Source organism: Amborella trichopoda, chromosome 3, assembly GCF_054954075.1.
Source record: "Amborella trichopoda isolate Santa Cruz 75 chromosome 3, AtrichopodaSantaCruz75HAP2 v2.0, whole genome shotgun sequence".
NCBI classification, from domain to species: domain Eukaryota; kingdom Viridiplantae; phylum Streptophyta; class Magnoliopsida; order Amborellales; family Amborellaceae; genus Amborella; species Amborella trichopoda.
In genome coordinates, this window is record NC_142338.1 from 38,873,704 (window position 1) to 39,017,882 (window position 144,179).

General features: G+C 33.5%; 2 protein-coding genes and 2 long non-coding RNA genes across 11 annotated transcripts; 1 reads left to right on the forward strand and 3 right to left on the reverse strand.

Annotated features, from left to right (window-relative positions):
* Window positions 1-17,907: 17,907 nt before the first annotated feature.
* LOC148782872 (uncharacterized) lies at window positions 17,908-19,315 on the reverse strand. Its single transcript, XR_016052504.1, has 2 exons — window positions 18,926-19,315; window positions 17,908-18,207 (listed from the first exon to the last, which is right to left on the reverse strand). It is a non-coding gene; the product is annotated as an uncharacterized LOC148782872 (long non-coding RNA).
* A 17,226-nt stretch (window positions 19,316-36,541) lies between these two features.
* On the reverse strand, window positions 36,542-62,586 carry LOC18422522 (uncharacterized). Of its 5 annotated transcripts, none has more exons than XR_016052506.1 (4): window positions 62,442-62,586; window positions 60,490-61,265; window positions 42,800-43,245; window positions 36,542-37,005 (listed from the first exon to the last, which is right to left on the reverse strand). XR_016052506.1 is itself a non-coding variant. In XM_020668445.2 (4 exons), the coding sequence occupies exons 2-4, from the start codon at window positions 61,151-61,153 to the stop codon at window positions 36,830-36,832; spliced, it is 1,296 nt and encodes a 431-aa protein (XP_020524104.1). In that variant the 5' UTR covers window positions 61,154-61,203; window positions 62,442-62,586; the 3' UTR covers window positions 36,542-36,829. The 5 variants fall into 5 exon arrangements, 4 of the variants coding, with proteins under 4 accessions (XP_020524104.1, XP_006878505.1, XP_088718658.1 ...); XM_020668445.2 differs by having other exon boundaries at window positions 42,800-43,255; window positions 60,490-61,203; XM_006878443.4 differs by having other exon boundaries at window positions 42,800-43,255.
* A 20,460-nt stretch (window positions 62,587-83,046) lies between these two features.
* On the forward strand, window positions 83,047-97,329 carry LOC18422523 (SNF1-related protein kinase regulatory subunit gamma-1). 4 transcript variants are annotated; one of them, XM_020667215.2, is made up of 7 exons: window positions 83,047-83,297; window positions 84,561-84,730; window positions 85,547-85,636; window positions 94,758-94,916; window positions 95,596-95,678; window positions 95,980-96,171; window positions 96,568-97,329. In XM_020667215.2, the coding sequence occupies exons 1-7, from the start codon at window positions 83,105-83,107 to the stop codon at window positions 96,971-96,973; spliced, it is 1,293 nt and encodes a 430-aa protein (XP_020522874.1). In that variant the 5' UTR covers window positions 83,047-83,104; the 3' UTR covers window positions 96,974-97,329. The 4 variants fall into 4 exon arrangements, with proteins under 4 accessions (XP_020522874.1, XP_088718659.1, XP_020522877.1 ...); XM_088862533.1 differs by having other exon boundaries at window positions 95,980-96,065; XM_020667218.2 differs by having other exon boundaries at window positions 84,648-84,730.
* Window positions 97,330-97,821: 492 nt separating this feature from the next.
* Window positions 97,822-98,579, reverse strand: LOC110007268 (uncharacterized). Its single transcript, XR_002280950.2, has 2 exons — window positions 98,312-98,579; window positions 97,822-98,146 (listed from the first exon to the last, which is right to left on the reverse strand). It is a non-coding gene; the product is annotated as an uncharacterized LOC110007268 (long non-coding RNA).
* Window positions 98,580-144,179: the final 45,600 nt, after the last annotated feature.

Consider the following 144,179-nt stretch of genomic DNA (forward strand, 5'->3'; position numbering starts at 1 on the left):
TATCCATTAAGAGTCTATCTCTCCCCCATTCAAAATGAGAAAGTGCGGCCTGGCACAAAAGTGTGTTAGACCGGTAGTGAGGCTTCTTAAATTTGAAGCTAGATTTCGGTCATGCATACTTTTGTACCAGATCACTATATTATCTTTCAGTCCAGCGCAAATTTATGTCAAATCTGCATTAGGCTTCGAATACAAAAGCCTCACTACTGATCTAGCACACTTATGTGTCGGACCACATTTTTTCATTGTTTTGCCACGGTCCGATAATAAATGTATTGGACCAAAAGAACATGGAAAAAAATGTAGTCTGGTAGAAAATATGTCAAACCAGCTTGTTGTTTCTGATGACCGGTCTTGCACATGTTTCTGTCGGGCGAAATTTTTGGCCATGTTCTTCCAATCCGACACTTGTTTTGCTCTGCCGATGCCAGACTGTATTTTGGCCAAATTTTGCTGAACCAATTCCCATTTTTGCTTCGAGAGGGGTGTCACTTGAGTTGATGGAAACATGAGGATACCTGTACCAAAAAAAGGTAGTTTCATCATAAAAATTATAACTTTTTGACTTGGATAGATAAAAGCAAGAAAAAACACTAATTGGGTTAAAGGTGGGATATGAAAAGTATTGGGGTGTTTGATGTCTACAAAGTATATTTCAAAGGGGTACCATAATTTTCCCAAGTCTATATTAGGTTGCAAGCTCATAATGTAGAACTAAAGTAAACCTTAAAAGTCTCATAGAAAAGATTGTTCTCAAGTAAAAAACCTTCTAATTGATCATCTCAACTTCGAGATGTATAGATATAAAAAAAAAAAAAAACGAATTTCAAATCCTAAAAATAGTACAATGGTACATTTTGTCACAAGTTATTTGGATTGTCTGTTTTCATATTTTAATTGTTTATTGCTCTGCTCTTTTTACACTGTTTTTAAGAATTAAAATTTTATAATTGGGATTGAACATTGAATTTTCAGCCACCATAAGTTTTTCAATACCGGAATTACATGTTCTCTCAAAATTTAAAGGTGCACCTTGCTTGTATAGTATAACGTAGGGACTTTGTACAAAACGCACTAAATGGTCTCATTGTTTAGATTTTCCTTGACAAAACATCTTGTTTAGAAAACGTAATGGCCATGGAAAATTTCTAAGATTGCTCTAAAATCTATGTTTACTATTATTGATTATGAAATTTTTAGCTTAAAAATGGTACAAATATTAGAGAAATATAAATACTTGAAAATCGATGATCTAAAAAATATATTACAACATTATTTTTTGGGCTTGAAATCCTAAATTTTCTTTCACAACCATAATGATCATGATGAAAATGATCAATTTGAAGGTTTTCCAATGCCAAAACTATAACTTTTATTGAGTTTTGAGATGCAGCTTTACTTTTTTTCCAATGGCCTTTTTATACATATTTCTCTAGCATGATTACTCCATAAATTTCTCTCCTCTCTTTCCCTAAAATCTCTCACCTCTCCTTTATAACCATTATCCTTCCATCTCAATTATAATATATATGATATTCATAATTATTATTGTCCATGTCATAAATGAATTATCAAAATGCAATAATATAATTATAATTGAAAAATATTCATATTAGTAAGAATATTTTATTATAGTATTATAATTATAATATTATAATGTTTCCTTAATCTTATATCAGATGAAAAAAAAAAAAAAAAGGATGATTCCTTATCGGTTTTTCTTTTAGGTTTTGTTAGGGTACTCCTAAACATGGAGTATTTCTTTAATATATTGAACGTTTTTTAACACTTGATACCCTTACCCCTAAATGCAGTAATTTTTTATTTAGGGTTATTTTATGTAATTAATGAATGATAAAATAAAAATTTTAGATAAAAAAAATATATTTATTAATTATAATAGAAAATGACATTATCTGCATAAAGTGTGACATGACGCATATGAAATATTAATTGTTTTTAACCATTAATAAAATGCCACTAATTTCTTTTGAAAATATCTATTATACCCCACCCAATGATAAAAAATGCCTCTGCTAAAAAAACAATTTTATTATAAAGCAATGGTAAGTAGTTCAATGAATGTTGATTATGTTAAAAACGATACTCCATGCACAAGAGGACCCTAGGATAGCCTTATAGACAAAAATAATTTCATTTATATTAGTAAATGATATAGTTCAAAATATAAAAAAAATAAAAACCAAAATAATAATGAACCGTAGATGCAAATTACAGAGGTAAATAATATAGTTAAAAATATTTTGGAAAATAAGTAACTCAAAATACAAGTTATAGATTAAATTGTAATATTTATGTGACAAGTTATGGAAACTATAATTACATTGAATAAAACTAATATTCTTTATGTTTCTTTTCATTTTTATATTTTTATCTTTTATGTTTTATTTTAAGAATAATATTTATTTATAAATAAATAATAATCTCAACATAATAAAAAATAATTAAAATACTAAAGAAGATATAAAAGAAAAAATAATAAACCAAAATGCAAATTATACAATTAAAAAGTACAATTCAAATTATAGTGTTTTATCAATGCAATTTACTTTTTATTTTATCTAATTTCCAAACGAATATTCACTTCTAAGCAAATGGGAATAATCATTTTGAATACACAGTGACTTGAACATCCGAAAAAACCTTCAATTCGGTTGTTTAACGTATCTGAAAAAACCTTCAATTCGGTTGTTTAACACTTGAAAAAAGGTAAAGTCATCTTTTTAAAAAAATTACGTTATAAAAAGTAAAAAACGGACAAACTTGTAACAACGGAAACTATTTGATGCATTTGCAATACGGCAAATACAATGGATATGTATGTAATTTTCCCTATCTTTTATATCCTTCTATTTTCATCATCCGCCCCACCCCATTTTCATCATCCACTACACCCAACAATAAGATTAGAGAGAGAGAGAGAGAGAGAGAGAGAGGGGACGAGTTTTCATTATTTTTGAGAAGAAGGAAGATGATGTTCAAATTTCCAAGCAAAGCGTCTGGAGACTGAATGGAGGCCCAAGTCTAACCACTTCATAAGTCAAATGCCTTGTGCCTGGCTCGAAGATTGCACACTTGGACTTTGAAAGTGGTGAGTGAAAGTGGGAAAACTCAAAGAGATAGACTGGTTCGCCACGGTTCGGTCGGTCCTGCTCTGGGCTGGAAACTTGAGCCCCACAAAACATAATCAACTTTCTAGTAGAATCACATAATGGTTTGCCATCTAAACATCTGGCCAATCCCATGGTTCAAGATTGTTGCGTGGGATATTAGAGCCATTGCAAGAAATGGCTCATACTCCTCATACCCAGATCCTATGATGGAGTGATGTTATTTAAATCAAGCGTTAATGGCTCGAATCAATCGCAATAATTCAACTTCCAATACATAGAAAGTTCATAATCCCTCCTAAAGATCCGACCTTTCTCCATCACTGTCTTCGATATATACAAAAATGATTGGGATCATGCGGCAGGCAGGCCAATCGCCAAAAGATCCGCTGAAAAGCTATGCCTCCTGCATTAGTACATTTTCAATCTAAAGTAGGCTCTATTTATAGAGAAGGAAATCGACCAAACAACCAAGCTTTTCTCTGGTTCTTTCTCACTTTTCTTTGTGTTGGTACTTTTTCTAACTTCTCAAAGATGAGTCATTTTTACGGATCTCAAAAAGTTTCCCATTGCTATTCAAAATCCTGTATCTCGTCACTGAATCCTCGGATTCATCCTCTTCTTAGGAACTCTCTCTACGCTTTAGAAAACGAATGTCGAATAAAGAAGAAAAAAAAGAAGCTTTTAAGAGAGAGGGCTAAAAAAATTGTGAAGGGTATGTCGGTGAAGTTTGATAGCTATGTGAAGGTTATTAAGGAGGCCATCGCAATAGAAGAGATTGTTTGGATCGAAACCCTATAAAGATAAAAGGAGGTTGAACGTGCAAAAAGAGTCCGAGAAGCTGGCTACTGAGCTCCCTTTGACCCACTCGCTGCAGGCTCTTCTGGAGATACCTGGTGTAGGAAAGATTTTAGGCCCAAATGAAGATCCTCTCCTAGAACATTAGGGGCCTAGCTTATCTAAAGAAAATAAAGATGTTGAGGTGGCTAGTGTTCAACCACAAGCCGCAAATTTTACTCTTTTAAGAAACTAAACTAGCAACTCCTGAAGTGGCCATGATCCGTTCTTTTTAAGGTAGAGGCCCTGCTGATTTTCTCTTCTCTCCCTCTAATGGGAGATCGGGTGGTCTCTTGGTTGGTTTGGACCCCCATTTTATTATTGGATCTCCTATTTCTTTTCCTTTTTTTCCACAGTGTTTATGTGCTTTTTATGCCCTTGGGGTCCTCTTGTAGCTAATTTGTTTCAAATGTACATAGCCCTAATGATCTAAAGGAAAAAAATGTTTTCTATGATGAGGTGTCTCAAATTATTAGCCAATCTCCGGTGCCTTGATGTGGGGCTGGTGACTATAATCAAATCAAAAACCCAGAAAAATCAAACTATGGAAACAAAATTGTGTTGGCAATGACAATTTTCAATAATTTTATCATGTTTAATGCACTAAAAGACCTCAACTTAATAAGAACTACTTGCACGTGGACTGATAATTCCTTAATATTGCTTCAAATGTCCCAAATCGATTGGGTTCTAGTAACAAATCAATGGGATGCATTATTCCCAAAAACAATAGTCAAAGCATTACACCAATTAAGCTCAGATCATGTGCCTCTACTAATTGATATGAAAGGTGATCGTTTTCAACATGTGCATTTCCATTTTGAACTAATGTAGTTGGAGGATAGTTCAATGGCACGAGAAGTAAGATTAGTGTGGGAAAACACTCATGTTCAAGGTTGGATAAGTTGTGCTCTGATACCACTTGTTGTGCACGAAAGCTCTAAATGCAATGGGTTGATTTTTTGGCAAATAAAGTACGAGAAATAAAACATGAAATACACACCACAAGAACACAAAGATTTACGTGGTTCACCCAAGAGGGCTATATCCACCGGCACGGCAGACATAATTCATTATTCCAATGAAAGTTACATCAAAGATTTTGGAATAAACCTCGACAAAAATCCAAGTCCAGCAAACCCTTTTCAACCACTCTCACTTCGTTCTCTTTGCTTCTGACAATATCAACAACACCATATAAGAGATGCGAGAGCAACAAGAAATTGACTTTCTCTCTAACTAAACGGGGAAACCTTCCAAAATCTCAATAAAAACCGCGTTTCTACAAGAAACAAACATCTCAATTTTCGAAAGTCCAAAAGAAGCACCATCATAATGTTTCTCTCTATAGGAAATTCTTTTTTCTCTAAGAGTAAATTGCATCTTATGCACATGAGGCTCTAGCTCCCTCTCTCTCTAGAGGAACCGTCATTCCCATATGGTGACCCAAATAGAGCACACAAATTGTATACACTTTCATCCCATATATATAAGATTAGAAGTCCATACTAAATAAGAAACTTTCGATTGATATTATATATATCTCAAACCAAAGAGATATATCCAAGAGTTCTATTCTTTTTTGGATTTCTATTTCCCTTAGGAAACTTATCAATATTAATCTCAATCCCACAAAATATGGGAAAATCTAAATCCCACAAAATACTGGAATATCTCAATCCCACATAATATGATATTATCTCAATTAATCTTATAAAATATGATAATATCTCAATCCACATAATTTAAGAATATCTCAATCCCACATAATATGGATCAATCTCAATCAATCCCACAAAATATGGGATTTCCATATGCGAGTGATTTTGTATGGAACCAAATCCAACAATCTCCACCTTGATATAAAAATCACCACCATGCCAACATCTATTGGATAGCTCTATGGATTATTATAATTTGCTAAAAAAATTTCTTCATCATTCTAGCTCGAAAAATAATGTTTTTCATCAAACTTCTTTACCTCGAACCTTGCATTCAAAACCTTTACTGCCACACTGAAAACCAAAAAAAAAAGCCAGGCTCTGATACCACTTGTTATGCTCTGATACCACTTATTGTGCGAGGATGCTCTCGTTGATTTTTTGACAAATAAAGTACGAGAAATAAAACATAAAATACACACCACAAGAATACAAAGATTTATGTGGTTTACCCAAGATGGCTACATCCACGGGCACGACAAATAGCAATCCACTATTCCAATGAAAGTTACATCAAATATTTTGGAATAAACCTCGACAAAAAACCCAAGTCGAGCAAACCCTTTTCAACCACTCTCCCTTCGATATCTTTACTTCTGGCAATATCGACAACACCATATAAGAGATGCGAGAGCAATGTGAAATCGACTTTCTCTCTAACTAAAAGGGAAAACCTCCCAAAATCTCAATGGGAACCGTTTCTTTACAAGAAACAAGCCTCTTAATTTTCAATAGTCCAAAAGCAGCACCATCACAATGTTTCTCTCCCTAGGAAACTCTCTTTTCTCTAAGAGGAAATTGCATCTTATGCATAGGAGGCTCTAGCTCTTTCTCTCTCTCTTTAGATGAACCACCATTCCCATATGGTGACCCAAATATGGCACACAAATTCTCTGCACTTTCATCCTATATATATATATATATGATTAGGAGTCTATACTAAATAGAAAACTTTATATTTATATTACATATATCTCAAACTAAAGAGATATATCCAAGAGTTCTAATCCTTTTTGGATTTCTATTTCCCATAGGAAACTCATCCATATTAATCTGAATTCCACAAAATATGGGAAAATCTCAATCCCATAAAATATTGTAATATCTCAATCCCATATAATATGATAATATCGTAATTAATCCCACAAAATATGAGAATATCTCAGTTCACATAATTTGGAAATATCTCAATCCCACATAATATGGATCAATATCAATCATTCGCACAAAATATAGGATTTTTATAAGTGAGTGATTTTGGATAGCACCAAATCCAATAATCTTCATCCTGATATCAAAATCACCTGCTCACAATGCCAACATCTATTGGATAGTTTTATGAATTAATCATCTTTTGCCAAAAGAATTTATTCATCATTCTTATTAGAAAAATAATGTTTTCCATCAAATTTCTCCATCTCGAACCTTGCATTCGAAACTTTTACTACCATACTTAAAATAATAATAAAAAGACCAGGCTTTGATACCACTTGTTGTGCTCTGTTACCACTTGTTGTGCGCGAAAGCTCTAAACGCAATGGGTTGACTTTTAACAAATAAAGTATGAGAAATAAAAATGAAATACCACTACAAGAACACAAAGATTTACGTGGTTCACCCAAGAGGGCTACATCCACTGGCACGGCAAATAGAAATCCATTATTCCAATAAAAGTTACATCAAAGATTTTGGAACAAATCTCGACAAAAAACCCAAGTCGAGCAAACGCTTTTCAACTACTCTACCTTCGTTTTCTTTACTTCCATCAATATCGACAATACCATATAAGAGATGCGAGAGCAACGAGAAACTGACTTTCTCTCTAACTAAAAGGGGACACCTCCCAAAATCTCAATAAGAACCGCGTTTCGACAAGAAACAAGCCTCTCAATTTTCGGGAGTCCAAAAGAGACACCATCACAATGTTTCTCTCCATAAGAAGCCCTTATTTTTTTAAGATGAAATTGCATCTTATACAAATGAGATTCTAGCTCCCTCTCTCTAGAGGAACCACCATTCCCATATGGTGACCCAAATAGGGCACACAAATTTTCTGCACTTTCATCATATATATATAAGATTAGAAGTCCATACTAAATATGAAATTTTCTATTGATATTACATATATCTCAAACCAAATAGATATATCCAATAGTTCTAATCCTTTTTAGATTTCTATTTCCCTTAGGAAACTTATCATTATTAATCTCAATCCCACAAAATGGGAAAATCTCAATCCCACAAAATATGGGAACATCTCAATCTCACATAATATGATAATATCTCAATTAATCTCACAAAATATGATAATATCTCAATCCACATAATTTGAGAATATCTCAATCCCACAAAATATGAAATTTCCATATGTGAGTAATTTTGAATAAAACCAAATCCAACAATCTCCACCTTGATATAAATATCACCACCATACCAAGATCTATTGGATAGCTTTATGGATTCTTCATCTTTTGTCAAAAAAATTTCTTCATCATTCTTGCTAGAAAAATAATGTTTTCCATCAAACTTCTCCACCTCGAACCTTACACTCGAAACCTTTACTGCCACACTAAACAAAAAAAAAAAACCAGGCTCTGATACCACTTGTTGTGTATGGAAGCTCTAAACCCAATGGGTTGAGTTTTTGTTAAAATAAAGTACGAGAAACAAAACATAAAATACACTCCACAAGAACAAAAAGATTTTGGAATAAACCTCGACAAAAAACCTAAGTCGAGCAAACCCTTTTCAATCACTCTCCTTTCGTTCTCTTTACTTTTGGCAATATCGACGACACCATATAAGATATGCAAGAGCAATGAGAAACCAACTTTCTTACTAACTAAAAGGGGAAACCGCCCAAGATCCCAATGGGAACCACTTCTCTATAAGAAACAAGCCTCTTAATTTTTGGGAGTCCAAAAATAGCACCATTACAATGTTTTTTTCCATAGGAAGCTCTCTTTTCTCTAAGAGGAAATTGCATCTTATGCACAGGAGGCTCTAGCTCCTTCTCTTTCTAGAGGAACCCTCATTTTCATATGGTGATCCAAATATGACACACAAATTCTCTACACTTTCATCCCATATATATATATATATATATATATATATATATAAGATTAGGAGTTTATACTAAATAGGAAACTTCCTATTGTTATTAGATATATCTTAAACCAACGAGATATATCCAAGAGTCCTAATTCTTTTTAGATTTCAATTTCCCTTAAGGAAACTTATTGATATTAATTTGAATCCCACAAACTATAGAAAAATAACAATCCCACAAAAAATGGGAATATCTCAAAATCATACATAATTTGATAATATCTAATCAATCCGACAAAATATGAGAATATCTCAATCCACATAATTTGGGAATATCTCAATCCCACATAATATAGATCAATCTGAATCAATCCCACATAATATCGATCAATTTGAATCAATCCCGCAAAATATAGGATTTTTTATATGCGTAATTTTGGATAGCACCAAATCCAACAATCTCCACCTTGATATTAAAATCACCAACTCACCATATCAACATCGATTGTATAGTTTTATGAATTCTTCATCTTTTACCAAAAGAATTTCTTTGTTATTATTGCTGGAAAAATAATGTTTTCCATCAAATTTATCCAACTCGAACCTTGCATTCGAAAACTTTACTACCACATTGAAACCAAAAAATAAAAACCAGGCTCTGATACCACTTGTTGTGCTCTGATACCCCTTGTTGTGCACAGAAGCTCTAAACCCAATGGATTGATTTTTGGGCAAATAAAGTACGAGAAATAAAACATAAAATACATACCACAAGAACACAAAGATTTATATGGTTCACCTAAGAGGGTTACATCCACGGGCATGACGAACATAAATCCACTATTCCAATGAAAGTTACATCAAAGATTTTGGAATAAACCTCGACAAAAAGCCCATTTCAAGCAAATCATATTCAACTACTCTCCCTTCATTCTCTTTACTTCTGACAATATCGACAATACCATATAAGAGATGCGAGAGCAACGATAAACTGACTTTCTATCTAACTAAAAGGGAAAACCTCCCAAAATCTCAATGGAAACTGCTTCTCTATAAGAAACAAGCCTCTCAATATTTGGGAGTCCAAAAGAGGCACCATCACCATGTTTCTCTCCATAGGAAGCTCTCTTTTCTTTAAGAGGAAATTACATCTTATGCACATGAGACTCTAGCTCCCTCTCTCTTTAGAAGAACCACCATTCCTATATGATGACCCAAATAGGGCACACAAATTTTCAACACTTTCATCATATATATATATAATATTAAGAGTCCGTACTAAATAGGAAACTTTCTATTGATATTACATATATATCAAACCAAAGAGATATATCTAAGAGTTCTAATCCTTTTTAGATTTCTATTTCCCGTAGGAAACTTATCAATATTAATTTCAATCCCACAAAATATGGGAAAATCTCAATCCCACAAAATATGGGAATATCTCAATCCCACATAATATAATAATATCTCAATTAATCTCACAAAATATGATAATATCTCAATCCACATAATTTGAGAATATCTCAATCCCACATAATATGGATCAATATCACAAAATTTGAGATTTTCATATGTGAGTGATTTTGGATAGAACTAAATCAAATAATCTCCACCTTGATATAAATATCACCACCATGCCAAGATCTATTGGATAGCTTTATGGATTCTTCATCTTTTGTCAAAAGAATTTCGTCATCATTCTTACTGGAAAAATAATGTTTTCCATCAAACTTCTCGACCTCGAACCTTACATTCGAAACCTTTACTGCCGCACTGAAAACCAAAAAAAAAAGCCAGGCTCTGATACCACTTGATGTGCTCTGATGCCACTTATTGTGCGAGGATGCTCTAAACCCAATGGGTCGATTTTTTGACAAATAAAGTACAAGAAATGAAACATAAAATACATACTACAAGAACACAAAGATTTACGTGGTTCACCCAAGATGGCTACATCCACGGGCACGATAAATAGCAGTCCACTATTCCAATGAAAGTTACATCAAATATTTTGGAATAAACCTCAACAAAAAACCCAAGTCGAGCTTTTCAACCACTCTCCCTTTGATCTCTTTACTTCTGGCAATATCGACAACACCATATAAGATATGCGAGAGCAACGAGAAACCGACTTTCTCTCTAACTAAAAGGGGAAACGTCCCAAAATCTCAATGGAAACCGCTTCTCTACAAGAAACAAGTTTTTCAATTTTTAAGAGTCCAAAAGAGGCACCATCATAATGTTTCTCTACATAGGAAGCTCTTTTTTAAAACCACTATTCCCATATGGTGATCAAAATAGGACACATAAATTTTTTTTACTTTCATCCTATATATATAAGATTAGGAGTCCATACTGAATAAGAAACTTCCTATTGATATTATATATATCTCAAACCGAAGAGATATATCCAATAATCCTAATCCTTTTTGGATTTCTATCTCCCTTAAGAAACTTATCAATATTAATCACAATCCCACAAAATATGAGAAAATCTCTATCCCATAAAATATGGGAATATCTCAATCCCACATAATATGATAATATCTCAATTAATCTCACAAAACATGAGAATATCTCAATCCATATAATTTGGGAATTTCTTAACCCCACATAATATGAATCAATCTCAATCAATCCCACAAAATATGGGATTTCCTTATGTGGGTGATTTTGGATAGCATCAAATCCAATAGGATAGGCCATGTAATAGCTAAAAAACTCAAAATCTTGAAAGAAAGATTGAATGTTTGGGGTAAAAGGAGAAATATAAGCAATGAAATTGAAACAGTTGCCCGGAATATTGAAAACCTGAATCAAATAGAGCAACTAAATGGTTATCTTAAACAGAAACAAAAGAAAGTCAAAGATACAATATGGATATTCTGAAGGGCATACTGAACAAGGAGTAAGTTTTCTAGGATCAAATATCTAGATCAAAATGGATTAAAGAAATAGATGACAACACGAAGTATTTTCATGCTTTAGTGAATTCTCATATAAGAATAAGCAACATTATGACATCTCCATTCCAAGAGTCGAAGAAGACGATTAGGAAGGGGGAAAAATTGTTTTTGTTGATTTCTTTAAACAAGATTTCACATCACAAGGTCGAATTCCTTGTTCTCTAGATAATATCCACTTTCGATAATTGAGCACTAATAACAAGGTTGCCCTAGAAGGGAAATTCACCATGGAGGAGATCTGAAAGGCAATCTTTGCTTACCAAGGGATAAAGCACCTAAGTCAGATAGATTCTAAATTGTTTTTTTTCAAAAATTATAGAATATAATGAAAGATGATATTTTCTCCCTTTTGTCACAATTCTATCGTGATGGTATGGTGAATAAAGCTTTGAACTCTATATTCAATGTTTTAGTCCCTAAAAAAACTATCCTAGAAGCAACTGAAGATCTGAGGCCTATAATTATTTTATCATCCATTTATAAGATATTTGCCAAGGTCCTAGTTTATCATCCATTTATAAGATATTTGCCAAGGTCCTAGTAAATAGACTCAAAAGGGTAAATCATGAGGTTGTTGGGGGGAACACAAAATGCTTTTATCAAGGGAAGGAAAATCATGGATGGAGTCCTAGTTGCATAGGAGCTCCTCATCCACCCCACTAGAAAAGAAGCTAGGAAAGGAATTTTGTGTGAATTAGATTTTGAAAATGTTTGTGACAAAGTAGAGTGGGACTACTTGGAGGAGATGATGACCATGATGGGGTTTGGGGACCAATGGAGAATGTGGATCAAAAGTTGTTTATCCTCGTTACATTTCCCAGTCTTGAACCATGGGAAGGCATGCAGATAATTTTGTGCTACCAAGGGATTTGGACAAGGAGATCCATTATATCCTTTCTTGTATACCCTAGTTGGTGAAGCATTTAGTTTGATTTTAGAAGGTGTATCAAACAAAGGCTTGCTGAAGAGTATACCAATAACAAATGATGGTAGGGTTGTTACCCACCTACCTTCAAATGAACAAATTGAGAACCTATGGTTGTACCTTAAATGCAATGAAATAATATCAGGGGCTATAATCAATATGAGAAAAATTAAGTTAATGGGGGCAAACTGCTCAAATGCAAAACTCACAAGTTGGGCATCTTGGTTACTATGCACCATTGAGACACTACCTTCTAAATACTTGGGGATTCCCTTAACTGATGGTAAACTTCCTCCATCATAATCCAATTATTTAGTGGTTTCACTATTAAGTTAGATACTTGGAAATTTAGATTCTTATCTTTTGGGAGCAGGATAACCTTGATCAGAGCAACTCTTTCAAATATATCAGTGCATTACCTTTTTTTGTGTAGGGCCACTGTTTTTAATAAAACACTTGGAAAGAATGATGATGATTTTTTTTATAGACTGAATCAAGTGACGCAACTAAATTCAGTTTAGTCAGCTGGGTAAAAGTTTGCTTATCAAAGCAGGAAGGAGATCGTGGTATTCAAAGATTAAGAACAATGAATGAGGCCTTGCTAACAAAACGGTAGCGGAGGCTGCTAGAGTGATTCACAATTATGGTAGCAAATATTATTTGCAAAATATGGAGTGGATTTAGATTTCCTCATTCCTAAAAAGTTACCTCAAAATCTCTCAGCCTCTACGGTTGGAAAGTAATCAATTCAGTAAGAAACCTATTTATTTGTCATGCCAGATTCTTGATTGGGGATGGTCATATGGCAAAATTTTGTCTTCAAAATGGCTTGGAAATTCACTTTTAAAGCTTCAATACCCTAATAGCATAGCTAAATAGGAACACACTCATGTGTGATATGGTGAATGTAAAAAAGCTATTTGGAATATAACTTTCAATATCATAAAGGTAGATGGAGTTATTGAATACAAGTTTTTATCAGTAATGGAAGCTCTCCAATCCTAATTGTTATTACTTAAGATGAGAGGACAAAATAATTTGGGAATTAAACCCCAAAGGCATATTCACTGTTAAATCGTTGTATGCTCTTCTAGCCATGGATACATACGTAAACAACATAAACACAAAAATCTGGTCCATCAAAGCACCCATGAGTGTTTAGGCACTCCTATGGCTTTGGGAATATGATTGAGCACTCTCAATTGAACAATTGAGAAAAGGGGGGTAGTAGTCACAAATATATGTATACGATGCAAACAGGATGCTGGAACAAACTCCCATCTTTTCCTTAGTTGCTCTTACATATCAGCCATTTGAGATTGGAGTAAGAATTTCATTTTCTTGGCAATGGACAATACATGGAAGGATTCATGATTTCTTCTATCAGAGCGTCAAGCCATCCTTTTCAAAAAGTGGTAACTGAGAATAACAGTGGCTGTGATATGCTGGAAGTTATGAAAAGAGAGAAATGCAAGATTTTTTAGGTTAAAGGTAGGGGGTTTAACAAGTTATCAACTCTACATTTGTTCATATTGTTCAATGGGCAAAAGTTTTACTGGAATTCAGGGATACTCCTTAGGAAGTCTTTTACTATAATTTATGTGATTTAACGCTGCAAACTAAGGCCAAAGTACTAAGAAGCTCCACTTGGGGTCCCCCCTCAGATAGGGTAGTATAAGCTCAACTTTGATGGAAGTGTGAGGGCTGAGGTTAAAAAGGCTAGTGATGGAGGATTGTTGAGTAGAGATAATCGTGGAAACATTTTATGGACATACAAGGGATCCTTGAGGATGTGTGATATTAATGAGGTCGAGCTTCAAGCTTTAAAGGAAGGGGTATCAAAGTTCACAATAAATCAAATATGCCTTATAGTGGAAGGTGATTCAGTTAACGTAATCACCTGATATAAGGTTTCCTTGACTATTCTTTGACTTTGGGCTCCATTGATGAACCAAATTTCTATGTAACTGGAAGAGAAACAAGTGATGTATCAACGTGTTAACCAAGAAAGGAACTCCGAAGTTGATGCACTAGCAAAAGAGGCAACACATACCATAGGAACCAGCGACTCCTCAAATGCCTCCGTTACTCCTTAATCAACTTCTTCATTTGTATTTATTTTTTTTCTTTACCTCTTTATCCTTCTAATCTTTCTTTATCTCTCTCTTCTTGTCACTTCTCCCCTCCTTTCTATCTTCTTTATTTTTTCTTTTTTCCATTTCTGTTATCTTATAATCTTTTTCCTGATATCAATGAAAGGTTCACTTAACTCAAAAAAAAAAAAAGGGAAAAAGATTGAGAAGAGTGAGGTTAGAGAGATATAAAGGGAGAGAGTGAATATGGTGTCTCAAGATGAGATAGGGGATTTAAGAACAATTCAAGGTGTACTTGATTTAGTTCCCTGTTGAAAAACTTAGAGGAAAAGAAATTCATCAAGGAATTAATAGGTATAGATGCTGAAGAAGACAAAATCATAGAGAAAACTCTTTATTTCTCCCCGAGTTTTCGTGTTCAAGTTATGGTTAGTTACAGTTACTTGATGATCAGTGATGGAAGGAGGTCCATTTTGGAAGGGGTTTTGAGAAAAAATGATGGGGTTTTTGGATGATGCAAATAGGCATTTTGGAATTTACAAAAAGAGGAGGGAAAGTGGTAGGGGGAGGGGGGAGAGACAGTACAAAATTTGTGAAAAGAAGTTATTTTTTTGTTTAAAAGTCTTTAAATAAAAGTTACATTATGATCTTGAAACATTTATTAAAAAATATTTGTTAATTAGAATCAAATTAATATTTTGTAATCATAAAAATGAATTTATTTTGCTGTTGATTTTGTATTAGAAAGTCAACAATAAAAATCATGAAACGAGGTTGATTTTAATCATGTTTGTCATGTTTTTAATCATGTTTGTCAACAATAAAAATCAGATCTAATTTAAAAATTTAGTAAGATTATATACACGTGAGATTATGATTAAACTGAAGAAATTAAATCATATGATGATTAATTTGAATTAAATTACCACAGAAATCGACTGTGTCAGCAGCAACATCAGAAGAGCCTGGTGTTTCATTTATTTGATCAATTTTGGTAATAATTTTGATCAAAATTTCTCCATTCTTTTTCTTTTTGATATTGTTTATAAAGATCTTGGGAAGATCATCCTCCATTTAATGACATTTTTAGATGGAATTAAGATTGAAACAACCTGATCTTTACGAAGCAATATGAATAAACAGTAAGAAATTGGTTATGAAATATTTAGGAAATTTTCAATAAATTTTTTTATCAAATTTTTAAACTCGGATTTTTTTTTTAATTATTTGCTTTAGTAATTAAAAATATTTTATCAAATTTATAAAAATAAAATAAATATGTTATTTAAATTAAAAATTGAGCATTGCTCTAAAGTTTATTTAAAAAATATTAATTTTTTTCATCATTTAGAAACAAGGTTTAAAGAAACATATTGGTGACCCGGATCGATGACCCCAAAACTATGTCGAATTGGTGAATCAGCAATCCGGAACAGAGAATCGGCCGAATCAGCAGTTTCGGCCAAATTTGTTTTTTCATAAAATCACTATACTTTTTAAAAATCTTGTTTCTTGTATTTTTTTTTAAACAATAGTGGTAATTACATCATGGTTTTTTATTATTATAAAAAAATAGAACTACTAAAAACCTGTTTCATTATTCTATATAACAACTTAATACAATGTAAAATTATATCAAATTTTCATTGCTGTATAAAATAAGTTGTTATAATATTAACAAATTAACAATAAGTTATTTGAAAATAACATAATTAAATAATAATAATAATAATAATAATAATTTATTAAATAACATAGTAATTTAATATATTAAATTATATAATATTTTAATGTATTTATAACAATAAAATTTCAATATAGCAATAATAATTTTGACATAATTACAGTAAATAAGTTAACAATTTTTATATAATTAAATTCATTCAACATAATAATATTAATATAATTTTAACTTGATTATATTCAAATAATTAAAATATCATAGTAGAGGGCTAACCATAAATAACTATAGATTTTAAACTTATAATCATATTTATTAATACTGTTATTAATATTTTTAATTATATAACTATAATTGTAGGGTATGGTTTGCACCTGAACTAAAAATATGCAAGCTACTTTTCATTTTTAAAAAAGCCCTACATTTTCATTTTGACTCTACTAGCACAACGGACTTTTTCCTTTTTTAAAAGACAAGCTACGTTTTTTAGTACACTCTGTTTAACTTAGCATGAGGGAAGAAAAAAGTCCCATATTGGGGAACTTATTAAAACAAAGGCTTTATAAAAGCCTTGGGCATGCAAAAAACCATGAACATTAGGCGTCGTACAAGTACTAGTACAATATGCTTAGCTCTCATGTGGTTGGGAATATGGTGCGTGGTTAGAATTTTGAACATACTACTTTTTGAAAAAGAGAAAAAGGTAGGCCCCTCCTAGGGAGAGTCGTCCGGATCTCAACATATTGGGGGGATCCATAATGAAGTGAACGATTTCCGATTCAGATAGGATGATTCCGATATAAATTACTAAATTTTTAAACCTTGTTTAGAAAGATAGCCTCTATCAACCTTGCCGGATCCATAATGAAGTGAACGATTTCCGATTCAGATAGGATGATTCCGATATAAATTACTAAATTTTTAAACCTTGTTTAGAAAGATAGCCTCTATCAACCTTGCCTCTATCAACCTTGCTTAGAAAGATAACCTCTATCATTGCACTCTCTCTCTCTCTCAATTTTCGTAAATTTTAATTTTATTCATTACAAAACTTCATAGTTGTTTCTATTATTGAAATTACATTATGGTTCTCATATTTTTCACTTGGGTATATTTTCTTTCATTTTGTATTCATCTATTAATTCTTATATTTTTTTTTAATTTTCTTACCAAATGTAGGTTAATGTAATCTATAATTTAAGTATTTATCATAGCTTTATATTTTGATCTGGTTTTAAATTAGATAATTATACAATATTTAACCCCACTATGTCGAGCCAAGTAATTGTATCCATATTTAAGGAAACTCAATTGGAATATAAAGACTTCACGATCTATAATATTATAGAATGCATATTATGCATCCCAACTTGAATGACAGAGCACACATAGTGCATGTCATATCTATATTGTAACAACATTGATTAGAAAGATTCCAAACATTATGGGCGTCAAAAAAATGAATGGTTCAAAGTCAGTATTTTTTCCAAAAGAGAGATCGAGGCATCAGAAGTACTAATGCTTTAAAGCTCTTTATTACATGGGCCCCATTTACTTCACATAAAAAATGGTAAATACTCTATAATTACAAAACCTAATTTCAATACTCAAGACCTTACTCATCATCTGATGGCTTCTCTTCTTCATAATCGGCTAAGCAGCATTGCCACATTTAATTGACTTGAAATCTTTCACCATTAATCCTCAACTCAAAAGAGAGAAAAAAGGGGGGAAAAAAAAATGAAGGGAAAACCTCTATTTCTTTCTCTCTTCTATCCTTTGATCTTCTCATTCACATCCTCCTATCATGAATGACAACATGAAATACCAAGAATTAGCCTAAGAGAGAGCAAATTAATAAAACACCTTTGGAAAGAGGTTAGTTAGAACAAGAGGAAAAAAACTACGACAGATTGAGATATCTTTAGAAAGTGAATGGAAATGGAGAAGATGCAAAAAAATTGAGAGGAAACAATCCTTTTATTGGAAATCATGAATGCAATATTGGAAATCATGAATGCAATACGGTAAGGCTAAAAGAGAGTGAGATATACAAAATAAGAAGGGTGAAGTCCCAATTTTTTTCTTTACTAGTGTCTATCTTTCAATTATTTTGAATTTATTCAACGACAAATGTCATTATAGGTACCATACACTTCAATTTCTATTCAACAGTAGTTGAGCTCGAGTTTTCTCTTCACTGCATAAAAAGATAGCATTCACCATTTTTCTATTTTCCACAAAATATTAGATCCACAATGAGATACAATGAGGTAGGGAAATGGTTACCTTTTGCAAGCAACTTAATTTTATGCCATGTCCTCTCCCTTCTTAAGTGAAATTCCTTGCCTTTTGAAATCATAGATCCTTAAATTTACTATTTAATTTGTAATAATAAAATATCGGAAGTCGAGTGAAAATACATGAGAAATTTGATGGTACTGTGCATTCAGATAATAATCTTTTTTTTTTGGGTACGTACAATAAAGTATCTCAATAAAGAAGGCGTGAGAAACCCACCAAAATTTAAAAATAAGAATTTCCATGTGTTCCACCATTGTTTGTACATGTCTTCAAAACTTGCACTATCCTCCTTGATTTAAGTAAGAGAGGTTTTTCAAACAAGCAGAAGTAGCTAGACCAGAAGGACAAACTTCAACAATGATAACCAGTTCCTCTCTCGTTGCAATATACAATGGAATAGCAAAATATTTGAAAAAATGGAGATTGAGACGATCATAAGACCTTCTCTTTCCTAAAGAGATAAAGCAGCCTTCTCCCTTTAGGACTAGATTTGAGAAAGAAAGCTGGTTAAAATAAGCAGAAGGAACAAGACCATAATGCTCTTCCTTTACATCTCTCAAGGCCATGTTTATCAAGTAATGACATGAAAATGACTTCTGTAGTAATGGACAAGAGCACAACGGATGGGGTTTATATAGGAAAATTATCTTTTGCAATTTTACCAATAGGCCCTTCACGTAGTGGAGCCATGCTTATCAAAAAAATGATTATAATATAAATGTTTCACTAATATTAACATATTGAGGGGGAAAAACAAAACCCTCCCTCTTTTGCCACCATTGAAGAAAACTTGATTTTATTTCGAGTCAAAGTCCTAGTTTCGCAACTACAGCTACCCATTAAGGCAGGTAAATATAAGAATTTGATATGACTCATGAGATATTAAAACATAGCATAAGTAACTAAACTATCTAAGCCAAGCTTACGCTTGCCTTCCTTTGATCAATCTCAATCTCAATCTGGTTGTTTCAAGCTCATTAAAACAAAGTATAAGTTGGTCATCTATAATGCTTAAATATTGGGGTGTAATGGAAGTGAAATGAAAGGGTGGTCCACAACCAAAGGTATTAAAGTTTCAATGTCATGTATCTGGTAGATTCCTCTGTGATTTATTTCTATAGTCCCAAATGTGTTTATTTATTGATATACATCGCTAGGTTGTAACAAATGTTGATAAAGTTTTATAAATAGTTCATAGATAATGATTCCTATATTCGGTCCATATGCTTACTATTGATCCACCATCTACCATCTAGCTTTTCCATTCATGAACTAGGCAGCATGCTCTTGGCTATTTTGGTCACAATCTATTTTTCTCTCTTTTTCAAGGATAAAAAAGGTAGCCTTGCTCTCTTTATTTAAGTAATAAATGAGACTGTCTCTAATGACCCGCAGAGGAAGAAATGGTTCTCTCTGTCTCTCACATACACAAAAGCAAAGTGGACAATGGTGTTGAGTTTCAAAATCATTTTTGATATTTAGAACAATAATGTTAGACTATATTTTGCATAGGATGCCGCTCTAGATTTTGATCATTTTGGTGGAAGGGCCATACCCTTTGCTACGCTTGGGCAAGAGAGGCAGTCACAATGATGTTAGATTGACAACTGTTACTATATTTGCATGCATAGGATGCCGTCCTAGATTTTGAGCATTCTGGTACAAGTGTCGTACCCTTTGTTACGCTTGCGCAAGAGAGATTGCCACAATAATATTAGATTAACAATTGTTACTATATTTGCATGCATAGGATGCCACTCTAGAGTTTGAGTATTTTGGTGCAAGTGTCATATCCTTTGCTTCGCTTGGGCCCAAGTGAAAGGATTGAATAATCTCCTTTAGGAAGTCAACTACGAAATATAATATTACTACTGAAAAAAATAGATAGAGAAGACATGGGGATGAAGCCATAATTTTAAATTGCTAAGATTTTAATCACACCGATAGAGTTGAATCATGCAATTTATATATACATTAAAACTCATGTGAACACCATATATATAGATGCAAAGACTATGATCAATAGATGAGAGGGGGAGGTTTTTTGAAGTATATATAGGCCTACGCCATATAGATAGCTTCAATGAGTCTATGATCAAAATGTGAGAGATTATGGGGGCGAGATTAAGTTGTGGTTAACAATCTTTCAGAAAGAAAAAATATCAACAAAAAGGGAGAAACAATAAGCTTTAGCTAACAATCTTTATGAGAGAATAATGTAATTTTGTTCTTTCTAGAAGTTTGAGATTCATGAGAGAGAGAGAGAGATAAGTGAATTTACAACAACCTGCATATATTATTTATGTGCAATATTTTTTTTTCTTTTTTTGTGTACCCATATAAGAAGGTGATTCATTGCATATCTTTCTCTCTATAATAGTACACGGTTTTGTAACCCTATAAATTGGAGGTCTTGTATACATCTTTAGTTTCCATGGGGGCTTTGAAAAATTAATAGTTTCTCACTTGGTATCAGAGCAAAGTGGGACCTGATCTATGAGCCTGAAAACCCATATGTCATTTGCCCCTCTGCATCTTAGATGTGGAAAACTACTATGAACCTGAAATTTCTAGAACCCGATCTAAAACTTGTTTTTGAAACTCGTCTTTAAAAACCGCCTCTACAAAATTAGCTTCAAACCTACTCTATCTCAGAGATCCCCTGAAACTACTTGTCTCACAAACCGCCTATGAAATCCTTTGTCTTAAAAGTATTTGAAACCACCAGATCTGAAAAACTACCCACTCATATTTATCATGAAAAAAAAGGGAGGTAAAAAAAAAACGGTAGCTAAGCAGTTGAGAAGCCATCCGACTTTAAGATGGCTCTTGCCTAAAATACTTCTCAAAAATGTTAAAAACATATACTCTCACGAAGTTTTCTTGTGAAGTTTTCAGCACCTTCCTTGTGGCCATCTCCATAATTATAAAGTGAAGTTTCCAATCCCAAATCTAACCTTGCACTCATTTTCCTGATGGATTTGGCCTTTGTCTAAATATGATCTTTCCCCGTAGTTTTATCTGTACGAACATATCTTCTCCAGCTGCCCCCTCTCTCATGTTTTTTTTTGTGAAGTTTCTCTCTCCTGTTTTTCTTCTTGGTTCTCCTTCACCTTTATCTTTTGGTTTTGTTTTTTTCATGTTATTCCTTCCCAATTCTTTTGAAAAGGTAAACCACACATTTTCTTTTCTTTAAAGGTTTGAAAAATGGCCATATAAACCCTTTCAAACAGTACACCATAGGGTTGTGTTTTTATCTTATGACGAACCATGAAGGTGTGATGGACTGACCTTTTCTTCTCTTTTGATCAGCTATTAATAAAAAAAAAGAAAAGAACGAAAGATGATGTCTTGTTCCTGAAATCATCTTCGCTTTGTCATGTTTCTGTGTGATTGAGTCTGTTATTACTCGACCGTATTTGTTCTTGTCTGCAAATTGTTGATCTTGGATTGGGCCATCAGAAATTAGTTCACCATTAGAAACCAGTTTATCAGATTTTTGAGCCCCCTTCCAGTTGTTTTATCTGTTTCAATTGTTTCTCTATATTTGATGAAGATCTAAAGCTTCTGTCTATTGTAAAAGTCTGTTGATCAATCGTTGCTCGAGCCTACTATGTTTTGGCTTCAGTTTCTTAGGCCTTCTGATACCTCTTTGTGCTCCAATTCAAAAATCCATTTACTTGGTTATGCAATTTATTATTCAAACTCCAGTTTCTCTCTCTTAAAGCATCTCGATTTTAAGGGGGAGTGTGAAGTTGTAGCAACCTTGTATTTATTTTTTCTGTATAATATTTTTCCTTTTTTTTACCTATATTTGGAAGGTAGTTCATAGCATAGATATTTCTCTGTAGTAATACATAGTTTTATAACCCTATAAATTAGAGGTATTGTACACATTTTTATTTGCCCCGGGGCTATGAAATACAATGAAATTAAATGTTCTCACTGAGATTTCAATTTCTACTTACTATTTTTACACTTAAGTTTTCCATTTTCTTTGTGTAACTTATTAGGAATGGAGATGACAAAATGATAGTAAAGTTTTCTTATGATAGCTAGACTTCCATTTCTATTGCCTATCAGTCTCTCAGGTGGTTTGACCTCCAAGTTCTGCTTTTCTCTAAAAACTCAAAGAAATAGTTTTTGAATGTTTTCTAATATGCAAATCATTGTATATTAACATAGTTATGGACATAATTTTTAAAAATTATTTATATTCATATTTAAAGAATAGTTTAGTCATTTTGATTGTTAGATGATTATAAAGTATTCTATACTATCTATTTTCATAGGCTTGAATACTAACTATATTTCTTAAGCTTACGAGGAAGATGAGAAACTAAAAATCTAAAAAAACGTTGTTATGAATTTTGACAATAAAGGTTGCATGTTGAGATAAATGTTCCAGTTATATTTCTCATATAAACACAACTCTTTTTGTCTATCAATTAGTATCTATTTCATTAAGTATTATTTCTTAATGAGATAAACTAATTTAATTTGCAAATTAGATGGCAAATTACATTAATCAAACTGAATAGCATTCCCTTTTTAGTAGTTTAATGAATAAAAATAGCGATAAGATTTTTACAAAAATAAGGAATAGATACAAATATTGACTTAAATATGGAATATACACAAATATAGTGAGGGAAGGAGAACAAAACACTAGGGAATATAATTAAAAATACAACATATAATCTTAATTATATAGGTTCACATATTTACGACATTAATACCATTGGTAATATAAACAAATCTATAAAGAAACTTATAGATATTACATTAGATAAAATTACGTATCAAATGTTAATTTTATAATCCTCCTAATATGTAAAACTTAATCTAATTTTACATATAATAAGTATTATATTTCATATTATAATTATTATATGTTTATAATTTTAGTAATAATTATATTGTAGTTCTATTAAACTTACTATGAAACCATAAAGTTTTGAAAAATAATAATAAGTAATCATAATAATAATAATGAAGAAATAATATCCTTTTTTTTTTTTTTATAAAGAATATAATCTAAAAGAAAAAGGTTATCTATGATTATCACTTTACATGTAGACAGTGTTTAAAAAATAGTTGACCCGATCCGGAATCAGGTATCGCCCAAACCGTTCCAAATCTACTTCAAAAATAGGATCCAGCCGTTTTGACGTCATAAATGGGTCAATGATGATGTCATCAAACCGTTTATGATGTCATCACTTTTTTAAAATTTGTTTTGGGTTGTGAGATTTATTTTATTTTATTTTTTTGAAAAGTGGTCCCCACTTTTCATGCAATCATGGGCCCCACTCACAGCTGTTTTTGTACCACGGTTTTTTGATGTGGGATCTTTTGAGCTCTCTCTCTCTCTCTCTCTCTCTCTCTCATATCTAAGGGACGTCCAATACATATTCAAGAGCCTAGAGAGAGCAATCTTTTAGGTTATATTTTGCTGCTAAAAAAAAGAAGAAAAGGGGACGTCTAATATATTTTTGACTCCCACTCTACTCTCTTTATTAAAGGGACTCTTATGGGGCTCTTATGGTATGACTGTTCATCAGAACCTTGAGGTTGCTATGCCAAAGGTCTCTGATTGTATTGGATGTGATCTTAAGTCTTGGGTTTTACCCATGCCTACATTAGGTTATTTGATACAGATATGGAAAGAGGTGGAGAGCATTATCTTTCTACTACAACCAAATAGGGATTTTTTAGTACAGATTCATTATGCGAGCAATTTTTTCTCAATTAAAGAAGCTAGGGAGTTTATCCGTTACAAGGGAACATCCCAGCCGATATTCAGAACCCTGGTCAGCAAAATATCACCTCGAGTGAAATGATTTTCCTAGTTGACCCTACATTATCGGTTACCTACTATTTCTCTCTTGCAGCAGCTTGAGACTACTATGGCTCCTCCTATATGCTCCTTTTGAAAAAATAATGAATATAGTCTATGTCATCTATTATTTCTTTGTGATTTCTGATAGGTTATATGGAGGTCGGTTGCTTGGTGGTGTGGTAATACTTCATCTCTGGCATTTTTATTCCTATTATGTTGAGAAACTTGTTAACTTTCGGATTCAAATCAAATGGGTTCTTTAATATCTTGACTTCTTTATTCTTCACAACTGTATGGTTCTTATGATCGGAATGCAACCGAAGATTTTTCTAGGATAGGTTGACCAGAAGGGAGCAATTGGTCATACAGATCATTTATCATGTTAAGGAATTAGCAGATGCTAAATCACAGATATTCATTTGTCAGAAAGGACGATCATTGATATTTTAAAGTTAAAATGATATCATCAGAGGGATAAAATTACTATTCCAGTGGCATGATTATTTCTTAGCGCTATTCACTTCAAGCTAAACATTGATGGGGCTTCTTTGCATAATCCAGGGCAAGCAGGGGGAGTGGTAATATTAGGAATTCTGATGATGCTTTTATTGCAGCGTTTGCTAAACCTTTTGGAATTGTTTCTAATAATTTTGCAGAATTACTCGCCCTTGAAGAAGGATTGATCATAGCTTATCAACTACAGTGCTACCCTATTTAGATTGAAAGTGACTCAGCATTGCTCGTTAATGTTATTTATGAATGCTTCCATCCTCCATGGAAGTTATATACGGTTGCAACAAATTGTCGACGTCTCTTTAATAGTGGGTGGTCCATCTCTCACATTTTTCTTGAAGCTAATATGATAGCTGATATTCTTGCAAAGAGGGGTACTGTTTGGCATTCTTATCCGCCAAATTTTATTTGTCTTGCTTTAACTCATGATTTGACACAAGGCACCTGCTCTAAGGTTATAAAATAAAGGAGCTGTAAACTTCTATTTTTCATTTATTAATGAAAAATAGGTAGGGGACCTTCTCCCCTATGGACTTATCCAAAAAAAGGGATTATTAGAATTATTTTTCAATATTGAATATATTTCAATGATTAGTATTTTATAGGAAAGTTATCGTAAATATACCTATATTTTCGCAAAATTAGAAAAAAAATCCCAAACTTTCAAAAACCTCGTCTACACCTTTTCTCACTATTTTTGGGTTTTTTTTAGACAAAAATGACCTTCATTGTAGTCTTTTTATCGTGAAGAGCATTACGTTAATTTAAATACCGGAATGACTAGCCAATTTTATATGGTAATTTATTTACCGTAATTATTAGAACATTTTATACGGTACGTTAATTACCGTAATGTAATAACATTCAATTACGGTACTAAATCTACCGTAATACTTTAGATATATTATACGGTATTAAAATAACCGGAATTTTCTCTTGCCTTTTTTTTTACCATTTATTGGCATAAAACCCTATTTTCACGATTTCTTTAGCATTTTCCTTTTTCTTAGCCTTCTCCCTCTCTCATCCATTTTCTATCTCTCTCATCCATTTTCATCATATCATCTATTATATATCAATCTTTGAACGAGGTCTTTGAGAGCATCAAATATACATACCAACACTATTTTATAGGTATGTCATAAAATATTATGTTGTTGTTCTATAGGACTTGATATAGTTTGATTAAAATATTGCATAAATACGTTTTAGATTTATTTATATTGTTGCATAAATAAGTTTTAGATTTATTTAATGGTTGGTCATCAAAATAATGTTTTTCTATAATACTTGATGTAGTTGGGTTGTCCATTGTAATTTTATTTATATTTTGGTATCTGTAATGCAATCTAATATCCCTCTATAATGCAACATCCACATTATATGTAAGCATTTTGAAACTTCTTATAATTATTTTATATTTGTTTCCATCTGAAATTTTTATGCAATGATTGAGCCTGTGCGCAACAATAATGGGTGACAACAAAGTGAAAACGGTTTTACACTTTGGTGGTTTTTTCAAGAGGAAATCTAATGATGGATGTATTTTCTATGATGGTGGGGACATGAAGGTTATATTTTTTAAAAGGATCGCATCATTTGACCAAGTAAAGGATCACTTGTAAAAAATACCAAATTGTGCCCCAAGTACCATAACTATTAGGTATATTAACCAAGAGTTATCAAGTAACATTAATATGATATGTATTGATGATGATGATGACATTGTAAATATGATAGAAGGGTCGTCTCCCACCGCTATGTACATATCAAACAGACCTATTGAGTCTAACTACACTAAATATCGACCACCAACAATGCCCGATAAAGGTCCATCAAGATTGATCATGTAAGAAGTTTGCAATGAAAATCATTAAATTTCTTATTTGTTAATTTTATGTTGTGTTAGGATAATTCTAACTCGTCCTTAAATTTTTTTTCTACAGCACTTCCCGACCAGAGTAAGTAGTTCATAGTGAAGGTGCTGCTGCCATAGGTGTAGAAGATTCGCATGATTCAGAAATTGAGCGGCATATCGACGACATCGATCCGATAGGAAGCCCCCTCAGGATTAACTGTTACGAAGTTGTACTTCTACAAGATCAGGATTTTGACGAGGTACATGCATGCCGTAATCACCTTATTGATTATGCCAGATCACAAAACTTCAATATGAAGTTTATAAAAAGATTGAAGAGATGTGTATGGGCAAGGTGTGTTGCAGATGGGTGTTCTTGGCAAGTGCGCTGTTGGAGTGTTAATACAACAAACTTCTTCAGGGTGAAGAAATTTGTAAACATGCACTTATGTGCCGGCGGAATAGGTAGGGTTCATCAGCCGCTTACCCTAAGCTACTGGGTGGCAAGCAAGATTAAAGACCGTTTGAATGATATGCCTAATCTAACACCTGAAGATGTGGTTTATGATATACAACGTGATCACGGTATCATGCTATCTTACCAACAAGCATGGCAGGGCAAAGAGTTTGTACAAGAGATAAATGAGGGTTCCCACACGAAGGAATACAAGGACCTCGCCAAGTACCTTCATAAGATCCGAATCACTATCCTTGAAACCGTAATGATTATTCAAACAGTAGATCTCGATGGGTTTGAGCGCGTGTTTATAGGCAACCATCCATGTTTGTATAGTTTTATATTTGGTTACAGGCCACTTATGGGACTAGATGAGACATTTTTAAGAGAAGACACAAATGGATACTATTGGCTACAGTTGGGGTAGATACAAATGAAAATATATTTCCTATAGCATATGTAGTGGTTGAGAGTGAAAATACACCAAGTTGGAATTGGTTCCTAGAGCTTTTCAATGAGCAATTTGACGAGAGGTCTGATCTGCCACCATTGATTACTATATCAGATTGTCAGAAATGGTTATAAGCCGCAATTGAAAAAGTATTCCCAACTAATAAACAAGGCTATTGTATGAATCACCTTGCCGATAACTTCAAAGAGATCTACATAAATTCGGTGCTCACAAAGCTTTATTAGAAAGCTGCACGTGATGAGTACATGGCAAAGATTAAGAATGCAAATGATGAGGCCTATGACTGGATCATGTTACATCATCCAAAATATTAGGCAAACACATATTCAAGGGTGTAGATACAATCATCTTATATTGTACATCTCAGAATAATAACCGGTGGATATTAAAGGCTCGGGAGAAGCCCCTTATTAAACTCCTTGAATGCCTAAGGGTTAAGCTTATGAGAGAATTTTCAAAGAAGATGATCATATCTTTAGAATGGAGCAATGTGCTTACACCGAAGGCCCAAAAGGTAATAGACATGAGGAGGGATAAGTCTAAATTCCTTCATACAGACACATGGGCACATGATGGTATATATGAGATCAATTCAGATAAGAAATATGTTGTTACTTTGGCGACTCGTACGTACAGTTGTAGAGTGTGGTTGGTTAGTGGGTTGTCGTGCAGTCATGCAATCGCCACTGTAGATCATAGGCATGAAGATATTACAAACTTTTGCGACGTTTATTTCACAGTTCAAATGTACCATAAAGCATATTCCTTTCCCTTCAACCCAATTCCTGATGCACTAGAGTTGTCAGAGATTGTCCATACAATAGTATTGTCGCCAGCTGCAAGGCGAACCACTGGTCGGTCAAAGAAACGACGCAGGAAAATAGAGTACAAAGAGATTAGACCTCTTAAGTGTAGCCGATATGGGGTCATGGGCCATAACTAGAAGGCATGTACATCAAGGATATGAATTAATGTAAAGAGGCCATTATTGTCAGTTCATATTTTTTGGATATGCCATTTTGTGTTTGTTGATATGACATGTAAATCACGTATATGAATTTGTAAAGAGGCTAATGTCTGCTGATATGATTTTTAGAAAGTATGTGATCAAGTTATTTGAATTTTATGTAATGTGGTATGCGTGAAGTATGTTTAAGATCACTTAAGTTCAAGCTTATTTAATTTTTTTAGCATTACAGTCTTTTAAGTACCGTAATGCTCAAAAACAGTATTACGGTAATCTTTTTACCGTAATAAGTATTACGATAAAAAGATTACCGTAATATTGTTTTTGACCGTTACGGTACTCAAAAGACCGTAATGTTAAAAAACTCTTTAGATTTCAGAAGGTTTTTTAGCATTACGGTCTTTTGAGTACTGTATTGCTCAAAAACAGTATTACGATAATCATTTTATCGCAATATGATACTCAAAAGACTGTAATGCTAAAAAAATCCTCTGAAAACCCTCTAAAATAGCTAATTGATGAAACCAAGTCTTTGCATACATTATAATTGGATGGTTCATTCGCATTAAGGTTCATTCTTATCATTTGGATATGCTATTTTCGGGTCAATCTAATAGGAATAGACCTACATAGCTAAGGTTCATTTGAATTGGATGGTTCATTCACATTAAGGTAAAGATCTAATTGCTGAAACCAAGAGTAGTGTTATAAACTTATTGAACCAATACAACACAATAGCTTGGTGACACATCCAAGCTATCATAGATTATCATTCCAATAAGAATATAAGATATAGAGTAGTGTTATAAGCTATCATAGGTTCTCATTTCAAATTTTCATATATATCACGCAAATTTTAAAAAAGATATACAAATAACACAAAATTTAGATGTTTCAACTTTTCATATATATCACACATGTCACAATAAAACAATGTAGGCACTACTGATCTCTTTACATAATATAGGCACTACCGTCCTCTTTACAACAAAAAAACATATTATCATGAATACTTTCGTCGTATTGACAAATTCTAACCCACTATGGCAACTGCAATTCTGTATTTGAGCTGCTCTCCTGTTGTGAGCTGCTCTCCTCTCGTCTTGCCACACAAGGACGTAAGTTAAATCTATGCTCCTCTGGTTGAACCGATGTGGGTATGGGTTGTGTATTACTTGGCCCCTTATCTGCTTGAGCAGGAAACCATATTGGTGGTATACATTATCTTCCATCCCATCATCCACCTCCAATTCCTTAGATGCATCCTCATCCCTTGCAGCTTTTGAGTCATAAATTTTCAGCAATTCTAATGCTTCCCCAACTAGGTCTCAATTTCTTGAATTGTGACTTCACGTACAAGTTGAGCTGCATGGCTGATGTCCCAAGGCTGCATCAAGTCATATGAAATATGCAAATAGATTATTGAGACTTCTAAAATTAAATGTCGTGAATAAAACAACATGGCTCTCAAATATTATTACCATTCTATCTTCATCATTATAACCTCGAGGTGCATATTTGGAGGGACGTTTCCTTAATGGATTATGAATGAGGGGCCTAGTCCTTAGCTTGTACCACTCAATATATTCTTGTGTCGGCTTCTCATTGAACATATATTCATTTTCCTGACAAAATTTAACATATTTGTCCACATATCAATTTCACTTCAAAGCTCATCTGCCTAGTTGTCAGTCTTCTTTCCCCTTCTCTTCCTCCTCTCCCACTGCAAGGGATCAACCGGTATCCCTTAGTGAAGCCGAAACTACCGGAGCACACAATCTGGCATTTACTCCTCACAAATGTGTCAACATATGAGATATGTACAACACAAAGCAATCTGACAGACAATAAGCACATAATATCTATCCTCTTTAGTTTTTTCTCTTAGGTCAGGATAATCATCGTATGGGATCCATGTGACCTATGACATAACAAAGATAAATTTTAAGTTAAATAACTTGCCGCCAAATTTATTTAAAATATCAATCAATGATAATTATTATATACTAACATCATTTATCCGCTCGTTAGCAATCTCATGTCGCCCCATGAGACCGAAGTTGTGATCGTTATCCCATTCTCTAGGAGGGGCCCACCAAATGGATCTAGGTTGCCTGGCCCTTATTTCTTTGAGAATTGGGCACAACAATTTGAAATGCTCGTACGCTCAGCACTAAAATACATGTATAAAAAATTATAATTAAAATAAAAAATATCTATCAAACTTTAAGAAAACTATCAAAACATTAATATACTAGCATTACCAACGAAATAGTGGTTGATCCACTTAGGTATTGATAACCAGGACGAACAACCTTTGACAAGCCTCGAAACAAAAAAGTTAGGGCAGCTGCACCCCATGCACACTGACCAGCTACTTCCATATCCTCAAAAAGCTGTAAATATACTATAGGAACCATACCATCTATGGAATCTGCAAATATTGTGCCGTTGACTAAATATAGGAGGTTGGCATGGGTGTATCGTAAAAGAGTGGTGTTGTTATAGTTCTACGGTAGCCGTTTAAAAATGTTCCTCAGCCATGTCAACTGGATAATAGAATGGTTACAACCAGGTGGCAGATATCTTACCATGCAGACTATATATTCCCCGTCGTTGTCCACTCTCCTCAACGTTACAGCTACACCAGTCACCTTTAACCAGAGAATTTTTCATGCATCTTTAAGAGTAGGCATTATCTTTCTAACATCTACATTGAAGTGCTCGGTGTTCGTCTCTATGTGCCACCTCTCGATAATAGTAGAAAATATGTCATGATCATGCCGAGTCATCGGTACTATGGTCAAATAATACAATCTTGATCTCCGAACCAAATCAATTTGATCGTTGTTTGTTAAAGGCCATAAAGAAGTTGCATTGGGCTTCTCATCAACCCTGTGGGCATTTTCTTGATCATGAAATGGAATTTGTGATTGCAGTTACTTAAATAGATAAATTGATTAACTAACATGATAGAAAAAAAATATAATTTTAAAAACTTGTACATACATCTCCTTCCCAGATCTTCTGTGATATATGTTCTTTCTGTCTATTAAGCAATGTAGGAATCTCAGGACCTCCAGGGAAGGATACATCTTATGCCATGATCCCATAAACAACAAACTGATAGTAATTACACTGGACTCTTTTGGTTTAGTCATAGTGAATCAAGTAGGTTTAATCATACTGGACTCTTTTGGTACAAGTGAATTAAGTAGGTTTAATCACAGTAATTAGAAGAACAGGATTGTCTGCCAGTCAAATCAATAGGTTGTCGACTCTTAGTGAGCTGCAACCTCAAAGAAATATATGAATATGTTTTAGCACAAGAGAGATAGTCTACAAGGATATTTGATATTTTCAACAAAAATATAGCATAGCATAATCACAAAAAATGAGTTAACAAAATCAAGATCATGAAATTTTCTCACTTAAAGAAACCAAAGTATAGGATAATTATGTAAAGCAATGACAATTATGATGCAAATAAAATATGTAGAAAATCCCTAAATTATAAGCTACAAATAATGCATGCAATTGATATGTCAACCTTTACTCGACTTGTTGTTGTGTGCATAACAATTTTCAATATTCCAAAAAACAAATTGCACTGATTTTTAAAAAACATATGCACTAATTGATGTCTCTGTCTCTCTCTAAGGGCTAGTTTGGATGTACCCAAAATTACAATATTTTGGGATTGCAATCCAAAAATCTTGTGAAATAGATTTAAAGTGTTTGGACCAGTAGTAGTGCCGATAATGGAGCTTCCTTGGCAGATTGTGCCAACAATAACACAAACCCATACAGATATCGAGCAAATGAAATCTTGTATTTTCACACACCATCCAAACAATCCAGCAGAATAATAAAAAAATATCATTATATTTCTCAATTAAGGTTAAAAAAACTTACAATTTTTTTCAAGTCTATAACTATCTTGATATGTTAAATATGTAGTACATTTAGAGTCTACACACACACACACACATACTACAAAACACCTATAGGTAAAAATGAACAGTGATTTCTCTTACCCTCATCACCGTCCAAAGTTCATCGCACGGTCACGATTGTTCGATAGTGTTTTTTTTTACAAATCGGAAGGACCTGAAACTTAGAGCGTGTGTTCATCAAAAATAGGTAAATCTACGAAAAATATCAAAAAAACTATTTTACATGAAAAACATTGACCAAAATACCCTCGAAAAGTTTCAGGGGTATTTGGTCAATATGTTTTTTTGAATTATTTGTTTTATATTTTTATTAGGTGTGCCTCACTAAGATGTAAATACCATCCAAATTTTAAGTCATTCTTATTTGTATAAAAAAAATTAAAAACGAAACACTACTAGATAATTGTGACCGTATGATGAACTTTGAACAGTGATGAAGGTAGGCGAAATCACTGTTCATTTTGGTCCTTAAAATGTAGAATTATAGATGCACCTTAAAAATCTATTAGAAAGGTTGTTTTAATGTTGGAAATCTATGTGATCATCTTGACATCAAGATGTATGAATATAAAAAACAAAAGTTTTTTAGTCTAAAAAATAGTGCATCTTGCAACACATTATCTAGACCGTCCATATTCAAGATTTTCATATGTTTATAGATCTTCTTGATTTTAACCATTTTTTGAGTTTAAAATTTTCTAATGAAATATGAAAATATATTTTAAGATAATCTTAAGAAATGTTTTACAACAAAATTGCATGTTAGGATAAAATTTGGAGTTCAACCTTAATTGGATTGTTTAAGGTTGCAACCTTATAGAAAACGCACCCATATACATTAATGCATCTATAACCTATAAAAACAATACAATCGATCAAATATCTGATAAGGGAGAAAGACCGTGAGAGATGAGAGATTGGTGAGAGATTGACCAAAAGGTTGAGAGCTCCTCATGGTAGAACAAAAACACCGTAAAGAAAGAATGGGCTTCGGGTTAGGGTTAATAATGTGCGAAAGTATTACAACATATAGATTGTTGTAGTAAAACTTTAACCTATTATGGTACAAAGAATATCGTAACGAAAATGTAATATATTATGGTACTTTAAGTACCGTAATATTACTTAAAGGGTGCAGTTTGTATAGAGCCTAGGCTCTAAACAATCAAATTAGAGCCTACCTTTAAATAGTATCGAGAAATGTGACTTCAACACTAGAAATCTTTGTAATAGCCTTAAAATATATTTTCATCTTTATTTATAAAGTTTAAAGCTTAAAAAATAGTGTGGATCGACAGATCTGTGAAAACTTGAAAATCTTGAAAATTGAAGGTAAAAAAATGCATTACAAAATACACTATTTCCAAAACTTAAAATCAATTTTTTTCTCATGTCCATGCATCTTGATGTCGAGATGATCAATTTGAAGACTTTTGGGCATCAAAACAATCTCGTCTAGCAAACGTTTTGAGGTAATCTCAAATGTGATTGTTTAGAGCATCGGCTCTATGTAAACTTTTCCCTAACTTAACAGTTTTACTGGTATTTTAATTGCGCTAAAACTTAAAACGATTACCGTAAAGGGCATTTTCCTCCAAAAAAACCCGAAAATAATAAAAAATGTTGTAGACGAGGTTTTTGAAAATTTGGAGGTTTTTTTTCCTATTTTATAAAAATATAAGTATATTTACAATAATTTCCCTATTTTATACCAGCAACATAACCTCTCGCAACATAACCTCTCGCCTTCCTTCTTAAACGCTGCACGTACATGCTCCACAAGTGTAAAATTGTTGTTCCTCCACCATCTATTTTGGCTTCCTAGCAAGGTAACAATTATGTTAATTTTTACTTGAAAATCTGAAATTAATATTATGTTATTTTTAAAATAGCTTGATTCTTAATTTCAGATTTTCAATATAAAAAAATTAGAAAAAAACTTACAAATTTTCAATATACTAAAATTAGGTAGAACCCGTATTATGCATTTCTCACATTTTGAATATCTAGATTTTTTTATATAGAAAAACTTAATTCCAATTTTAATAATCCAATGTTTATTCAAAATAAGCTGACTTTATTTTTTGCTAATTTTCAGATACTAAAAATCTAAAAGAAGAATTTTGTTGATTTTTATTTAAAAAATTAGAAATTAAGAATTATGTTATTTTAAAAAATGATATTGACTATCAATTTCATATTTTTAATATCCAAAAATTAGAAAGAAAAAAAAAGCTTAATGTCTAATTTTTTTTAAATTAAAAATCTGAATTACGATCTAATTATTTTTCTAAAAAATAAAATAATTCTTAATTTTGGATTTTCTATATCCAAAAAGTTAAAAAAATAATTTCAAATTTCCATATTTATCCGAAGCTTTTAAAAAATAAAAACTTAATCTTAATTTTCAATATCCTTAAATTATGAAAATTCTTGATTTTTAATAATGAAATATTCGTTTTTTTTTTTTTACTTACCCAAAATAAATATAAAAAAGGTTTGAAAATCTGAACCTACACAGATGGAGCATGAAAAGCTTCACCAACCTTACAGAACGCAAAATAGGGCGTGGTTGAGAGTTGAGACTAAATCAAAATAAATTAAATGGCACAAGAGGTAAAAGAAAGACCAAAAAACTCACACGTATAAATGCAAAAATAAATAAAACAAAATAAATTAAGAGCGCTAAATAAATCTCTAAAAATTTATCCTCCTGGACCGCTAAGCCCTTTTTGCTTCGTCCTCTTAATCAGAGATCGAAGGCGTTCTGCAACTGAAGCACACAAAATACTTCGCAAAAGTATCCCAAAATCCATTTGAGTAAATAGTACTAAATACCTTAAAATTCCAACGCTTATCGTTTTTAGAACGGTTTTTGCCTTGATTCCTTGAAGGATTTGCTTTCAAAACCTTAAATTTCCTTTTCAATCGCATCTTGTCCTTGCCCTAGGTTATTAGTTTCTATAAGCTTGCAACCTTAATCAATCCAATTAAGGCGCACCTTCAAATTTTATCACAATATGTAATTTTGTAAAAAATCTTAAGATTATCTTAACATCTATTTTATTATCTAATTAAAAAATTTTAAATTCCAAAAGCGGTTAAAGTCAATCTCTATGAAAATCTTAAAAATAGACGGTCTAGATAATGTATTGCAAGACACACTATTTTTACGACTCAATTTTTTTTTTTTTTTTCCCATATTCATACATCTCAATGTTGAAATCAATTAGAGGGTTTTACAACATTAAAACAACCTTTCTGATAGATTTTTAAGGTGCATATGTGATTATACATTTTTAAGTTCGCAACCTTATATACACTTTTTCCCTATCAAATTGGGTGCATTGGAAACTCAAATTTTATTTTTTCTTTCGTAGACAATACTTCAGATTTCATTTTGAAAGCACCTTTGAGAGAATCACTCATGCATTATATAGTAACATATTATAGTGTGAATATAGATATATTTGGTAAGCTGTCACATTGTTAAACTCCCATAACAAAGGAGTCAAATAAGATTTTAAGGGCCAAAATTAAAGATTAGACATTGATAAAATTTAACATAATCGGGCCACTTTTCATGCTATCAGAAAGGCTTTCTCCTCTCTATTCCGAAATTTCCAATTATATTTAGGAATTGAACCCGTTATTGAAAACCAGGTCTAAATTCAACCAAATTCTCACAAGTATTAGAAACTTTAGGATTCTCTCTTACATAAGATATATGGATTTTTTTGGGGAGGCAATATCTCTAAAAACAATTATTTTATTCAAGTATATGCATCACATCCCTTTATTAGAAATATGTAGAGCACAACAAACAGGAAGGAGATAAGAAAATACCTTCCCCCTGTTATTGACTATACAAGAACCCTCCTTTCTTGTTACTTACTGCCACACTGCAAACAAATTTTTGTAGCCCTCCATCCTCCAATTATTTCTCACAAATATTACATGATTACAAACTATTATTTGAGGAGGGCAAAGATAAGGCAAAGGAGGGATGAATCTCAAGTTTGCTTTTCTTTAGGAAGATGCACAAATATTCAGCTCTATTCTTGCATTTGTAAATCCACAACCTGCTGCTCTTGTTCAACTTCCCTGCAGTGAGCATGAGGAATGTAAGACCACATGATCGCAGCGGTGCCAAAGGCAATGGTGATACCAACCATACTCCAAAGCCACTTCTTCCTTCTCTTCCTTGTCTGCCGATGCCTCCGAGCCATTTCTACAGGAATCGCCAAAGGTAAATCAATCATTCAGGCCCGTGTCCATACACACATGCAAACACATACATACTTACTTGGATATAGACATATCCAATAGCGAATTTCAAAATTGAATTTCATAGACAAGGGTTGAGTTTTCCTGCTAGCACAGTTATCCATCTCTCCAATAAATAAATCAAATATGTTTGTCGTATCCAAAAGTAAAAGGCAGCTCAAAATACAATACATAAAATGCAGAATCATCAAATACATCTTATGGGTTACCAGTCGTTATCAAAAAACAAAGAGCAGCTCCAACATAAAAACCAAATGATTAGTACACGGATTTTGGGCAATACACCTTGTATATTCATAATATTATATACAATCTCCATTACCAATAAAGAGCCATATTATCTGGGTCTATTTGGATGCGTACTCGTTAATATGATGATTCACTATTTCAATGAAATTAATACTGATAATGAATTGTCTGTTGCTTGGCTGTGTTCATTATAAAGCTATCTGAGATGATAACCTCGTAGATAGTTTTTAATATAAGTTTACATTTTTTAAAAACTACTTTTACTTTATTCAAGGTAATTTGCTGAACATACATTTTCTTGGCCAGAAATAGCTAAAAATAGCTAGAAACCACTGAAAAGTTAAATATTTAAATAAGGGAAAAGTTTATATAGAGCCGACGCTCTAAACAATCAAATTCGAGCCTATCTTAAAAATTTCACTAGAAGATATTATTTTGATGCCCAAATATCCTCAAATTCATCATCTCGATATCAAGATGCATGGACATGATAAAAAAATGGATTTCAAGTTTAGGAAATAGTGTATTTTGTATCACACTTTTGGACCGTCAAATTTCAAGATTTTCAAGTTTTCATAGATCTCTCGATCTACATTAGTTTTGAAGCTTTAAACTTTATAAATAAAGATGAAAAGATATTTTAAGGCTATAAAAAAGATTTCCGGAATTGAAACCATATTTCTCGACACTATTTGAAAGTAGGCTCTATACAAACCGCACCATTTAAATAATATTATACATAACACAAAATACGTACCAAACGGCTAACAAAATAACATTATCTAGAGTATATTAATTTCATATAAGATAATATACTCCAGATAAAACTAATTGTCGTCTAAATAGGCCATTAATTTATCAATTCACAAAATGTATAGATTTTGTTAGCACAACTGAAAATTTAAAATCACACGAGTTTGAGTGATTAATGATTTGATATTTGTTATCCGATCACTGAAAACAGAGGCTCTAACAAAAATAAACACATTTCAAACATTGATAATCATACACTGAATCAAACATGAGAAACTCGAATTGAGGATATTTTGGAAACAGTCATTCAGGATCCAACCCTTTGGACCGGGATCTGTGAAAACCCAAATCAAATCCTAAAGGACAAGCCTAAAACCATTGAGAGAGCATTATGATGCATAACTTAATGGAGAACAACATCGTGACATTCATAATCAGAATAGAAGCAGTTCAAAATCATCCTTCTCTCCAAGTGCATTTCTTTCGTCAGTGTATCCTTTTTTGTGTTAGAAATTTGCTCATAATTTATCCATTAGTCACTTCCTCAACATATGATTTCCATCAAGGACTTAATCTCACCATGAAACAATTTCTTCTCTCCAGACATTTTACAGGTCTTGCAAGACCCAACCAGATCAACCCGACCCAAGTCCAAATGTGTGAGGTCACACTCCTCGACCCAAACACTCTAAGACTCGAACAAAAACCTGATATACCACGAACAGAAACTGTGGAGTGTTGTACTGTCCTGAGCTAATTGGGTCAACCTGACAAGAACCCAAATCTGGTTGGGTTGATCCGTTTTGTCGAGTTTTGTCATGCGTCATGACCCCATTGAGTCACATAACTTGGTTGGGCTGATGGGTTTTTTCACATAACCATAAAAAAAAATTAAGGGCTTCCATTTTCTTTTTAAACTTTTCAAAGAAAAAATAAATACATAGAAAAACCTTAATGTATTTACCCAAAAAAAAAAAACCTTAATGTTCATATTTTCTGTTTTCCATTTTGGTTATTTGAACATTTTCAAATTTTCCAAGATAAATTAGAGTTTTAACTGCAATAAAATTTAAATGGACCAAGGCAATTTCATTTTGTTTTTCTTTTTGGGGAAAATATCTCCATATCTCTTATTTTTAGGTTTCATTTTCTCGATAAACTCAATGTTTCAAAAAATATCTTCTAACCCCCTGACCACTTTAAACCTATTTTTTAACCTAAACAAATGTCTAAAAGGCATGTTCTTTTTAAACCCAATCATTTCTCTCTCTTCACTTATATACCTCAAACTTCTCTCTTCCTCTCTCACTCTCTCTCCTCCAATGTTTCTCCAAACCTTCCTCTCACCTCCATGAAGCCCTTCTCTCTCTCTTTAAAAGTTTCGGAAGATGACTTTTAGGAAAGATGTTTTTTTATTTTTGTTTGACCTAACAAAATAAGTTTAAATTAGTTCAGGGGGTGAGAAGAAATAAAATCTACAATTTTTATGCTCCAAGATATCTTTTAAAACCTTTGGATCTATTGTGAAATAAAACTTAAATATAAAAGGTATGAAGATATTTTCCATTTCTTTTTTTTGGAAAATTGTTCTTAATTGAAGAGAATCCTTTTTTATTTCGTTTCTTTGAATAAAAGGAAACAAGATAGACAGTTACCAGGTTTTTTCGTTTCTTTGAATAAAGGAAACAAGACAGACTGTTACCAGGTTTTTTATTAGTACAAGTGAATCAAGGCACAGCATTGTTTTTTTAAGCTTTCGAAAGTCTAATATTATTTTCCTAAAATAATGGCACGGAATAATTTTTGCTCTTGTTTAATTCCCAAGTGAAATTGTTGGCACGCCTGTGACACAAACATTGATCAAGGCATGTCAAATTATCTTTTTATTTTGTTATTATTCCAAAGCTATTGTTTTCCCAAAAAAGTTGGAAAAATTTCCCTTTTTTCTGATTTATCTTGTTCATATATGTTTCAATTGTATTATTATTATTATTTTTAAGGACTGATTGTCAATCATTGGACATGTACTTCATGTTACTTTAATCAACTTCTGTATTAAGCAATCTACTTCTATTTTTGGTTGATATTAATTTATTCAAAGATTAGATCTATGGTTTTGCATGTGTTCAATACAAACTTGGATGATTACTTGCCCCGAAATGACCTGGACCGATAGGGAAATCCTGATTCATTGGGTCTTTCAATACAATCAAATAGATTACCCAAAGGGTGCCATATTCTCACTTTTTCAATAAATACGAGACGCCTAAGTCGTACGAGTAAAGTGATCTATTCACTGATAAAAAAAGAAACAATGTGAACAGTGATTGGATCAATGGGATTTGGTATGATACGTATGAGATCGATGATATTGATATTCAAATCTTTCTTCTTAGAAGTATTGATTTGGCCCCATAAGTGGGACTGCCACCCAATAGCATGTTGCCGCCAGAATCAAAACCGCGTATTTCCTCCGGAGAATCTCCCCTTTTTTTTGTCTTATCTTTTTCATATATGTTTCAATTGTATTAGTATTATTACTATTTTCTTTTAAGGTTGATTGTCAGTCATTGGACATGTAATTCATGGTTTTTTTTTTGAGATATTAACTTTACTAACCAATCTACTTCTACTTTTGGTTGATTTTAATTTATTCAAAGTTTAGATCTATGGTTTTGCATGTGTTCAATACAAACTTAGATGATTTACTTTTATATGTATTGGATATTCTTCCTATGGAAGATACTACAAAACGCCAACAGGCGAAAATGAACAGTGATTTCGCCTATCCTTATCACCGTCCAAAGTTCATCGAACGGTCACGATTGTCTGGTAGTGTTTCATTTTTTTTCTACAAATCGAAATGACCTGAAATTTGAAGCATGTGTTCATCAAAAATAGAAGAATCTACGAAAAATATCAAAAAAATATTTTATATGAAAATAATAGACCAAAATATCCCCAAAAAATTTTAAAGGTATTTTGGTCAATTTATTTTTTACGAATTATTGTGTTTATATTTTTATTAAGCGCACCTCTCTAAGATGTACACACGTTCTAAATTTTAGATCATTCCGATAAGTAGAAAAAAAAATAAAAAATGAAACACTACAAGACAATTGTGACCGCGCGATGAACTTTAGACGGTGATGAAGGTGGATGAAATCACTATTCATTTTCGCCTATAGACGTTAGGAAGACTTTTCCTTCTTACTATATAATTTATTAGTAATTTTTAAATTTTTTTCATGATTTATTTCCTTATTTCAGATCACATTTTAAATTTTAACAAGGCCCTAAACATGGTCGGGTCACAGGTCACACTGATTGGGAAGCTCTTGGGTTGGATCCGTGAGCATTGCTCTCCAATGGTTTCCTCCATGTTTTTACACAATAAAAATAGCCAAAATTATACGGCATTATTTTGTATAATGTACCCAAAATAGCGAATGATATTTGTCTACTTTGGTTAATTTTAATTAAGTCAAATATTAGATTTATGTTATTGCAGGTGTTCAATATAAACTCAAACAATTTACTTTTATATTTATTGGATGTTCTTTATTTCATCATTTTAATAATTTTATTTTTATGATTCATTTCCTTATTGCAGGTCTCATTGTTGGATTTTTAACATGAACTAGTCGAGTAAACTGGATCTGGGCAAGGGGCCAAACTAACTTGGCAGCCCATAGAGTCGGGTCCATGAATGCTACTCTCTATTCATAGTTACAAGGATCCGGATCGAATCAAATCAAGAATCCGCATCGAGACCACGGGATCATGACAGGCAAAAGACAACCTATGGTTGGGATCACAATCTGTACACACTAAAACCTTGAGATCTTGATCCCAATACGTGGGGGAGCTTGATTCAAACTTAATCAAGATCCAATGTTTAATTATACAATCGAGACCCAAGAGAGCACTATAGAAGTATATAACATTGTACTATTCATATACTATACTATAATATACATACTATTATATTCCTAACTATACTATATGCTATTATATTTAAATCTACTATTTACAACTATATAATATATGGGATTGTCTACAAAGAGACCATATACCTTTTGTACATTACGACAGAATTGACCCCTTGGCAGATGGATCCCAATAACTATGTCTCCATTATTCTCCATGCTTATGAACAATAAAACCACCCAAAATTATCTGAAATGAAGGGCACTATATTGTTCAACACCATCAAATTACCCAGAAGTTCTTATGCTCAACGCATGACTCTTTCAGTAGTGCTGCTGTATGGTGTTGTATAAGCCGAATTTCTATCCCAAGATACGACCCTAATGTTGTCTCAATGGTTTTAACCATTGTGACACTTAGTCACATGCCAGCAGGCATCCTTATCCCTAGTTTGTTTGCATCACATGCCAGCAGGCATCATTATCCCTAGTTTGTTTGCAAATGATGACTTTCAGCTTTATTTTTTTGATACATTTACAGTGAAAATGGAGGGCGGGATGTTATGTTGAGGCATCTGCCCCCCTAAACACCCATGCCCCACCCCCATTCCTGATGATTTTCAGCTTTATTACTCTTACTTCTCTACTATTTATCAGAAAATATACTTTTCTGATTGCGATCATTCATGCTTCATATTAAGCATCAGCGACTAATGAAACATAAAATAAACACGACCACCCCAAATCCCACATACCCAAAGAAAAGAAAGAAAGAAAATTCAGAGGGTATGTATAGATAGACTTTACCTACTGCCTGTTGGTTTCGCTGAGACATTTCATGGTTTACGGCTTCATAATATTGGACCTTGTCTCTCAAACGAGCAATCTCAAGGTTCTTTGAATCAATTCTCGACTCCATCTCCTCGTCGACCTCAGCTCTTGCACAACCCCTCCCTATAGAGTTGGCCACAAATCGTGCAATCATAACTTGTCTACACAGGTCATCAATAGCCTCAGTTTGAATTCTATCATCTTCGCTTGATGACAAAGTGGCCAAAGAGGAAGTCGAACATGATAATCCAACAAGAGACATCCGTTGTTGCATCCTGTGCCACTTGGATTGCATGTCAGCTAGAGCTTCTTCAAACTGTTTTCGCTTCTCGATCTCCAACAAAAGGCTCAGTCTTATATTGCATAGCTCGCTCTCAATGTCAGAGATGGGAATCTTTGGTGATGACGCCGATGTCCCTTCACTAGAGAGTTCTATAGAAGGTTGAATTAGAGCAAGACAAGTGTGAACACGTGTAGCTAAAAGTACGTGTATAAAAAGCACACAAAAAACATATTCCCGCTATAGAAACACACGTCCTGCAAAAACTTCGCTAAGTGTAACTCAAGTATAAGGTGCTATTTTTTTATGAAGTCATCCACGTGTAACTCAAGTATAAGGTGCTATTTTTTTATGAAGTCATCCACACGGTATTGTTCATAAGGAGTGCAAACCACCAATGTGCAATAGTTTTATAAGATTACCAATGGCCTTTGATCGGTGAGAGTGATCATTGGTTCATTAGTGACTTACTTTTTTGTGACAAACCAGTCCTTTACGTATGTCACATTGGACTCCTCAACTGATATAAAACATTAGCACCATAAAAAAAAGGGGGAACTAACGATGTGACTCTTGTGGGTACATAGGATTATTACACACGAATTACAAGAAGATCTCATATTCGAAAGATTACCAAATCACGGCCACACCAGCTCTCATATCTAGACCTGCACCAGTTCAACCCCTGGAGCTGGTTACAGTAACATCTCTAATAAATTCCAAAGTCCGTTCCACTTCCCAAATCAAAAGAAAGAACCATATAAACTAATTCTATGAAGTAGCAAAGATCTCTTGTTTCGCGAACTGCTATTTGATTTCTACTATTTGTTACAATAAACTTAGTTAAGGCAAATAATGATAAAGAAAAAAACCATGTCAATGAAGGATTTACATGACAAATCATCTCTCATTTTACATGACCAATCATCACTTACTAGCATTGCATGCAACTCAATTTTAAGAAGGGGACAAGATAAACAGGCACTTCCCTGGAACACTAAAGAGGCCACAAAGTCAGCATATAAGAGATTGAAAGGTAACTGATGACGCTTTTGGGGATCAGAAAAACAGGTAACTCAATTTTAAGAAGGGGGAGGGAGATTAGGTAATGCACTATCACATCAAAAGGTCACAGAAGTCAAGAACCGTGTGATGGCAAGTTAGCTACCGAGGCTTCAAGGGATGTTAGAGGGTACTTCAACCTTAAGCTATGGATCTGGTAATCATGTATAATTTCCACATTGTCATCCTTCAATAAAGCCCTCGAGAGGAAAACGAAATAATAACTCCCAAAAAAGATTGGTACAGTATGTCCCAACTCCACCATTGATAGCTATGGCTGCCAACATGCCGTGCTTTTGGGCCGGTCTCAGGCCCAAGTTTAAGGTCCACAGGCTGGGCCCAGACCCGAGCCGTGCAGCCCATTTTATTTTTGGGCCCTCTTGGCCGCGGCCCAAAATTACATGCTTTATATGTACAGATTATATCTATATATATGTAATTCTTTATATAGTCTATGACCTATAATGGTTACAGTCCATATACTTCATTTTGTAGATGATTATATTATAATTTTTTAAGTACTTATATAATATAACAAAAACACAACAAAAAGTACATTAAGGAATTTGAACTAAACCCTCTTTATTGAAGGGCCATAAACTCCACCAATATGAACATCATGCGGTAGTGTAGCAGATTATCATCATCATCAGAGCCTTATCCCAACCATTTGGGGTCGGCTACACAAATCCTGTTTCACCATTATGCTCTAATAAGGGTCATGCCCTCAATAAAACCATAAGTCCTATATTTTTCTCATTACTTCCATCCATATCCTTTTGGGCCTTCCCCTTGCCCTTTTAGAGCCTTCCACTTGGGCCAAATCGCACCTCCTAACCAATGTTGTATTGGGCCTGCACTGCATATGGCCAGCGCACCTAAGTCTACTCATCTTGTCGCCTATTGGAGCCACCTCGAAGTTCCTTCGAATATATTCATTCCAAATTCTATCTTTTTTTGTCTTACCACTCATCTATCTCAACATTCTCATCTTTGCTACGCTCAATCCTATGGATATATTGTTTCTTGACCGCCCATCATTCCATCCTATAAAGCAAAACTGGTCTCACAACTGTCCTATAGAACTTCCCCTTCAACTTCATTGGTATGCAGTGATCACATTAAACTCTAGTTGCACATCTCCACTTTGCCTACCCAGCTCTAATTCTATGTGCGACAACTTCCTCAATCTCTCCATTTTCTTGGATTATTGACCCAAGATATCGAAAATACTCTCTTTTAGGTATTTCTTGGCCATCAATCTTAATTACTTCCCGTTTTTACTTCATTTATTACTAAACTAACATTTGATATATTCTATTGTAGTCCAGCTAATTCCAAAACCTTTAGATTCTACAACATCCCTCCAAATTCTAACTTTGAATTGACACCAGTTCTAGTCTCATCCATGAACAACATACACCACGGTACCTCATCTTGTAGATGTCTAGTTAACTCGTTCATAACTAAAACAAAGAGATATGGACTAAACGTTGACCCTTAATGTAGGCCCATTGTCCCTGAAACTCATTTGTTTCTCCACTAGTTGTTCGCACACTAGTTAACACTCCCTCGCACATATCTCTCACGATATCAATATAGCATCTGGAGACTCCTTTTTATTCCAACACCCACCAAATTAAAGCCCTAGGTACCCTATCGTAAACTTTCTATAAACCAACAAAGACCATCGGGAGGTCTTTTACCTTCTCCCTGAACTTTTCAATCAGTTGCCTGTGTAGGAAAACAGCCTTAATTGTTGACCTCCCTAGCATAAACCCGAATTGATTCTTTGTTACACTCATTTCATTAGACGTTGCTCACTCTCTCCCACCGCTACGTAATATGGCTCATAAGTTTGATCCCTCAATAGCTTACACAATCAGCCAGCATATGCCAATTTTCCCCATGCACTTCCAAACCTCCATAGGGATACCATCTAGTTCTATAGCCTTTCCTATCTTCATCCTCCTCAAAGCTTCTTTCACTTCAAATTTGAAGACCACATGGTCAAATTGATTTTATAGAAAAACCCCAAATTCAATAAATAAATCATGTTAAAAACATGATTCAAACTAAAGAAAGATTCCTTTTCTTTTTGGACAACCAACCACAAAGTCTTTGCGGGTACACCCACAAACCTTTTTCTAAGCCAATGGGGTAACATTCTTTTTCATCAACCAAGGAAATCTCAAAAACCCAACAACTGGCAACCACCCCTGAGAGGAACTATCAAACTCAACTTCAATGGTTGCTCAAGGGGCAACCCAGGGCCAACTGGGGCTGGGGGAGTATTCCGAGATCATGAAAGGAATATTCTGCTCACGTACGCCGAATCCCTTGGCTATACTGATTCACAACATGCTGAAGCGATGGCACTGCTGATTGGGCTCAAGCTTTTTAACCCCTCTTGGGGATCCCACTTGATAGTTGAAGGGACGCATACAACATTATATCTTGGGCATCCGGAAAGTCTATACCACCCTGGTATATAGTTTCGATCTTTGATGAGATTGAATTCATTTGTAGGGGTGTCAGCGTCTCATGAAGGCATACGTTCAGGACGTCCAACGCGCTCGCAGATCTCACAGCCAATGACAGAGCTTACCTCTCAAATAGTCTTGGACTCCCTCTAAGCTAGTTGATGAGCCTCTCTCCTTTTTGTTCACTACTCACATACATATTGTAAATAGGGTGTGGTGTTATATCCCTCTCACCGTTTTTGCTGAGGCAACGCATTGTTGTCACAGTATTGGACTCTTTTTTGGCTCTTTTGTAAAGGGATTACCTTGCCCGTGAGGGTTCCAGTAGATTGCAATTTTTGTAAGGGACGCTAGACCCAACACTTGTATTTACTTCTTTCTTTATTCAATGAAACAGTTAACTTTATCAAAAAAAAAAGAAGAAGAAGAAATGCGTTATAAAATTATAGACAAAAAAATAGAGACTCCCAAGATAAAGAAAGAGATACAAGACTTCCAAAATCTTTTGGAAAAAGAACTTTGTTCTGAAATCCCTAATGCAGTTTGGGGAAGGAAAAAACATATGGTAGAATTACCATACGAGCCTGGGTTTAATGAAAACCAAATCCCAAGAAAGGCTCAACCTATTCAAATGAACGACAGACTATTAGAGATTTGCAAAAAGGAAATCCAAGAGCTATTGCATAAAGAACTTATTAGAAAAAGTCACTCCCCTTGGAGTTGCCCAGCCTTTTATGTAGAAAAGGCGACTGAATTAAAAAGAGGAGTTTCGAGATTAGTAATTAATTATAAACCTTTGAATAAAGCCTTAAGGTGGATTCGGTACCCAATTCCTAATAAAAAGGACCTACAAAATGGATTATACATGGCTTTAATATTCTCAAAATTTGATATGAAATCAGGCTATTGGCAAATTTAGATTGCTGAAAAAGACAGATATAAAACAACCTTCACAGTTCCATTCAGACATTATGAATGGAATGTTTTACCATTCGGGCTCATAAGCACTCCTTCAGAATTACAAAATATAATGAATGAGATATTTAATTCTTATATGAGGTGTACTATAGTCTATATAGATGATGTGTTGGTATTTTCCGAATCCATAGAGCAACATTGGAAACACCTGAACCTCTCTTTAAAAATAGTAAAAGAGGCGGGCTTAATAGTATCTGCTTGAAAAATAAAATTGTTCCAAACAATTATGAATGGCATTAGACCAACGAATCCTTCTGGGATTTGTTTCTCCTTTGCTATTTTTTAGAAAATCTCTTACCGCTTTATTATCTATTCTGATAATAATTTTTTCTGGTGCTAAATATATATGGAATCTTTTTATTCCATTGAGAACAGCTAGTAGTCCATTTTCATATGTAATATACTTTTTCTCATTAGACTTAAATTTACCTGAGTTATATCCACATATGAGTTCTTCTTTATTTACTATTGCTTTTAAAATTCCGCCCCAATTTTCATTTGAAGCATTGGTTTCAAGGATTAGTTTATCTCCTTGTCTAGGAAAATAAACTGTTGGTACATTTTCAAGTTCAGCTTTAATTTGTCTGACTATAGCTGAGTCCTTTTCATCCCAAACAAATTCTCCATCTTTCTTGAGTTTTTCTAATAATCTTGAGTTTTTCTAATAAAGGTTTTTCTTTTTTAGAGAGATTTGGGATAAAGATTCTTTTATAATTAAGAATTCCTAAATAACTTTGTATCTCTTTGTGAAGATTTCATCTGTAGCTTAGCTGGTACGTATCTCTTTTTTATATAATTTGAATTCTTATATTTTATTTCTGTTGCATACAAGTTCATTTTAAAACCATATTCTTGTGACTAGTACCTCGTAAATCCAAGCCTGTTTAGCCAGAGAGATGTTAGGCCAGGACAAGAAAGAGGGACATAAATTCATAGGGGGCTTTAGATGCTAGAAAGAATCTTGTATGGCTGAAGTAACTTGTTGGAGTAAAGATTTAAATAAAAAAGAACATAATTTCGAGCATGATTATCATGTAGATAAATCTTCAGAAAACAATATCAAAAGTATCAGAGAAGGAGAAGCTTTATTGAACCTAAACTTTCTATTTTTTCTTCAGTTTTCATTAACTTGTTAATCATTTGTTTAAGATTTTCTGATTGTATTTTATGACCTAATCTAAACCAACTATTGCATATATACCAAACCCTATCCCTTAGGTAAACTCTAGAAGAACAAAGAAAATAAAGCTTCTCCTTCCTTTTCAAACCCTATCCCTTACGTAAACTCTAGAAGAGATGATTTACTTAAACATAATGTCAATGTAAATGGCACATATCTTGATCTAAAAAATATACCTTTTCGAGAATATAGTCCAGCCATTGATGACAGGGCTCAATCCATGACTCTAGTTTTAACAAATGGAAGACATCCTGAAAGATTTCACAAACATCTTAAAAGAAGAATTTTGTGGACATATCATGCAGAGTACACTTTGTTAAAGATACAGCTTTATAACATTAAAGAATTCGAAGTTTTTGTTAAAGAATTTCAAAAATGGTACCAAATGCTGAATGAAAATAAATCAGAATTATGGAAAAAACAATTCTTCCATAAATTACCATCACCATGGGATGAAATTTGTAACACTTTAACATAGTAAATATGTCAGTGATACATCATCAAATGATACTTTGGAAAATAGAATAATATTTGTTTTCCAAAAAATTGGAAGTCATTGTTTAGACTTAAAAGCAAAGAAAACAAGTCAAGAAAGGGGGCTTGGAGAAACAGATTGTAGTCGAATTCTAAAAACCAATTTAGAATTTGGTTGCAAAATAAAAACCAAAAGAAATTTTTCAAAAAGAAAACAATTTTGAATTTGGTTACGAAATAAAAACCAAAAGAAATTTTTCAAAAAGAAAACTTTCAAATGAAAGAAGTGAAATAAAAAGAGAAATTTCAATTGTAAAAAATGATATGTAGTCAAAAAGAACATCAACAAACCCAAAAAGAGTTGCCGATGTTATATATGCAATGAAGAAGGAATTGGCTATGGCAAAGCATGGCAATTCCTTAGCTCTTAAATTAATTTTCTGGACTGCTTTGGTATGTTCGGTGGTCTAGTTTGGGGGATTCGTTTTTAATCTCTGAAATAGTAATCTGCAATCTGCTGCTAAGTCTTTATAAAATTCTGTTATATAATTGAGGCTGCCCAAAAACCTCTGTAGTTGTTTTTTATCTTTAATCTTATTTGGGAATTTATCTGCAAACTGAATTGATCTTTCAATTGGGGTAATAGTCCCTTGGTAGATATTATGGCCAAGGAATCTCACCTTTGTTCGGAACAATTTTATTTTGCTAGCAAATACTAATAAGCCCACCTCTTTTACTATTTTTAAAAAGAGGTTCAAGTGTTTCCAATGTTGCTCTATGGATTCGGAAAATACCAACACATCATCTATATAGACTATAGTACACCGCATAAAGGATTAAATAACTCATTCATTATATTTGGGAATTCTGAAGGGGCATTTTTAAGCCCGAATGGTAAAACATTTCATTCATAATGTCCGAATGGAACTGTGAAGGTTACTTTATATCTGTCTTTTTCAGCACTCTGAATTTACCAATGGCCTTATTTCATATCAAATTTTGAGAATACTACAACCTTGTATAATCTATTTAGTAGGTCCTTTTTATTAGGAATCGGGTATCGAATCCACCTATAGTCTTATTCAAAGGTTTATAATTAATTACAAATCTCGAAACTCCTCTTTCTAATTCAGTTGCTTTTTCTACATAAAAGGCTGGGCAATTCCAAGGGGAGTGACTTTTCCTAATATGTCCTTTATCGAATAGCTCTTGGATTTCTTTTTGAAAATCTCTAATAGTATGTTGTTCATTTGAATAGGTCGGGCCTTTGTTGGGATTTGATTCTCATTAAACCCAGGCTCGTATTTCAGCATAAATTTCTTTTTCTAAAAGATTTTGGAAGTCTTGTATCTCTTTTCTTATCTTGGGAATCTCTATTTTTTCTTCTATAATTTTATAACGCATTTCTTCCTTTAGGAAGAAAAGGAATCTTTCTTTTGTTCGAATCTTGTTTTTAACATGATTTATTTCTTGAATTTGGGGCTTTTCTATAAAATCAAATTTGACCATGTGGCCTTCAATTTCTGATTGGATGCATGTTTCCTCCAATTTTGTTATAGGATAAAGCATATTCAAAAAAGGTGTTCCTAAAATAACAATCTAAGATTTTTTACCATTATGAACGGTAAGATGAAACAAGCACCATTATTACACCCAGCTGCATCTGATAATTTATAATTTATAACCATTTTATTACCATCAGCAGTATTTAGAACCTGAGTAGTTTTGCTAAAATATTTCGTTGGGACTAATCCCTCATTGATACAATTTAAATCAGCTCCTAAATCTATAAGGGCCATTGTTTGGAAAGTAAATTATTTGTTTACCACAATAGTAACAAGAGTATACCATCTTTGGGTAACTATGTTATCTATAAGATTTACATACTTCATTTATTGCAGTTGTGTTTTAGAAAGAACATTTACTTCTTTCTTTTCGTTCAATTCCTGACTTTGTTCTGGTTCCTCAGTGATAATCCCCTGTCCTTGGTTTTCTATGTAATCATCCATAAGCTCTATGAACGATTTTTCATCTTCATTTTCTCCCCCCGTTTGGGAAGAAGTGTTTGTTAATTCAAGTATATTAACCCTGTTTTTAAGGGTCGCTAGCACAGATTTTACTTCATTAATTTCATGTCTAAGTTCTTGAATAGTGGGTTGCCTCTAACTTAGATTTTTATCTTGTATTCGATGCATTATGGTTTTAAAACTATATGCCTCCTGAGAAGGCTTATTTAAAATTTTTATTTCCCTGGTTTGAGGGTTTTGTTTTGCCATATTAATATATTGGTACAATGCTTCTTTTCTTGCTTGCTGATTTTCAATTTTGTCAATCAGTTCTACGATAAGATTTTCTTCTTTAGTAATGACATTTACAACCGACTCATGCATAGTTAGGATTGCTTTATAATGGTCACATTTTCAATGATCAATTAATGTTTTTCATCTTCTAAATCAGAATCACAGTCAGAATCAGAACTATTCATTACTAGATGTTCATCTTCAATGGTTCCTATGAACAATTCATCTTCTTCATCATCCGAGGATTCATCAGAGGAACTATCTGTATTTTTCAAGAAGATTTGACATAATTGCTTCTTTAAATCTGCCTCTATATCTAAAGCATAAATTTGTTTCTTAGTTCGGCATTTATTTGTAGAGTGTCCTAATTTCCCATAGTTAAAACATACTAGGATTTTCTTTTTGTTTCCTTTAAAATATTTATTCCTTTTACTCTTTTTAAAAGGATTTTGTGTTTTCTTGTCAAAAGATTTTTTCTTACGACTCTTTTCTTTTGAATGTAATTTCTTTTTAGGCTGAGAAGAAAACAAAGTATTGTATCCAAATTGCTCGCAGAAATCTCCAAGCTCTTGTTTCCCAATCATATTTTCTTTTTCTAACTAACTCTTCAATCTTAAATCTATACACAAGGCTAAACCTTCTACACAAATTTCTGCTGCTAACTCACCATTAGTATAAGCATAGTATGGTATTACCCCATTATTTTTATCTTTTAAGTCTGGTTTTTACCTTTTCAAAAAATAAGAAAGGGAGACTTTCTATAAATTTTTCTTTCCAATAGTCTGCCTTACGGCGTTTCCTAGTTAAGGGCTTTAACCAAAATACATCCTTATACCACTTAAAATGTGACAGGGTTGAACACCTTAAATTTGTAAGCAATACCTTGGACCTATCCATCTGTAATGCGGTGCTTCCTACAAAATGTAGGGTGATAGTATAGATTAAGGTATTAACCGCATCTTCCTCTTCTATTGGGCTTCCTGTTTAACCCCTATATTGTTTCCAACGCATACCCTATATTTTCTCTTAGCTTCTATAATTTGGTTTTTATCATTGTCTTCTAGACAGAAATCCCACCAACCTCTTAATTGGCTTGTAAAACCACAAACTACAGCTCTGGCAATGTTAGAAGTCTTTATTGCCATTTTGTTTTGAAGCTGTAGCATACCTTATCATATGCTTCATCAGGTTGATTATCTGATATTCTGACATTCTGTCAACATTCCATTCCACAATAGACCTACCGTCATATTGGGCTAGCTTATCTATATAGTCTTCTTCAATTTGAATTGTCTTTCTTCCATAAGAAATCCTATTTATCCTGAAATTCTGCATTTCATAATTACTAAAAATTTGTTCTAAATAGTTTAATTCTTCTTCTGAATAACTATGGTCATCCTCCTGGAGAGTATTAACTTGGTCTTTATTTTTCTCGAAGTGGTTGGGTCTTTGAAAGGTCCAACTTGGCTAATCTACCCACCAGCTCATCTATAAATTCATTATTTTCTTTTATGACATGATGCAGTTTAAAAGTATCCTTGTTTATACTGGGGCGAGGCCTGAACATTACTGGTTTTTTTGCCTTTACTTTTTTAATATTTTACTTATTAAGGAGGTTTTCAATCCTCGTTGTCTGTCTTCCTAAGGATTGTAGATAAAGGGTACTATAATTATTTTGTTCGATAACATGGTTTACACTTTCAATATTAGCAGGTGAGTCTAATCTTTTAGGCTCATTTTTATAAGGAACTGCTTTACTCCTTTTATGTCTACAACAGCCTCGGGTGGATGTATAGACTGAATAGTTTTTCCCTCTTAGGTTGTAAAAGTTTGGAAAGCATTCTCAACCATATTTATTCCTTTTTCTTCTCTAGAAAAGTTTGGAAATGTAATTTTATGCTTTCTACATAACCATTCAAACTATTTAAAGAAACAGACATTAAATTTATTTTTAACATAAAATCATAATATTTTTCACGAAATTTTATCCTTAATTTTTCATTAAATTCATTCATAAACCATTCTCTTAATCTTTTATGATGATCAGAGTTAAAGTCTCTTTTAAGACCTTCCTTATCAATTACAAATTCTTCATCTCTTTGAATGACATTTGTTTTGAACTCTACATCCGAAAAAGTGGGTTCCATAGGTTCTTGGTTTGATCTATGGGATGAACCTGGGGTATCAACCCTATAATAAGGTTGTCTTACTTGGTCAGTAGGTTTTTCCAATCCTTCTAGGATTACTCTCTCATGGTCCCTTTCATATTCCGTTCGAGGAATAGAGGAATATGAATTTCTAACTGGTATCCTAGGAGGGTTTCTAGCTATGTTTATTCTTGTTTTTCTAGAAGTTAAAAATTGGATTTCGACTTCTCCGTCCAAATATTCTATTATTTGCTCTACATCTTTATTTTCCAGGGGTTTAGGTTGAACTGTAGAGTGTAGGTACCATTTTTCTGGTAATTTTATTTGATCCCAAGATACCGTTTTAGGTATCACTAGGTTTGATTTTCACAATTTGTCTAAAACAACAATGTCTGCACCCTATTATCTATGCTTTTAACATCAAGACATAGAATAGTCATTACCTTATAACAAACTCTATAAACTATAGCTAAATTCTGTGGTCCTTGTTCCATTTCAAACCCTTTAGTCTGAACGTTTAGGGTTAAGACTTTTAATATGTTTGGATCCGAGAGAGCTACAGAAAAATTTGGATAACAGGTAAAGTATATTGGTCCTTCACATAAACTAGATTCTACAATTCCTAATAAGGAATCTACGAATCGTCACATAAACTAGATTCTACAATTCCTAACAAGGAATCTATGAATCGTCAATGTCTACTATCCCAAAGACATAACAAAATTGAATTATTTAATCATGTCCTAGTAAGACGTTTTATGGCTACCTGGATAAAGCAAATATGTAAATAGTTAAATTTCTTCTTTTATGTTCTTCTAACATAGATTTAGTTAACAAATGAAACTTATTATGAGTTTCCATAATAGAAATTGTTTTCTCCATTGTTTTAATGGAGTAGTCACTTTTAAATTCGAAAGATCCTTTCTTATATATATCATAAACTGGGACTTTTGGAATGTTCCAGTTTTGAATCTATTTTTCTACATTATTAATTATTACTTCTTCACTATTATTAACTCTTAGCATATTATCTGTACTGATTCTCCTAGACAGGGACCTCAAAATGTTAGCCATTAAGATAATAGCCTTGCTTTCGGATAACATCTCGTATAAGTCACCAAGAAACAATCCCCTGATACCCCTAACTCTTTTGGTCTTTTGGGTTAAAGGGGTCACTGCGACTTTGGTTACTTTGGACTATCTTATCCATAGGCCAGTCTATCACCTCAAAGGTTAATAAACTTCAGATGGCTCTCATACCACAATTAGAAACCCAGGCTATATTATAATGCATAGACTAAGCACACATAATATACGTAGAATAGCATAAAACAAAACAAGCACATAGCATTTATAGAATAGCACAAGAAATAACATAAAACAGACTTACATAGGTAGAGCTTGGACAGACAAATGGAAGCTTGACACTGGTCTCATTTATGCCAAAGGTTCCTCCTAACACTGTGTTCCCATTGTGTTTGTCATTTAACAAATTTTTAAAATAAAATTTCCACCTTTCATTGACATCATCATCCTTCACTAAGACCCTCTGATCTTCACTCTTAATGCATTTAATATAGATTCCTACACTTCCTCTCTCTCATTTTTGTTAGTTTGAGGACATCTTTTTCACCTTCTCTTGTTCCCAGTTTATTGTATAGATTATCATATGCCTTAAGTTTAGTCTTACTACTTCCTTAGCGTTTTCCTTAGCATTTTTATATTCTTCTAAGTTTTAATTATATCTATTCTATTGCCCAATTTTATAACATGATTGCTTTTCATTAATAGCCACCAAGTTTCCTTAATGAAATTTATTTTCCATCTAGTTTCTCCTAAAACTTCTTTTGTCACTTTCGTAATACAGTTAGCATCTCATTTCGTATAACATTATCTTCGTGGTCAGAGTTCGACTCTCCTTTTACTAATTCCTCCCTAAATAAGTCTATTTTCTCCTAAATTAAATTCCACCACGTAGTTCTTGGACACCTACCAATTTCACTTTTTTTCTTCCATCTCTTTATGCAGACATCCATAACCATGAACTTATGTTGCGTGATCAAACTCTCTCCTAGGATAACCTTACAGTCTTTACACGATCGTCAATCTACCTTTGAAGTCTATCCGGCTTTTATATGATCCACTTTTATAGGTTATTAAGTATTCATCTCACTTTTTTACAGTAGGTGTTTGCCATAACAAAATCTATAATAGCTAGGTCGTAGGCCATAGCAAAATCTATAATAGCTTCACCCATCCCATTTCTTTCCCCGCACTCATATCCCCCATGTACCCCTTCATATCATCTATTATCCTTCCCTACTTGACCATTTAATTCCCCTCCTATAAAAGTCTTCTCTCCATTTGATATGTCTTGGACCAGTCCATCCATGTCCTCCCAGAATTGTCTCTTAATTCAGTCCTCTAGTCCTACCTGTGGGGGCGCATAAGTACCAATTACATTAATTATCTCCTCCCTTAACACAAGTATAATTAATAGGAGCCTATCACCTACTCTCTTGATATTAACTACTTTATCCTTTAAATCTTTGTCTACTATTATGCCTACATCATTTCTATTTTTTATCTTTTCCTATATACTAAAGTTTATACCCATCAATTTCCTTCGCTTTTTTCCCTTTTCGCTTAGTTTCCTGTAGGCAAGCTATGTTTACTCTTATTTGTAAACACTAACTACATACTCCTACCTATTAGAATTATTCCTACATTCCATGGAGCTAGACAAATCATATTCTCTTGGACTAGCTTCTTTACATGCGCTTGTCTAGAATATCACGGGAACCTTTGCCTATTTTTCATCGCAACCAGCAGCACTGCGGCACGTTGCTTTCGAGGAACACCTTAGCTAACCCTTGCTCAGTTCTCACTATACCGGGGTTTCGGTACAACTCATAGCTTATGGGGAATGCCCTAGCATGAGTAGATAATGTAGATTCAGGAATCATGGAAAGTTGCAGTTGTGAAGACGATGAATGATTTGGTTCCTCTCTCTCTCTCTCTCTCTCTCTCTTTCAAGTGTTCAAACATGAGGTTCATGTTCCTAAAAAAAGAGTTAGAGAGAGAGATGGGGACATGGCTTTTATTTTCTAGGGCTTCTTATCTTCCAAGGTCTCTGTCAGTCTCTGATAACAATGAATAGGGTCCTAGAGAGAGAAAGAGTTAGGGGAGGGCAAGAGAGGTGCAATGCCCAAATAGAGGGAGAGATAGAGGGAGGAGGGGGAGTTATTGACGGGTAGGAGGGGTGATGGGGGAGTGTATGGAGAGAAAGGTGGGGGAGGAAGAAGGTTATTTGAGGAGAGAGAGAGAGCGTTACCAAGATAATCAAAAGAAAGAGATAGAGAGAGCTTATGTTGGAAAATGGAGTACTTTGGAGGGAGGAGAGAAAGAGACAACGAGAAAGGAGATAAAGAGGGGGATTTGGGGGTAGAGAGAGAAAGAGGAATTTTGAGGGTAATGAAAGGGAGAAAGAGCATGCTTAGGCTTTAAAGAGAAGATGGCATTCAAAGGTAAGACGGTGTTCAAAAGGGAAGACAATGAATAGATAGATAGATAGAGAGAGAGAGAGAGAGAGAAATACTTTGGGGGCGACGAGAGAGAGAGAGATAAAGAGAAAGGAGATAAAGAGGTGGATTTGGGGGTAGAGAGAGAAAGGGTGATTTTAAGGGTAATGAAAAGGAGAAAGAGCACGTGTAAGCTTCAAAGAGAAGATGGTGTTCTAAGGCAAGGTGGTGTTCAAAAGAGTAGACAGTGAATAGAGAGAGAGAGAGAGAGAGATCAAAGGGAAGAGAGTATTCCTTTCTTGGAATATGGTGGTACCGGTGATATTTTATACCCTCCACAATGCCGTGAAACTCAACTCCACCCAAATCTCTCTGCCTTGACCCTTGCAGATACGCTCCCAACAAGTACAATGTCATCCTCTCTTAATTTTTGTTCCTTCTTTGTTTCTTTACATTTTCCCTTCAAGAGAAATTCCTTTCTCCAATGGTTGCAATTTGCTTGCAATTCTCTTCCATCAGTCCCTTTCCTTGGTTTTGAATGGTGATTTCATTTCCAACTACTAAGTTTGAGAAGCCTGCAACTGCAATTTCCGGAAAACCATTTGATTCAAACCCATTGCATGCAGTTTTTGGTGGTTTTTAGCTAGGCAATTGTATGCTGGTTGTGCTCGGTTTCGTTAACCTTGCTGTAAAATAAGCAATGGTCATTCAAACATGATGTCATTTTACAAAAGCACATTGCATTCTAGATATACATTTTTTTCCATAAAATGGAAGTTAACATAGAGATTTACAAATATGTCTAATGATGGTCGTGATTATATAGAAACTTGAGGAATGTTTTCTATGTAACACAACAGGCGATTATATGCAGGGGCCTTGAGGGGACACACACACACACCACACACACACACACAGAGGGGGTGGGGGAGCTGGAGGGGAGACGATTTCTTTGCAGGTTTGTAGGTGTATGAATGAAATAAAATAAAACTATTTCAGAAGCCTGGGCAAATAGTGAAGTGGCTAAAGAACACATTAAGATGATCTTTTTATGGGCATTAATTAGAGAGGAGTTTAGGGCAAAGGGTCTCATGCATCGATGGTGGAGGTAGTATGCTGCAAACACTAAATGAGAGGGCTAAGTAGGTGCAGAAATATTCACCATTGGGGAGAATTTTGATGACATCTCCATTGGCAACCTGGTCATGTTGACAAGGGAAATATAACAAGTTGCATTTGGAGCAATTTGATGGTGATCAAATGGCGCAATCTGTGGAGGCAAATGCATGGGACCACATTACCAAATCAGGGACTTTAGCATCAGTCTCTAACTCATTTTGCAAAAGGCGCATTAATAAATATTAATACGAGGGATATCAAATGGTGTAATTGTGGACGTAAAGGCAAAGGATTGCATTACGAAATCAGGAGCTTTATCATCAGTTTCTCAGTCAGATGGCAAGAGGGGCATTATGTGATAGGATGGGTTAACAAGGTGACTCCTAGTCTGTGGAGGGTCGCAAACTTTATAGGCAAAATCTAGAGAACATTAGTTCAATGGAGCTTTCTTTCTCAATACTATAACATTCATAGGGATTCCAATAAAAAGGAAGTTGATGTCCTGGCTCAAGATGGAATCTCAAAGATTCTTCACTTCTTTGTAAATCCTGGAATTAGCCTTTCAACCATCATGTCTTTCATCAATAAGAAGTTAGAGTCAGAAAAGAAAAAAGAAAAATAACATAAAAAAGGTTACGAAGAGAAGCAGGTAAGCTCCCATCTCAGTTTCCCTTCCTATGATACGAAAAAACAAATCATACATATACCACTTAAAGAGTCAAAATGTTGTAAAAAACCATAAAACAATCAACCCAAAAAAACGAAAAAATTGTTGATGTAGGAACTTCTTGAGTGCTGAGTAGGTTGCATGTGGGAGAAATTACAGGAATAAAAGCCTTTGCTTCAAGTCAGCTTTTGGGATATCTTGTGCTGGTCCTAATAGGACAGTATTATCGTAGAAAGCATTGCGAAGTTTTCAGTCCACGTATTTAGTTTCTTTCTTGATAGGTTGGGGGTGAACTGGAAACCCGTTAGAGGGATCTTTACTCCACAAACACTCTTTCATGAGGAATTGAATTGACTTGGGCAAGTATCAAAGCAACTTAGGTGAGCTTTTAGCAAAACTGGAGAGTTTCAAAATCATGTCAAGATAAATGCAAATACTAACTTCAGTGTTGATTACAAATACACATGTCGGTATCTACTACGTGTCTAAGAGTCTAACATGTGAGGCTAAGATGCCAGTACAACTAACATGCTTGTACAACTAATGTTAACAGTAATATTATTGTATATATCATGTAAGTTCCTAAAAATAGTTCAAGTTCCTAAAAATAGTTCAAGTTCCTAAAATTGTTCAACTAAATCAAAGGGTCATGCCGATAGTATTGGCACACTCATTCAAACGTCCCTTATTGAGACATCCCATGATTGAAACCCACCGCTTGGGTTACTTAATTTTTCTATTACAAACGTCATCTATTACCTTATATATAGAGTGCCGATTTAGTACATCAATGTCAAAAGTGCGCTCTGGTAGCGTGTTGTCTTCACCTTTAAGTGGTCCAGGAATCAAGCCCTAGGGTGGTAGGTTTGTGAAGGCATAAGTTCTTTTAATGGTTGAAAAAAAATAAAAAATAAAAAAATGAGAGGACAGTGCATGGGTAGGAATCGAACTCCTATCACAAGGTGTTGTGATATCCACTGTACCGCCTAGACCCTGAGGTCGCACGTGTTTGGAACAAGCTCGACACGTATATTTAACGTGTCCGTACATACTCAAAAATAGATGACATCATCAAACACGTATAAGCCAAGTGTCAATGGCGTATCTGGGAATTTTGACACGTCTTAAGTGTTGATACGTGTCGACACGTGACACCAATACATGTCGACACGTGATACCAAAGAAAACTCAAAGTGTCCATGTAACACTAACTAAATTAGAAACATATAAAATGATAAGATTGAAAAATACATACAAACGAAACAATTTTGTATCACTACATGCTTTACAAGAAATAAAGCACAACCTTTAAGTATTGAAAATTATGTCTCCATTGAAAATTATGTCTCCGTAACAACTATCAATGCCCATATCAATAATAAAAGCACTACAAAAGCCATGGCAAGAAGATACCACAAGGAAAATGGAATAAAGAGCAAAAGAAAAGAGATGTACCTTCACAAGCATCAAAGAATTCACCCACTGGCGTCTGTTTCGAAATACACCCCGAGCCACAATTTTCCTCCAGCTCACTATGGCTTGCAACACTAATCGAGTTTTGGGGGTCGAAAAAGTCCTCACAATCAACAACCCGATCCTCTTTCTCCCCATCAACACATAAAGTTCTTGAGGAATCCTGAACTCCAACATGGCCATTTTTAGTTCCATCATCCTCACCAATAATCTGTAAGAAATCGCCAGCCTCATCCACATCATTCAAGACAGAAGTTTCATCCAAGATTTCTGCACCAATTGCATTTTTCTTATGAGAGGCATTCACATCAATTTCCACAACCTCTTTAGCTTCATGACCATTTTCTTTCCTCTTCTCTTGCCCATTGGATTGTGCACTTTCTAGACCATCTCCTTGCAAATAACTCTTAGAAAGGCGAGGACCTCGCCTTTTATGGTTTATTACATATGGTGAAGGAGGAAAAGAAGATGGGGAATCAGGAATAGGAGTTGCCTCTGGGGTTGCATAAAGGGTGGGCAATATGTAACTACGGGGAGGTTTCAGGATTATCTTCTTCTCCAGCTTAGTAGCTGGCGGTTTTGATGAAGAACTCTCAGTGCTATGCTCCAGCAATCTATCTAAAGCAATTGCAGTAAAGGTTGGCATTGCTCATGCATCATCTATTTGGGATGAGGAAGATTGGACCAACTCAAGACCTATAACCCATATAATAACAAGAAAGAGGACCTCTGAGAATCAGATTATCTTTGAAAAACACCTGTCCATCCATAAGTAGACAAAGAGATAGAAACCACAAGAGTAAGTATTCAATTAGAGCGATTAGGACCATAATCCATGATCTAAGTTCCATATTGAAACAGTACAAATGACTTCTCAGGATGGTAATTCTAGCACTAAAGTGGTTGCATAAAACTTGCAACCAATGATTGATTCTAAGGCTTCAAAGCATAAATTTGCAAACATCCAAACAATATTTTCATTTTTGTTTTTCCTGATAAGTTAGAAACTTAAATTTGAAAAAGACCCATCAAAGAAAGTACCACAACCATTTCGTAACCAGGAAGAAAACCCCATCACCCTAGAGACAAATGTTTTACGGTGGGAATAGAGGGTCTTCTCAAATCCAAACCTTCAAAACACTGAGAAGTAGACATGAACAACGCCTAGAACCCAATTCATAAACTTGATAGAAATGAAAGATTTTCTTAAAACACCTAAAAATTTTGAAAGATTCAACCAAACTTTAGAAAACAACCGGACCCCAAATTTCAAAAGGCATAATGGAGAAAAATCCATAACTATGGCACGACCAAATGAACCTATCAAACCCCGTTAACATTTACTCAAAAAAAAACAAAAAAAAGGAAAGAAAGAAAGAAATAAATAAATCCTATCAAACCAAATCCAGAAATATCGATCTAAAATTATTCCACCGCAATTCAATCAAAACCAAGCAAACTAATCAATCAGAAACAGAACCCGTACCAACCCAAGTCGAGAAACCAAAGAATTCAATCAAAACCAAACAAACAACACCCAGAACGCCTGGAAATCATTCAAAATCAGGAACAAGCTAAATTGAGAAATCCCAGCTGAAAGCTGAAACACAGAAGCAGACACATCAACTTCAACAATGAAAAAACCAGTCTCAAAAACCTAACTCTAAAACTAAAGGCCCTTATTAAAAGAGCTCCAACATCAGGAACAGTTCTAAAGGCTCTAGAAAAATTCAGAACGCAGAAAAAAATAATCTTTTGTTAACCAAAAAATAGGAAATAAATTTCCTAACTTCAACTGAGAATGGTTCAGAAAAAATGGAAGGGAAAATGCGTAGAAACAAATAAGAGAGGAAAAATAAGAAACCAAAAGAAAGAATGAAAGCTTATAAAGAAGAAAAGAGAGAACGGAAAAGGAAAGGGAGATAGATGCATACGAGGCCTCTCTGAACACCATCGGGCTTCATCATGACGAACGTCTGCTCCATCTTTTCACAGAGGCAGAGAAGCACACGAGCGAAGAGAGAGATCCAAAGCTGAGATCAAGCGTCGCTCCGTGACCGCTTTATCGAGAGAAAATCCGCATTTTAATCATTTTCTCCCTTTCTTTAGAAATTCAGGAAAAAATATAATTTATTTATCAAAATGAAGAAACAAGTCTTTTATGTTTGGGAAAAGTTTATACTGAGCCGAGGCTCTAATAATCAAATCGGAACGTATCTCCAAATATCATCAAATTGATCATCTCCACAACAAGATGTTTGGACATGAAAAATAAATAAATTGGAACGTATCTCTTTAGAAGAGGTTGTTTTAATGTCCAAATATCATCAAATTGATCATCTCCACGTCAAGATATTTGGACATAAAAAATAAATAAATTTTAATTTTTGAAAATAATGCATCTTGTATCGTAGTTTTGGACAACTTTCAAGATTTTTCAGTTTTCCTATATATGCTTTGAAAACTTTAAATTTTATAACTAAATTTGAAAATATAATATAAGACTATTACAAAATTGTCCAATATCAAATTCATATTTCTTGATACTATTTTAAGATAGGTCTAATTTGATTGTTTAGAGCCTGGGCTCTATACAAACCGCACCCTTTGTATTTTATACCGGATATATGCTCTATAGTTTCCTATATTTCAGATAAACCTCGATTGCTCATTTAATACATATTCAATCCCGGTAGTTCCCTACTAGTGATTTGCACTTTAAGTTAATTATTAATTATAAAAATAAATATTTATTTTTGAAAAATATTTTTAAACGACTTTCATTTATATAGAGAGAGCTTCTAGTAGTACTCTAATTTAATGCATTATGTAAACTTATAGGTCAAACCAAAGCCCAAAAACTTCTTTATTATGTTTTTTTGCTTTTTAATTATATCATTCACTAAATTAGCTTTACTTATACTAATATACATCATTGATTTATAAGTTAACAAATATAATTTGTATTGTTATTAATTATTTTTCTAGCTTTTATATTTTCAGCTATATTATTTTTATAGATATATTATTATTATATTTAACAAAATTTTGGATACTTACATAGCCTTGTTTTGTACTGCCTTATTTTATACATAGAGTTTTTTTCTAATAAGGGTATTTTGGCAATTAGAAATGGTGTGACGCGAAAAATACCCTTTTTAAAAAACCCTACGTATAAAACAAGGTTATACAAGTATCCAAATTTTGTTAAGTACAATACAAAATTTCTCCATAATGTGATCACCCTAACATAACCCATAATAAAATTATAATAAACAAGTATCTATTGCAATCAGAACTACAAAATTTCTCCATAATGTGATCACCCTAACATAACCCATAATAAAATTATAATAAACAAGTATCTATTGCAATCAAAACTAATCACATTGTTGGTTTTTTTCTTTTTTTTCCTCCTTTTATGATAGTAAAATTTTTCTTCTTTTTTTTTGTAATTTTGTTTTGAATTTCAAAAATTATAAAAAAATACATATAGAAAATAAAAGAAATAGAAGAAGAAAAAGAGAAATCATAAAAGATTTTTTTTTTCATTTTTTGTAATTACTAATTATAGCGATACTAGAATTTTTAATTTTTTTATTTACGGATTTGACTTTATTTTGAGGTATTTATTTCTACAAAATAATTTCAATTTTGTTAGTACGTCTATAATTTGTATTTATGAATATTTATAATTATGTTTTTTCTTCTTTTTTATATTTATAATTATATCATTCATTAATATAAATTAAACGGTTTTTACACAAAATATTTTAAAAAAAATTAAAATTGAAAACAAATAACATTAATGATTTCAAATATATGAAAGAAATTTACATGAGATAGGAAGTTACATTTTGTATCATACATTCAACCGCTCACTAAATAAATAAAAAATCATTGGAATATGAAAGAAAATAAAATATAATGTGTGTAAATGGAAGTTATGAAACAGAGAAGTTATGCAACGTGGGGGAGAGAAGTAGAGAAATTTTAAGAAAATTGATTTATTAGGAAAGAAAGAGAGCTGAGTTATGTGAGAATATTGGTGAGGAGAGAGAAGAGAGAGAAAAAATATATGGGAGATTTATTAATAGAGATAAAATAGGAGAGAAAGTGTAAAAAAGTTGATTTATTAGGAGAAAGAGTAGGTACATGAGAATATTGGTGAAGAGAGAGAATAGAGAGAAAAACGTGGGACAATTGTAGTATTATATTAATGTATAGTTTATAATAATTCAATAATTATTATTGAAAATTATAATAAAACTATTTTTTTTTTGTTACTATTAGTATTTATAACTAAATAGTTACAATTGCAGTGTTAAGTATATTTATGACCAAGAGATTATTATTTTCTTAAAAATACACTATACCTGCATGATTCATATATCAAAAAAAATAAATTGCTGCAATTAAACAATGACTATCACATAAAAAATGAAATTTTGCTTAATGCGAAGATGATGATGTAACATTCACCGATCTTCAAGAAATTTTGCATGGGTCCAAGCATGACAACTAATACATTTTATTAGGGTGTATTTTATAATCTGTGTAAGCACCTTGCATAACTTCATTGCACATATAGAACTACAACCGAAAAACAATTAAAATTATTTAGTTGTTATATTAAATACTGCACACACTTCTAAGTAAAATTAATACCGAACAACTCCAATAACTAATAAGCAATTAAATGAAGCCTCATCTAGGTTCTCTCTCAAAGTAGCCAAGACTGCTAGATATACTTTTTTTGCTTCTTCCATGGCATATAGCTAGGCTTCATCTATGGGTTCCTCGAAAAGAAAAGCCAAAAAAAAAAAAACCAAAATCCAGACAATATACAATATCAAAAGAAAGTAGGAATCAATATAACTATGTAGAGGAAAAAAATACCTCACATAACTTCATTGAACATATAAAAGTTCAACTGATAAACAATTAAAATTATTTTGTTCTTACATTAAAAACTATACACACACTTCTAAGAAAAATTAATATCAAATAACTCTAATAGCTAATGAGCAGCCAAATGAAAACTCATATAGGTTCTCTCTCAAAGTAGCCAAAGCTACTATATACTTCTTTCTTGCTTATTCCATGATGTGTAGATGGGCTTCATTTGGGTTCCTAGAAAAGAAAAACAAAAAAAAGAAGAAGAAAAAAAATAGAAGCTCAGACGAAATACAATATCAAAATAAAATGGAAATCAACATACTTATGTAGAGGAAAAATGTTGGGTTTATGTGGCCTTTAAAGGCCTTATGAGTGCTTGTAAAATGAAATGATATAGTGAAACATGTACTCAGTGGGAGTATGGTCCCTCGTGGACCATACCATGCAAACGATGTTTGAAGATACCAGATTGTGATTGATGATCTAAGCCAGTCGATTGGGAAAAACACATGTTACCCGGGCATGAAGAACAAACCAAGAAGGGTTCATGGGTTAGCCTTTGATGAGGTCAGAGAATATGTCCGGCTGAGTGAGCTGAGGGATTGTGTGACCTTTGTGTGTGATGGTGGCCTACAGAGACGAGGCCCAAAACCTCATCCCTATGCCATCACACGGCATGCATATCAATAGATCGTTCGGGAAAGCCAGAAAGCCACATTTTAAGATGAAGCGTATGCATGTGCGAGAGATCCCCCTATGCGCCGTAGAGCTGTGGTCGCATCAGGTCTTGGTGCCCTGGATTCGTCTCTAGGGGAGGACTAGTAATCCACAGACTGGGATTACGACCCCTTGGCTCATCGACTAGACTTTGGTGACCCATTAATGAGTCCCTGCTTGAACTGTAGGTCATAAGAAACACTGAGTCAATCTGATAAAGCAACTGTGGTCCGTAGTTAGTTGAAGGTGGAGTGCCTCATGATTGTTGATTCAATTCTTAAACCATATGGATCTATTTCTCATCAAATTAATTTAATTGTATTTGTTTTATGATAATGATTATTTTAGAATTATTATTTAAATTTTTATGAACCTTTGGATATTTTATTTATAATTTTTGGATTTATAAAATTAAAGATATTGATCTTACAATGTTTTAATATTCACTATAAATTATTTTGTTAATTGTAAATGCATAAAAATAATAATCATGGGGGCCCATTGTACACATGGGCCCACCATGTTTCTAGAAGGTGGGGCCTGTTGTACACATGGGCCCACCATGTTTCTAGAAGGCGGGGCCCATGTATGCCTCCCATGGGTGGCACGCCCCATCTCTTTCTACTTTCTATTTTATGGAAGTTTTGTTTTGTGGTCCATATGACCTTATTTTTTGGTAACTTTAAATTGTGACATGTGGTCAAATTATGAATTGAGTATGTATTGACCATATATTGACTTAATATGGAAGTAGATATTGACTTAATACATCTTTGATAGATTTTATAGAAAATATATGTAGAGATGTGTTGTTCTATGGAATGCGCAATATTTAATTAAAATTAATTTAACTTATTTTTTATTGATAGAAAAAAGAATAAGAGCTCATGCGCCTTCCATAATATTGATGGCCCATATATAGAATGGATTGTCCAGACCTTTCACCTCACAAGTCACCATTGATCGACGGTCTATGTTCAATCTCACAAGAAGAGGCATGCCAAGGAAAACCCTAATAAACCCTAATCTTGTTCAAGCCTATAAAAAAAAAATTGTCTCTACCCAAAATCTCTACTCCTTATCTTTCTATCTCTCTCTCATGTTTGATCTCTCTCTCCCACATTGTGAAAAGGGGCTAAGGGATTAGGCTATGGAGTTCTTCTCTCTTCCATCTCTTAACTATAGATTTATGGCTAAGGGTTTTTAGGATTAGTAAAAGAGATTCTATCTCTCTCAAACTAGGTTGTTAAGGGAATTCACTTTGGGTTTGAGTTTCTTATCAAAATGGTTCATGTTCAATTGATGTAATTTGGCCTAAACTTGCTTTCCGGGTTCGAGATTGAAGCAAGATCGTCGATCCCGCTCCATCGAATGGTAGTGACTCGGTGTGGGGTGTAATAAGGCCGGTTGAGGTAATCTCTGACACTCTTTTCTTTTATTTCTTGCAATCTTATTTTTTATTCTCAAGCATGGTGCATAGTTATTTCAATGACATCAAGTTTTAAGATCTTGGTTTTATTGCCATGTTGATTTTATTTTTAAGTATATGTTGTTGTAATAAGACCACCTATAAGTGATCTATTGCCAAAACAAAAGGGGTGATATATATATATATATATATATATATATATATTCCCCTGTAAAAGATCATATAGGTGTTTCTTTCAAAAAAAATATGATTTCCTTAGAGATAATTAGCATAGTCACATTTGTTGTATGTGAGGTACATATTAAAAGTTGAGAGAGAGAGTTATGGTGTGTATGTGTATGTATGTGTGAGAGAAAGAGTAATGTAGGTAGGAGAATTGTGAGAGGTGGAGAGACAAGTTGGAAGGAGAAAGATAGGGGAGAGATACATGGGAGAAAGGTATGTGGGACAGGAAGAGAAATATGGGGAAGGGAACAGAAATATACGGAAGTATGAGAGTAAATCATGCAGAGAGAGAAATAAATTTACTTAGATTGGGGAGAGAAAGGAATTTACTTAAATTGGGGAAAGATGGAAGATCAGGCATCACCACATTAAAAAAAATAAGAGTTACCTAGAAGATGATGTGTCATCATATCAAAAATGGAGTTACTTATTTTTATGCCTTTGTTGAATGTAGGGAGAGAGAGAATGAGAAAGCGAATATAGAAACATGGGAGAGAGGAAAAGATAAGTACATAAAGTTTGCTTTAATTAGAAGAGAGAGAAAGTGAGGTATCACATAACTAAAGGAGTTACCTATTTTTATGTATTTTCATGCATGTAGGATGGAGAGAGAGAGCTAATATAGAAACATAGGAGAGATGGAGAGAAGATGAGGTGTCATCACACAACTAAAGGAGCTACCTATTTTTATGTATTTGCTTGCATGTAGGATAGAGAGAGAGATAATGGAGAAACGTAGGAGACATAGAAAGTAAGAGTAAAATAAGAGAAATAAAAGAGAGAGAGAGAGAGAGCGTAGAACTGTGAGAGGGAGAGAGGGATAAGAATTGAATGAAAAAAGACACGTGGCGCTAATAAGAGGGGTGTTGCTCTCACTTAATAGATATTTTAAATATACCTACATTTCTCATTTAATACATCCATACCCACATTCAATTATTTTTTTCATAAATGATGTTTATCCTCCCGTTAGGGACCTATTATGTTTGTGGTGCTCTTTGAACCCCAATAGGCGCTGCCCTACTTTGCTCAAGGTTGCAGCCAAACAGCCACATACCCAATTATACTTTGCTCAAGTTTGGAGCCACAACCGCCATAGACCTAATATAATTGTGGTGCATCGACCACAAACCTGATATAACCTGTTGCCCCTACTCTACTCAAGGTTGGAGCTAAAACTGTCACATACCTAATATAATTGTGGCACATCGCCACGGACATAATATAATCGTGACGCACAAGCAAGGATCGGAAAGCCAAGTTTGGCTTCAAGGCAAAGGCAACATCGTAGGTTGAGTTTTGAATGCCAAATATGTCATAGCTATGGTAGGTCCGTGGCGCTATGTCACCCTCTTTAACAAGTAAATTTTATGGGGTACTTTCTTTTATGGGGTACTTTCTCTCTCCTATGTAAACATGCTCTCTACTGCCCACCCCACATAGATCCACCACCCCACACATTTCATCTCTGTAAAAGCCTCGTAAAAGATCAAGGTAAGCGGATCGCGTTCTCTTCTTCACATTTGCAATTTCATGTCATTTCTCTGTAAAATTCCCTTTAGATGTTGATGAAAATGGCCCATTTCATCAATTTCAACTCAAATTAGGCACCCTTTGCTTAATGTTTATGTGATTTTGATTCAAATATCATTATCGAGAAAATCTATGTAAAATTCTGTCTATAGATTAAGGCTATTTTATGAGTGTGGTTGGCAGGACTCTTTTTTCTTTTTTTTTTGCTTTTTTTTTTATGCCTGTTTGGTAATACTTTTAATTTTGGTAAATTACACAGTACCCACATCTACTTTGGTCACTTGTTCATGGGCCAAATGGGGAAAGAAATTTTGAAGAAGCAAAATCGTAGATTGTCATGTAAATTTATTTATTTTTTCTGTTGTGAACATCAACTTGGATTATATTCAAAAATTTCAGACTCTTTTTTTCTCACTCATGTGTTACAGTGGTTTACATAGATGCAAGTTCTATTACAATAACTCATCATGTTTTTTAATCTTATTTGTGTAAATGTTATATTTTTTAACTGAGATATCGTAATTCTGAGTAGTTTGCAATGCATTGCTATAGACCTTATTTGCTTATATGTAATGTGTGTGATAATTATTTATGTTGCTAGGTAATGTGAATGCAATCAATTATGGAAAAAGATGGGATTAGCCCACTAGCTCATATGAACATATAAGCCTAACGTCCCAGATTGAATCTGGGTCAATCTGACGATCACAAATGTCTGGTAGTTTTGAATTTTAGTTTTTTTTCTATAAATCTAAATCACTTAAAATTTTAGGCATGTATTCATAAAAATAAGTGAATCTTTGAAAAATATCAAAAAAATATTTTACATAAAATAAATTAACCAAACTACCCCTGAAAAGTTCAAGGGGTATTTTTGTCATTCTATTTTACGAATAAATTTTTTTATATTTTTATTAGGTGAGTCTTGATGAGAAGAACACACACCTAAAATTTCAAATGGTTTGGATTTGTGAAAAAAAATAAAATTTAAGCACTACCAGACATCTGTGATTGTCAAATCGGCCCAGATTCAATCTGGGCCATTGGGCTCATATGTTCATATGAGCTAGTGGGCTAATCACATATTTTACCATCAATTATCATTTCCTATTTTAAATGTTCATTTTTTTTATTTTTATCTCGCTTTTATTGCATATTTATCTCATTTATTGCTTAATCATATTTGCTAAGGGCTACTAATGGGTGATCAGAGAGTAAAATTGGTTGTGTTTTGATGGATTTTTAAAGCTCAAACGATGGGCATCTTTTCTATGATAGAGAAATGGTGAAAGTGACATTCTTTATGCAAAATGGTTCCTTTGATTAGCTTAAGGCACATTTGAGGAATTTGATGCATTAGGACCCTAGAACCATGACAATTAAGTAATGTAACCCCAATTTACCAAGCTATTTGTCTATGTTAGATGTGAAGAACGATTGAGATGTCGGGTGTATGCTGGAAAGTCCTTCTCTCATTGATATGTACATGTCACGTCAAACAAATGATTTGTATAGAAATAGATTTGCAATGGTCATCCATGGGTCGTCAAAGAGAGTTAGGTAAGTATTTTGCTTTGTTTTCTACATTTAATGTAGGTGTGTTGTAGCCTATGGTTTACTAAAAGCTCCATGGAATCAAACCTTTCTTGTTTGCAGGAGGATTAGGGAATATGTGGGTGGGTAACTCAATGAAGGAGCTATCATAGGTCTAGAGGTCGGATTTGAGAAAGAGATAGAGCGTGATATCGACAATGGTGATTTGATAGAAATCCTTACAAGAATAGATCGTTATGAAGTATCACTTAATTAGGGACAAGATTTTGATAGTGTACACATGGACCGTAACCATCTTATTGATTACGTTATATTTTACAACTTTGTCTTGATATTCAAAAAACGTGAGGGTGGACGTGTATGGGCAAAGTATGTGGTAGATGGATGCTCATGGCAAATTCACTGCTATATATTTGATAAGACAAAATACTTTAGGGTGAAGAGGTTTGCAAATGTTCACTCATCTCATGGTGCAATATGTAGGGTTCATCAACTAATGGCCTAAAGAGAATTAGTAGCACGCAGGGTGAAAGATTTTTCCATGACTAGCCGAGTTTAACACCAAGAGATATTATAAATGATATTTAGCATGAACATGGCATCACACTATCTTATTAGTAGGCGTGGCGGGGCAAGAAGACTGCAAAGGCGATGATAGATGCTTCACATTGAGAAGGCATATGCAGACATCTCCCCCTATTTGTATAAGCTCCAAAGCACTAACCCTAGAATTGTAATGATCATTCAAAAAGGCAAATAGGATAGATTCTAGCAAGTTTGTGACTTATTGTCTTTGTATATATAATTTTATATTTGGGTGCATGCCACTGATAGGGTTTGATGGAACCTTTCATAATCTTGAGTTGGTTTCCCAGTTCTAATGCCTTGGGATAAGTTTTTAGATAGTCTCCTAGATTTTTAGGACTCCTAAATTATTTCTTACGATTTCTTGTAGGTTGAGACCATGGTCTAAGAGACTATGACCATAGACAAGGTAGACTATAGTGTATTTGGGTAAAATAGTCCTTAAAGTTTTACTAGGTTTTTCTAAATATTTAAAATTTTGAAAAGCAAAATGAAAAAATAGGGAAAAATTAACCAAATTCAAAATGGGGTGTCTATAATACCGTAATTAATCAACAACCTGGAGTAAAGAAAACACAAGCACACTTATAAAACGGAGACTAGAAATTTGAAGCCTTGATTTCAAATACCTTTTGTCCTCATTAACAAAGCCTTAAAATATTGCAAAAAACATTATAAGCTTTATAAGTGTGTGTGTGAGAGAGAGAGAGAGAGAGAGAGAGAGAGATGATGAGAGAATGGGGGCACCATGACGTGGGTGATGAGAGGGAGAGACATAGTGGATAAGTGTTTAAAGAGCACCACGAGCATAATAGGTCTATGGCGATATAAAAATACCTTATAAGAAAAAAAAAAAATATCATTAGAATGTGGGTATAGATGTATTAAACAATAAATAAAGGTAAATATGAAATACAGGGGACTATAGGGGATAAATCTGATAATTTACGTATATTTATGTTGAATTCTACTTTTTGAGCATATTTTGATTTTAGTTTTACTTATTTATTTATTTTACACATTAGATCAAGGGAGTTGATACTCTTACTAGAAATGCCCCATAGGCCTATAAGGGCAACCTATATATAGCCCTGCATGAAAACATGGAGTTATCAAAGGCAATGGCACCAGCGCCACTTCCAATGGCGCCCCAGGCTGCACCTAGCCATTTCGAAGTGCAAAACCCAATATATTAGAGCATTATAAATCAATCTAAAGTGTCCATTCGTTGAAAAAAGTATGATTCTCTTTGGGTTGGGTGTCATCAAAATTATTAAAATGCCCTTAATAGTATATAGATACATTTGGAATGGCGCTAGCGCTATGGGTAACGATGCCAAAGAATCAGAACCCGCCAATTGCCCCGAATTTGATTCTGACGGATACCGAACCCCATGTATGATAGAATCATCAACCTACGATTGATAATTAACCTACCCCAACAGGATTTTGGCAATACTTGTTTGGGGCGACCAATAAGCTCATCCACCAACCGTAAGATGTTAAATTGCTTGTTCTCGTCTATCACTACACGACGTTAAACCATTTTGTCGGCTCCTCAGTTGCATGAGCTTAAATTTTGCGACCACCTTTGTTTTATAAAAAACTATTTTTTTTAAAAAAAATACAGTGCATAATGGCGCATAGCCCCACAATGGTGCAAGTCTCATCCTCTTTTAAAGAACTCTAACACTGGGGCAAATCGGTTTAGGGTATTTCACAAAACTTTCCCTTTGTTGGTCATTTCAAAAAATTTAATTTCTTTGGTTTAAATCGTAACTCGGCATTAGTATCTGATTCAAAAACCTCACTCCCTTGTGACTTCAAAACATTCTTTTGAGAACATTTTCGAAAACAAAGGAGTCGGACTGGCTTTGATAATGATGATCAGAAAGCACATATGGTCATCCAGTCTAAAAAGGTAAAGACTACGGCAAGTGAATGCATTACCCACTTTCTCCATCAAAGCCATGAAACAAAAAACAAAACACCAAATTTCCAAACTAATCATTGTCTCAACACCTAGGAACACACCTGGGATGCGAGGTTAGCTATGGCTCACTCAATCGAGATTTCTTCGCCTTTCTCATTTGGAGCATTCCGCTTAGATATTTAAACTTGAACTTTCTCAAGACACTGGCACACTGATCGTCAACCTACAAATGGAGGGAAACCTACTTGCGATGCCCCGAATGATGGGCTAAACTAACCTCTGGGTCCTTTGCGAGACCACCAGGCACCTAGGTCTTACGAGGCCAGGCTTCTGAAGAACGACGGTGTTTCAATTCCTTACCACATTTGACTATATCTCAGGTGTCTACTTCTTTTTTTCCTTGTGTCCCATCGCTCACTTGCAACACAGATGACAAAGAGGGGCATCTGTAGACACCCTGATCTTGATTGAGGAAACCACGGTAGACCAAAATACCCCAGGAAAACCACCTTGATACTTGAACCATTCACATCCACTTTAACCCATTTGTGAAACTAGACCTCACAAGCACCCAAAACACTTGGACAGGGCTGTCGATACTTGTGACTTGAAAAATGTCAAAACAATAATCAAAATCGCCAAATCATGAGCAACTTAGGATGAAAGATGATCTAGCCCTACTCTAGTGGCACCAGTGCAATTCCCAGCGGCAACAGAAGGTAGGTAGAAGACAACATCCAAAAAATGGCTCGAAAGGAGAGTGAAGGGCCAAACACCACTACCAATGACGTCGTGCTCCTTGAAGTTCCACTAAACCAGTTTCTCATCAAAACGACAACAACATGAAAGAGTGACATAAAGCTGAGTAATGATGCTTGTCAGTATCGTCTAACATGTGTCAAGCCATACTGACGTGCTCTCTGATAGTACGAGCATACGTGATGACTTTTGGTGGACTAAGAAGTGTTTCATCAGCCTCCAAAAGTACGATGCCTTAGAATAACTGTCAGAAGCCATCGCCATTCAAGGTGGCGCCAAAGGCAGTCCAAATAGCACTTAACCTTGATTAGAATCCCCATAGCATGACACATGACACATTTGAATATGGAGCAGCTCCAAGTGGCGCTGGTGCCACTACCAGTGGCGCTGAACCTTTGACACACCGCCCCACAAAGTTGTACCCAATCTAGTTACATGATAAGAAAGTAATTAATACGACATTTATTACTAGAGGCGGCAATTAATACAGATTCAGACAGATTCGACACCAGTGCTAGTGGCGTCAAAGGCATTCGGGCTAGCGCCCAAGGATGGATGTATGGCTATCTTGAAACCGATTTGACTATAAATAGATCTCTTGACCTTAGGTTTAAAAAGAGAATTTTTGCACATTAGGCGCGTAAGTGGACGCTCCAAAATGTGAATTGATGTAAGAAAAGGGCGTATTCGATGTTTTAAAAAGGACAATATAATTTAAAACATGTTGCAAGTCTAATTAAATGCTTTAGTAGAGGACAACACATTCGGGGTGAAATTTTCCCATGCATTCCATATCATAATAACATGGGTTTTTTATATTATATACTGGGAATGGAATAGTTCTAGGAGTTCAATCCCCTGTTACAATTTACATTAACCAAATAATACAATAAAAAGAACAAATAAGGCCAACTACCTTTGATTACAACCTCAAGACCTATGCATTCGGTTCTAACAAAACAAGACGTACATATATATAAAAGGAGATAACATCGAATGGGATATCAACCCACATACGTGATCTATGACAGGGATGCTAATCCTACATCCTTGTCCCTTTCAAAAAACGGGTCTCAAGCCAGTATTTCAGAGCACAAAATCAATTTCTTTCTCTTTTCTCTCTTCTCTCACGCTATCATAATACTTGATCAACCTATGACATATGTCCTCTCAAGGAGTACTTATCTCCAAGAAAAATATGCGAACCTTGTTCTCATATGTTCGCCCGACTTTTATAATCTTTTTCAGATGATAACCTTCAATCTCTCTTTGATAATCACTAAATATCATCTTCATCATCGATTTCTTGACTATGCTTATCCTCTTCCTCACCTTCACGCTGAATCTTCAATTTGTCCTTATCTTCTACTTGAATTTGAATGTGTGAGCTAAACTTCTAGTTCAAATGAACGGATTTCGTGGATTTGAATTTGAACTCATGGCTTCACACGAATTTAAATCCGCAGGTAAATGTCTTGACCTCAATCTCAATCACGCGTAAACTTTGAATTCATGTTTATCATATGTGGTCAACCCTTAACCATACATGAATTCAAATTCAGGCCCATCTGATGCGGCCAACTATCCCTCTTTTGAATTTTAAATATGTAGCCTTGCGAGTTAGTCGAGCTGTCTAATGATAAAGACTATGACATATCTTCCATTTTCATTACTCGTTAGTTCATCTTTCTGTTCATCCCGCTGAACATGTTTTCTTTACTTGCATAAATTTTTTTTGCACTTTTTAAGGGTGATCGGATCAAGGATCCAACGGTCTCAATTTCTTGGGAAATTCTTCATAATAAAGGAGAAATTATAATATCAATTGTCGACTGCCGTTATGTCTGGAATGAATGAGAAATAGTCAATGAGCTATCCAACCTCCGACTAATACGAAACTTCAAGAAAAGGGTCACAACACTTCGACGTGGTTTCCTGAGAGTCTCAATTTGGTCCCGAAGATATCGAGCTTCGGGGTGCCAGTTAGGGCATATCCGAACCAACAGTGGATACATATATGGGTTAAGCCAGGTCCAAATATTGCCCAAGTCATATAACCCTTTGACCTTAAGGCACATGAGGCCTTAATAGATATATTTTAGGAATTCACCTCAATATATTATGATGAGGTTTCCTTTAAGCTCCATCGATCAACCCCATTATTTCAACATACGATGGGTCTTTCAAAGAGTCACACTATATCTTGCCCAGTTACTCCTCTAATATCCAGTGGAGAGGCATTTATATGCCGAGGAATATATTCATTCTGGAGTTCTATCTCAAATAGAAATGTATTCATGATCTCTTATAATTGATCGTAAGTTATAACACATGTGCATAACCAACGATGGATGCCAATATTAAGCCGTATCTGTTCCCCCGCAAATCACATGGATATGGTACATAGAGCCTTAGGAGTATATGTATCGTAGAACTTGTCTCAAAATGAGATGGCTTCACCATTTTATGCAAACCTTAAATATGTTTAGCTAACGGGCTTTTGGCATTATCAGCAGTGAGTTAGGACCTTTAAGGATTAACTGATGAGTTAAGATTCCTTTAGCCATATCAAGCCTTTCATATGATGGACCATGATCATATCATATATTTTCATCACATGGGGTATTTCATTAAGCGTCGTATGAAGCTTAGCTATCATATCAGTATTAAAATGAACCTGGTCCTTATATGTGACTGAAAACACACCCAACAGTAAGCTCTATTGAATTGAACCTAAGCAAAAGGCTGAATTCTCGAAGATCTAATATTCAACCTCCATCCAAAGTGTATCCTTACCTACCCAAACCCTATCTACCATCTAGACCAGAACCTCTATAACCTGAAAAGCTACCTCTTTATACTGAAGGAGACCCAGATAATCAGACTTTTCAGGTCATCTTCCTCCCACATTCATTTGTCCCATACGAACTTGAAAAATCGCGATTGACCGTGCAAATACTTAATCTGAATCGACGCCGACTCTAGGTGCCTGGCGTAGGGGCCTCCTGGCCTAAGGTCCTAGGTTTCTTTCACTCTCTTTCATTTCATGCATGATATCCATGTTTTCCTCCATTTCTCCATTAAGGAGCATCCATCATATTCATTAAACTCTCTCTCTCCCCCATTAAGACCCTTTTACATTCCCTTCTCTCCCCTTTATCTCAATCATTGGCATTAATAAGATTCATATTGCTTCTTCATCTTCAATGCTTTGTCACCATTTATGAGCATGATTTAAAGCTTTCTTAGCTGAGCCCAATTTGCTTTGATTTGTCTAATTTCATTATCATCTCTCTATTTTGAAAGACCTTTATTAAACCCTCCCTTTTTTTTTTTGTATTAAACCTTTTTAGAAAATCTTCTCTTGAATTCCAAGGCTAAGGTGCACGGAAAGCTAGCATTGTCGGTTGTCCGAGCAAGATAAGACCTTATGGCCCGATTCTCGCTTGAGATGTAATTTGACGGGACCCTTTATCTGCTAACTGTTTGACACTTCTGCAATCTTAGACTAGCATCTTCACTTGCACTATTATATAATGTCACTGGAACCCTTGCCTACTTTTTCACTACAATCGGGCGGTACTGTGGGGCATCGTTTTGGAGAATGCCCTAGCTAACCCTTGCTCATTTCTCATTGTACCTAGGCTTCGTTGCAACACGCGCTTATGGGGAATGCTCTAGCATAAGCAGTCTCTTTTTAACCTAATTACCTCTAATTTATGGTGAGAAAGATTATGTCAGAAGTGCCTTATATTTGGCCCACTTTGAGCATCATATTAGGACTGTGCTCATTAACAACATGATTTCATTATGTAGAAGTTCCCCTCCTTTGCTGAGTAGCAACATGATTTCATTATGTAGAAGTCTCCCTCCCCCCTCCCCCTCCTCGTCAGATAGAGGTATAACGAGCATCTCATTACTCATCAATTTACCCCTACATCACCATAAATAAAGTCCTTCATAATGGTTTGCTCTTAAAATGTTATGCAATCCCTTTTTAAAAATCTATCTCAGAGATGGATTTCATATCTAAAAAAAAGTTTTAATTGACTCTAGAGCTTTAGATGCATGATTTTGCAGTTCAGAAAAATAGTGTCAATGTGAAAATCAACTCAAAATTCTATTGAACATTCCAAAAGCAAAGTTTAAAGTAGTTTATTTTTAAAGTTCAAATTTTTTATCATACTCATGGTTGTGGTGGTCAAAACTATTGACCCATGAAGTTTTAGGTGTAAAAGCCATCTCTAAGAAGGTTTTTGGAAAGAGACCACATATGAATAATTGATTTGCTTGACGTACCAAAACTCTATCCTTTCCCCTTTATTACCCTTTCTTTCTCAGCTTTGCTATACTTGGCCCATGATCCATCATCAATTTAACCCCCCAAAATTAGAAAGTTCCATGTCATCATAGAAGCGAGTGATCAAGCGGCTCTAAATCCTTATCTTCTCCTTATCTTGCTTTCCTATTCTAGTATTGATCATCTTTCCATTCTTCAATTAATCAAGAAAAATTTTCATTTGATTATCTTATCAAGAAAATATTTGGTGTGTCCATATTCATATGTTGTCTCTTTCCAGAATTCATTGTAGAGGTTGACTTTAGATCTAAAATTTCACAGATCGATAATCTTAATCACTACTATCATAGATATGAAAAAAATAGAATTAAATATTAAAATTATTTTTTTTTTAAAGAATGAATATCTTCATAATTATCCTATATATTTTACATTACGTAAAAAATATTCATTATTTTTCATATTTTATACTCACGTCTTTTTTTGAGAATCTTTTCCCCAATTATCCTCAGTTTAGAACTTCAAATACCAAACCATTGTTTTTTTCTTCTTGATTGATATAGGGGTTCAAAACTTGAAGTTTTGAATTGAATTTTTTGAAACTTAAGCATTTCAAAACCTGAAGTTTTGAAAATCTTATTCACTAAAAAATTAGGAAAGTGTCAAGCTTGGAAGTTGAAGTTACGACCTTAGGGCACTTGTCTACTTGTTCATAACTTTTCGAAGAATTTAATAACTAGGAAACTACTTAAGCATCCTTGATTCAAAGCATATCACTTAATTTTCACTAAAGTCAATTCAGAAATTCAAATCCTGAAGTGCTTAATTTTGGAAAAAAGTCATTTAAAAAATTGAAGTTCTAAATCAATATTTCCTCTAAAAAACGACAATTTTGAAACTTGAAGTTTGGAGACATGGATACTTTGGGTAAAAAAAAAAAAAAAGAATCAAGAAAAAATAATACATGAGCTAAAATATGAAAACTAGGGGATAGGTTTTAAATACATCAATATATAGCATTTTTACAAGAATGCCTATTGAAAGAATTAAAATAAAAGTTCCAAAGTATCAAAATTTAAAATTTAAGATGATCCATTTTTAAAATTTTAATTTTAATTTTTTGGATTTGATTATGATTACTGAGATTATCTTCCTTCTACATTTTACATCAAAAGATACCGCACTCAGAATTAATTTTAGGATCTCAGATTTTAGGAATGTAACCTCTTCAACCCATAGATTAATATCAATAAAAAGAGTTTCCTAATTGTACCCTCTATACACTTAAAAAATTAATGTCTTGCGATTGAATAGATACCATCTAATTTTTAGATGGTGATCTATGTTAGAAGACTCAATTTTTAATTTTGTTTTAGAAAAATAATCTACTAGTTCTTAAACGGTTTGCAAAATTTGAAATTGAAAAAATCTTCTATCTTGATCGAGGGAGTAGAAGTAAATTACGTTCTTGAAGGAGCATAGTGTACGTGCTCAATAGTAAAAGTAAAACAAAAAGTATTTCATCAATCAAGGGACAGTTTCATAAAGCGTTCCTTGATGCATGCGGAAAAATGGTGGCAGCACCAAAATCCAAATTAGACGGTTATTATAAAAAATATATTTTTTTATTTTAAAATATATTTGTTATATTTGTATTCAATTAATTTTCAAGTGCTAAAATTTATGATCCAAAATCTATCCTTGTCTAAATTATGGTAGGCAATGGGCCAGCCCACCTTGACCCTAGCTTCGCTCTGATATGGTCAAAGAGACCATGGCCTAGGCCCAGCCCTAGTCCTATCAGGGCCAAGTCAAATAGAACCGAATAAAATAAAGGGAAAAATAAAGAAAAAAGGGCTGGCCCGGGCTAAACTGAAAGGGCCTAGGCCCAGGCCCAACTTGGTCCTAGCCATGGGCCGTGATAGCCAGGGCTTGCCCTCAGCCCACATTTTATGGAGTAGGCCCTATTCTAAAGAAATGAGTATATATCAAAGCCTTAACCAAAATAATGGGCCACACATTAATATGAAATAGGGACATAAACGCCCTCTCTAAAATTATAATTCCAAATAATAATCATCATAGGAAACCCCTTAGTTTGACAAAAAACAATGTTTAACCCCTACCTAACGTTTTCTATTATCCAAAATACCGAATTTACCATTCTTTTCTTAATCACCCTATTATCTAAAGGAAAAGTATACCATGAGATTGTTTATCTTTGGTACAAGGTGGCCACAATTAATCTTGGCCATTGGATGTGAAATTGGATAGTTGCATTTATTCCATTAACCATGCTCAAACTTCAAAAGAATTTTTCTTGAACTTTGTGACTGACCTAAGCTATCAGATTTCACATCAAGTGGTTATATGTAATTGTTACTCCTTGCATAAAAGGTAAATGGTCTCATTATATACAATCCCTTAGTTTATAGGTGTGGTTTGTATTATGGTTGTAACATTAAACAATCAAACTCAAGCCTATCTCCAAATTTTATCATAAATATAATTTTGGTATAAAACATTTTTAGCATGGATTGAGAATCTATTTTCATTTTTAATTATAAAATCTTAAACTCCAAATATGGTTTCAATCAAATAAATCTCTAAGCACTTGAAAATCTTGAAAATGGATGGTCTAGAATGTGTTGCAAGATACACTATTTTTAGGACTTGAAATCTTTTTTTCTTTTCATATTCATTCATCTCGATGTCGATATGATCAATTAGAAGGTTTTCCAACATCAAAACAATATTTTATGAGGGATTTTTGATGTGCACCTTAATTCTACACTTTTATTATGAAGTTATTAGAAAAAAAAGTTATATTATGAAGCTATTAGAAAAAAATAGAAGTATAAATTCTATAATCTAGACAATAAAAATGGTGAGAAAGAAGTTAAACATGTTTTTTTTTTTTTTGTTTAAATTAAGGGGGTCATGGGCTTTTATGTGACCGGGGAAGGGCGTCTACGTCTTTTTCCCTATAAAATTGTGGGGTGGGGGCATTTGTTTCTCACCTCCACATCTCTCTTCTTAGTCCATAATGCCCAATGATGGCAAATTCGGTTTGCTTCGCCGAAGATGCCAAAGCCTTCGAATTTTACACCTAGACGAAAGTAAAGTTTGGTGCTGCCGTTTCGGTGAGATTCGGTTTGCTTTGGGCTGTTTTGGTCATATTAGTGTTTGTTTCGGTCAGATTCGGTCGAAACTTCGACATCTTTAGCCTGAGCAATGAAATATTGATATACAAGTTTTTGTTTTTTTGTTAAATTTTTATATTTTATATATAAATATCTAATTTATTTATAGGGAAATTATTGTAAATCTACATATACTTTAGCTTAATTGGAAAAAAACCTTCAACTTCCAAAAACCTCGTCTACACCCTTTCTCATTATTTTCTAGTTTTTTGGATCAAAATGATCTTCACGGTAATCGTATTATAGTGAAAAACATTACAGTAATTTAAATATTGTAATGATTAGCAAATTTTATACGGTAATTTATATACCGTAATTCTTAACACATTTTATACGGTACTTTAATTACCGTAATGTCATAATATCCAATTACGGTACTCAAACTATCGTAATACTTTACATATATTATACGGTATTAAAATAACCGTAATTTTATCCCACTTTTTTTTTACCTTTTTTTTCATAAAATCCTATTTTCACGATTTCTTTAGCTTTTTTTTCTTGTTTAGCCTCCTCTCTCTCTCATCCATTTTCTATCTCTCTCATTCATTTGCTATTGTATCATCTATTATTTATCAATCTTTCAAACAATACAATCGATTATCTGATGAGGGAGGGAGACCCGTGAGAGATTGGTGAGAGATTGAGCGCAAAGGTTGGGAACCGCAAAGGTTGAGAGCTCTATAACGGTAGAACAAGAACCGTAAAGAAAGAATGAGCTTCGGGTTAGGGTTTATAACGTGTGAAAGTCTTACAGCATTTCGATTGCCATAGTAAAACTTTAACTTATTATGGTAGAAAGAATGCCGTAAAAAAAATGTTATCTATTATGATACTTAAAGTATCGTAATATTACTTCAAGTTATTACGATACTTTAATTGCCATAAAACTTGCGATATGTATTACGGTAAAACGACTACTGTGAAGGTTATTTTAGTAAAAAAAATAAATAAATTTGAAAATGAAGAAAAATTGTGTAAACGAAGTTTATGAAAATTGATATTCTTTTTTCAATTAATAAAAAATTAAAATATATTTCCGATAATTACCTTTATTTATATTAAATTAAAAAAAAGCCAAAATTTTTCCTCCGAAGACAACAAGAATATGGAGAATGCTTGAATAGGTCGTGGATATGACAACATTAATGCCTGAACCGGCAGTAGATATAACATCGATAATGCCTGAACCAGCTGTTAAATACGACCGTTACTAGGCCAACGTTACCTCCCAAATCCATCCACCTGTCAAATTTATGGTACGTGGATTGTTTTCCTGCCAACAAGTGCCCAACCCAGCATTGTTGGCTGACCTCCTGACCTGCTCTTTCCTCTTCCTCACCACAAGGGTGACGAGAGTGGAAACAAATAAAGAAGGGGCAAAAGTTTAAGTGAAAATAGCAAAATAAAAATGCGATAAAAGGAAAAAAAAAAGCAACAAAATCTGCATTTCTTTGGGGATGGATCGAAGGGATTTAGAGAGTTTTATGAAGAAAACAGAAGAAAGAAATTCAGATGAAGAAGATGGATTTAAAGAAAATTTTGAGAAAATTCACAATAATTATGAAAAACAGGGGGCAACGGATAACGCAATTCAGCTGTTTCTCGATCACATTCCTCTCTACGTGATTCCAGGAATTCATAATTCTTCAGGTAGTTAGTTTTTCTTATATTTTTAATTTTCTGGGTGAAATAGTGGTAGATTTTTCATTTTTGCTCCTTTCCAACTATCTGTTTTCCTTTTTCATTATTTTTAGATTTAGATAAACTTAATTTAGAATTTACCTGAAAATATAGGGGTGTTTTGTAACTTGGGTTTTACTTAATTGTCATTATGCAAGTTAAGAACTTAAAAGCTTAGACTTAAGAAAAACGCAAGAAAAGAAAAGGAAAACGAAAAAACAGGGAAAAAAAACTGAGGAAAATAGATGGCTTTCATGAGATTATGGAATTCATCTTTTAATAATTTATTTTGTGCCTGTGCCAGTTTTGTAATTTGAGAATTGAGGATTTTTGGGTTTAACTTTACACAGAAAACTAGCATCGTGGGCAATTTTATTTGACAATTTCAATTTGTTTGGGCAACTTATAGGTCAACTTGAATAAGCGATTTTGGGGTTTTTCAATAATTTTATTTTAATTTTCATTGAAATCTAAAGTTAGAAATGATGTATTTCAGATATATGGTAATTGCAGGTATTGGGAAATTGTTTTTTAGTTGCTTATATGAGTTTTTTCTCAATAAATAGGTAATTTGCTTGGGTTAAGGTTAACAAAAGAAGGTAATTTGCTTGGTTTTTGGAAAGCCAAAATTTCTTGGTTTCACCCTCAGATTAGTTACGCTGAAGCATTCGGATTTTAGGTGTAGACCGACGCGAAACGAAGTTTGTTGCTGCTGTTTCGGTCAGCTGGCCAATCCGGCTGAAGCAAATAAATATCTATATAAAAGTACTTATTTTTATTTTTGAAAATTTTATTTATAACTTTTAATTATTTTTATATAAATATTTTATTTATTTATATTAAATTAAAAAATTTTCCAAAATCTTTCTCGAATAGGCCAAAACACCGAATTGCTTTGTTTTCCTTCCCAAATTGAAACAAACTCCTTTTGGATTGTATTGGATTTTATCATATCTCTCTCTCTTTTTTTTTTTGAATTATAAAGGAAAGAATCATGGAAGCCGTACCGAGCTTTAGAAATGTCAATACCTGATCGAGGGACCGGGACATTTAACAATTATTATTATTTATTTATTTTATTATTTATTTTAATTTTTTGAAATTTCGCTCTCTTTTGACGATGTTGATGTACACAGTTAGCTTGTATTCCTCTACTTCTTCCTCTTTATTGTACTGTATATATGGGGCTCTTACCGTTAACATTAAAAAAAATAAAATAAAAAAAATTGTTAGTGCCGGAGCTTAGGCCTGAAGATTGTGTACGTGATGCAATTGCTTCCATGCATGAGCGGTGTATTCTTGGTGCCCCCATTGGTGTAGATGCTGATTCGAGTACTGAAAATTCTATGGATCGTGATATTGGTTTAATCGAGTTCTCGAGTATGGTCCTATGGGCCATTGAGGTGAACATTCTTAAAACTCTATTTTCTGGTCTTTTTTTTCCCACATTTATAGACTTTACGGCAAATAGTTAACTTAGAGATTGTGGAAGTAATTTCCCAAAAAAAAAAAAAAAAAGTTAACTGGGAGAAAATTTTTGTTTATAAGTTAGAAAAATTAACCAATCAAGCCATGACCGATTCCCAAAAAAAAAAAAAGGAAAAAAAGGAAAACATTTAGGTAAATATCCCTTGCATAAAATTTTGAAATTACCCCCAATATTTTATTTTTTCATCCATGTCCTTTTTAAAAAGCATACATCGTATTTTAATTTATCTTTATTATATATTGGATTGAGCTCAAAATTCGTGTACTCATACTTCTTATCATCACTCATTTGTTTAAAAAATATAGAGTTCTTTAGACAAAAATGAAAATTCCAAAAATATCCATAGAAATTTTAGGGCTATTTTGGTTATATTGGCCATTTTATTTATTTAAGTTTGAACCCCTAAAATTTGAGCTCAATCTACTTTATAGAAAAAAAGGGCTAAAATAATAATATACTAGATTATAAAAAATTAGGGACACTTTTTTTAAACTCCAAAAAATATAATAGAATATATGCAAATTTCCCTACTTTCTATTTAATATCAAAGATTTTATAATTCTAGTTTTCTCAAAACCAAAAAGCTTACAGTTTTATGCTTCAACACAATGAATTGTGCCAAATTGCATTTGGAAAATTATTCTGACGTTATTTTGTAACTAATTGAGCAAAAAATTTCTTTTCTCTTGGACATTACATTACCTAACATTATATCTTACTTTTTGGTCAGGAAGTTGAGAAGGCTGAGTCGGAATTATGTAGCAAGAGTGGTAGTTTCTTTTCGATGCTAGATCAGCTTCCAAATATTGGCCGAGCAAAGGTAGTAAGAATTGTGCTTTAAATTTTTTTTTAATTATTTGATTATAACAACTCAGTTTAAAGAAAATTTAGAGAGGAATTTTTTGAGAAAATAATTATGCCCCACACTATTCTTGTGGTTGTTCTTTCGTTGTATATATAATGATAATATAATAGTGTAACTTTCCTATCTTGTTACATGCAATATACAATTTCCTATCTTACTACATTCTCCTCAAAAGGAAATAATAAGTCACTTTCCTATCTTGTTTGAATTTTTTTTTTATTTCTCCCCCTCAAGCTCGGTTGAGGAGGCATTAGAATCCCGAGTTTGAAGTAAAGATCTCGAAAAACATCTCATGGAAAAGGCTTGGTGAAGATATCCGCTACTTGATTACGAGAGGAAACAAATCAAGTGATAAGTAATCCAAGAGCAACCTTTTCACACACAAAATGATAGTCTAACTCAATGTGCTTTGTCTGGGCATGAAAAACATGATTAATTGTTACATAGGGAGCACTAATTTAGTCCCAAAAAAGTGTTGGTGGCTGAGGAAGAAGCACCACAATATCCCAAAGAATAAAAGACAACCATGTCAATTCTGTAGCAATGGATGCCATAGATCGGTATTCTGCTTCGACACTTGAACGAGCCACAGTGGATTGTTTCTTAGCACTCTAAGATATGCAATTGGAACCAAGATAGGTGCAGAAACCAGTGGTTGAACGGAGAGTATTTGGACATGTAGCCAGTCTGCATCAGAGAAAGCATATAACTCAAGGGAACTATCAGATAAGATTTTTATACCACAGGATTGTGCACCATTGAGATAACGAAGAATCTGCTTCATTGCCTGAAACCGTGCAATTGTAGGGACATGCATAAATTGACATACTGTATTAACACTATGGGAAAGATCAGTCTGTGTTATGGTAATGTATTGGAGTGCAACAACAATGCTCTGATAAAGGGATGAATCATGAAATGAAATAGAATTCTCATGAATATTATTTTTCATTGCCATTGGTGTAGAAATAGGTTTGACACCAAGCATCTGAGCACGACTTAGAAGATCCCGAGCATATTTGCTTTGCGATAGAAAAAGTCTACCTAAAAAATAAGATACATATATGCTAAGAAAGTAGTGAAGAGGTCGAAGATGTTTTATTATAAATTCCCTTCCAAGTTGGGAAATGAATCATTCTAGAAGATCTGAATTATCGTCAGTTATAATAATATCATCAACATAAAGGAGAAAGATAATAATACTTGAGTAGTACGAGAAACAAATAGAGATTAATCAACTATACTACAATAAAATCCCAATGATAATAAATAGGCACTAAATAATTTAAATCAGGCCCGTGGTGCTTGCTTGAGACCATATAAAACTCTTTTAATTTGCATATATGATTATAATATTTTGAGCTAAAAATATCCAGGAGGTTGTTCCATAAATACAGCTTCTTTAAGAAAGCCATGCAGGAAAGCATGTTTTACATCAAGCTGTTTGATAGACCAGTGGTGCGCAATAGCTATGGTGAGCACAATCCGAATAATAGCAGGCTTAATAACATGACTTAATGTTTCAAAGAAATAAATTCCAGCAGCCAGATTATATCCTTTAGCAACTTGTCTGGCCCTAAGTCTCTCTAGACTACCATCAGATTTTAATTTAGTCTTATAAACGCAAAGACGACTAACAATAATCATACCTGAAAGACGTGGAACTAGCTCCCAAGTTGAGTTAACATGTAAGGTTTAAATTTCCTCTTCCATTGCACGATGCCAACCCGGATGACCCAAGACATATTCAATGGATCTAGGTTTAAAAGGGATTATTTCAAAAGTAGGAGCACTTGAGATAATTGCCATGGATGGGAGAATATAAAGTTTTCGATACCATCTTGAGATCTTGTCATCATGTAATGACAAGAATGCCTAGAGTCAGGTTAAAAATTTGGATTGCTCGGTTTCTTAAGTGACAACATTTTCTTCACCACGATTGTGTGTTGCATCATCCAGGACATCTTGAATTGATGTTGCAATGGGGACATCTTCTATAAGAGAAGCTCGAGAGCTACCATTGGTGATGGGTAAACAAGACCTGAGGGACTAGATACATTAAAGGTGTCCCATATGGATGGTTTATGTGAAGGTGATGAATCAGAAGAGGAAGGAGCATGTGTTTTAGGCTTATAACACTTTGACCATTCTTCATAGGTAGACCTCTTCTCCTAAACTTGAGCACTATCAAACAGAGAATTGGGGTTAGCATAAGGATATATATTTTCATCAAATACAACATGTATAAAGATATAGACTCACCCTGTGGGTGGATGTAGACATATGTAACCCTTATGTTGAATACTGTAAATAAAAAATACACATGGAAGATAACAAAGACAAAATTTATTGGCAGCTTAGTCTCGAAAGTACAGAAAACATCGACAGCGAAGAATAATATGGTAGGTGACTATACAACAAATAATATGGTGAATCCATTTGCAAATTAGTCGAGGGAATCCTGTTTATTACAAAGACTGTGGTATAGAAAGCTTCAACCCAAAACTGTTTAGGAATTCCTGTATGAAACATCATTGTAAGACCCAATTATACAATATTTCTATATTTTTTTCTGCTATTCCATTTTGTTCAGGGGTTCCTGGAGATGATATCTATTGCACAATTCCTTTCCTAGTAAGATGAGCAATAAATTCTTTCTTAGCAAATTCACCACATCCATCACATTGAAAAATTCGAATTCGTTTCTCAAATCTCCTTTCAACCATATGATGAAATTTCACAAATGCAGAGAAAAAGTCAAATTTTCTTTCAAAGGATAAATTCAAGAAAAACGAGTGTAATCATCCACAAATACCACATAAAAGTGATAACTTCGATTGGATAAAACTGAAGCACGACCCCATAATCTGAATGAATCTTAAAAAGAGATTCTGTAGAGGTCTTATCAATACTACTAAACAGGAGTTTACAACTTTTTCCCATCTGACAACTAGCACAAATAAAATGAAATTTATTCCATGAATCAACATTAATTAATTGTTTCGATTCTAAGAAACATACTACTTTATTTTGAGGATGTCCGAGTCGTTGATGCCACACACTTAGTGATGTTTTCTTAGTTTGATTAGAAAATAAAGCTTTCATGACATCCTCAAGTGCATAAAGTCCATCATTTCTATTTCCGTTGGCTAGAGTTCTCCCTGTGCTCATTTCCTTAAATCCAAAACTATTTGATGAGAACTAAAAAATACATGGAAAATATTTTGTAAACTGAATAATTGATAGTAAATTATTTTTCATCTCTGGCATCAAAAGAACATTAGAAATATTAAATTTTTTTGACGCAAGATTAATATTTACATTACCAACATGTGAAATAGTCAATTGCTCCCCATTACCGACCATGACTGTATCTCTACCACTATAATAGCGAAGGTTTTGCATTTTACCTGGTTCTCTTGTCATAATAGTTGAGGCACCAGTGTCTGAGAACCATTTCGAGTATTGGGAATTTTCTATAGTCACTGCAGCAAGAGCTTGAGGAATGTCTTTTTCTTGGTACATATGATTGAATCTGTGCCAACACTTTAATACAATATGTCCAAATTTCCCACAAATTTGACAACTTTCTAAGGGTGTTTGAGTTGATTGTTGCATCTGTGAATCTTGTTGGAGGCCTTGACCACTACTTTCTTGATTTTTCTGAGGCACCGTATAACTCACATTACTGATCTATCTAGTTTGAACAAACCCTCGTCCGTGAGAGTTGAAAAACTGTTGACTACCAAAGTTGTTTCTCCCCCTACCTCTGCATTTCTGATTACCTCTATTGGATGCTAAATTTGTTTGTTGTATAACAAAGGGCATGTTCCGATTTGGATATGAGTGTTCTTCAGAGGAATGAGGCTGATTTCTAATCTCATGGTGTAGATACCCTGCTCTCGATTGGAGAAATTATGGATAGGCTAAAATGTCCTAGGCAGACCATCCGGATATTTTAAACCATTCGCCCCATCAGAACCCCTTCTCTATTAACCTAGCCTCCATCAAACCTTTATTGCTCAAGTGGGACTAAAGACATCAAGAGGCGAAACAAGGCGAGACAGACTCAGAACAACCTGACCATGAAGCATTCAGAAGGAAAGGCTTTGATGTTACTTCAATGGGCACCAAAGCCCTACCAAAAGTCCGATGGCAAGATACCAAAGTCACCTCAGTCATCACATGGGTGACCCAAAAGACCAGAAACCTGGCGCCCATGCCAATCCAAAGGGCGCCAAGGCTTGAGCCTCCCCTTTTGAGCTCTCGAATGGCCAGAAGCCTGGCGGCAGTGCGAATACCATCAGCACCTTTCCAACCAGTGCCAGGTCTCGAGACCTTCATCAGGCAGGAAACAGCCTGGCCGATGTGACTGAAGTGATGGGCTGCGATGTCAGTCAGTACCTACAGACATGGCAAGCCCATAATGACATGTCAGACATCAGTACGGCTTGAGGTTGTCGAATTCTCATCGGTTGATGATCAGATGAAGGTACAACCAAGACGGTGGGACTGCTGGTATCTGGCGGCAGTTTGAAGGCCACCGACGCTAGTTGGAATAGTTTCAAGTTGTGATTGTTCCATCTGAACGACATCAGAGTCACCAGAACGTGACACGTGTCCTGAACATTGTTTGAAGGCAGTTAGAATGCCGCAAGCGCCATTGCCAGTGGCGTTAGATTTTGATAGGTTGTACATAAGCCACATTAATGAGCAATTAATATTTACTGTCTGTGATTATTATTGCATTAATGATATGGCGACATTCCAACCAGTGCCAGCACCAATCCAAGTGTCGCTGAAGTTTGGATGACAAAAAAATTACACAAAACCGACCTACAGGCTGTCATGGGTCCATTTTGCGGATAAATAGCCCCTTATACCTCGTTCAAAAGGTCCAGATTTTTAAGGATTTTGAGTTTAGGTTATGCCCAAATTTTGTTAGCCTTGATCCTAAGATTGAGCTTGAGAGAAAAGCCCCAAGGTGAGCCCACATGAGCAACCCCCATCTTACCATACCCTTCAATCCAAACCTAAAACTACAAACTCCTTCAAGCTACACTTGAAATGGAATGCGGTCCAGATAATCAAACCTTTTGGGCCCTCTTCTTCCTATTTCTACTTGCCCATTAAAAACCGAAAAAGTTTTAGATTGATTGTGCAACCACATAATCTGAATCGGCACCAACTTTGGGCGCCAATCTCGGGCGCTTGGCCTAAATCGTCATTTTCCTTTCTCTTCTTTTCTTTTGATTCTTATGTACTTTTCTTTGAATTATTTTCCTATATTTTTTCCTATTTTCCCCTATTCACTACTCTATTTATGTTCTTTTGCTTTTCTTTTAATGTAGTATTTATTACCTCTAGTTAGTTATATTTAATCCCTTTTTTCTCCTTTTATCTTCTTATCGCGTGATCATTTTCCCTTCATTGGTTTGCATTTATTTTCTTTGGTTTCTTACATTTATTTTTCTCCAATATTTGCTTTATTTGATAGTGTAGATTTTTCTCTCTCATCCCTTTCCCTCATTTTCTTTATCCTATAGTTATGCTCCTTTTTCTTGTTGCATTTGTTTCTTGTTAGATTTGTTGTATTTATTTCTCTTTCCCTTTTTGTTCATCTCATAGTGTAGATTTGATACTCTCTTTTCCCTTACCATCTTCTTTATTGCATGATTATTTTCATTTTGTTGATATCATTTATTTCTTTTAGAGTGTTGCATTCATTTCTCATTCTTGTTTCCTCTACTTAATAGTATAGATCTTCTTTTCTCACTTAACCTCTCATCTCTTTCATTGTTTGGTTGTTTCTCTTTCTTTGTTATATTCATTCCTTTTAATTTATTGTGTCTGCTTCTCTTTTCTTTTCTTACTGATTTGATAATGTGGATCTCTCCTTTCTCCCATCTTCTTTAGTGTAGATTTATTTTCCCTCTCTTTCATAAGCATTTATTCTCTTAGCTTGCTAGATTTATGCCTCTTTCTAGTTTTCTCTATTTGATAGCATAGGTACTCTCCTCTTCCCCTTTCTCATCTCTTCCATTTAGTATTTGGTTTCTCTTCTTTGTTATGCTCTCCAGAGAATCGTAGCTACTCTTTTTTTTTTTTCTTAATTTCTTTTATCTTATAAGCTAGGTCTTATTTCTTTATGTTTCTTTCCCTTCTCCCTCTCTCATCTCTTCTATTTAATGCTCATTTTCTTTTCTTCATTATGTTCTTCCCATTTTAATTAGAGATCTTTACTTTCTGTTTCCTTTCTTTCTCTCATCGCTCTCATTTCTTTCATTCCCCTTCTCATCATCCTCTTTTTATCCTATGGTATAGATTTCACCTATTTTTATCCCCTTTCTTCTCTTTGTTCCTCCTATAGTTATGTAGTTTATGTCCCTTATATTTTATCCAATAGTTTAATCTCTCTTATTCTCTTCTTATTGTATCTACTTTTCTTGTCCTTTATTATACTCTAATAGTAACTTGTGTTCATCTACTCATCTTTCCTCTTTTTAATGCTTCATTCTCTATTTCTCTCGATTTCACTTATCTTAGCATTCTTCCAAACGATCTTTCCTTGTATCTCTTTTTTGCATCTAGTTTATTAGTCTTATTGCACGTTGTATATTAGCGTTAGTTTTTTTGCTCATTTCTCTCATTTTATTCCCTTCTATGTTATAATATTATCTTTTACCTCATAGATGAGGATCTCATCTCCTTCCTTCTTCATACTCATGCTTGCATCTCTATAGTCTCCTCTCTCTCTCTCTCTCTCTCTCTCTCTCTTTCATTCTATGTTATGCATGTTTAGATAAGCCTTATTCCCTTGTCTCCATGCTTTTTATTTTCTTATTTTTATTGCATTTAGTAGTTACTTCTATTTATTTATATTTCCCTAGTATAGTTGTGGTTCTCTTCCTTTGTTCTCTTTCTATACTTATTTTCCTTGTTCTTTTATCTCAAGCCTTTTTCGAAAGCTTTCTTTGTTGAGCTCCAAGGTTAAGATAGGAGGGAAGCCGACTTTATCGGTGATCCGAGAGGGATAAGGCCCGAGGACCCGATTCTCTCTCGAAATGTAATTTGATGGGACCCAATCTCTAACTCATCGATTTGTTTGTACCCAAAACCAAAGCGGGGGTAAAGTCCCCCGCCTGGAATTTCGAGTATAAACACATGGCTTTGAAGAAGGGGCATAATTTTAGAATATGAAAGAATCATAAGCTTAAGCATAGTGGTAGCAAAACTCTCATATTTGGACCACGTTTATCAAGAAGCCAAAATACCTTATTTTCTTCTGGTACAAGGTTTGCCAATAATAGCTAAATCATCACACGTATTCTTGAATTTGGATATGTATTTTGACAGGGTTGAATTCTCTTTCTTGTAGAGTTGGAGTTGCTGGGTAAGTTAAAAGTCCTTAGCTTGAGAATGACCTACATAGGTATTCTTTAGGCACCAAACTTCTGCAGAAGTCTTGAGACCAACAATAAGGTTAAGACACTCTTGTAATAATGTCCATATGATCTAGGCTTTAAAGAAACCGGTCGAATTTTAACCATAATCTATAGTCTGGGTTTTTGATTTCACTCTTACAATTAGGAGAAGTAATCTTTTGACTTGGTGTAGGGCAATCACCATTAATGAATCCAGAAAGTTCCTGACTCTCAATCAAGACATCATTTGGGTCCCATAACCAGTAGTTTTTCTCTGTCAATTTAATAAACACAAAATTTTCTATATTGAGAGTGAAGGGATAGGGATACTTGTTTGATAAGGATGAAATGTCCATTGGAATGAAAAGATATTTGATGGAGGAAGGATAATATTCTAGAGATAACTAAGAGAGAGAGAAAGCTAGTGATAATTTTCTAGAGAGAGAGCCAAAGGCGAACCGTAAGAGTAAAAGCAATGGTGGGAGAGGGTTTTTAAAAGGAAAAATTAGAAAGAGAGAAACTGGTAATGGCTATTGCTCCTTTCGGTCAAATTAGGCCTATAATTAACATGGAAGAAGATACCTCAGATTAGAGGCAGCAAGTGATGGCCGTTTCAAGAAACCCGTGCATTGAAAAGGGACGTAGAGAAATTGCAAAGGGAAGAAGGTTTGCAAGGCCAAGTTTTTTATTGCAAGATAAAAATTGAAAAACACGATATGTAATGGATGGAGAGTTTAGTATTGAGAGAGATAAAGGAGAAATTATCACGAACTTGAGGTTGGGACAGATGATCGCTTTGATACCATAAAGAAAGAGAAGAAGTTTTTAAAAAATAATTATGTCCCACACTATTCTTGTGGTGGTTCTTTCATTATATATATATAATGATAATACAATATTGTAACTTTCCTATATTGTTACATGTAATATACTCTTTCGTATCTTATTACATTCTCCTCACAAAAGGAAATAGTAAGTCACTTTTCTATCTTGTTTGAATTTTGTTTCTATTACAGTTAATACTTTACCAAAGCTTCAGTGAGTTGTGGCTCTCAGTCTTCATTAAAGGTTGTGGGTTTGAATTTGATGCTTGCTGATCCAAAAATATATAGTCAAATAAATGTTGCATCAACTGTTTAACATTAAATATTTGAATGGAAGCTCAGAAAATTTCGGCCAAATTTAAGTGAATAAACAAGTTTCAATGCTCCGACTTGTCTGGAATTTTCAAAAAACTTAGCCGCAATTTTAATTTATCCTTCTTGTGCAAACTGCATTAAGCTCTAATTTTCCAAAAAATTTAATGGGACAACAACATTTTTTAAAATTAAATTTGACATGAACTCTAGCTATCCAAAATAACTTGAATCACTGGCATAGTAAAATGGTACATATATTTTGTTTAGTTTTCTTATTTTATGGAGGTATGGGAGCTGTGACATCCTTGATCTAGTGGTATGGCCCTTATGAGCTAACCACTAAGCCATGATGCCAAACTTCAAATTGGGTGTATGTGCACTTGTTTGAATGTATTTTTGGATATTTATGTGTGTGTGCGCATGCACATATGCATGGGTGATTGGATGGTTGTGTGAGTCCCTTGTTCCATAACCACAGATGGAGATTGAAGCACTATATGACCATGTTTACAGATTGGCGAACTGGCGAGGACATTCCGATGGGGTCCCTTCCTCCCAGTGCAATTGAGTGACTCTCTACTTCATGTCTTGCTACTTTTATCCAAACACCGACTAAAGGCAGCTCCAGTGATTGACCGGTCAGATTCTCGAATTGTTGGATTTGTTACACAGGTAAATTCTTCAAGTTTTCCTCTCCCCATGATATTCAATTTTTTAGTTTCACTTTCAATTTTTCAGTCATTCAGCCATGGGGTGCTGTGAAATGGAGCTCTTAAATCTATACATAAGTAAAAAAATAGATTTCCCCGGTACCATTAAAATGACATATTATTAGTTTTTTTTTTTTGCGTAGTTTAGCGGAGATAGGGTCCCCTACTCATGGTAAGAATGGAACTCGGGATGTCATGCAATGGCAACCCGCTACGCTGCGACCAAGCCTAAAGCCCATTCCTACATAGTATTAGTTTTCTTTGAGATGGCTTAAACTGGCTTCAAACTTCAGATTTGACATCACAATTTTCTTAAAATCGAGAATTTGGGATCTTATTTTTATTGAAACTTCCTCCAATTGAACACTTTCTCTTACACCATGTTTTATTTTCTCTTTATATGATATGCTAATTCCCCCCTAGGAGGGAATATGCCATACGTGGTTGATGGATGGTGGAGATAAGACAGGCTGATGTGGTCTGACCATACAAAGCTATCCACAACCACTGTCCATCAAGAGATGACCAGTGGATTCTGCACAATTGTATCCTTAGGGGGATGTCTGATGTTTTATATACTTTCATATTCATTTCAACTTTTATTGGTTTCTTGTTAATGTTGTGATTTTCAATGATTTCAGCATGCAGCTGTGCAGCTATTACTTCACTGTAGTGGCTTGGAATGGTTTGATAGCATTGCAAACAAGCCTCTCTCCGACTTCGGGTATTCAAATGACTCTTTCATTTTTCTAGCTTTTCCCATGAAAACTTTATTTCTAAATTAAACATATTTCATGCATGCTTGATAACATTAAAATGTATGAGCACAAAGAAGTAATCTTTTGGAATACAATTATGATATTTTGCAAGAAAACATGCGGGTTGCTAGCTTGTCTGTAGGCAGGTGGAAAAGGAAGAATCCATACTAGAATACATCACGTACGCATACAGACGCACATTGTCTATATGTAACAACTTAATGTATGTGTGTCTGTAGCTTTAATCAAAATTTTCTTATTTCTTAGGTACGAGAAAAGGGGCCCTGTGATTCACTTACATGGAGATCAGAGTGTAGCGGAAGGTTTGCACTGTCTGTGGAAGAATCGAATAGGTGGCATCCCCATCCTTGACTCCAAAACTGAAAGACTGATTGGAAATTTCAGGAGCACAGATGTCCGACTTCTACTTGACAATGATGACATCTTTAAAAACCGGAAGTTAGTATTTTAGAATTGCATACTCCCCCCTTTTTCTTTCCGGTAATAATGTATAGAAGGCTTTACATACGAAATACAAAGTGAAGCTGATCTCCACAATCAACCTCAATTGAAGCTTAAATAGTTCCAGCGTGTATGTGACAAAGTTTATGGTAGTTGGAGGGGGGTGAATATTATTACATGCAATTGGTATTTGAACATAAAGAAGCTTATGTCCAAGTCAGTTCTTTTCTTTTGTGTCTTTTAGAAACTAATCCAGTATTCTGAACAAGTGAAGGTTCCATTTAACTATTGAAAGATGAGCAACTGAGTACATAGTCAGATCCATAGTCTTGAATTATTCTCAGTGACAAGGAAAACCTCTACATTCTCTAATTATTTGCATTTTGTGCCCAGGAAGCTAACAATGGAAGAATTCATCAACTTCGATGCCAGAAACGAGAACTCAGGCTTAGCCCCTTTGGACCCCATTGAAAGAGAGCTAGGGGCTCTCTTCTCTGCAGGAGCTCTCCGCATAAAAAGCCATTTTCTTACAAAAATGGGAAATCCAGTGACCAACAGACTTTCAGACACGCTAAAACAAGCCATGGAGAAAGTGGCAGAGTCGAAAAACGATTGCCTCTTTATTATGAATGATGGCCAAAGGGTGGTGGGCATGGTGACTCTTAGAGACATGATTGTCCAATTTTCGCCACCCTCTCTTGAGTCCAAAGGTGTAGGTGGAGTTGCAGGGTTCTTCGAAACTGCATTTCAACAATCAGATTGCACAATTGAGAATGGATCAATTGTATGTGACCATTGAATTTCTAAAATTCTGGGAGACATTCTTTGGTGTATTGTGCGTGTGCTGCATCATCTTTGAGGTGTATGGACTTTTGGTCGATGATGTAATTAATTATACTTAACATATATCAGCCACGGAGAGGTACATTAAATATTGACCATCTCAAATTGGGAATGGATGGTGGATGCGAGAGAAATGCCTCTATGATTTGTCCGTTTTTGAGTTTGTGGTCGGTAGAGGAGTATGGGCCATATTAACTTGTTGGAAAGCAGATGCTGCTGGTGATTAATTGTAACCCTTTATTTCTTCTGCATAAATGTGTAATATCATATTTAGTAATTGAGGAGAATGGGTGCTTTACCCATTGGTAAAAATGTAATATCATTAATCAGGCATATTAGTGCTAATAAATGACTAAGTAATTTTGACAAAAGAATAGAAAGATATCCCATTATCTGAAAAGTAAACAGGGTACAAAATAGGACCATAGAAACTCAAGTAATCAGAAAAGTTGTGTGCGATTAATCAAGGAACTCGGAAAGTAACAAAACCATAAGCAAACCCTAAAAATAATTAATCTGGAAATCAAATATTAACATAATCCATTGAGACGATGGATGCAGACAAGAAAGCAAAAGTTAGGGGGAAATACGTTTCAAAGCAAACAACGCAAAAGGGAAACGGACTGGAAATTGATAGAACAAATCCCAAAGTATTTTTTATCTGACTGGAAACAGGCCACCTAAATGAAATTGATGGAATCACAAGTTCTATTTCTGTGAATTAATACACTTTTAACCTGCACTTTTAATAGTCACCAACAAGAAAGAAATAAGAATAAATATGACAGAAGAGAGAGGAAGAGGGGTAGAGAAAGAGACGTTCCCATTCTAATTTATTTGGAAGCAACAATACCCATTACCTTAATATACAAAAAGGGAAAAGAGGATGAACTGCAGGAAAACTAAATTACACAGATTTTTTCAACCAACACATACTCATGAAAATAAATATGGTTCTACAGTACCCTTTCGAATACATATAGCTATAAAAAACCAACAACACCATAGACAAAACAATAAAAAGGAAAACCTCTGCAATAACACAAAGAAAATCAATCATACTCTCCATGCTCGGACTTTAAAAGATAGGGCTTTCACAGAATTTCCTCCAACTTTCTGTAAACAAACACTATGATATCCAGCAGACGAAGGAAGATGTTTTAGTCCTTTAGTGGCCTTGGCTTCATTAGGCATTTCATTAATTCAAAAAAAAATAAAAAATGTATGAACACATTTTCATTTACTGCAATATGCTTCAGATTCAAAATAGATGAAGAAAAGGATGAATTCATACCAGAAATGGCCTCAAAGTAGAAATCAACCTCAAAGACGGGGTGTACAGCAGAGAGGGGTAGGCTCGAGAGAGATTGAGAGAGAAGGTCGAGTTTCAAAGAGATTGAGGGAGTACGGGGGGGGGGGGGGGGGGGAGTAGGGGAATGGCAGTAGAGATGAGAGAGAGAGAGTACAGTGGGCAGAGGCGTGCATCGTGAGAGTGAGAGAGAGAGAGAGAGAGAGAGGAGTGCATAGAGAGATAAAGGGAGGGAGAACATTGATAGATGTCAGGCGATGGAGTGAGAAAGAGGGGAAATTATTAGAGTTTCAGACGATTGAGTGAGAGAGAAGGTTTTTGAACGCTGACCGTCAGATTGAAGTCCCAAAATCATGACCGTTGGGAGTACGCGACAGTCGCATTCCTCATCTTTCCCACTAACTTATAGCGCACACATGTATTCACTTTAGCCAAACAACCTAGATCGACTCCGAGCCAATTTGATAGTTTCGATTTCGTTTTATATTTTAATTTTAATTTTAATTTTTTTTCTACGAATCCAAATAATTTGAAATTTTACGGAGCATTATTCAAAAAAAAGAGAATCTAATAAAAATATCAAAAAAATGATTTATAAAGAATAAAGAGACCAAAATGCCCTTGAAATATTTCAAGGTATTTTGGTTAATTTATGTTTTGCGAATTATTTTTAAAATATTTTTATTAGGTGCGCCTTGATGAGAAGAATGGACGCCTAAAATTTAAAATTATTTGGATTCGTAGAAAAAAAATTAAAATTCACATATAAAATGCGTTCTTGACCGTCAGATCGGCCCAGATTCAATATGGACCTTTGAGCTCATATATTCATATGAGCTAGTGTGCTATATATATATATATATATATATAAAAGGAAAAAGTTTATATAAGGTTGCAACCTTATAAAAATCACACCCATATATTGTGATATAATATATAATAGTCTTTATCACCATTTATTTTATTATATAATAGATATTTATGATATAATATATATTATATAGCATTTTTATTTGATGTATAAATAATATTTTAATAAAATTTAATAAATACTATTTAATTAAATATAACTATATGTTTTTAGTTATAATATTTAATAATGCATGTATATATTTAGGGTGAGGTTTGTAAAGAGCCTAGGATCTAAACAATCAAATTAGAGCATACCATAGTGTCGAGAAATGAGGTTTCAATATTGAAAATCTTTGGGCATCAAAACAATCTCTTCTAGTGAAATTTTTGATGTAGGCTCAAATTTGATTGTTTAGAGCCTCGGCTCTATATAAACTTTTCCCATATATTTAACATATTTAAAAAATATATTTAAATACCGGACAAGTTTCTAGACATTCTTTAAAGGGTGCAGTCAGCATACGGATGCATCCATAGGTGTAGAGGTAAGGTGCACCTTCAAATTTTATCATGGTATATAATTTTGATGTAAAATATTCTTAGGATTATCTCAAAATCTATTTTTATTTCTAATTATAAAATTTTAAATTTTAAAAATGGTTAAAATCAAGTAGATCTATAAACATATGAAAATCTTGAAATGGACGGTGTAGATAATATGTTTTAAAATGCACTATTTCTGAAACTTAAAATATTTTTAATTTTCATGATCATACATCTCGATGTCGAGATGATCAATCAAAAGGTTTTTCAACATTAAAGTAACCTTTTCCAATGGATTTTTGAGGTACATCCGTAGTTCTACATATAAGGGTGCAATCGTATATAAACGTTTTCCTTTTTAAAATAGGGTGTTTACAAATCTAAGAAATACAAATAAGTAATAAACACAATAACAATTAAACAAAATAATAATGAAATAATATACAATTAAATAAACAATATTTTGTATAACTAAATTATTACATGTATAGATCAAATGACAATAAACAAACCATTGATTTTCCAAGAGATTTCAAACAAAAAAAACTATTAAAAAATGAAATTCATGATTTTTAGTGATATTTGTTTTTATTTTTTTTGAGGTCAAATTATAGATTTTAAAAACCTTAGTCATCTCAATGCAACTTCACAGTTCAAACACTCAAGATTAAAAACTAAGAATCCAAGTTTTTAAAAAATTGTCTAAGAGAAAAAAAATAAAAAAAAAGAAAAAAACTCACCTGATTATTTCAATCTCGTTGAAATCACCACAATGCTGTTGGAAATCCTCACGTCTATAGCTGGGCTAGTCAACGGTTTAGAGAGAGAGTGAGAGCGAGAGCTAGAGCGAGAGCGAGAAAGATAGAGAAAAAAAGGGTTATCTTGTTTATACGGGATCATAGGGCGATCCGAGGATGGAGAGCTCGGACAAAGTTAGATTTGAGTAGTGCTTATTCCAGAGCACGGTCGGAGTTTCCAATTCTCGTACCGAGGTTCTTTTCAAAAACTAAATAGCAGTCCGAGGTTCAAATTCTTGGACCGTGGTTTTCTTTCAAAAATAATATGAGGTCCGAAGATAGGGACTTAGGACCACCCTAAAGCTGAGCTCCACTCACTTTACGGGACAGTAAGAGGTTCTCATCTTCGGAGCTATTGTTTTCTATAAACATAGAGAAGGAATAGTCTGAGTATTCCAACGTCGAACTACCTGGGGAGTGCCCCTAAAACTCAGGGTATTACCCTACTAAAGAAATAATAAAAATTAAAATTAAAAATTAAAATTAAAAATTAAAATTACAAATTAAAATTCGGTTCTAGGATATCATCGTCAAACCGAGGAGAATTTTAGGAAAAAAAAAAAAAAAAAGGTCGGGTTGACGGACCTACTTTGCATCCCGTATTTTACTAACGGGGCCGTTTGTAAATTATAATATTTATGTATATTATTTATATAATTTCTCTAATCGTCTAAAGACTCTTTGCCTTTGGTGGTACCCAAAATTTCATATTCCAAAGAAGCTCCTCCATAGTAGGTCGTCTGCCCTATGGAGTAGGCGTGCAGTATGCACCGGTGGGAGCGTTTGTTTGCGGAGAAAAAAGGGGGAGCTTCGGGTGAGAGGTCTTGCTAGGAGGAAAAGCTGGAGGCCAAAATTTGCCCCGAAAGTTTTGCTGAGATTGTTGCCAACCCATCAGAGCTGCCCATGAAAATAATAGGTGAGTATTTTCTTTTGTTGCCAACCCATCAGAGCTGCCCGTGAAAATAATAGGTGAGTATTTTCTTTTGGCCAAAACATGAGAAAGAATTATACATACAGAGAGAAAGGAGCTGATTTCATGTTACTTCCTTTCAAAAGAGAGAGAAGAGAGACTCATATACAGAGAGAGATATATATTCATTTTTTATTTGTTTTTGAATGCAGTCGACTTGGTCAGAAGATACTGGACTAACCCTTGGTTTAATAAGGTGATCATGTCTGAGGACGTCCACCCACGTCGTCCTGTCTTGAGGATTCTAAAGGAAAGTGTGGAATCACTAATGTGGAATACAAATCGTTGGGAGAGAAGGGCTATAAAAGATGGGATCTCCGTTCCAAGGATTATAGGGGATTTAGCGAGCGTGGTAGAGAGACAAGTGAGATTCGAGACTTGTGAAATATCACACAAATTGGTGATCAAGGAAGGTTGGAAGGGGATCACCAAATTGTTCAATCTGAAAGCAGCGGTGCATAAAATTTGCTTCGCCATTTACCACGATGATGAATCAAAGCTACGGATCCTTGCTCGAATCCGCGACAATATATCTTGAATGCAAAAGTAAAGAAAAAATGTTTATTTATATTTTAGGTGGTATTTTGGTTGATTGTTCGTATTCACATTTTATTTTGGAATGGATTCTCTTAATTCCAAGGGACCCTACCTAAACATTAATTCCCTCATTGTACAAGAGATTTATTTACTTTATATTTGTTTTTCGAGTTTTAGGGAACGAACTAAAAATAGCTAGATAATTATTTTGAAACAAAAGAAGAAGTGAATTTGAGCTTAGATATTGGCCTCTGAAATTTGGACGGTCCTTGTTCTTTATCGAGACATTATTTTATCCAAGCAGATAATTCTTGCAAATTGAAAATGTATTCTCAAGACGTTAATCGTTGTGCTTTATATCCATCCATGCCACCCGATGGAGAATGTATGTTCCCACAGGAGCAGCACATCCTTTTGTATAATTCCAAATCCTTATTACGGAAGTCCTGAGTGGAGTCCCAAGTGGAGCTACTGGGGACGAGTCCAAGTGGACTATAAACTCAAGAAAATTAAATAAAATTAGGAAAACTCCAAAAAAAATAATAAAAATGTATTAATTGGTTTTAGCGGAATCCACGTGATCCATACCTAATTTTAATCATTTTAAACTAAATTAGAAGGTTTTTAATAAGGGTGTGCCGTAAATAAGTTCGAAACCTTCAACAATCAAGGTGCACCATCAAATATTATAATAAGATGTAATTTTTGCGTTGAAAATCATAGGATGCCCTTAGATATGTTGGTCACGTTGATATATTGTGTTGCCTCATTAACTTGCGTGATGGGTTTAAATTCCAACGCTAAGTGACTTTAGAGATACCTAGTGAAAAGCAATAGTGACAATTTTTCATGGTAAGAACATATAAGAATAATCCATGAAAAATATAACATTTGAATGACAATTTAAATAATTTTATGTTATAGATATAGTCAACTATAACATATGAAAAATAATAAATTAATAACTTTATATGAATAAATTTTGCAATACAATAATTTTATACTAAAATATACAATCTATTGTTCTCATCAAAGATTGGTGGTAAGTTTTTTAATAATCTTTAGTAAATTTTTGCTCAAAAATTTTGTAGTAACACTGCGTTGTGCTACCCACTCAACTTGTGTAAAATTTATTTAAAATTTATTTAAGGAAGTTCAAATCGATATAAATTTTTTTTGGAACTTCGTAAATTTTCTCATTGCTAAGTTTAAATGGGCATGTGTATTGGATCGCCTAGAAGTTAAATAATGGAAGTTCTGTATTGTGATTTTTTTATACTACATCGTAAGTTTATTAGTACAATGTGTCATTTATGTGGTGGCGCTATGTTATACTACCTGCTCTTGTGTTAAATTTATTTTAAAAAAAGTTATCATGCTCATAGAATTTATGCAAAACTTGTTTAAAAAATCATGATTTTAATCTTCTAATTTGAGAAATACTTTTTTTCTGCTGTTCGGCTCCTTGGATTCATATTTCTTTGAGTCACTTTTAGTAGAAAAGGTCAGACCAAATGTGTTTCGTTCTCTTAGAATTTACATTTTCCGTCAGAATTGAGATTTATGTGGGATTCTTTAATTCTTATTTTAAGCCCAAATTTTGGAAATCTCAATGCCACCAAAATAGATAGAATTGACATTACATAGAAACGACCCATTTTTTTCTCACACCCATATTAAAAATTTTAGAGAGAGAAAATACATGAAATTCTTTAGGGGGAGAAACTATCTCCAATTTTCAGAGAGAAAAACAATCTCAAGTTTAAAGTTTTAGAGAGAGCATCTTAAAATTTTAGAGGGAGAAACCACATCAAAACTTCAGATTTAAAGAGAGAACGTATATTAAAATTTTAGAGAGAGAAACTATATTAAATTTTACGGAGAGGAAATACTCAATTTGTTTTTAGAGAGAATGGTCTCAAAGCCTTTAGAGAGAGATAGTATCTCTAATTTTAAGTTTTTCGAGAGAGAAAGTTTCTTAAAATTTTGAAGGCACAGTAAATTAAAATATATAAAGAGGAACTAACAAATTTTTAAAGAGAAATATCTCAAAACTTTTGGTGAAGGGAACTACTTACAGCTTTTTAAAGAGAAATATCTCAAAACTTTTGAAGAGAAAAAGTATCTAAAATTTTAAGTTTTAGGGGGAAAATGTATTGTAAAGTTTTAGAGAGAGAAACTAATTTAGAAAGAGGAAGTAGCTTAAATTTTGAGAGAGAGAAACTATTTCAAAATTTTTAGAGAGAGAAACTATCTCAAATTTTAGAGAGAGTTACTATATTAAAAAAATTAGAGTGGGAAAGTACCAAAAATATCTAGAGAGAGAAACGTTCTCAAATTTTTTAGAAAGAAACTATTTCAAAATTTAAGTTTCAGATAGAGAAACTACCTAAAAATTTTAGAGAGAGAAACTATATTATATTTCAGAGAAAGATACTGCCAAGAATTTTTAAAGAGAGAAACTATATCAAAAATTTAATAGAGGGAACTTATCTCAAATTTTAAGCCTTAGAGATCTAATTTTATAGAGAGAAAATATCTAAAACTTTTAGAGAGAGAAAATATCTAAAATTTACATTTCCATTATAGGCAATCCAGACAATGCATTTGTTTTTTTCTAGTTTCTACCACATGCAATCCAAACAACATACACCATGTTCTAGAAAATGCCAAATACCAATTCCAAGATACACTTGTCAATGATAATAAAAAATTCAAGGAACCGAATGGGCCCTTACGTAATAGCATTTCATAGTTCTAAAATTTTAGAATCTATCATCTGTTGGATATTGTAAATAAAAGAATTGAAATTTTAGCTGTTTAAAAATTGTATATAGGAATTTTAATCGAGGGATCATGTACAAAAGAAAATACATATCCTATTGAAATTTAGTAACGATATTATTATTATTTGAAGGGAAAAGTTTATATCGAGCCGAGGCTCTAAACAATAAAATTAGTGCCTACCTCAAAGATTTCAGATGAGGTTGTTTTGATGCCCAATTTAAAATTTTAGGTGCGTATTCTACAAAAATAGGATAATCTACTAAAAATATAAAAAAAATAATTTGCAACAATTAAAGTGACAAAATACCCCTAAAATCTTTCGGAGTATTTTGGTCAATTTATGTATTGCAAATTATTTTCAATATATTTTTATTAGGTTCGCCTTGATGAGTAGAATGGACGCCTAAAATTTAAAATTATTTGGATACGTAAAAAAAAAATATAAAATTCAAATACAAAATACGTTCTTGACGGTCAAATCGGCCCAGATTCAATCTGTCTTGTTGCGCTCATATGTTCATATAAGCTAGTGCGCTAGTTCCAACATTATATATATATATATATATATATATATATATATATATATATATATATATATATATATATATATATATATATATATATATATATATATATATATATATATATATATATATATATATAAAACAAAATTCTTCCAAGCGCCTATAGGCAAAAATGAACAAGGATTTTGTATACCCTTATCACCGTTTAAAGTTCACCGTATAGTCCCGATTTTCCGGTAGTGTTTCATTTTTAATTTTTTTTTCTACAAATCAAAATTACATGAAATTTCGTGCGTGTGTACATCTTAGTGATTCGCACCTAATAAAAATATGAAAACCATAATTTGTAAAATATAAACTAACCAAAATACCCTTGTGTGTACATTCAATGAATTTTTGTGGTGCATCCTTAGTTTTATATATAAGGTTTCAATCGTATATAATTTTTTTTTTTTTTTAAAATAGGTGTCTACAAATCTAAGAAATACATATAAGTAATAAACACAATTACAATTAAACAAAATATTAATGCAATAATATACAACTAAAGAAACAATATTTTGAATAACTAAATTATTACCTGTATAAATCAAATGACTATAAACAAACCATTGATTTTCCAAGAGATTTCGAACAAAAAAAACTGTTAAAAAAATGAAATTCATAATTTTTAGTATTTTTTTTTTTTTGAGCTCAAATAATAGATTCTAGAAACCCTAGTCATCTCAATGCAACTTCAGAGTTAAAAATCCCAAGATTAAAAACTAAGAATCCAAGTTTTTAAAAAATTGTCGAAGAGAAAAAAAAAAAAAAAAAAACAAAAAAAAATCACCTCATTATTTCAATCTCTTCGAAATCACGACAATGATGTCGGACATCTTCACGTCGATAGCTGGGCTAGTCAACGGTTTAGAGAGAGAGTGAGAGCGAGAGCGAGAAAGAGAGAGAAAAAAATGGTTATCTTGTTTATATGGGATCATAGGGCGGTCCGAGGATGGAGAGCTTGGACAAAGCTAAATTTGAGTAATGCTTATTCCAGAGCACGGTCCAAGTTTCCAATTCTCAGACCGAGGTTTTTTTCAAAAGCTAAATAGTTTCGAATTCTTGGACCGTGGTTTTCTTTCAAAAATAATATGCGGTCTGAATATAGGGACTTAGGACCACCCTAAAGCTGAGCTACATTTGAGGTTCTCATCTTCGGACCGCTATTGTTTTCTATAGAAATAGAGAAGGAACAGTCCGAGTATTCCAACGTCGAACTGCCTGGGGAGTGCCCCTAAAACTCAGGGCATTGCCCTACTAAAGAAATAAAAAAATTAAAATTCAAAAATTAAAACTAAAAATTAAAATTCGTTTCTAGGATATATTTCTCGGACCAAGAGGAATTTTTGGAAAAAAAAAAAAAAAAAGTCGTGTTGACGGACCTAGTTTGCATCCCATATTTTACTAACGCGGTCGTCTGTAAATTATAATATTTATGTGTATTATTGATATAATTTCTCTAATCGTCTAATGGCTCTTTGCCTTTGGTGGTACCCAAATTTTCATATTCCAAAAAAGCTTTTCCAAAGTAGGTCGTCTGCCCAATGAAGTAGGCGTGCAGTATGCACCGGTGGGAGCGTTTGTTTGAGGAGAAAAAAAGATTTTACCCTTAAGTTAGTTAGTGTCTGGATCTTGCAATAATCACAGAGGCATTTGAAGCTATTTAGGATTTTATTGAGCGCGGATCTCTATCTCATTCCGTTAGGACGCTTTATCTTATCTCTCTCATCAAGAAACGAGTAGTTTTCAATTAAGTCCTCGCTTGCTCTAAATAAAAGCATCTGCGATACGACCAGCCCAAATGGATACCTCAGAAAGAAGTCATGCCGGATTTTAGAGAGAGAGAAAGCAGTACTGAGATACACAAGATTTCTTTGCATCAAGGTGAGTTCTCTTGTTGCTTAATTTTGTTTTTCTTAATCGAGTTCATCACCATTTAATCGGTCTTGTGGGTTTCTTTTTATTAACAGTCAGTATAGGACTTGCTCTTTCCCTGCGTAAGTTGTGATGCCTTTAATTTATTGGTTGAATGCTTTTATTTGCATCCTTGTTTCTCTTTCGGCTTTCATTGTTTCCCTTGTTGTGTTCTTCGCTCTCGATTTTCTCATGTCTTCCTATGCCTTATTTCTGGCATGGGAAAAGAGAAATTTCCTTTCACGTGTCCTTAGCCAGCAGTATAGATGTATTTCTTGAACGTTTCATGTGGTTCTATAGTTTTCTTGAAATTCTTTTTTAAAAAAATTACAATCTAATTCTTTGAAGTTCTTGGTTGAATCGTTGCAGTATATCTGAAACAATATAATTGAAGATCTTAAAGGAAACCCCACTATCTCATTTGTCAGTTTTTTCTTTTGAAACTTCACATATTCTATCTTTATTTTTTTTTTTGGCATTTTTATTCAGTTGAAAGCCCTACAAATTTCGATGAAATCCATGCTCGGTTCTTTTAGGTTTTTTTCACGTCCATTTGCTTCTCCTCCATGGTCTATATTTCTTGAGTTTTCCATCAGAATCTTGTGGTGCTTTAGTTTCTTTATTTAGTTTTATTTTTTGGGGTAGAAATGAGACTAACATAATTAGATCATTTTTTGAATTTAGACGCAATTTTTTTTTTTCCCATCATGTTGTGGCAAAAATCTGAATCCGTTGAAACCTAGGGAGTTTGGGTTATTAATTTGCTTTTGTATTAATTTGTTTGTGCAATTGGGTTGCTTGAATATGCTCATGAGAATCAATAAAAGAGTAAGATATATCTCCAATATCCCGCTGCAAAAATCTTATGCACAGTATATACTACATAGATATTGAATTTGATGAACTGCTGGGCTTTTTCTAGGATGGGTTGATGGTCCTTACTTGTGTCTGTAGTGACAAATTGTTGGTAGATAATAATAACTTCTCTCGCTCTCTCTGTGTTATTTTTGAAACGGCTGCATCTCAAGGATTGGAGTGTTGCCCCGAAATTTTTGCAGAGTAGTATGCACCCGTGTGAATAAAGTGTAGATTGTTTCAATGGAAAATACGATATGGCCCTCATGTTAATTATGGAAACGAGGATCATGCAATCAGCAGTCTCTCTTTGTGTCTGGATCTTCGGATCCCTATCTGGTTGCGCTTAGGACAGTGATCTTTCCCTCTCTTGTAAACAAGAAACCAATTTTTCAATTAACTCTTCTCCCTCTAGAATTCAGATTCTCTCTCTCTAAACCCTAGTAAATAAAAGTCCAACCCATATCAGATACGATCAACCAAATCCTATATCTAAGTATACATCATTTTCCTCTTTTTTCTGAAAAACAAGCCATACCAGAATTGAGAGAGAGAAACCACTACAGACATAGGAAGAGTTCCTTGTATCAAAGGTTAGTTCTCTTTGGTTCTTCTTCATCTTAATTTTGTTTTTCTTACTTGAGGTCATCACTTTCTAGTCAGTCCTGTGGGTTTCTATTTATTAACTTTTCATCATAATCATTCTTGTGGGTTTTTTGTGGTTCTACTGTTTTTTTGAAATTGAAAAAAAACAGTTATAATCTATTTCTTTGAAGTTCATGGTTGAATTGTTGCTATAAATCTGAAACAATACATTTGAATTTCTTGAATGTACCACGATAATGGTCTCTCTTTTAAATTTCACATAACCCACTCAAACTATTTACTAGCGAAATAACAACCAGCAACAATAATCAAGTTGGGAACGCCCCAAGTGGAATGTCATTTTAGAAGTGAGACTATCATAGAGTATTATTCTACTTTTTGGTCATTAATTTGTATATTAATATTCTTTGTTTTTTTTTTTTCAGATCAGTGGATTTATTTGATAGAGAGAGAATGAGAAAGGAAACGGGAGAGACAGAGATTGTGGTGGAAGGGGGAGAAAAGGCAAAGGTAATGGATTTAAGTTTCAAGGTGAGGAGAGTAAACAATAATTGGGTTATGCTTCCAAATCCAAGAAAAAGGCTGTACGAGTCAAGCTGTGGCGAAAAGCCGGAATGGGGAACTTCGGCTGAGAGTTCTTGCCGTGGGGAAGAGATGGAGGCAAAAATTTGCCCCGAAAGTTTTGCTGAGATTGTTGCCAACCCATCAGAGCTGCCCATGAAAATAATAGGTGAGTATTTTCTTTTGGGCAATACTTGAGAATGAGTTATACATATAGAGAGAAAAGAGCTGATTTCATGTTACTTCCTTTCAAAAGAGAGAGAAGAGAGACTCATATACAGAGAGAGATTTATATTTATTTTTTATTTTTTTTTTGAATGCAGTCGACTTGGTCAGAAGATACTGGCCTAACCCTTGGTTTAACAAGGTGATCATGTCTGAGGACGTCCACCCACGCCGTCCTGTCTTGAGGATTCCAAAGGAAGGTGTGGAATCACTAATGTGGATCACAAATCGTTGGGAGAGAAGGGCTATAAAAGATGGGATCTCCATTCCAATGATTATAGGGGATTTGGCGAGCGTGGTAGAGACACAAGTGAGATTCGAGACTTGTGAAATATCACACAAATTGGTGATCAAGGAAAGCTGGAAGGGGATCACCAAATCGTTCAATCTAAAAGCAGCGGTGCATAAAATTTGCTTCGCCATTTACCACGATGGTGAATCAAAGCTACGGATCCTTGCTCGAATCCGAGACAATATATTTTGAATACAAAAGTAAAGAAAAAATGTTTATTTATATTTCAGGTGGTATTTTGGTTGATTGTTCGTATTCTTTGGTTCACTGTATTATTTATTTCTTTAATGAATCTGCTTCACATTTGCTTCATATGAAAAAGTAAAACACCCTTTCTTCACATTTTATTTTGGAATGGATTCTCTTAATTCCAAGGGACCCTACCTAAACATTAATTCCCTCTTTGTACAAGAGATTTATTTACTTTATATATTTTTTTCGAGGTTTAGGGAACGAACTAAGAATAGCTAGATAATTATTTTGAAACAAAAGAGGAAGTGAATTTGAGCTTTGATATTGGCCTCTGAAAATTGGACGGTCCTTGTTCTTTATCGGGACATTATTTTATCCAAGCAAATAATTCCTGCAATTTGAAAATGTATTCTCAAGACGTTAATCGTTGTGTTTTATATCCATCCACGCCACCCGATGGAGAATGTATGTTCCCACAGGAGCAGCACATCCTTTTGTATAATTCCAAATCGTTATTACGGAAGTCCTTAGTGGAGTCTCAAGTTGAGCTACTGGGGACGAGTCCAAGTGGATTATAGACCCAAGAAAATTAAATAAAATTAGGAATACTCCTAAAAAAATAATAAAAATGTATTAATAGGTTTTAGCGGAATCCACGTGATCCATTCCTAATTTTAATCCTTTTAAAATAAATTAGAAGGTTTTTAATAAGGGTGTGCCGCAAATAAGGTCGAAACCTTCAACAATCAAGGTGCACCATCAAATATTATAATAAGATGTAATTTTTGTGTTGAAAATCATTGGATGGCCTTAGATATGTTGGTCACGTTGATATATTGTGTTGCCTCATTAACTTGCGTGACGGGTTTAGATGCCAACGCTAAGTGACTTTAGAGATACCTAGTGAAAAGCAATAGTGACAATTTTTCATGGTAAGAACATATAAGAATAATCCATGAAAAATATAACATTTGAATGACAATTTAAATAATTTACGTTATAGATATATTCAACTATAACATATGAAAAATAATAAATTAATAACCTTATATGAATAAGTTTTGCAATACAATAATTTTACACTAAAATATACAATCTATTGTTCTCATCAAAGATTGGTGGTATGTTTTTTAGTAATATTTAGTAAATTTTTGCCCAAAACTTTTGTAGTAACACTGCGTTGTGTTACCCACTCAACTTGTGTAAAATTTTTTTAAGGAAGTTCAAATAAATATAAATTTTTTCGGAACTTCGTAATTTTTCTCATTGCAGAGTTTAAATGGGCATGTGTATTGGATCGCCTAGAAGTTAAATAATGGAAGTTCTGTATTGTGATTTTGTTATACTACATCGTAAGTTTATTAGTACAATGTGTCATTTATGTGGTGGCGCTATGTTATACTACCTGCTCTTGTGTTAAATTTATTTTAAAAAGAGTTGTCATGCACGTAGAAGTTATGCAAAACTTGTTTAAAAAATCATGATTTTAATCTTATAATATGAAAAATACTTTTTTTTCTGCTGTTCGGCTCCTTGGATTTAAAGAGAGAAAGTATATTAAAATTTAGAGAGAGAAACTATATTAAATTTTAGAGAGAGGAAATACTCAATTTTTTTTTAGAGAGAATGGTCTCAAAGCCTTTAGAGAGATATAGTATCTCTAATTTTAAGTTTTTCGAGAGAGAGTATCTTAAAATTATAGGGGCACAGTAAATTAAAATTATAAAGAGGTACTACTTAGAAATTTTTAAAGAGAAATATCTCAAAACGTTTGGTGAAGGGAACTACTTACAACTTTTTAAAGAGAAATATCTCAAATCTTTTGAAGAGAAAAACTATCTAAAATTTTAAGTTTTAGGGGGAAAATGTATCGTAAAGTTTTAGAGAGAGAAACTAATTTAGATAGAGGAAGTAGCTGAAATTTTGAGAGACAGAAACTATTTCAAAATTCTTAGAGAGAGAAACTATCTCAAATTTTAGAGAGAGTCACTATATTAAAAAAATTAGAGTGGGAAAGTACCAAAAATATCTAGAGAGAGAAACGTTCCAAAATATTTAGAAAGAAACTATCTCAAATTTTAAGTTTCAGATAGAGAAACTACCTAAAAATTTTAGAGAGAGAAACTATATTATATTTTAGAGAAAGACACTGCCAAGAATTTTTAAAGAGAGAAACAATATCGAAAATTTAATAGAGGGAACTTATCTCAAATTTTAAGCCATAGAGATCAAATTTTAGAGAGAGAAAATATCTAAAATTTACATTTCTAGGAAATATATATTATAGGCAATCCAGACAATGCATTTGTATTTTTCTGGTTTCTACCACATTCAATCCAAACAACATACACCATATTCTAGAAAATGCCTAATACCAATTCCAAGATACACTTTTCAATGATAATAAAAAATCCAGGGAACCAAACGGGCCCTTACATGATAGCATTTCATAGTTCTAAAATTTTAGAATCTATCATCTGATGGATATTAAAGATTTGAAATTTTAGCTTTTTAAAAATTGTATATAGGACTTTTAACCGAGGGATCATGTACATAAGAAAATACATAACCTATTGAAATTTTGTAACGATATTAGTATTATTTGAAAAGAAAAGTTTATATAGAGCCGAGGCTCTAAACAATCAAATTAGAGCCTACCTCAAAGATTTTAGAATAGGTTGTTTTGATGCCCAATTTAAAATTTTAGGCACGTATTCTACAAAAATAAGATAATCTACTAAAAATATCAAAAAAATAATTTGCAACGATTAAAGTGACAAAAATACCCCTAAAATGTTTCGGAGTATTTTGGTCAATTTATGTATTGCAAATTATTTTCAATATATTTTTATTAGGTTCGCCTTGATGAGAAGAATGGATGCCTAAAATTCAAAATTATTTGGATGCGTAAAAAAAAAATGTAAAATTCAAATACAAAATACATTCTTGACCGTCAAATCGGCCCAGATTCAATCTGGCCTGTTGCGCTCATATGTTCATATAAGCTAGTGCGCTAGTTCCAACATTTTATATATATATATATATATATATATATATATATATATATATATATCAAAAAAAATTCTTCCCAACGCCTATAGGCAAAAATGAACAAAGAATTTGCCTACCTTCATCGCCGTTTAAAGTTCACCGTATAGTCACGATTTACTGGTTGTGTTTCATTTTTTATTTATTTTTCTACAAATCAAAATTACATGAAATTTCGTGCGTGTGTACACCTTAGTGATTCCCACCTAATAAAAATATGAAAACCATAATTCGTAAAATATAAACTAACCAAAATACCCTCGTGTGTACATTCAATGAATTTTTGTGGTGCATCCGTAGTTTTATATATAAGGTTTCAATCGTATATAAACTTTTTTTTTTTTTAAAATAGGTGTCTACAAATCTAAAAAATACATATAAGTAATAAACACAATTACAATTAAACAAAATAATAATGAAATAATATACAATTAAAGAAACAGTATTTTGAATAACTAAGATATTACCTGTATAGATCAAATGACAATATACAAACCATTGATTTTCCAAGAGATTTCGAACAAAAAAAACTGTTAAAAAAATGAAATCCATAATTTTTAGTATTTTTTTTTTTTTAACCTCAAATAATAGATTCTAGAAACCCTAGTCATCTCAATGCAACTTCAGAGTTAAAAATCCCAAGATTAAAAACTAAGAATCCAAGTTTTTAAAAAATTGTCAAAGAGAAAAAAAAAAAAACAAAAAAACAAAAAAAAATCACCTCATTATTTCAATCTCTTCGAAATCACGACAATGATGTCGGACATCTTCACGTCGATAGCCGGGCTAGTCAACAGTTTAGAGAGAGAGTGAGAGCGAGAGCGAGAAAGAGAGAGAAAAAAATGGGTATCTTGTTTATATGGGATCATAAGGCGGTCCGAGGATGGAGAGCTTGGACAAAGCTAAATTTGAGTAATGCTTATTCTAGAGCACGGTCCGAGTTTCCAATTCTCAGACCGAGGTTTTTTTCAAAAGCTAAATAGTTTCCAATTCTTGGACCGTGGTTTTCTTTCAAAAATAATATGCGGTTAGAATATAGGGACTTAGGACCACCCTAAAGCTGAGCTCCACTTGAGGTTCTCATCTTCGGACCGCTATTGTTTTCTATAGAAATAGAGAAGGAACAGTCCGAGTATTCCAACGTCGAACTGCCTGGGGAGTGCCCCTAAAACTCAGGGCATTGCCCTACTAAAGAAATAAAAAAATTAAAATTAAAAATTAAAATTCGTTTCTAGGATATATTTCTCGGACCAAGAGGAATTTTTGGAAAAAAAAAAAAAAAAAAGTCGTGTTGACAGACCTAGTTTGCATCCCATATTTTACTAACGGGGCCGTCTGTAAATTATAATATTTATGTGTATTATTGATATAATTTCTCTAATCGTCTAATGGCTCTTTGCCTTTGGTGGTACCCAAATTTTCATATTCCAAAAAAGCTTATCCAAAGTAGGTCGTCCGCCCAATGAAGTAGGCGTGCAGTATGCACCGGTGGGAGCGTTTGTTTGAGGAGAAAAAATGATTTGACCCTTAAGTTAGTTAGTGTCTGGATCTTGCAATAATCAGAGAGGCATTTGAAATTATTTAGGATTTTATTGAGCGCGGATCTCTATCTCATTCCGTTAGGACGCTTTATCTTATCTCTCTCATCAAGAAACGCGTAGTTTTCAATTAAGTCCTCGCTCGCTCTAAATAAAAGCATCTGTGATACGACCAGCCCAAATGGATACCTCAGAAAGAAGTCATGCCGGATTTTAGAGAGAGAGAAAGCAGTACTGAGATACACAAGATTTCTTTGCATCAAGGTGAGTTCTCTTGTTGCTTAATTTTGTTTTTCTTAATCGAGTTCATCACCTTCTAATCGGTCTTGTGGGTTTCTTTTTATTAACAGTCAGTATAGGACTTGCTCTTTCCCTGCGTAAGTTGTGATGCCTTTAATTTATTGGTTGAATGCTTTTATTTGCATCCTTGTTTCTCTTTTGGTTTTCATTGTTTCCCTTGTTGTGTTCTTCGCTCTCGATTTTCTCATGTCTACCTTTGCCTAGTATAGATGTATTTCTTGAACGTTTCATGTGGTTCTATAGTTTTCTTGAAATTCTTTTTTAAAAAAATTACAATCTAATTCTTTGAAGTTCTTGGTTGAATCGTTGCAGTATATCTGAAACAATATATCTGAAGAACTTAAAGGAAACCCCACTATCTCATTTGTCCGTTTTTTCTTTTGAAACTTCACATATTCTATCTTTATTTTTATTTTTGGCATTTTTGTTCAGTTGAAAGCGCTACAAATTTCCATGAAATCCATGCTCGGTTCTTTTAGGTTTTTTTCACGTCCATTTGCTTCTCCTCCATGGTCTATATTTCTTGAGTTTTTCATCAGAATCTTGTGGTGCTTTAGTTTCTTTATTTATTTTTATTTTTTGGGGTAGAAATGAGACTAACATAATTAGATCATTTTTTGAATTTAGACGCTATTTTTTTTTTTCCCATCATGTTGTGGCAAAAATCTGAATCCGTTGAAACCTAGGGAGTTTGGGTTATTAATTTGCTTTTGTATTAATTTGTTTGTGCAATTGGGTTGCTTGAATATGCTCATGAGAATCAATAAAAGAGTAAGATATATCTCCAATATCCCGCTGCTAAAATCTTATGCACAGTATATACTATATAGATATTGAATTTGATGAACTGCTGGGATTTTTCTGGGATGGGTTGCTGGTCCTTACTTGTGTCTGTAGTGACAAATTGTTGGTAGATAATAAAAATTTCTCTCGCTCTCTCTGTGTTATTTTTGAAACTGCTGCATCTCAAGGATTGGAGTGTTGCCCCGAAATTTTTGCAGAGTAGTATGCACCCGTGTGAATAAAGTGTAGATTGTTTCAATGGAAAATACGATATGGCCCTCATGTTAATTATGGAAACGAGGATCATGCAATCAGCAGTCTCTCTTTGTGTCTGGATCTTCGGATCCCTATCTGGTTGCGCTTAGGACAGTGATCTTTCCCTCTCTTGTAAACAAGAAACCAATTTTTCAATTAACTCTTCTCCCTCTAGAATTCAGATTCTCTCTCTCTAAACCCTAGTAAATAAAAGTCCAACCCATATCAGATACGATCAACCAAATCCTATATCTAAGTATACATCATTTTCCTCTTTTTTCTGAAAAACAAGCCATACCAGAATTGAGAGAGAGAAACCAGTACAGACATAGGAAGAGTTCCTTGCATCAAAGGTTAGTTCTCTTTGGTTCTTTTTCATCTTAATTTTGTTTTTCTTACTTGAGGTCATCACTTTCTAATCAGTCCTTTGGGTTTCTATTGATTAACTTTTCATCATAATCAATCTTGTGGGTTTTTTGTGGTTCTACTGTTTTTTTGAAATTGAAAAAAAACAGTTATAATCTATTTCTTTGAAGTTCATGGTTGAATTGTTGCTATAAATCTGAAACAATACATTTGAATTTCTTGAATGTACCATGATAATGGTCTCTCACTTAAATTTCACATAACCCACTCAACTATTTACTCGCGAAATAACCACCAGCAACAATAATCAAGTTGGGAACGCCCCAAGTGGAATGTCATTTTAGAAGTGAGACTATCATAGAGTATTATTCTACTTTTTGGTCATTAATTTGTATATTAATATTCTTTGTTTTTTTTTTTTTCAGATCAATGGATTTATTTGATAGAGAGAGAATGAGAAAGGAAACGGGAGAGACAGAGATTGTGGTGGAAGGGGGAGAAAAGGCAAAGGTAATGGATTTAAGTTTCAAGGTGAGGAGAGTAAACAATAATTGGGTTATGCTTCCAAATCCAAGAAAAAAGTTGTACGAGTCAAGCAGTGGCGAAAAGCCGGAATGGGGAACTTCGGCTGAGAGTTCTTGCCGTGGGGAAAAGATGGAGGCCAAAATTTGCCCCGAAAGTTTTGCTGAGATTGTTGCCAACCCATCAGAGCTGCCCATGAAAATAATAGGTGAGTATTTTCTTTTGGGCAATACTTGAGAATGAGTTATACATATAGAGAGAAAAGAGCTGATTTCATGTTACTTCCTTTCAAAAGAGAGAGAAGAGAGACTCATATACAGAGAGAGATTTATATTTATTTTTTATTTTTTTTTTGAATGCAGTCGACTTGGTCAGAAGATACTGGCCTAACCCTTGGTTTAACAAGGTGATCATGTCTGAGGACGTCCACCCACGCCGTCCTGTCTTGAGGATTCCAAAGGAAGGTGTGGAATCACAAATGTGGATCACAAATCGTTGGGAGAGAAGGGCTATAAAAGATGGGATCTCCATTCCAATGATTATAGGGGATTTGGCGAGCGTGGTAGAGACACAAGTGAGATTCGAGACTTGTGAAATATCACACAAATTGGTGATCAAGGAAGGTTGGAAGGGGATCACCAAATCGTTCAATCTAAAAGCAGCGGTGCATAAAATTTGCTTCGCCATTTACCACGATGGTGAATCAAAGCTACGGATCCTTGCTCGAATCCGAGACAATATATTTTGAATACAAAAGTAAAGAAAAAATGTTTATTTATATTTCAGGTGGTATTTTGGTCGATTGTTCGTATTCTTTGGTTCACTGTATTATTTATTTCTTTAATGAATCTGCTTCACATTTGCTTCATATGAAAAAGTAAAACACCCTTTCTTCACATTTTATTTTGGAATGGATTCTCTTAATTCCAAGGGACCCTACCTAAACATTAATTCCCTCTTTGTACAAGAGATTTATTTACTTTATATATTTTTTTCGAGGTTTAGGGAACGAACTAAGAATAGCTAGATAATTATTTTGAAACAAAAGAGGAAGTGAATTTGAGCTTTGATATTGGCCTCTAAAAATTGGACGGTCCTTGTTCTTTATCGGGACATTATTTTATCCAAGCAAATAATTCCTGCAATTTGAAAATGTATTCTCAAGACGTTAATCGTTGTGTTTTATATCCATCCACGCCACCCGATGGAGAATGTATGTTCCCACAGGAGCAGCACATCCTTTTGTATAATTCCAAATCGTTATTACGGAAGTCCTTAGTGGAGTCTCAAGTTGAGCTACTGGGGACGAGTCCAAGTGGATTATAGACCCAAGAAAATTAAATAAAATTAGGAATACTCCTAAAAAAATAATAAAAATGTATTAATAGGTTTTAGCGGAATCCACGTGATCCATTCCTAATTTTAATCCTTTTAAAATAAATTAGAAGGTTTTTAATAAGGGTGTGCCGCAAATAAGGTCGAAACCTTCAACAATCAAGGTGCACCATCAAATATTATAATAAGATGTAATTTTTGTGTTGAAAATCATTGGATGGCCTTAGATATGTTGGTCACGTTGATATATTGTGTTGCCTCATTAACTTGCGTGACGGGTTTAGATGCCAACGCTAAGTGACTTTAGAGATACCTAGTGAAAAGCAATAGTGACAATTTTTCATGGTAAGAACATATAAGAATAATCCATGAAAAATATAACATTTGAATGACAATTTAAATAATTTACGTTATAGATATATTCAACTATAACATATGAAAAATAATAAATTAATAACCTTATATGAATAAGTTTTGCAATACAATAATTTTACACTAAAATATACAATCTATTGTTCTCATCAAAGATTGGTGGTATGTTTTTTAGTAATATTTAGTAAATTTTTGCCCAAAACTTTTGTAGTAACACTGCGTTGTGTTACCCACTCAACTTGTGTAAAATTTTTTTAAGGAAGTTCAAATAAATATAAATTTTTTCGGAACTTCGTAATTTTTCTCATTGCAGAGTTTAAATGGGCATGTGTATTGGATCGCCTAGAAGTTAAATAATGGAAGTTCTGTATTGTGATTTTGTTATACTACATCGTAAGTTTATTAGTACAATGTGTCATTTATGTGGTGGCGCTATGTTATACTACCTGCTCTTGTGTTAAATTTATTTTAAAAAGAGTTGTCATGCACGTAGAAGTTATGCAAAACTTGTTTAAAAAATCATGATTTTAATCTTATAATATGAAAAATACTTTTTTTTCTGCTGTTCGGCTCCTTGGATTTAAAGAGAGAAAGTATATTAAAATTTAGAGAGAGAAACTATATTAAATTTTAGAGAGAGGAAATACTCAATTTTTTTTTAGAGAGAATGGTCTCAAAGCCTTTAGAGAGATATAGTATCTCTAATTTTAAGTTTTTCGAGAGAGAGTATCTTAAAATTATAGGGGCACAGTAAATTAAAATTATAAAGAGGTACTACTTAGAAATTTTTAAAGAGAAATATCTCAAAACGTTTGGTGAAGGGAACTACTTACAACTTTTTAAAGAGAAATACCTCAAATCTTTTGAAGAGAAAAACTATCTAAAATTTTAAGTTTTAGGGGGAAAATGTATCGTAAAGTTTTAGAGAGAGAAACTAATTTAGATAGAAGAAGTAGCTGAAATTTTGAGAGAGAGAAACTATTTCAAAATTCTTAGAGAGAGAAACTATCTCAAATTTTAGAGAGAGTCACTATATTAAAAAAATTAGAGTGGGAAAGTACCAAAAATATCTAGAGAGAGAAACGTTCCAAAATATTTAGAAAGAAACTATCTCAAATTTTAAGTTTCAGATAGAGAAACTACCTAAAAATTTTAGAGAGAGAAACTATATTATATTTTAGAGAAAGACACTGCCAAGAATTTTTAAAGAGAGAAACAATATCGAAAATTTAATAGAGGGAACTTATCTCAAATTTTAAGCCATAGAGATCAAATTTTAGAGAGAGAAAATATCTAGAACTCTTAGAGAGAGAAAATATCTAAAATTTACATTTCTAGGAAATATATATTATAGGCAATCCAGACAATGCATTTGTATTTTTCTGGTTTCTACCACATTCAATCCAAACAACATACACCATATTCTAGAAAATGCCTAATACCAATTCCAAGATACACTTTTCAATGATAATAAAAAATCCAGGGAACCAAACGAGCCCTTACATGATAGCATTTCATAGTTCTAAAATTTTAGAATCTATCATCTGATGGATATTAAAGATTTGAAATTTTAGCTTTTTAAAAATTGTATATAGGACTTTTAACCGAGGGATCATGTACATAAGAAAATACATAACCTATTGAAATTTTGTAACGATATTAGTATTATTTGAAAAGAAAAGTTTATATAGAGCCGAGGCTCTAAACAATCAAATTAGAGCCTACCTCAAAGATTTTAGAATAGGTTGTTTTGATGCCCAATTTAAAATTTTAGGCGCGTATTCTACAAAAATAGGATAATCTACTAAAAATATCAAAAAAATAATTTGCAACGATTAAAGTGACAAAAATACCCCTAAAATGTTTCGGAGTATTTTGGTCAATTTATGTATTGCAAATTATTTTCAATATATTTTTATTAGGTTCGCCTTGATGAGAAGAATGGACGCCTAAAATTCAAAATTATTTGGATTCGTAAAAAAAAAATGTAAAATTCAAATACAAAATACATTCTTGACCGTCAAATCGGCCCAGATTCAATCTGGCCTGTTGCGCTCATATGTTCATATAAGCTAGTGCGCTAGTTCCAACATTTTATATATATATATATATATATATATCAAAAAAAATTCTTCCCAACGCCTATAGGCAAAAATGAACAAAGATTTTGCCTACCTTCATCACCGTTTAAAGTTCACCGTATAGTCACGATTTACTGGTTGTGTTTCATTTTTTATTTATTTTTCTACAAATCAAAATTACATGAAATTTCGTGCGTGTGTACACCTTAGTGATTCCCACCTAATAAAAATTTGAAAACCATAATTCGTAAAATATAAACTAACCAAAATACCCTCGTGTGTACATTCAATGAATTTTTGTGGTGCATCCGTAGTTTTATATATAAGGTTTCAATCGTATATAAACTTTTTTTTTTTTTAAAATAGGTGTCTACAAATCTAAAAAATACATATAAGTAATAAACACAATTACAATTAAACAAAATAATAATGAAATAATATACAATTAAAGAAACAGTATTTTGAATAACTAAGATATTACCTGTATAGATCAAATGACAATATACAAACCATTGATTTTCCAAGAGATTTCGAACAAAAAAAACTGTTAAAAAAATGAAATCCATAATTTTTAGTATTTTTTTTTTTTTAACCTCAAATAATAGATTCTAGAAACCCTAGTCATCTCAATGCAACTTCAGAGTTAAAAATCCCAAGATTAAAAACTAAGAATCCAAGTTTTTAAAAAATTGTCGAAGAGAAAAAAAAAAAAAAAAAAACAAAAAAAAATCACCTCATTATTTCAATCTCTTCGAAATCACGACAATGATGTCGGACATCTTCACGTCGATAGCCGGGCTAGTCAACAGTTTAGAGAGAGAGTGAGAGCGAGAGCGAGAAAGAGAGAGAAAAAAATGGGTATCTTGTTTATATGGGATCATAAGGCGGTCCGAGGATGGAGAGCTTGGACAAAGCTAAATTTGAGTAATGCTTATTCTAGAGCACGGTCCGAGTTTCCAATTCTCAGACCGAGGTTTTTTTCAAAAGCTAAATAGTTTCCAATTCTTGGACCGTGGTTTTCTTTCAAAAATAATATGCGGTTAGAATATAGGGACTTAGGACCACCCTAAAGCTGAGCTCCACTTGAGGTTCTCATCTTCGGACCGCTATTGTTTTCTATAGAAATAGAGAAGGAACAGTCCGAGTATTCCAACGTCGAACTGCCTGGGGAGTGCCCCTAAAACTCAGGGCATTGCCCTACTAAAGAAATAAAAAAATTAAAATTAAAAATTAAAATTCGTTTCTAGGATATATTTCTCGGACCAAGAGGAATTTTTGGAAAAAAAAAAAAAAAAAAGTCGTGTTGACAGACCTAGTTTGCATCCCATATTTTACTAACGGGGCCGTCTGTAAATTATAATATTTATGTGTATTATTGATATAATTTCTCTAATCGTCTAATGGCTCTTTGCCTTTGGTGGTACCCAAATTTTCATATTCCAAAAAAGCTTATCCAAAGTAGGTCGTCCGCCCAATGAAGTAGGCGTGCAGTATGCACCGGTGGGAGCGTTTGTTTGAGGAGAAAAAATGATTTGACCCTTAAGTTAGTTAGTGTCTGGATCTTGCAATAATCAGAGAGGCATTTGAAATTATTTAGGATTTTATTGAGCGCGGATCTCTATCTCATTCCGTTAGGACGCTTTATCTTATCTCTCTCATCAAGAAACGCGTAGTTTTCAATTAAGTCCTCGCTCGCTCTAAATAAAAGCATCTGTGATACGACCAGCCCAAATGGATACCTCAGAAAGAAGTCATGCCGGATTTTAGAGAGAGAGAAAGCAGTACTGAGATACACAAGATTTCTTTGCATCAAGGTGAGTTCTCTTGTTGCTTAATTTTGTTTTTCTTAATCGAGTTCATCACCTTCTAATCGGTCTTGTGGGTTTCTTTTTATTAACAGTCAGTATAGGACTTGCTCTTTCCCTGCGTAAGTTGTGATGCCTTTAATTTATTGGTTGAATGCTTTTATTTGCATCCTTGTTTCTCTTTTGGTTTTCATTGTTTCCCTTGTTGTGTTCTTCGCTCTCGATTTTCTCATGTCTACCTTTGCCTAGTATAGATGTATTTCTTGAACGTTTCATGTGGTTCTATAGTTTTCTTGAAATTCTTTTTTAAAAAAATTACAATCTAATTCTTTGAAGTTCTTGGTTGAATCGTTGCAGTATATCTGAAACAATATATCTGAAGAACTTAAAGGAAACCCCACTATCTCATTTGTCCGTTTTTTCTTTTGAAACTTCACATATTCTATCTTTATTTTTATTTTTGGCATTTTTGTTCAGTTGAAAGCGCTACAAATTTCCATGAAATCCATGCTCGGTTCTTTTAGGTTTTTTTCACGTCCATTTGCTTCTCCTCCATGGTCTATATTTCTTGAGTTTTTCATCAGAATCTTGTGGTGCTTTAGTTTCTTTATTTATTTTTATTTTTTGGGGTAGAAATGAGACTAACATAATTAGATCATTTTTTGAATTTAGACGCTATTTTTTTTTTTCCCATCATGTTGTGGCAAAAATCTGAATCCGTTGAAACCTAGGGAGTTTGGGTTATTAATTTGCTTTTGTATTAATTTGTTTGTGCAATTGGGTTGCTTGAATATGCTCATGAGAATCAATAAAAGAGTAAGATATATCTCCAATATCCCGCTGCTAAAATCTTATGCACAGTATATACTATATAGATATTGAATTTGATGAACTGCTGGGATTTTTCTGGGATGGGTTGCTGGTCCTTACTTGTGTCTGTAGTGACAAATTGTTGGTAGATAATAAAAATTTCTCTCGCTCTCTCTGTGTTATTTTTGAAACTGCTGCATCTCAAGGATTGGAGTGTTGCCCCGAAATTTTTGCAGAGTAGTATGCACCCGTGTGAATAAAGTGTAGATTGTTTCAATGGAAAATACGATATGGCCCTCATGTTAATTATGGAAACGAGGATCATGCAATCAGCAGTCTCTCTTTGTGTCTGGATCTTCGGATCCCTATCTGGTTGCGCTTAGGACAGTGATCTTTCCCTCTCTTGTAAACAAGAAACCAATTTTTCAATTAACTCTTCTCCCTCTAGAATTCAGATTCTCTCTCTCTAAACCCTAGTAAATAAAAGTCCAACCCATATCAGATACGATCAACCAAATCCTATATCTAAGTATACATCATTTTCCTCTTTTTTCTGAAAAACAAGCCATACCAGAATTGAGAGAGAGAAACCAGTACAGACATAGGAAGAGTTCCTTGCATCAAAGGTTAGTTCTCTTTGGTTCTTTTTCATCTTAATTTTGTTTTTCTTACTTGAGGTCATCACTTTCTAATCAGTCCTTTGGGTTTCTATTGATTAACTTTTCATCATAATCAATCTTGTGGGTTTTTTGTGGTTCTACTGTTTTTTTGAAATTGAAAAAAAACAGTTATAATCTATTTCTTTGAAGTTCATGGTTGAATTGTTGCTATAAATCTGAAACAATACATTTGAATTTCTTGAATGTACCACGATAATGGTCTCTCTTTTAAATTTCACATAACCCACTCAAACTATTTACTAGCGAAATAACAACCAGCAACAATAATCAAGTTGGGAACGCCCCAAGTGGAATGTCATTTTAGAAGTGAGACTATCATAGAGTATTATTCTACTTTTTGGTCATTAATTTGTATATTAATATTCTTTGTTTTTTTTTTTTCAGATCAGTGGATTTATTTGATAGAGAGAGAATGAGAAAGGAAACGGGAGAGACAGAGATTGTGGTGGAAGGGGGAGAAAAGGCAAAGGTAATGGATTTAAGTTTCAAGGTGAGGAGAGTAAACAATAATTGGGTTATGCTTCCAAATCCAAGAAAAAGGCTGTACGAGTCAAGCTGTGGCGAAAAGCCGGAATGGGGAACTTCGGCTGAGAGTTCTTGCCGTGGGGAAGAGATGGAGGCAAAAATTTGCCCCGAAAGTTTTGCTGAGATTGTTGCCAACCCATCAGAGCTGCCCATGAAAATAATAGGTGAGTATTTTCTTTTGGGCAATACTTGAGAATGAGTTATACATATAGAGAGAAAAGAGCTGATTTCATGTTACTTCCTTTCAAAAGAGAGAGAAGAGAGACTCATATACAGAGAGAGATTTATATTTATTTTTTATTTTTTTTTTGAATGCAGTCGACTTGGTCAGAAGATACTGGCCTAACCCTTGGTTTAACAAGGTGATCATGTCTGAGGACGTCCACCCACGCCGTCCTGTCTTGAGGATTCCAAAGGAAGGTGTGGAATCACTAATGTGGATCACAAATCGTTGGGAGAGAAGGGCTATAAAAGATGGGATCTCCATTCCAATGATTATAGGGGATTTGGCGAGCGTGGTAGAGACACAAGTGAGATTCGAGACTTGTGAAATATCACACAAATTGGTGATCAAGGAAAGCTGGAAGGGGATCACCAAATCGTTCAATCTAAAAGCAGCGGTGCATAAAATTTGCTTCGCCATTTACCACGATGGTGAATCAAAGCTACGGATCCTTGCTCGAATCCGAGACAATATATTTTGAATACAAAAGTAAAGAAAAAATGTTTATTTATATTTCAGGTGGTATTTTGGTTGATTGTTCGTATTCTTTGGTTCACTGTATTATTTATTTCTTTAATGAATCTGCTTCACATTTGCTTCATATGAAAAAGTAAAACACCCTTTCTTCACATTTTATTTTGGAATGGATTCTCTTAATTCCAAGGGACCCTACCTAAACATTAATTCCCTCTTTGTACAAGAGATTTATTTACTTTATATATTTTTTTCGAGGTTTAGGGAACGAACTAAGAATAGCTAGATAATTATTTTGAAACAAAAGAGGAAGTGAATTTGAGCTTTGATATTGGCCTCTGAAAATTGGACGGTCCTTGTTCTTTATCGGGACATTATTTTATCCAAGCAAATAATTCCTGCAATTTGAAAATGTATTCTCAAGACGTTAATCGTTGTGTTTTATATCCATCCACGCCACCCGATGGAGAATGTATGTTCCCACAGGAGCAGCACATCCTTTTGTATAATTCCAAATCGTTATTACGGAAGTCCTTAGTGGAGTCTCAAGTTGAGCTACTGGGGACGAGTCCAAGTGGATTATAGACCCAAGAAAATTAAATAAAATTAGGAATACTCCTAAAAAAATAATAAAAATGTATTAATAGGTTTTAGCGGAATCCACGTGATCCATTCCTAATTTTAATCCTTTTAAAATAAATTAGAAGGTTTTTAATAAGGGTGTGCCGCAAATAAGGTCGAAACCTTCAACAATCAAGGTGCACCATCAAATATTATAATAAGATGTAATTTTTGTGTTGAAAATCATTGGATGGCCTTAGATATGTTGGTCACGTTGATATATTGTGTTGCCTCATTAACTTGCGTGACGGGTTTAGATGCCAACGCTAAGTGACTTTAGAGATACCTAGTGAAAAGCAATAGTGACAATTTTTCATGGTAAGAACATATAAGAATAATCCATGAAAAATATAACATTTGAATGACAATTTAAATAATTTACGTTATAGATATATTCAACTATAACATATGAAAAATAATAAATTAATAACCTTATATGAATAAGTTTTGCAATACAATAATTTTACACTAAAATATACAATCTATTGTTCTCATCAAAGATTGGTGGTATGTTTTTTAGTAATATTTAGTAAATTTTTGCCCAAAACTTTTGTAGTAACACTGCGTTGTGTTACCCACTCAACTTGTGTAAAATTTTTTTAAGGAAGTTCAAATAAATATAAATTTTTTCGGAACTTCGTAATTTTTCTCATTGCAGAGTTTAAATGGGCATGTGTATTGGATCGCCTAGAAGTTAAATAATGGAAGTTCTGTATTGTGATTTTGTTATACTACATCGTAAGTTTATTAGTACAATGTGTCATTTATGTGGTGGCGCTATGTTATACTACCTGCTCTTGTGTTAAATTTATTTTAAAAAGAGTTGTGATGCACGTAGAAGTTATGCAAAACTTGTTTAAAAAATCATGATTTTAATCTTATAATATGAAAAATACTTTTTTTTCTGCTGTTCGGCTCCTTGGATTTAAAGAGAGAAAGTATATTAAAATTTTAGAGAGAGAAACTATATTAAATTTTAGAGAGAGGAAATACTCAATTTTTTTTTAGAGAGAATGGTCTCAAAGCCTTTAGAGAGATATAGTATCTCTAATTTTAAGTTTTTCGAGAGAGAGTATCTTAAAATTATAGGGGCACAGTAAATTAAAATTATAAAGAGGTACTACTTAGAAATTTTTAAAGAGAAATATCTCAAAACGTTTGGTGAAGGGAACTACTTACAACTTTTTAAAGAGAAATACCTCAAATCTTTTGAAGAGAAAAACTATCTAAAATTTCAAGTTTTAGGGGGAAAATGTATCGTAAAGTTTTAGAGAGAGAAACTAATTTAGATAGAGGAAGTAGCTGAAATTTTGAGAGAGAGAAACTATTTCAAAATTCTTAGAGAGAGAAACTATCTCAAATTTTAGAGAGAGTCACTATATTAAAAAAATTAGAGTGGGAAAGTACCAAAAATATCTAGAGAGAGAAACGTTCCAAAATATTTAGAAAGAAACTATCTCAAATTTTAAGTTTCAGATAGAGAAACTACCTAAAAATTTTAGAGAGAGAAACTATATTATATTTTAGAGAAAGACACTGCCAAGAATTTTTAAAGAGAGAAACAATATCGAAAATTTAATAGAGGGAACTTATCTCAAATTTTAAGCCATAGAGATCAAATTTTAGAGAGAGAAAATATCTAGAACTCTTAGAGAGAGAAAATATCTAAAATTTACATTTCTAGGAAATATATATTATAGGCAATCCAGACAATGCATTTGTATTTTTCAGGTTTCTACCACATTCAATCCAAACAACATACACCATATTCTAGAAAATGCCTAATACCAATTCCAAGATACACTTTTCAATGATAATAAAAAATCCAGGGAACCAAACGGGCCCTTACATGATAGCATTTCATAGTTCTAAAATTTTAGAATCTATCATCTGATGGATATTAAAGATTTGAAATTTTAGCTTTTTAAAAATTGTATATAGGACTTTTAACCGAGGGATCATGTACATAAGAAAATACATAACCTATTGAAATTTTGTAACGATATTAGTATTATTTGAAAAGAAAAGTTTATATAGAGCCGAGGCTCTAAACAATCAAATTAGAGCCTACCTCAAAGATTTTAGAATAGGTTGTTTTGATGCCCAATTTAAAATTTTAGGCGCGTATTCTACAAAAATAGGATAATCTACTAAAAATATCAAAAAAATAATTTGCAACGATTAAAGTGACAAAAATACCCCTAAAATGTTTCGGAGTATTTTGGTCAATTTATGTATTGCAAATTATTTTCAATATATTTTTATTAGGTTCGCCTTGATGAGAAGAATGGACGCCTAAAATTCAAAATTATTTGGATTCGTAAAAAAAAAATGTAAAATTCAAATACAAAATACATTCTTGACCGTCAAATCGGCCCAGATTCAATCTGGCCTGTTGCGCTCATATGTTCATATAAGCTAGTGCGCTAGTTCCAACATTTTTTATATATATATATATATATATCAAAAAAAATTCTTCCCAACGCCTATAGGCAAAAATGAACAAAGATTTTGCCTACCTTCATCACCGTTTAAAGTTCACCGTATAGTCACGATTTACTGGTTGTGTTTCATTTTTTATTTATTTTTCTACAAATCAAAATTACATGAAATTTCGTGCGTGTGTACACCTTAGTGATTCCCACCTAATAAAAATATGAAAACCATAATTCGTAAAATATAAACTAACCAAAATACCCTCGTGTGTACATTCAATGAATTTTTGTGGTGCATCCGTAGTTTTATATATAAGGTTTCAATCGTATATAAACATTTTTTTTTTTTAAAATAGGTGTCTACAAATCTAAAAAATACATATAAGTAATAAACACAATTACAATTAAACAAAATAATAATGAAATAATATACAATTAAAGAAACAGTATTTTGAATAACTAAGATATTACCTGTATAGATCAAATGACAATATACAAACCATTGATTTTCCAAGAGATTTCGAACAAAAAAAACTGTTAAAAAAATGAAATCCATAATTTTTAGTATTTTTTTTTTTTTAACCTCAAATAATAGATTCTAGAAACCCTAGTCATCTCAATGCAACTTCAGAGTTAAAAATCCCAAGATTAAAAACTAAGAATCCAAGTTTTTAAAAAATTGTCGAAGAGAAAAAAAAAAACAAAAAAAACAAAAAAAAATCACCTCATTATTTCAATCTCTTCGAAATCACGACAATGATGTCGGACATCTTCACGTCGATAGCCGGGCTAGTCAACAGTTTAGAGAGAGAGTGAGAGCGAGAGCGAGAAAGAGAGAGAAAAAAATGGGTATCTTGTTTATATGGGATCATAAGGCGGTCCGAGGATGGAGAGCTTGGACAAAGCTAAATTTGAGTAATGCTTATTCTAGAGCACGGTCCGAGTTTCCAATTCTCAGACCGAGGTTTTTTTCAAAAGCTAAATAGTTTCCAATTCTTGGACCGTGGTTTTCTTTCAAAAATAATATGCGGTTAGAATATAGGGACTTAGGACCACCCTAAAGCTGAGCTCCACTTGAGGTTCTCATCTTCGGACCGCTATTGTTTTCTATAGAAATAGAGAAGGAACAGTCCGAGTATTCCAACGTCGAACTGCCTGGGGAGTGCCCCTAAAACTCAGGGCATTGCCCTACTAAAGAAATAAAAAAATTAAAATTAAAAATTAAAATTCGTTTCTAGGATATATTTCTCGGACCAAGAGGAATTTTTGGAAAAAAAAAAAAAAAAAAGTCGTGTTGACAGACCTAGTTTGCATCCCATATTTTACTAACGGGGCCGTCTGTAAATTATAATATTTATGTGTATTATTGATATAATTTCTCTAATCGTCTAATGGCTCTTTGCCTTTGGTGGTACCCAAATTTTCATATTCCAAAAAAGCTTATCCAAAGTAGGTCGTCCGCCCAATGAAGTAGGCGTGCAGTATGCACCGGTGGGAGCGTTTGTTTGAGGAGAAAAAATGATTTGACCCTTAAGTTAGTTAGTGTCTGGATCTTGCAATAATCAGAGAGGCATTTGAAATTATTTAGGATTTTATTGAGCGCGGATCTCTATCTCATTCCGTTAGGACGCTTTATCTTATCTCTCTCATCAAGAAACGCGTAGTTTTCAATTAAGTCCTCGCTCGCTCTAAATAAAAGCATCTGTGATACGACCAGCCCAAATGGATACCTCAGAAAGAAGTCATGCCGGATTTTAGAGAGAGAGAAAGCAGTACTGAGATACACAAGATTTCTTTGCATCAAGGTGAGTTCTCTTGTTGCTTAATTTTGTTTTTCTTAATCGAGTTCATCACCTTCTAATCGGTCTTGTGGGTTTCTTTTTATTAACAGTCAGTATAGGACTTGCTCTTTCCCTGCGTAAGTTGTGATGCCTTTAATTTATTGGTTGAATGCTTTTATTTGCATCCTTGTTTCTCTTTTGGTTTTCATTGTTTCCCTTGTTGTGTTCTTCGCTCTCGATTTTCTCATGTCTACCTTTGCCTAGTATAGATGTATTTCTTGAACGTTTCATGTGGTTCTATAGTTTTCTTGAAATTCTTTTTTAAAAAAATTACAATCTAATTCTTTGAAGTTCTTGGTTGAATCGTTGCAGTATATCTGAAACAATATATCTGAAGAACTTAAAGGAAACCCCACTATCTCATTTGTCCGTTTTTTCTTTTGAAACTTCACATATTCTATCTTTATTTTTATTTTTGGCATTTTTGTTCAGTTGAAAGCGCTACAAATTTCCATGAAATCCATGCTCGGTTCTTTTAGGTTTTTTTCACGTCCATTTGCTTCTCCTCCATGGTCTATATTTCTTGAGTTTTTCATCAGAATCTTGTGGTGCTTTAGTTTCTTTATTTATTTTTATTTTTTGGGGTAGAAATGAGACTAACATAATTAGATCATTTTTTGAATTTAGACGCTATTTTTTTTTTTCCCATCATGTTGTGGCAAAAATCTGAATCCGTTGAAACCTAGGGAGTTTGGGTTATTAATTTGCTTTTGTATTAATTTGTTTGTGCAATTGGGTTGCTTGAATATGCTCATGAGAATCAATAAAAGAGTAAGATATATCTCCAATATCCCGCTGCTAAAATCTTATGCACAGTATATACTATATAGATATTGAATTTGATGAACTGCTGGGATTTTTCTGGGATGGGTTGCTGGTCCTTACTTGTGTCTGTAGTGACAAATTGTTGGTAGATAATAAAAATTTCTCTCGCTCTCTCTGTGTTATTTTTGAAACTGCTGCATCTCAAGGATTGGAGTGTTGCCCCGAAATTTTTGCAGAGTAGTATGCACCCGTGTGAATAAAGTGTAGATTGTTTCAATGGAAAATACGATATGGCCCTCATGTTAATTATGGAAACGAGGATCATGCAATCAGCAGTCTCTCTTTGTGTCTGGATCTTCGGATCCCTATCTGGTTGCGCTTAGGACAGTGATCTTTCCCTCTCTTGTAAACAAGAAACCAATTTTTCAATTAACTCTTCTCCCTCTAGAATTCAGATTCTCTCTCTCTAAACCCTAGTAAATAAAAGTCCAACCCATATCAGATACGATCAACCAAATCCTATATCTAAGTATACATCATTTTCCTCTTTTTTCTGAAAAACAAGCCATACCAGAATTGAGAGAGAGAAACCAGTACAGACATAGGAAGAGTTCCTTGCATCAAAGGTTAGTTCTCTTTGGTTCTTTTTCATCTTAATTTTGTTTTTCTTACTTGAGGTCATCACTTTCTAATCAGTCCTTTGGGTTTCTATTGATTAACTTTTCATCATAATCAATCTTGTGGGTTTTTTGTGGTTCTACTGTTTTTTTGAAATTGAAAAAAAACAGTTATAATCTATTTCTTTGAAGTTCATGGTTGAATTGTTGCTATAAATCTGAAACAATACATTTGAATTTCTTGAATGTACCATGATAATGGTCTCTCACTTAAATTTCACATAACCCACTCAACTATTTACTCGCGAAATAACCACCAGCAACAATAATCAAGTTGGGAACGCCCCAAGTGGAATGTCATTTTAGAAGTGAGACTATCATAGAGTATTATTCTACTTTTTGGTCATTAATTTGTATATTAATATTCTTTGTTTTTTTTTTTTTCAGATCAATGGATTTATTTGATAGAGAGAGAATGAGAAAGGAAACGGGAGAGACAGAGATTGTGGTGGAAGGGGGAGAAAAGGCAAAGGTAATGGATTTAAGTTTCAAGGTGAGGAGAGTAAACAATAATTGGGTTATGCTTCCAAATCCAAGAAAAAAGTTGTACGAGTCAAGCAGTGGCGAAAAGCCGGAATGGGGAACTTCGGCTGAGAGTTCTTGCCGTGGGGAAAAGATGGAGGCCAAAATTTGCCCCGAAAGTTTTGCTGAGATTGTTGCCAACCCATCAGAGCTGCCCATGAAAATAATAGGTGAGTATTTTCTTTTGGGCAATACTTGAGAATGAGTTATACATATAGAGAGAAAAGAGCTGATTTCATGTTACTTCCTTTCAAAAGAGAGAGAAGAGAGACTCATATACAGAGAGAGATTTATATTTATTTTTTATTTTTTTTTTGAATGCAGTCGACTTGGTCAGAAGATACTGGCCTAACCCTTGGTTTAACAAGGTGATCATGTCTGAGGACGTCCACCCACGCCGTCCTGTCTTGAGGATTCCAAAGGAAGGTGTGGAATCACAAATGTGGATCACAAATCGTTGGGAGAGAAGGGCTATAAAAGATGGGATCTCCATTCCAATGATTATAGGGGATTTGGCGAGCGTGGTAGAGACACAAGTGAGATTCGAGACTTGTGAAATATCACACAAATTGGTGATCAAGGAAGGTTGGAAGGGGATCACCAAATCGTTCAATCTAAAAGCAGCGGTGCATAAAATTTGCTTCGCCATTTACCACGATGGTGAATCAAAGCTACGGATCCTTGCTCGAATCCGAGACAATATATTTTGAATACAAAAGTAAAGAAAAAATGTTTATTTATATTTCAGGTGGTATTTTGGTCGATTGTTCGTATTCTTTGGTTCACTGTATTATTTATTTCTTTAATGAATCTGCTTCACATTTGCTTCATATGAAAAAGTAAAACACCCTTTCTTCACATTTTATTTTGGAATGGATTCTCTTAATTCCAAGGGACCCTACCTAAACATTAATTCCCTCTTTGTACAAGAGATTTATTTACTTTATATATTTTTTTCGAGGTTTAGGGAACGAACTAAGAATAGCTAGATAATTATTTTGAAACAAAAGAGGAAGTGAATTTGAGCTTTGATATTGGCCTCTGAAAATTGGACGGTCCTTGTTCTTTATCGGGACATTATTTTATCCAAGCAAATAATTCCTGCAATTTGAAAATGTATTCTCAAGACGTTAATCGTTGTGTTTTATATCCATCCACGCCACCCGATGGAGAATGTATGTTCCCACAGGAGCAGCACATCCTTTTGTATAATTCCAAATCGTTATTACGGAAGTCCTTAGTGGAGTCTCAAGTTGAGCTACTGGGGACGAGTCCAAGTGGATTATAGACCCAAGAAAATTAAATAAAATTAGGAATACTCCTAAAAAAATAATAAAAATGTATTAATAGGTTTTAGCGGAATCCACGTGATCCATTCCTAATTTTAATCCTTTTAAAATAAATTAGAAGGTTTTTAATAAGGGTGTGCCGCAAATAAGGTCGAAACCTTCAACAATCAAGGTGCACCATCAAATATTATAATAAGATGTAATTTTTGTGTTGAAAATCATTGGATGGCCTTAGATATGTTGGTCACGTTGATATATTGTGTTGCCTCATTAACTTGCGTGACGGGTTTAGATGCCAACGCTAAGTGACTTTAGAGATACCTAGTGAAAAGCAATAGTGACAATTTTTCATGGTAAGAACATATAAGAATAATCCATGAAAAATATAACATTTGAATGACAATTTAAATAATTTACGTTATAGATATATTCAACTATAACATATGAAAAATAATAAATTAATAACCTTATATGAATAAGTTTTGCAATACAATAATTTTACACTAAAATATACAATCTATTGTTCTCATCAAAGATTGGTGGTATGTTTTTTAGTAATATTTAGTAAATTTTTGCCCAAAACTTTTGTAGTAACACTGCGTTGTGTTACCCACTCAACTTGTGTAAAATTTTTTTAAGGAAGTTCAAATAAATATAAATTTTTTCGGAACTTCGTAATTTTTCTCATTGCAGAGTTTAAATGGGCATGTGTATTGGATCGCCTAGAAGTTAAATAATGGAAGTTCTGTATTGTGATTTTGTTATACTACATCGTAAGTTTATTAGTACAATGTGTCATTTATGTGGTGGCGCTATGTTATACTACCTGCTCTTGTGTTAAATTTATTTTATAAAGAGTTGTCATGCACGTAGAAGTTATGCAAAACTTGTTTAAAAAATCATGATTTTAATCTTATAATATGAAAAATACTTTTTTTTCTGCTGTTCGGCTCCTTGGATTTAAAGAGAGAAAGTATATTAAAATTTTAGAGAGAGAAACTATATTAAATTTTAGAGAGAGGAAATACTCAATTTTTTTTTAGAGAGAATGGTCTCAAAGCCTTTAGAGAGATATAGTATCTCTAATTTTAAGTTTTTCGAGAGAGAGTATCTTAAAATTATAGGGGCACAGTAAATTAAAATTATAAAGAGGTACTACTTAGAAATTTTTAAAGAGAAATATCTCAAAACGTTTGGTGAAGGGAACTACTTACAACTTTTTAAAGAGAAATACCTCAAATCTTTTGAAGAGAAAAACTATCTAAAATTTCAAGTTTTAGGGGGAAAATGTATCGTAAAGTTTTAGAGAGAGAAACTAATTTAGATAGAGGAAGTAGCTGAAATTTTGAGAGAGAGAAACTATTTCAAAATTCTTAGAGAGAGAAACTATCTCAAATTTTAGAGAGAGTCACTATATTAAAAAAATTAGAGTGGGAAAGTACCAAAAATATCTAGAGAGAGAAACGTTCCAAAATATTTAGAAAGAAACTATCTCAAATTTTAAGTTTCAGATAGAGAAACTACCTAAAAATTTTAGAGAGAGAAACTATATTATATTTTAGAGAAAGACACTGCCAAGAATTTTTAAAGAGAGAAACAATATCGAAAATTTAATAGAGGGAACTTATCTCAAATTTTAAGCCATAAAGATCAAATTTTAGAGAGAGAAAATATCTAGAACTCTTAGAGAGAGAAAATATCTAAAATTTACATTTCTAGGAAATATATATTATAGGCAATCCAGACAATGCATTTGTATTTTTCTGGTTTCTACCACATTCAATCCAAACAACATACACCATATTCTAGAAAATGCCTAATACCAATTCCAAGATACACTTTTCAATGATAATAAAAAATCCAGGGAACCAAACGGGCCCTTACATGATAGCATTTCATAGTTCTAAAATTTTAGAATCTATCATCTGATGGATATTAAAGATTTGAAATTTTAGCTTTTTAAAAATTGTATATAGGACTTTTAACCGAGGGATCATGTACATAAGAAAATACATAACCTATTGAAATTTTGTAACGATATTAGTATTATTTGAAAAGAAAAGTTTATATAGAGCCGAGGCTCTAAACAATCAAATTAGAGCCTACCTCAAAGATTTTAGAATAGGTTGTTTTGATGCCCAATTTAAAATTTTAGGCGCGTATTCTACAAAAATAGGATAATCTACAAAAAATATCAAAAAAATAATTTGCAACGATTAAAGTGACAAAAATACCCCTAAAATGTTTCGGAGTATTTTGGTCAATTTATGTATTGCAAATTATTTTCAATATATTTTTATTAGGTTCGCCTTGATGAGAAGAATGGACGCCTAAAATTCAAAATTATTTGGATTCGTAAAAAAAAAATGTAAAATTCAAATACAAAATACATTCTTGACCGTCAAATCGGCCCAGATTCAATCTGGCCTGTTGCGCTCATATGTTCATATAAGCTAGTGCGCTAGTTCCAACATTTTATATATATATATATATATATATATATATATATATATATATATATATATATATATATCAAAAAAAATTCTTCCCAACGCCTATAGGCAAAAATGAACAAAGAATTTGCCTACCTTCATCACCGTTTAAAGTTCACCGTATAGTCACGATTTACTGGTTGTGTTTCATTTTTTATTTATTTTTCTACAAATCAAAATTACATGAAATTTCGTGCGTGTGTACACCTTAGTGATTTCCACCTAATAAAAATATGAAAACCATAATTCGTAAAATATAAACTAACCAAAATACCCTCGTGTGTACATTCAATGAATTTTTGTGGTGCATCCGTAGTTTTATATATAAGGTTTCAATCGTATATAAACTTTTTTTTTTTTTAAAATAGGTGTCTACAAATCTAAAAAATACATATAAGTAATAAACACAATTACAATTAAACAAAATAATAATGAAATAATATACAATTAAAGAAATAGTATTTTGAATAACTAAGATATTACCTGTATAGATCAAATGACAATATACAAACCATTGATTTTCCAAGAGATTTCGAACAAAAAAAACTGTTAAAAAAATGAAATCCATAATTTTTAGTATTTTTTTTTTTTTAACCTCAAATAATAGATTCTAGAAACCCTAGTCATCTCAATGCAACTTCAGAGTTAAAAATCCCAAGATTAAAAACTAAGAATCCAAGTTTTTAAAAAATTGTCAAAGAGAAAAAAAAAAAAACAAAAAAACAAAAAAAAATCACCTCATTATTTCAATCTCTTCGAAATCACGACAATGATGTCGGACATCTTCACGTCGATAGCCGGGCTAGTCAACAGTTTAGAGAGAGAGTGAGAGCGAGAGCGAGAAAGAGAGAGAAAAAAATGGGTATCTTGTTTATATGGGATCATAAGGCGGTCCGAGGATGGAGAGCTTGGACAAAGCTAGATTTGAGTAATGCTTATTCTAGAGCACGGTCCGAGTTTCCAATTCTCAGACCGAGGTTTTTTTCAAAAGCTAAATAGTTTCCAATTCTTGGACCGTGGTTTTCTTTCAAAAATAATATGCGGTTAGAATATAGGGACTTAGGACCACCCTAAAGCTGAGCTCCACTTGAGGTTCTCATCTTCGGACCGCTATTGTTTTCTATAGAAATAGAGAAGGAACAGTCCGAGTATTCCAACGTCGAACTGCCTGGGGAGTGCCCCTAAAACTCAGGGCATTGCCCTACTAAAGAAATAAAAAAATTAAAATTAAAAATTAAAATTCGTTTCTAGGATATATTTCTCGGACCAAGAGGAATTTTTGGAAAAAAAAAAAAAAAAAAGTCGTGTTGACAGACCTAGTTTGCATCCCATATTTTACTAACGGGGCCGTCTGTAAATTATAATATTTATGTGTATTATTGATATAATTTCTCTAATCGTCTAATGGCTCTTTGCCTTTGGTGGTACCCAAATTTTCATATTCCAAAAAAGCTTATCCAAAGTAGGTCGTCCGCCCAATGAAGTAGGCGTGCAGTATGCACCGGTGGGAGCGTTTGTTTGAGGAGAAAAAATGATTTGACCCTTAAGTTAGTTAGTGTCTGGATCTTGCAATAATCAGAGAGGCATTTGAAATTATTTAGGATTTTATTGAGCGCGGATCTCTATCTCATTCCGTTAGGACGCTTTATCTTATCTCTCTCATCAAGAAACGCGTAGTTTTCAATTAAGTCCTCGCTCGCTCTAAATAAAAGCATCTGTGATACGACCAGCCCAAATGGATACCTCAGAAAGAAGTCATGCCGGATTTTAGAGAGAGAGAAAGCAGTACTGAGATACACAAGATTTCTTTGCATCAAGGTGAGTTCTCTTGTTGCTTAATTTTGTTTTTCTTAATCGAGTTCATCACCTTCTAATCGGTCTTGTGGGTTTCTTTTTATTAACAGTCAGTATAGGACTTGCTCTTTCCCTGCGTAAGTTGTGATGCCTTTAATTTATTGGTTGAATGCTTTTATTTGCATCCTTGTTTCTCTTTTGGTTTTCATTGTTTCCCTTGTTGTGTTCTTCGCTCTCGATTTTCTCATGTCTACCTTTGCCTAGTATAGATGTATTTCTTGAACGTTTCATGTGGTTCTATAGTTTTCTTGAAATTCTTTTTTAAAAAAATTACAATCTAATTCTTTGAAGTTCTTGGTTGAATCGTTGCAGTATATCTGAAACAATATATCTGAAGAACTTAAAGGAAACCCCACTATCTCATTTGTCCGTTTTTTCTTTTGAAACTTCACATATTCTATCTTTATTTTTATTTTTGGCATTTTTGTTCAGTTGAAAGCGCTACAAATTTCCATGAAATCCATGCTCGGTTCTTTTAGGTTTTTTTCACGTCCATTTGCTTCTCCTCCATGGTCTATATTTCTTGAGTTTTTCATCAGAATCTTGTGGTGCTTTAGTTTCTTTATTTATTTTTATTTTTTGGGGTAGAAATGAGACTAACATAATTAGATCATTTTTTGAATTTAGACGCTATTTTTTTTTTTCCCATCATGTTGTGGCAAAAATCTGAATCCGTTGAAACCTAGGGAGTTTGGGTTATTAATTTGCTTTTGTATTAATTTGTTTGTGCAATTGGGTTGCTTGAATATGCTCATGAGAATCAATAAAAGAGTAAGATATATCTCCAATATCCCGCTGCTAAAATCTTATGCACAGTATATACTATATAGATATTGAATTTGATGAACTGCTGGGATTTTTCTGGGATGGGTTGCTGGTCCTTACTTGTGTCTGTAGTGACAAATTGTTGGTAGATAATAAAAATTTCTCTCGCTCTCTCTGTGTTATTTTTGAAACTGCTGCATCTCAAGGATTGGAGTGTTGCCCCGAAATTTTTGCAGAGTAGTATGCACCCGTGTGAATAAAGTGTAGATTGTTTCAATGGAAAATACGATATGGCCCTCATGTTAATTATGGAAACGAGGATCATGCAATCAGCAGTCTCTCTTTGTGTCTGGATCTTCGGATCCCTATCTGGTTGCGCTTAGGACAGTGATCTTTCCCTCTCTTGTAAACAAGAAACCAATTTTTCAATTAACTCTTCTCCCTCTAGAATTCAGATTCTCTCTCTCTAAACCCTAGTAAATAAAAGTCCAACCCATATCAGATACGATCAACCAAATCCTATATCTAAGTATACATCATTTTCCTCTTTTTTCTGAAAAACAAGCCATACCAGAATTGAGAGAGAGAAACCAGTACAGACATAGGAAGAGTTCCTTGCATCAAAGGTTAGTTCTCTTTGGTTCTTTTTCATCTTAATTTTGTTTTTCTTACTTGAGGTCATCACTTTCTAATCAGTCCTTTGGGTTTCTATTGATTAACTTTTCATCATAATCAATCTTGTGGGTTTTTTGTGGTTCTACTGTTTTTTTGAAATTGAAAAAAAACAGTTATAATCTATTTCTTTGAAGTTCATGGTTGAATTGTTGCTATAAATCTGAAACAATACATTTGAATTTCTTGAATGTACCATGATAATGGTCTCTCACTTAAATTTCACATAACCCACTCAACTATTTACTCGCGAAATAACCACCAGCAACAATAATCAAGTTGGGAACGCCCCAAGTGGAATGTCATTTTAGAAGTGAGACTATCATAGAGTATTATTCTACTTTTTGGTCATTAATTTGTATATTAATATTCTTTGTTTTTTTTTTTTTCAGATCAATGGATTTATTTGATAGAGAGAGAATGAGAAAGGAAACGGGAGAGACAGAGATTGTGGTGGAAGGGGGAGAAAAGGCAAAGGTAATGGATTTAAGTTTCAAGGTGAGGAGAGTAAACAATAATTGGGTTATGCTTCCAAATCCAAGAAAAAAGTTGTACGAGTCAAGCAGTGGCGAAAAGCCGGAATGGGGAACTTCGGCTGAGAGTTCTTGCCGTGGGGAAAAGATGGAGGCCAAAATTTGCCCCGAAAGTTTTGCTGAGATTGTTGCCAACCCATCAGAGCTGCCCATGAAAATAATAGGTGAGTATTTTCTTTTGGGCAATACTTGAGAATGAGTTATACATATAGAGAGAAAAGAGCTGATTTCATGTTACTTCCTTTCAAAAGAGAGAGAAGAGAGACTCATATACAGAGAGAGATTTATATTTATTTTTTATTTTTTTTTTGAATGCAGTCGACTTGGTCAGAAGATACTGGCCTAACCCTTGGTTTAACAAGGTGATCATGTCTGAGGACGTCCACCCACGCCGTCCTGTCTTGAGGATTCCAAAGGAAGGTGTGGAATCACAAATGTGGATCACAAATCGTTGGGAGAGAAGGGCTATAAAAGATGGGATCTCCATTCCAATGATTATAGGGGATTTGGCGAGCGTGGTAGAGACACAAGTGAGATTCGAGACTTGTGAAATATCACACAAATTGGTGATCAAGGAAGGTTGGAAGGGGATCACCAAATCGTTCAATCTAAAAGCAGCGGTGCATAAAATTTGCTTCGCCATTTACCACGATGGTGAATCAAAGCTACGGATCCTTGCTCGAATCCGAGACAATATATTTTGAATACAAAAGTAAAGAAAAAATGTTTATTTATATTTCAGGTGGTATTTTGGTCGATTGTTCGTATTCTTTGGTTCACTGTATTATTTATTTCTTTAATGAATCTGCTTCACATTTGCTTCATATGAAAAAGTAAAACACCCTTTCTTCACATTTTATTTTGGAATGGATTCTCTTAATTCCAAGGGACCCTACCTAAACATTAATTCCCTCTTTGTACAAGAGATTTATTTACTTTATATATTTTTTTCGAGGTTTAGGGAACGAACTAAGAATAGCTAGATAATTATTTTGAAACAAAAGAGGAAGTGAATTTGAGCTTTGATATTGGCCTCTAAAAATTGGACGGTCCTTGTTCTTTATCGGGACATTATTTTATCCAAGCAAATAATTCCTGCAATTTGAAAATGTATTCTCAAGACGTTAATCGTTGTGTTTTATATCCATCCACGCCACCCGATGGAGAATGTATGTTCCCACAGGAGCAGCACATCCTTTTGTATAATTCCAAATCGTTATTACGGAAGTCCTTAGTGGAGTCTCAAGTTGAGCTACTGGGGACGAGTCCAAGTGGATTATAGACCCAAGAAAATTAAATAAAATTAGGAATACTCCTAAAAAAATAATAAAAATGTATTAATAGGTTTTAGCGGAATCCACGTGATCCATTCCTAATTTTAATCCTTTTAAAATAAATTAGAAGGTTTTTAATAAGGGTGTGCCGCAAATAAGGTCGAAACCTTCAACAATCAAGGTGCACCATCAAATATTATAATAAGATGTAATTTTTGTGTTGAAAATCATTGGATGGCCTTAGATATGTTGGTCACGTTGATATATTGTGTTGCCTCATTAACTTGCGTGACGGGTTTAGATGCCAACGCTAAGTGACTTTAGAGATACCTAGTGAAAAGCAATAGTGACAATTTTTCATGGTAAGAACATATAAGAATAATCCATGAAAAATATAACATTTGAATGACAATTTAAATAATTTACGTTATAGATATATTCAACTATAACATATGAAAAATAATAAATTAATAACCTTATATGAATAAGTTTTGCAATACAATAATTTTACACTAAAATATACAATCTATTGTTCTCATCAAAGATTGGTGGTATGTTTTTTAGTAATATTTAGTAAATTTTTGCCCAAAACTTTTGTAGTAACACTGCGTTGTGTTACCCACTCAACTTGTGTAAAATTTTTTTAAGGAAGTTCAAATAAATATAAATTTTTTCGGAACTTCGTAATTTTTCTCATTGCAGAGTTTAAATGGGCATGTGTATTGGATCGCCTAGAAGTTAAATAATGGAAGTTCTGTATTGTGATTTTGTTATACTACATCGTAAGTTTATTAGTACAATGTGTCATTTATGTGGTGGCGCTATGTTATACTACCTGCTCTTGTGTTAAATTTATTTTAAAAAGAGTTGTCATGCACGTAGAAGTTATGCAAAACTTGTTTAAAAAATCATGATTTTAATCTTATAATATGAAAAATACTTTTTTTTCTGCTGTTCGGCTCCTTGGATTTAAAGAGAGAAAGTATATTAAAATTTTAGAGAGAGAAACTATATTAAATTTTAGAGAGAGGAAATACTCAATTTTTTTTTAGAGAGAATGGTCTCAAAGCCTTTAGAGAGATATAGTATCTCTAATTTTAAGTTTTTCGAGAGAGAAAGTATCTTAAAATTATAGGGGCACAGTAAATTAAAATTATAAAGAGGTACTACTTAGAAATTTTTAAAGAGATTGTCGAACGAGGCGGCCCAGAAAGAGGCTACGAAATAGTCAGGATTGAGGGCGAGAATAGAGCAATCATACCTCATGCCACGGGGCCAGCTACGCTTAAGCAGCTACGTTTGGTGAAGGGAACTACTTACAACTTTTTAAAGAGAAATACCTCAAATCTTTTGAAGAGAAAAACTATCTAAAATTTTAAGTTTTAGGGGGAAAATGTATCGTAAAGTTTTAGAGAGAGAAACTAATTTAGATAGAGGAAGTAGCTGAAATTTTGAGAGAGAGAAACTATTTCAAAATTCTTAGAGAGAGAAACTATCTCAAATTTTAGAGAGAGTTACTACATTAAAAAAATTAGAGTGGGAAAGTACCAAAAATATCTAGAGAGAGAAACGTTCTCAAAATATTTAGAAAGAAACTATCTCAAATTTTAGGTTTCAGATAGAGAAACTACCTAAAAATTTTAGAGAGAGAAACTATATTATATTTTAGAGAAAGACACTGCCAAGAATTTTTAAAAAGAGAAACTATATCAAAAGTTTAATAGAGGGAACTTATCTCAAATTTTAAGCCTTAGAGATCAAATTTTAGAGAGAGCAAATATCTAAAACTTTTAGAGAGAGAAAATATCTAAAATTTACATTTCCAGGAAAAATATATTATAGGCAATCCAGACAATGCATTTGTATTTTTCTGGTTTCTACCACATGCAATCCAAACAACATACACCATATTCTAGAAAATGCCTAATACCAATTCCAAGATACACTTTTCAATGATAATAAAAAATCCAGGGAACCAAACGGGCCCTTACATGATAGCATTTCATAGTTCTAAAATTTTAGAATCTATCATCTGTTGGATATTAAAGATTTGAAATTTTAGCTTTTTAAAAATTGTATATAGGACTTTTAATCGAGGGATCATGTACATAAGAAAATACATAACCTATTGAAATTTTGTAACGATATTAGTATTATTTGAAAAGAAAAGTTTATATAGAGCCGAGGCTCTAAACAATCAATTTAGAGCCTACCTCAAAGATTTCAGAAGAGGTTGTTTTGATGCCCAATTTAAAATTTTAGGCGCGTATTCTACAAAAATAGGATAATCGACTAAAAATATCAAAAAAATAATTTGCAACGATTAAAGTGACAAAAATACCCCTAAAATGTTTCGGAGTATTTTGGTCAATTTATGTATTGTAAATTATTTTCAATATATTTTTATTAGGTTCGCCTTGATGAGAAGAATGGACGCCTAAAATTCAAAATTATTTGGATTCGTAAAAAAAAAATGTAAAATTCAAATACAAAATACATTCTTGACCGTCAAATCGGCCCAGATTCAATCTGGCCTATTGCGCTCTTATGTTCATATAAGCTACTGCGCTAGTTCCAACATTATATATATATATAAATATATATATCAAACAAAATTCTTCCCAACGCCTATAGGAAAAAATGAACAAAAATTTTGCCTACCCTCATCACCGTTTAAAGTTCACCGTATAGTCACGATTTTCCGATTGTGTTTCATTTTTTTTTTTTTTTTCTACAAATCAAAATTACATGAAATTTCGTGCGTGTGTACACCTTAGTGATTCCCACCTAATAAAAATATGAAAACCATAATTTGTAAAATATAAACTAACCAAAATACCTTCGTGTGTACATTCAATGAATTTTTGTGGTGCATCCGTAGTTTTATATAAAAGGTTTCAATCGTATATAAATTTTTTTTTTTTTTAAAATAGGTGTCTACAAATCTAAGAAATACATATAAGTAATAAACACAATTACAATTAAACAAAATAATAATGAAATAATATACAACTAAAGAAACAGTATTTTGAATAACTAAATTATTACCTGTATAGATCAAACGACAATAAACAAACCGTTGATTTTCCAAGAGATTTCGAACAAAAAAAACTGTTAAAAAAATGAAATTCATAATTTTTAGTATTTTTTTTTTTTTAACCTCAAATAATAGATTCTAGAAACCCTAGTCATCTCAATGCAACTTCAGAGTTAAAAATCCCAAGATTAAAAACTAAGAATCCAAGTTTTTAAAAAATTGTCGAAGAGAAAAAAAAAAAAAAAAAAACAAAAAAAAATCA

Coding starts and splice junctions, on each gene's coding strand:
- LOC18422522 (XM_020668445.2), bottom strand. CDS start 61,153: ATGCCAACCTTTACTGCAATTGCTTTAGATAGATTGCTGGAGCATAGC. Junction 43,256..60,489: donor ATTCTTTGATGCTTGTGAAG/GTACATCTCTTT, acceptor AACCTTCTATAG/AACTCTCTAGTGAAGGGACA. Junction 37,006..42,799: donor GCGAAACCAACAGGCAGTAG/GTAAAGTCTATC, acceptor CGATTCCTGTAG/AAATGGCTCGGAGGCATCGG.
- LOC18422523 (XM_020667215.2), top strand. CDS start 83,105: ATGGATCGAAGGGATTTAGAGAGTTTTATGAAGAAAACAGAAGAAAGA. Junction 84,731..85,546: donor TGGTCCTATGGGCCATTGAG/GTGAACATTCTT, acceptor CTTTTTGGTCAG/GAAGTTGAGAAGGCTGAGTC. Junction 85,637..94,757: donor CAAATATTGGCCGAGCAAAG/GTAGTAAGAATT, acceptor CCATGTTTACAG/ATTGGCGAACTGGCGAGGAC.